Source organism: Sinohyriopsis cumingii, unplaced genomic scaffold (genome assembly GCF_028554795.1).
Source record: "Sinohyriopsis cumingii isolate HCF-2022 unplaced genomic scaffold, ASM2855479v2 utg000441l, whole genome shotgun sequence".
NCBI lineage: Eukaryota > Metazoa > Mollusca > Bivalvia > Unionida > Unionidae > Sinohyriopsis > Sinohyriopsis cumingii.
The window spans coordinates 549,864-694,042 of record NW_028315899.1 but is presented as its reverse complement, the minus strand read 5'-3'; the positions used below and the strand labels follow the sequence as shown (position 1 = coordinate 694,042).

The window sequence follows — 144,179 nt, the reverse complement described above, 5'->3', positions numbered from 1 at the left end:
TTCAGAAAGAAGAATGCTAGTTATGCATTGTAAGTTCAAAACAATAGTCCAGCAAGTAAACTTTTCCTTTTCATTTGCATTTAACGAAGGAAGAGAAGTTTTGTTTAATTTGGGATTATTGCATATGGGTCTGATATTGAACGAGGTTGTTGTTGTTGTTGTGGGGCTTAACGCCATTTTCAGCACACGATAGGCTATACATGGCGGCCAGTATTAATGGTGGAGGAAGAACCCGGGAAAACCCCGGAAAGAACCACCGACCCACGAGAAGCTAATGGCAAGCTTTCTCACATACCCACATTGTCTAAATCCGAGACTCGAACCGACGCAGACAGAGGTGAGATGACAGTGATCCGTAACGGAGAGCGCTTTAGACCACTCGGCCACTCGGGCCCCCCCCCCCCCCTTGAACGAGGTAGATGATGCATTATGAAAATACTGTTGCATAGGTGAGGCAAGATATAAAATGCATTTTTGATTAACAAGCACGAAATATTATTCCGACTGTGTATTTGGTGAAATAGGCAAGACGATGTTCATACCAAATGTCTATAATCAATCTGATCGGACTGATTAGCAGTGAAGATAAAATTGCATATAAAGACATATCTACCCATTAAGGCAATATCATTGCAATCAGAAATATATCGGCAGTGTTTACTGAATGTAAATTTACATGGTAAATACAACTTTTCAAATAAGTATAATTAAAATATATAAAATAAATATCTACACATTTTTATTTTTATATCTTATTTTTGTTTATGCAGAGAGCAAGAAATTAGTCAATGCTTAGAGCAATTAGAATTGCGACTTTTTCTATAACATCCGAGAAGAGAGCACGTGATGACTATGATGTATTGTTGTTTCTTGATAACGTGTAACGTTTCATGCGATAAAATATACCTACATTATGGAAGCTTAACCTTATCAAGTAAAAGGAAATACACGAAGCTATGCTTTATTTATCGTCCTTTTTCTTTTTTTTATGTTTGCATACCATGCAATATTAAACTGCAAATTTTGCGTTTTTTACCTCTGTGTTTCGACTTGTTGCAAAAATTGCGTTTGGAGTTCATGCTAATGAGTTATTCAGAGGTATTAGGAAGAGGAATCTGTGCTTGATAAATTCCTTAATTATAAACCTCTCATGTATTGGCTACAAGTAATGAAGTGTGATGCCCTGAGATGCGGAAGCGAAGAACTGTTGTACTGCTTTATAGATATACATGTCATTTCGTTTTGATATTGGTGTCAGTTTTATTATCAAATTTGCAGCAATATTTTCAATATTTACGTAATTTGTATATAAGGGTTACATATTCCTTAATGAAATATCCTTTTGACGCTTGGACCACAGAAAGAAATTAATATAAATCATGCTTTCATGGTGCAAATTTAAGGAAATTTGATTTAACACACTTGCCATTAATAATGTTGTACCTGTCCACTAAACTTTTAATTGATGCTCAAATTAAACGTTCTTATAAGTCAATGAACTCGCTGTTCTTTGCAGTTTTACTTTATAATAGACAGGAAACTGCCTCTTTTGTCTATAAATAAACCGGATATACAACAATTTATGCGCAACACACAAATATTTTTGCTTTAACATTTTCAACACATGGATTATAAATGGAATGCTGTTTATATAATGGTAACCAAAATAATTTTGCAGGTGTTTTACCGCAAAGCAAATTGGAACAAGTCGAGTTTTACTAGGGCACACGGGAATACGAACAAACTTTGCAACAGAACCTTTAAAGAAAACGTATTCCAAAATATTTCGGCAATTTGTTCATAGTATCATAACTTACAATAAAGTAACTGTAATAACAAGCAATCGTTGATGATTTGTACTACAATAATTGTGCAGTAACCTATAAATATTTATCTGTGTACTCATATCTTATGGAGTCAGTAACAGTACAACATCTTACGAGCATCCCCTTAACAGGACATAAAAAATTGGTCTACGAAATGGTTTGAGTACAGAACCACGTGAGCAGTCTGTTTCAAAGATATGGCATAACATGCCATTTAACGTATACAGCCAAACAACAAAGGCCAAACAAAGGCTCGCTCTGAAATTGTGCTACGGGTGGCCTAGTAGTTTAAAACACTCGCCTTTACTGATTACTACCTATATTCATGTTGGTTCGAGTCTCAGGTTCAGCCAGTGTGGGTATGCGAGAAATCTTGCCAGTAGCTTAGCATTGGTATGTGAATATCGTGTTCTCCCTCCAGCAGTTATACTGGCCACAATCACAAGGCATAGCCTATCATGCGCTGAGAAATGGCATTAAACTGAAAACAACAGCAGCAAAACAACAACAAAGGCTCTGACACGTGTATGTACTGCAAACAACATCCGACTGAAAGGTTATTCTCAATCATGCATACAGAGCAAGTATCTCCTCTATGAGATAAAGATGGAATATCTTCCCTATGAGATAAAGATGGAACAATGCATACACAGTTTATATCACCTTTCCTGAATACAACGCATTTACACAGAAAAGTATGTGTAAACCGTAAATATTAATATCCCCTCCAAGAACCCACGCGCCCACCCTTCCATCAATCCATCCACCCATCCATTCATCAATCCATCCCATGCATACATACATACATACATACATACATACATACATACACAGAAATGCGTAGAAAACCAATAATAAATGAAACTATGATGGTAATTAACTGAATTTCAGTAATTAAAACTTAAAATAATTATTGTGTAATATACATAATATTGCATGCTGTTTATTTCAAACCCATTTTTAACTTAAAGTGGTAGGAGTGATGTATATGTGTAAACGAATTCTCCCAAGCAGAAGTATATGCAGAGAGGAAATTGCAAAATTGTACATTTGTCCTCAGGGATAACAGTCATGAATAAAAGAAATATATCATCTACGAACAGCTCATTCAAGCAGTAAATAATAAACTTTGCTTTAAGTATGTTTTAGACTTAAATTTATCATTGCAAGCCAGGTTAATGTGATATCTGTGGGATTCACACATTATATTGTATACTGAATGAAAACGTCAATGCTGACAAAGAAAAGAATAATGAAAACAAAAAAAAATTAAAATCTTCCTCATTTAAATAATCTTTTATTCATTAAGAATATGCTGCTAACCAGTTTGTGTCGTCATTGCTTTAGGAAATGGACGTTAGCCGGATCAGAACATACTGGATTAACTGAAGAATGGCTATTTACATTCACACACGGTCTGTATCTTTTTTTGAAAATAATTGTAAAGATTTGTCTTGTACCTAGAGAATTTAAATTATTTAAATATTTTAAGTTAAATATTTTATACAGCTAACCTACCTAAGTCAAGTACACTAAAATCACTAATATATCTTGAAGCTAACACGATGTAAAGTTCCATCCATCCAAATATAAATATCATCATTCATCTCTCTCTCTCTCTCTCTCTCTCTCTCTCTCTCTCTCTCTCTCCTATATATTTTCCTCTACTTTATGTATTTCTACTCAGGCCCGAAGCAATAAATAACCATATGTATTTATGGATTGAATATATATGTATTTGTATGTATGTTTCCTCCTGGAAGCGTACTTTTAACAGCAAGCTGTTAACAGGAGCACTGCTCCAATTGGTCAATTTGTTTCATTTATCACCTATAACCATAAGAGCAGGATTTTATATCCTGTGGCAGGGTGTGTAACTGTAAATTACTCAAATATTGATAATGATACTTCCTTCTGTAAATGGAAACTGATGTCCTCTTGATTTAGGAATAATTAAGCCATTGACAAAGACGACTACAAACGGGACACAGAGAAACTAATCCGAACAGGTTCATTTACTATACTTTTAAAAGATATTATTCTGAATCTCGTAAGGAATACTGTTATAAAAACGCTAAAGATAGTTAGCGCGTGATTTGTGTTCTGGATTAGGAAAATGGTTTACAACGCATTGCACCGGAAACATATTTCTTTCTAAGCAGTGATTTCGTCGAAACACTTTTCCACCATTTAAATGGATAAATCTTTTCCGAATATGATATCTTTTATGAGAGGCATCGGGGCAAAAATTGGTCTTATCTCATAAAGAAATAATGTTTGAATTCACCTTCCGCTAGTTCTGTCGGATCTGATGACGTGACTGTTTCTGGTAAGTTTTACATACTCCGAGGTTTTAAACCCCTGACAAGACCAGATTGCAGAATTTTAATCACAATATTTCATCATGTATTTATAACTGTTAGAAACTTAATCATCTTGCCAGTTATCTTATCTTCATTTCAGAATGAGGAAGCTAGTATGGGCTGTTATTGTCATTGGCGTGCCGTGCCTTTTGGCCCAGCTTTCGTCAATACCGATTTCTCCACGGTTCGGATACACAGGAGGATCTGTGTACAACCCCTATCTAGGAGGTGCTCTCCTAACCCCGCCAGTCCAACCTCAGATTATCGTCGTTCAACAAGGTGGAAACAATTGTAAGTTAAACTCCATTTGCAGGATCATAACATTAAGGTCTAATTATATGAAAACATCATACATGCATTTGTTCATATAGAATTACTAAATATAAACTTAGTGACTATTAAAAACCTTGAAATCAGTTGAACTTCATAATAATCCAAATTATAATTATATTCCAATTCAGATTTGTAAGACTACTTAATGAAGTTAAATTTCCATAGATAATTGATTAGCGAAGAATCGTATTTCAGATCTGTCATGTCTAGTGAACGTTCGAGTTTCAGCTTATTGGTTGTTGTTGTTGTTCTTGGGTTTAACGCCATTTTTCAGCACAAGATAGGCTATACATGGCGGCTCAGCTTATTGGTATTGCAGTAAACTATATTATGGTAGCAGTCACATCATTAGGCTGATGTTGGCTTCCCCAAGGTGAACATTGACTACCATATATAGTTTTAGCCAATGTGCGCTTTAGGAAATAATTATAAATCTACATCCAGGTAACTCTCCAGGTTTACTTTGGGTTTCCCATAAGTCCTATAGTGAACCAAAATTACCTATAGGTTCCAATTAACAAAAACATTGAACGAAGATTTGAAAGCAACGTATTGTTTTAAATTGATCTGAGAAGCTGATGATCTCTTGAAGTAACCACATTCTTAACTGCATCACTACACTAATTCAGAAGCTTATAGATTTACTTATTTTTCTTACATTTTGTGAAAATATCTAGTCCATTAATATTTACCAACACAATCTAACGTAAGTTAGGCACTAGCATGGAAACATCATGTTGAACATCATCATTTTCTTGTATTGTCTGGAATTACTTACATTTGGATGAAATGTCTGAATTCTTAGTTCAAGTGACTATTCCAGTACCATTCAAATCACACATACATACCTGTCATTCTACGCAAAAGCCAAAAGGCTAAAATTAATGAACATTTTATTTTCTGCTAGTGTTGTGATGCTGTTTTCTATTAAATGCAAATGACATTCTTCACTGGTTAGCACTTCGCCAGGAAAGAATAAAACTGTATTAATGAATATCTTAACGACACATTAGGATTCAATTACACGTAATTAATTCAATCAGAGTAATGATACCTTGAAAGGTGATTAAATGTTGCACCTGTTATATGTATCCATCTTAAGCGTATCATTTCATAACAATTGTTTTCTTAAGGGTCATTTAGTTAATGACATTTTAATACTAACATCCAATGATTGTAGTTTGCACTTAAAAGACGAGTTATGTATCAAGTGCGTTGATTCATTCATAAATTTTCAAAGTTGAGTCGTATTACAAGCACAAGTAAACATCAGGTAATTCGACAAGTATATAGGTTTTAGTGATAGGCAATGCTGACCTAATTCTAGTCTACTTTATTTTGAACGTCATACGGTGTTAGGTCGGCCATTGTTTAATGCCATCTATAATGATGTTCTGAATGAATTCAGGTATTACCTTTGCGGAAGACGTTTCAAGGTATTTTCTTTGCTGAGGCTGTTTTGCACATTTTCCGACACGCACCTTCTGCAACTAGTCTCTACGTGGACAATGTTATCAAGATATTTCCTTGACATATGACTATCACATGTACAAAACAAATATAATATTCTCTCATGATAACTTCCTGTACATGCTTAAGAGCCGCGTGAGCTCATCTGATAGAGCGTCAGACTCGTAATCCGGAGTTTGCTGGTTCAATACCCTCTCAGGCCAGCACTAGTCGGCTAACTCAGTGTGTTCCTGGGATCGGCACGTAATACACTTCTTTGGCTTCATATAGCCTCTAATTTGCTGAAAGTGTCGTTAGAAATCAGCCACTCGTCCAACCAACCAAGCAACACACACTCTTTGCAAGGACTTTTCTTGCTTATCTTCTGTATTTTATTTGTGATAATATTTGTGATATTATGATTTAATGCCTCCTTTTGACAAGAAATACTTCAAGTTTTCTACTGGCTGATTTCCTTTCTTCGAAATAATCGACCACTTCTTCTTACTAATATGACAATAACTAAGGATAACTAACCAATAATTTCGTACGTTTGGAACCGCTTTAATTTACTAGTATTCAGAATTTAACACAGTTTCTAGGCAATTGCTGAACTTAAGCTCACTTTGTACACTTATGAGGAAACAAAACGTAATTTTGGTATACTTTGCAGTTACAGTTATTGCTTATATCATATTATCTACTTTCCATTGAATTATTTACAAAATAGATGTGTATACATAATGAGTCCAATTACCTTTCCTTAATCAAACAAACGTCCATATCTTTCAGTCCTAAGCAACCTGGTTCTGCTTGCTGCAATCCTTGTCGATTCATTCCGAAAACAGCCGGATATCACCATCACCGTCAGCAATAATGCTACAGCTGTAAACACAGCCATTGCCAATAGCACGAGCATCAGTAACTCAAATGCAAACGCTACTTCTGATTCTGGTTGACAGGTAATTCACATAACTAATATGGCGTCTTTATCAAAATATGTGATATTCCTACCTATCTAAGACCGAAAGTTTTCTTTCTCTCGAATTAGAAGTATCTCAACAAATAAAAGGAATGTTTGTTTCATTTCTCGCCTTGCAATAGGAATTAAAACAAGAAGCAATTTTATCAAGTAGGTTGTCATCTAATCTTAATATCCGATTGGCCCTCAAAAGTATATGTCGTTCTTGGGGATTATTGCTAGTGATTTACAAAACGGTATTATATGCCTAACTAAATATGCATATCTACTTAACTTCCAGAGTTTCTAACTAAGATATATATATATATATATATATATATATAGAGAGAGAGAGAGAGAGAGAGAGAGAGAGAGAGACATACATATCCGCATGTAACTGGCTAAACGTTTACGTCATATTAATATAATTAACTGAGCTAAAGTGACAGTAACTGTATATCTTTGTTACTCTGTTAAACTGACCCTTAATCGTTTAGCAGCAAACAAAGATCTATAATATTTCCTTGAAGGAAAAACTGTACGGTAAAGCTTATCCATGTTCATGGGCTGTAGCAGCCCCTAAGTATCATACTTTCCTTGGCAAGAAGGAAAGAACGAACGATTGTGACAATTATATCTTTGGTCCGCGAGAGCATGCCAGTGACAGTTTGCTCTATAACCAATCGATTTCAATCTCGAGAAAAACTTTCTGAGAATTTGTATCTGAAACAAAGGATTAATTTGAATACTTCTCATGAAGAATTAAACTGACGAATCGGAAAGTTCCGCTTATATTCTGCATGATGTCAGCAAATTGTTTGCTTCAAATACTACGAGGTCTCTAACCAATCCTAAAACTGAGATACGTGTGACTGAGTACGTAATTATAGTCGGTCCCACTTCGTAAATAAAATCTTAACTTGAATAAATATTTAGCAAAACAATTTTGAACCTGCATTATATTTGTATCAGGTCAAATTTACAGATAAATTCTTAGCGCTTCAATTTGCTGTAACTAGCCGTAAGTAAAATGCATTTTTATACATTTCAAATATTGAGATTATATACATTTTAAAACAATTAATTGAAGTAATATATAAATGATGATGTTTGAAGATTTTCAACTCATGATGTTTTTAACTTAAGTACATATTTTCTAATTTTATCTTTGTATCCTATAAAATTGTAATGATTTTAACATGAAATCTGTATAATAATAAGTAAGCATTATTGAAATTAGTGAATTGTTCAACGATACAATACTAAGAGACAAATGCCAGCAGAAGTCAGAACCAATGATCGAACCAATGATCGAACCAATGATCGAGTGCATTACTACTGCTCTGTCCAGACACATGTCCATCCTGAGTTGCTGGAAATACATGTAAATAGTAAGCAACTATTAAATAAATTATCAATGAATCTTACTTCATTTTAAACTTTCACATTTTGAATAAACAAGAAAAAGCTCTGGTAAAGAATAAGCTGTATGTTGCTAGCTGAAGAATAAATGTATATAATTTTAATTCAATATCTATTTCGTATTCTCTTATAACTAAACAATGCAATTTTCAGCAATACTCAGTAGTAATGTCAATGTGTTATTTTATTTTACAGATTTTCCTCAAATTCAAAGTTCTGAGACAGTACAAAAATAGTTTTGGACAACATCGTAAAATAAAAGGTTATTTTACAAAATATTTCTTGATATTCTTATTTATATCTTTCTTCTTCTTAATATATATATATATATATATATATATATATATATATATATATATATATATATATATATATATATATATATATATATATATATATATTCAGTAACTGACTCATTCAAATTCTAACTCTATACCTATCTGGTGCCATGACTGTAATGAATGTTGCTTATGCTGGTACAAGTGCTTGATTACGTCATTCCAAATTTGTTAGACTACTGAAGCGATAATAGTGAAAAGAACGAAACAATATAATTACTCCTCCTCAGTTATTTTTCTTTCCTCCTTTCGTCCATAGTGTAAGGTTGGTTACCAACCAACCCCAACCCCCCATATCCATACACAGCACACATTATCCACACCTGTGATTAACTCCTTACCCTCCTCTACGTCAGGATCCATATCCTCAAGACCACATGATAGATATTGCATTTAAATGACACACTAAATCAGCAACGGTTTGCTTTCGACAGGCACGTCGTCAAACCTGTCACTTTGAGTCAGATGATTGCTTAACATAGGTTCATTTTGACAATAAATTTGTTTACTCGACCTAAACATACCAGCTGTGAGACAGTTGCTTGCAATGTAGGTTGGAATAATTACTTACTTGGCAATTTTCTCAAGATTGCATTTAGGAATCAAACTGCCAAATAAGGTGTGGACAATACCAAATTTTCAGAGCGACCTAGCTACGATGTCGTAGCCTCAACTTGATTTTATTGTGGTTGAGGCTCCGAACTTATCCCATATCACGTAATGGAGCAAACAAATCATCACTAAAGTCAGATAAACAAACAGTGCAGAAATCTACTACATAAGTATAATCATGTTGTGAAAGAAGTTTAGCTTAATTTGAATTTATTAAGCCCTTGCACGATAAAATAAATTGGCATGGTTACACTAACCTCATCGTGTCCGCCATGACAGACTCTCGCCGTGACCCATTTTCTCCTTAAGGCTTGCCAGACCGTTTTTGGATATTCTACGCAAAGTTAGTATCAATCATATGGCGAATAATGGCTTGTTGGTGGAATTTCAAAGTTGTCGACAAACTGTATTTACTTTTAATGCGCAGAATTTCTGACTCAAACGGCGCCAAATTTTTACTACGATTTGTTTACGTTTCCAAATAAGGCCTCAATGTCCTTATATGGCACGCAAACAAACGAGGCTGAGAACGGAAGTAATCATTATTTGAACTAATATGGCGGACAATCTAAGCGAAAATATCGGATAAAAAAGGTAAACAAGATTTTACAACTATTTCTACAATGATTTTCGATACTTCCGGTACTAAATAAGAGGACTACTCAATTTATTGGATTATATGCAAGGAATATGTTCAAATTGTTGATATGAGGCTAAAAGAGCGCTGGGTGTGATTCACACCCGGCTTGCTCCATTGACATGTATATGCTCATGTTAGTACCCTGTCCACGAGGTAGGAGTAGGGTACTAATATTAGTACTAAGAGCGGCCATATTAGAGGTGAATACGATATAAATACATACTGTGACCATACAGACGACAACGTTTCAGTACCTTACATAAACATTCTCTCACGAGAATACAGTGTGACTCTTTTTGCATACATCCTTTGATGCATATCGAATCAGAGTTGAAACAAACTCCCCTTTTGGAAATCATTGCCACATTTCAGAACGTGGTTGATATTATTGGTTCTTTCTAGTCTTATCGAGGTAATGTATGACTGCACAAACCGCAAACTTTTTATTTCCTATTATCCGATTGGCTACATCACAATATGGGTTGAAGAGGTACAAATTACCGATCTTTGGGAATCTGTATCACTGTAGCTTTAACCTGAATTCCTCTTCGTCTTCCAGTATGAATTATTGTTGTTTTAGATTTTCGCGGGTGGGGTGCTGACAATTCAACTAATTTCCTTTTCTTGTTCAGAAAGGGCAATGTGATATTTGGTAACATAAAACATGCAAATGTTAAGTTATCATCCGTTTTGTGTCTTAGAAGATTGTCCATGCATCAGAATCAGGATTGCTTAAGTTATGATTGGTGTGGGAGGGATAAGTGTATCATCAAGTTGACAGCTTGTCTGCTTCAAATATAAGTTTAACAAATCAAATTTATGAATAAACAATTGCCAGATACTCAGTATAGCTGAGCATTAAAGACATCGAAGGCAAGACAAAATCCAAGGACGACGAGGTTATGATGAACGGAAATAAACAAGACAGCGCAAAATCAAAGACAGAATTATGGAATGATATATTACGAAAGAGGCTGAAACAACACAAATAACAAATATCACAAAGGATCAAAACCGATCTTTATAGATCGTCATGGGAAAGGAAAACAGTTCGAATTAGAGCCTTGCAACAAAAGACATCATAAAAAAAAGAAAAATCACTTAAGAAAGAACAGAACACTTCATGTAAACGTCGTAAGCGACGTCGTAAACAACAACAATTAGGACAATATTATATAATTATTATAGAAAAAGTGTCATTTGGTAACATAATCATCTAATGTATACCTTCTGGTGGCAATGGTTAAGAACTCTACATGTTGTTGAGCTGGATTGAACTACAAGCGAAATAATACTGTGAATTAATGTATATTTTAAGTTATAAATTTTCTTGATTTTCAAACTGTACAATTCCGTTATTAACGGTTTGTAGTGGCAAACGAAATCCATCCAAATTGGTAACTCTTGAAAAATAGGAGTACTCATGGTAATATCAGCAAGCTCATAAAATTGAATCGGTACAATCTCAACTTGTATTCGCTGTTGGGTAGAAATTATTTCTTTCACTACTAGGGCATGCAATAAAAAGAAATAAAAAATATTTCTATTTTAGCCATCATCTTTGACACTATATTGAATCAGAATCATGCCAATTGTTCGACCGAATGTAACGGAAAGACAAATTTTATATTTTACTGGATCGAATACTTAATTATGAACAACGGTAAACATGGGAAGCTCATACATAGCCCAGTTAGGTTACAAGGGAAGCTCATACATAGCCCATTTAGGTTACAAGGGAAGCTCATACATAGCCCAGTTAGGTTACAAGGGAAGCTCATACATAGCCCAGTTAGGTTACAAGGGAAGCTCATACATAGCCCAATTCGGTTACAAGGGAAGCTCATACATAGCCCAATTCGGTTACAAGGGAAGCTCATACATAGCCCAATTAGGTTACAAGGGAAGTTCATACATAGCCCAGTTAGGTTACAAGGGAAGCTCATACATAGCCCAATTCGGTTACAAGGGAAGCTCATACATAGCCCAATTCGGTTACAAGGGAAGCTCATACATAGCCCAGTTTGGTTAAAAATAAGAAGGTAAGCAATAGCGTAAAAAAGCATGCGATTCTTTGATGCTACTGAATCGGGTTTAAATTTTTCTAAAAGCAAGTCATCGAAATGCAAAATAATCAGATACTGTTATTGGCCTAACAGATTACCGTACAATCTGAGAGCATATAAATGTTAAAGCTGATCTGATATAGCTGTGAATGTGTATAAGACGAGAAATGATAGGCACATTCTGCTGGTGGGATAAGTAGTAAGCTTTTAACAATATAATCTGAGTAAACAGACGATCATCTCTTTCTCTAACTGATGATGGGACAGCGATCAGCTCATATAATAGGAAACGAATAGTGTCTGAAAAAAGTGTTAACGAGACAAATTTAGTGAAGTATAAGGAAAAACACATGAGGTGAGCCCAGTACTTTCCATGTACTATAGTACTTATTAGAGTTATTCAAATTCTGAACCTGTCATCGGAAATTATACTGATATTACTACAGGCAAAAACATTATCGGCAACGGTATCTCCTTAGACATATCGACGGCTTTAGAGACAGTCCAGACGGCTACATAGTAGACGGCATACTTTGCGCTTCTAAATTTCAATTGTACCTGTGGAAGAAACTTCGGCAAGCTGTCTGATTATTTTTTGCAGCAACTATTATCCGGCTTAGAAGTTTCAGTTATAACATAATAAGGTCTGCTTGCAGGCACGATTTTTCACAGATGATCGTTGAATCAATTTGGATTTTATCCAGAGTATGAGAAAAACATTCAAAACAGACATTTCGTCGGATTTGAGAAGGATCAGATCGTGATAGGTAACACAGGCTTCATTTTTGGTGATTATGATGATTTTGTTTACTTAAACGATTTTGATTTTTTTTTATGTTGAATTATCATTTCTTTTCGAAGAAAGCTTTGCGTCAAAGACAAGCAATATTGTATTGCAACTGCGATAGATGATATCTTAAAAAGATATCCTGACGGAAAGCTAGTACCTGTAATGCCTTGGAAAATTGTAATATTAAGTACAATTGCATTACTCGTGTGCCAGGCTATGACAACTAAATCAAAATTTCAGCCGATTGTATTTGAAGCTTAGACAAGAAAACCAAAGTAATATAAAGTAAGACTTTGACTCAAAACAAATTGGCCGACTACGAGCACGCATTTTAAGTCAAAATGTCCAATAGGCTCGAATATAGAAGACATCGGAGAGATCAGATCGCTAACGAGCGCATAAAAGTTTGTCAATGACGCCCTCAAAATAATATATCAGAGGTCAAAATAAAATCTGGACCACTTTAGTGTTTAAGCAGAAATTGCTGATCTGAAACGATCCAGACGCCTACTAGAAAGTTACAGTAGCACTGATGGCAAAAGGTATATGCATTTGCTCAAGATCAGCATAGATAAAATAAATTTTTTACAATATAATGGCCGCTTGGAGAAAACATACCTAATACAATAATAAAGATCTCTTTGAATTTTCTGTTTTTTGTGTTGTTGCTGGCAATATAGTATTTACTGCGTGGGCAATCAGCATCTCAAGGACAACCTAATAATTGTAATATGTATCGTATCGCAAGCATATCGAACATTTATCATGTTGTCATAAGGTACATCCGAACTATTGTGCATTCCTAACCAGGTTTAAACTGTAGTGCTCTTGAACTGCAAGTTGTTTACGAAACCCAGCATGATAAATATATTTCTACGATATTTGGTATGAGTGCTGTTTTCTTATGAGATGTGAGTCGAAATAGCTGAGATTATAACATAAAAGAGAAATATATCCAGACTGCCTCTATCGCATATTGAATTTACATGTTAGAGAATAATATATGTTATTGACTTTGTCTATTTCCATTTTAAAGCTCCACTTCTAATTTACAAATTTGCAAAATGATATTGAGGGCTTCTGAATCTGAAAGTAGTTGTTGAGTGGCGTCGTTAAAAATTGTACGAACTGCGATAAGCATTGTTTCTGTCGATAGTGGTGTAATTGGTTTTGGTTCAAACTGCTTTTGATGGTTGTCGAGTCAGTAATAGTTGTAGGCGATCTCGAAATATCGAAATATTGAACCTGTTGCAATCCGAAATTCTTTAATCGACCAGCCCCAACATTTGGTATGCTATTAACAACTCGCATTCCATCTTATGTATGGATTGTTGCAGATCATGACGATAATGCCTTGAGACCTTTAGAGCTAATGCAAATAGTCCTACTAACATCGCCAAAACTGTTTCCGTAATATTTCACATAAAAAGGTTTGCTCTCTATAATAACATCCACTGGTATTATATGTCCACGTACGAAAGTCATTATGTTTACATGTCAGGTCGGTCTATAATCGCATTGTCGGTATTGCACTGCGAAGATCTACCAATATACTCGTCTTGATCCATAAAGATAAAACAAATATATGTCAACCCATTATTCTGGCAAGAAAGACACACAATCTTCGCCGAAGAATCGATATCAAATCACCTGATTCTACAGTTAGTGAAACCACAAACATTATATATCCCTGAAAAGTTCCGCATGTTGTTTCAGATCCGTTTTAATAACTGTCACTGATGGCATTAAATGTTAAATTCAATTAAATCTTGGAGGCAATTTTTACAATGTCAGGCACGATATGATATCACAAGCGCAAAAATCTATTGAAATCTGAAATATCGTTGGGCCAACCTAAAACTGATCTAATTGATGACCATTTAATGTCAACCGCGTATGGTGAAAATTCGATTGAAATGACAAAAGTGGGCATGGGCTCTGGCCCACGTGTACAAAATTTAGAGTTTTGGTTGTCAACAATGTGATCCTTTGTCAAATTTCTTACATTGAACGATTCTATCTCATACGTGCCTGAAGGAAGTTCAATAGTATTCCATATGGGACCAATGTCTGCTGAAAATACAAATAAGTTATTTGCACCAAGACCACCAAACAGTTGTGGTTTAATATCAAATTCTAGTTTCGTTGATGATATTGTGATCATCGCAGTAATGCTCCACGTTGTATTCACAACAACGTGTTGTATCGGTGCATTGATTTTATACAAAACAAGAAATGTTTCAACACCAAGTGTCTCATCAGAAGTCATCATTTGTGTCGTAATATACGTCAATCGCGTCTTCAACAAGTGCATGCATTAATGAGGGAAATATGTTTCGTCATTGATGCCATTGGAGAGCAATTGCAGTAAATCGATGAGGCCTTGTTAATGACTTATTGGGCTTTATTACTAGCACAAACGACCGCTCCGGTGGCCTAGTGGTTAGAGCGTCCGCCTCGGATGCTGGAGGTTGTGGGTTCGATCCCCGGCCGAATCATACCAAAGACTTACAAAAATGATACTAACAGCTGCCTCGCTTGACGCTCAGCATTAAGAGGCTAGTGTTAGGACTGGTCGGCCTGGTGTCATGATAATGTGACTTGGTGGGACATCATGCTACATGATGCCCCAGTGCTAGACATCACTACAAACTATCACACTGCAGACATCTTAGCGATATGACTGGAAAATTGTTAAAGCTACGTTACAAATCCAAAGAGCACGCACACACATACACACACACACACTGACATTTGCACGAACAGACTCAATAAGTATTTCAAATCAATCCACAAACTCATTTACAAATACTCATTTAAATGTTTTGGTTTATATGACATCCTTGGTTCTTGTCGATTTTGTATGTTGCTGATATGACCTTGTTTATAAAGCAAGCAAATATCTCCATGTATCATTCATGACTTAAAAATGATTAATCGGACACTTGGAGAGTGAATCGCAAGAGGATCATTATTGCCGGCATGAAAGCCAAAATTGTTTAAGTTGGCGGACAAAATTATAATCTTTGGAGCAAAATATACTGACATAATAAACAAAAAAAATCAAACGAGCACGGTTTCTGAACGGATTGTATACAAAATATACCACAGCTCTGAGGGTTATTGGAGAGTTGAATCCGCTGCTTTAGATTTAGCAACCAGGGCAAAGGTCTCTCATGGAGATACTTGAGCATGATTGGCCAAACAAGCATTGTGGCAAATTTACCTACCTGTGCAAAGGAAACGTTGATGTTCAGAAACCTAATTGGTTCATCAAGTCAATCGTTTATTTCTTCCATGTTCGTGTGCGTGGAAGACTTTACAAATACACGTTAACTATTGTCAATGTTGCACGCAGATATAGAGAAGATGAACCAGTAACGTCAAAAGGTTCTGTGTCGCTGACGCGTTTAAAAGTATTTATGCACATGGACCAATAACATGATCAGGATTATTACAAGTAAATAATTTCTCGGATCTCTTGTTACATTTTTAACAAAACATTAAGTGCGAGTTCGTGTTTTACATGCCAATATACATCGTGACAAAGATTTTGTGGAACGATTTCATCGCACACTGGCAGTTATTCGGATATCAATACGCACAAAAATTATTAAAGCGGCGTGGTATTGATGCCACTCTGATTGCATGAAAGCACATATGGGTAACAAGAATTCCATCAGATTTACATGTAATTAAAATTGAAATCGTACATGTAATTGGATTAAACCACAAAGATCTATTTTATTATGTTAACGTATCAATCATAAGGTGATTCACAAGCGCATAATGACTAACTCGTAAGTGGTGATACGATAGGAAAATATCCATCGCTTGGTGTCAAGCGGTGTAAAACTCCTTTGGTGCATCGGTTAATGCCTATACTATGTTTCTTAAACCTACTAATTTTTTATGTAAGTGTGAATTCACATCGCTCTCGAAGACATTCCATACACTTCATTCCTACGACCTTTGTACTCAGCAATCTGTGAACTAATTTCGCCTTTTTAATGTGTTTTGCTCTAATTACGATCGAGTATATGTTGGGTAGAGATCACACATATTCCTCTTTTTTTTACCCATTCGTCTTTGAATTTGCCAACACAATCTTTTTATTGATGTTACTAAAGAAAGAATATTAGTTCGGATTATCACTGTTGTCAACTTCGTTCAGGTGCACATTATGCGATGTCTGAATAAGCATCATCGGTTGTTATATGCATCAGTGGCAACTTGGTGTCAGTATAAAGCATCTTGACACGATCATGGTGTCAGTATACAGCATCTTGACACGATCTTGGTAAAACGGTTTAATTTTATCATAATAAAATTCATACATGATCAGCTTTGTCAAGTATTGACGAGCCAACACAGTTAGGTTTTGTCAACTTCAGTTTTGCTCGGTAACTATGAACAGCAATAAAGCCACCTTAAATATCGTTGGGAAATCTAATGCCTGATCATGCATAAACTTTCGAAGATTATCTTGTTCAATATCATAAACATAGTCGACTCGAAATCGGTTTCCCAAATTTTCCATTGATTTTCAAAATACGAAATTGTTCATGAGTTTCAAGAAATCTTTTCCAAATCATTTGTGGTGCTTGTGCGCAAATCCGTATTGATTTTAATATATGGGGCCATTCAATGTTGTTGGCAAAATCCAAGGACGCACTGGATTCTAATTATTCGCATTCCTAAACGCAAATTCAACTGCAAATTTCGTGTGTGTACCACATAGTTGTTGTTAGTCATGAGATTTGGAACAAGTTTGGTACATTCTGTAAATTTACGTTCTGATTCATTCTCGAGTCCACACTGATATGGTGACAACCATTCACCAGGCACTAACAAAGCTTCTGGTGCTAATGTATAATCATTAATATTGTTGGCGAATTTCTTCACGGTATTCTAAATCGACTTGAAAGAAGCATTCCATGGCCTCTATTGCTGGCCAAGATGCATGAGGTAAGTATTTGAAGCAGAGGGTTATAACCGTTTATGTATAGGTTGTTTGCATATCAACGACTTGCCATTGAAATTCCACCACGAAGCGAGAACCCGATAAAAACCAAATGCATATGGATATCTGTCAACAATTCTAGTTCGATTTTGGTCTAAATTATACACGTACATAGCCTTGTCACAAAGACATCAGCGAATAATAACACATCGGTATGCACTTTTTTACAATGAAAGTCAGACCAAACCTTGTTTGCATGTTCATAATCTTTTCGTGACAAGAACGAATATAATGTTTCAGCTGAAACGTTAAATCAATGTTTGCGTATATGATATAGGGTACTTTCAATTTTCTTTTCATGCTTTCAATTTCGAACTGTCTTTGCCAGGTTATGCATAACCATACGTTTTGGTATTTTACTAATTCTACTGCAGTAACAGTCATGCTCGTCTAGTAGTTGTTAGGTGTTAAATACTTGCAAACAACATTGGCACTGAAATTGTTTTTGCATTGCGCTTACTGTGGTGTAATATCTCCACACATAATGGCACATCAACTCTGAATCCTGTAATAAGAATAAATCAAAATTAGACCGCATACCTGAAGGTGGTGGCAATCAAATCGGTTGAAGACCTGCATTCCAAACAAATACATTGGCAGCAATATTAGGACTGAGTTGTTAAAACTTGTCAATATCAGTAACATGCACAGGAAATTTAGTATTATTTAAATTTTGTTTACTCAAGTACTTCTAGTATTTTCTATGCTGATCTCTATTATCACTAGTTGGATTTTACGTCGACAAAATCGACGATTCAGATCATATGTTATCAACATTTCGTACATTTATCACTGGCCGTGATGGAATACACTTTGGCGTTTTAATATAGGATTTTTTCTTTTTCTAATTCAGTACCTGTTATGGACTGGTGTGTGCAGGCAAGGCGATGGGTGACCTGCCTTCTAATCTTCGTAGAGTACGAATTAAAAATTCTCTAACCTGTATGATAGTACTATTTGTATTAAAATATTAATTCTGCCTGCTAGTATCATGAATTCTCATATAGGATTCTAGGTATAGCACTTTCCGTTCTGTTTGATGTATATTTTATATTTATAATTCTCTCTCTCTCTCTCTCTCTCTCTCTCTCTATATATATATATATATATATATATATATATATATATATATATATATATATATATATATATAAGAACTATATAAATAGAGATAAACATTGTCATATATATTTGTAATATGGATAATGTATTATTTTTAATATAGTGTACCTTGATATATAAGACTGAATATTGTTTAATATTCCATCAGTACTCAAACAATTTAATAAAAGTCATGATATGCATAATACTTACAATAATATAAATAAATATTCTGCAATTAATTAATTATAATGTATCGAAAGTTTACCTCATAATGCCTCTTCATTCAAATTAACTAGTAAACTTATGTTTATGATATTAGTTTTTAACTTTCACTATTTATCAAATAAATTAGAATAGACAGACAGAGATACAGACAGACAGACAAACAAAGACAGATAGACACGTAGACGTATAGAGATAGATATATGTGTGTGTGTATTTCCTCGTGGAAATAGCAATATATATATATATATATATATATATATATATATATATATATATATATATATATATATATCCTAAAAACCGATCTAAATACTGTTATTGCTTCAGGCCTGAGGAAACAGTTAAAGTACAGGAAATAAATTTATATTGAGGATAGAGAGAAGAACGGAGACCGATGAATGGTGAGATACGTAAATGCATCCAGTATCTTTTGTTTCGATGCGATTAGTTGTATCAAATATTTACCTTCAATTTCGTTAGGTACGAGACATATTACTGTACACATCATTACTTTGATTTTCAAAACAATTACAGACCATTCTTGAATGAAAATAATCATAGTTTAGTTAATTCCCTATCTTCTGTCCTTGCTAATGTCCCTTTGCTAAGAAATTAAGACAAAAATTGTTTAGCAAAATACTTTTACTGCAAAAAAGATAATTCAAGCCGATAATTTTTGTATTTTAATTTTGTTTGTCATCATGGAAGTTTCATTCAGTATACGATATACTGTGTGAATCACACAAACGTCACATTAAGCTGGCTTGCTATGATAAATTTAAGTTTAAAAATATACTTAAAGCAAAGTTTATTACTTACTTCCTGAAGGAGCTGTTTCTAGATGACATAGATGGAGATTTGTATTTATTCATGACTGTTTTCCCTGAGGACAAAAGTACAATTTTTGCAATTTCCTCTCTACGTATACTTCTGCTTGAAGAATTCGTTTACACGTGTATATCACTCCTACCACTTTAAGTTAAGAAAGGTTTCGAAATAAAGAGCATGCATTATTTGATAAAGAGTCATATTGCAAAATAGTTATTTATAATTTGTATTGCTGAAATTCTGCTTGATATCGAATGCTTTTGTTTTATGTTGATTTTCTATAGATGGATGGATGGATGGATGTATTCATCTATATATTAAAAATAAATGAAATTAATTATAAATTTATATAAACGCCAATCACCCATTTACATTCACTGGAAATTTAGAAATATTTGTTACAACAAAAAATATATACTTGTTTATCTTCGTCTGTGTACCATCTTTCCACTTGAACTTATTGCATTTAGCACGCTTGCACATTCCATCTTAAAACACCGTTTTGTCAACTAGCATACACTATCTGTCAATACTTTCAAAGGATGTCCTCATCTACTTCGTCACGTACTAGTCAGCCTCATGTATCAAGTCATATCTCAGCTGTATTAGAGTGAATTATATTTGAAAGCAGGGAAACAGTTTCCACTTATCGGTAACACTCACAATCAACATGAACGTTTGGGCACTGTCCATTCATTTATTAAAAATTTACTCAACATTCCATGGTGTCATTAATTTATTAAAATGTTACTCAACGCTCCATGGTGCCAACACCAAAAATTCTCCACCCTAAAATCTAGTATGTTCTGTTAAAAGTTTCCACTGTTTTAACTAAAGATATAATGAACTTCACAACTTTTTGACATCTTAAACTGTGTCTTGTATTTCATATTTCAGAGGTGTGGCGGTTTAACATTCTTTCAAAGTTTTTTCCGGCCTTTTAACTTTGTATAGGGCATGTATGCCTCTTGGCAGACGTTGTCTTCCTTACCCTCCAGTATTCAGATATACCTATTTAGTCTTGAGACCATCCTTCAGCTGCATGGCACAGTTTAATTAGTGAGCTTTTTACTGTTTTTCTCAACGCTTATGCAGATACGCACATATCAGAATAAAAATCCCCCAAAACAAGCTTCCTAACAAGGAGGCTTATGTTCTTAACATTCAGAACTTTCCTAACGTTATTTTTAATAGATCTTCGGTCTGCAGCACACAGTGCAGACGAGATGGTCAACGGGACATCGGGCTGCCACACGGGTTACATTTGTACACAAAGAAGATAGTATGCGCTGCGTATAAACGGAAGACCATCTTGAAGCTATCCGAGACTCTGTACTCATTACGTTTTGTAGACCAAATTAGTGTGTCCTTTTAAGGGGATACTCATAACGCAGATGTTGGACTGTTACTTACTCCATATAATATTGGTATGAAGATAGATATACCTGGATATTGCACAATTATTGCAGTAAAATTCTTCAATGTTTGCGTTTTAGAACAGTTATATACTTTTAAGTTCCGATACTATGAAAAAACTTGCTGAAATGTTTTGTACTAAATTTTACACATCGGTTAAACGCCATTATTCCGCTCGTAAGTTCATTTGCATTACCGTATTCCCTTGTAAAACGCAGCGTGTTCTGACTGACTTCTCACTGAAGAATCATTTTGTGCACCATTATGTCAGCTGTAGACAGTAGTCTGTTTAAAATCCCTGTGTTGAAAATATTTGAAGCTAATTTAATTGTGTCTGGGCCATAAATTGCGATATACCCGCTTCTACTGCCTATCACAAAGTTAAATTGCAAAGAATACCGAGTTTCCTGACTTATACGAACCCTTATGTCGAACATAAATCTAACTCCGAGTGTACAAGCAAATATAATTAATATCACGTTCGTTTAACCAATTTTCAAAAAATATGCAACATAAAGGCATGATTTATATAAATTCATTTCTGTAGTCGAAATGTCAAAGAGATGTTTCAAAAACGAGACATTTAACTGTCATGTACAAATTACTTAAATATTGAAAATAGTACTGAAACTGTGTTAATAAAACTGAGATCATTAGTAAAATGAAAGGCCGTGTATATCTGTAAAGCAGTATTCCAGTCTTTGGCTTCCATATATCTGGCCATGACGTCATTACTTCACGTATCCAATTATTGCGGAGGTTACAGCTAGGGCTTTTCTGTAAGCAGGCTTCCTCTTCCTGATACAAGTTGCAACACAGAGGTACAAAATGCAAAATTTCGTTTAATATTGCAGCAAATACCAACCAAAAGAAAAGAAAAACTACTTTATAGAAAGCTTAAGTTTATGTTTTCTTTACTTGATAATCTTAAGCTACCATAACGTATATGCATTTTGTCCAAGTTTTCTATTATTTTGTGTATCAAGTTGATATCCTTTATTATCTAACAAACCTTAAGAAAAATAGGTGGTCCTGAACTGCTCAACTGTTTAAAAGCGGTTTAGTTCGAAATTCAGTTTTGCAGTTTAAATCATGTGCGGGAATATTTCTTGATCACTAGTTTCAAAACGAAAAATACTCCAAAGTCAATGAATCAAAGGTATATTTTGTCTGGTTGTTTTAATCATTTGCGCAATTATAAACTACGTAACCTCTATATGAGTAAATTTCTGAACCACTCAAACCTTTAAAAATAAAGAATTTCGCGAGTATTTTTTTTTTAATGCTTGTATGTTCTGATTGCTGCTCTCCATACGCGACGAAGAATTTCGTCACTGATTGATGCATTCACTCCTTATGTAAATAATACCAAATACAATTACCTACAGTACGTGTCAATATTACTTTGGCAAAATATAATTTTAATTTACTCCTGCAACACCACAATACACCACCCCAAAAGAACCTCTGTAAGAAAGAACGTTGAATCCTGCCTTGTGGCCGATCAGGTACACCGAAATTTCCCAATGACTACCCTAAGGGATTAACGGACTAGTGAATACAGGTTAGCTTTCTCTAACATGTGTGATACATATCAGAGGTTAAATACATTAATACACGTGGAAATTAGTCAAACATGTATAGAAAGTAAATGATGCTACGATGTCTACAGAGTGACAGTTTATGGTGATATCTAGCTCTTGGGCATCACCCCGCAGACCCTGTCACAATATCCTGACACAAGGTCGACCAGTCCAAAATTAACCTCTTAATGCTGAGCGCCTAGCGAGGCAAATATAAGTATCATTTTATAAGTCTTTAGTATAAATCGGCCGGGGTTCGAACCCGCGACTTTCCGTACCAGAGGCGGATGCTGTAACTAGTAGGTTAGAGCGGTCAAATCAAAATAGTGGAAATGTTATTCAAGATGTTAAAAGTTGTTTTAGGTAATTAATAGATTGGAGACATGTATTGCATTGTTTGTTCCTTAACTTAAAGAAACTGAAGACGGTTATATTCGATGAATTGATTCCAAAAATACAATTACAGCCACCTTTAATTGACCTTAAAACAGAAAAGAATCAAAAAGTGTCAACAGGAAAATTTAATTAAAATTATAACGAAAATACTTATATATTGATGTAACATAACCTTTTTATCAGTGTAGACTTTTTAGTTGCAATAATCAAGAGTAATGTGAATTTTTTAATTTATTTAAAGAAAGCTTTTATAATTATAAAACGTAGGTCACTGAAGCCACATTTAGACTAAACTATTGATATGTTACTGAATGCGTTAAAATGAGAGGCAAAATCATGTTGACATATTAATTATATTTCGATGTTGCAACTTTCACTTATATCATCATGGTATCTTGAAATGATATTTACGTTCGTGTCCTCCAGAAAAGGCAATATGTATATATATATATATATATATATATATATATATATATATATATATATATATATATATATATATATATATAGTAATTGTCACTATGTACATCGTAGTCCTATACAGATCATAACAACTAAATGCATTACATCATGTCTGTGTTTGTGCTCAAATCAGTCCTCAACAGGTATAAATTGAAAGTCCATATGTTGTCATGTATTATCTTGTACACTTACAAACAAAAAGTAGAATGAATAGCTTTACAACTTCTTAATTTTTTAAAATTCTATTAAAACTTGATATGATATATGCATGAACCATCTAAAACTTACAGCAATTAATCAATGAATCAAATTTAAATTAAAGACGTTTTTCGCCCGTCAGGGCATGCCCATCTGGTTTATATCCGAAACGGACTATTTAATTAATTGTGAGGGACAGAATTGTGCCACATCCCCAGGCATTACTGTGCTCAAAGAGAACTATTTAATTTAGCCCGTCAGATCGTGAAACTATAAAGTCCCTAACGAACTGAATGTAAGGCCACCATGAGTGGGAATAGTCCCAGCTCGCACTCATGTAAAGTCTGTATCTAACGTCCAGAGTCTGATTAATTCCCACCGAGTGGGTTATTTAATTGGTCATGAGGAGAGGAAAAATTGCTTCTCCTCTAACGCCTTTATGTGCGCTATGCACATTTGTTAATTTAATGTCCGGAGGCTGCAAGGCAGATAGTTCGGTCGGGAGGAGCCTGTGCACTCAGAATGTACACTTGATTTCCAGGATATAATTTTGACCCCCTTTGCCGAAAGTAAAACAAAAATATTGTCGTCTTGAAACAATTTTGAAGACATAGTCTATGCTGTTTTTATAGGAGTTAGTACCATGCTAGTGACCGCTTAGTGATTATCTGGTAGGGTTGTTTTATTATATTTGCTACTTTGTGTGCTAAGTCTGATGAGATATCCAGGGTGAAGTATCCCCATGTATGTCTTATTTCCGAGGTTTTTATACAGGGTTTGTCTACAATTCCTGGGCTGTTTATTGCGCCCTTTTGTGCAGCCGAGCCATGTTCTTTCATGTGGTTTCACTTTGAATGTGTTGACTTAAAAAGAGTACCAAACGGAAAATAATATTTCTCCACGTGTCGTTCTCAGCCAGAATTTAAAAAGACTGTAAAATCCAAAACGTGCAGAAACAGTAGTTGAGATTTTAGTGTCTGGTTACAGGATTTATTGTGTTCATGTATAGACGTTTCCACAGTCGCAAATTTGTAAGAATATTTATGTTTATAAAATAAGATGATAGTACGGTCAATTTATCAATCTGAAGAGTATATTAATGAAGGGGAAATAACTCTTTTTCTCTCTTTAATGCAGAGTAACTCAATAGTTACCTCGCTTGTTACTGTGACTGACCTCAACAAAGGATATAACTCTGTAGCGTTTTACTCCGTTGAGCTTGCTATTTTTGTCAACGTAATTAATTAATTAACCATCCATCATATTGTAACAAGATAACCAGGTGGGATTTCCTGATTCACAACAAAACACTTCTGACGATGATATAAATACAATGTTTAATTATGAATGATTTGAATGAGCAATTAATCATGAATATGTGCGTGTATATATAATCCAAATATTGGATTTAATTAACATAAGAATGCACAGGCTTAATGAAAAATACAAAGAAATTACTTTACAAATACAAAAATAAGGGGTGAATGGTTCACAACGAGTTCACAATGAAATGATGAATATAGTTAACTCAGCTAGTTAACAATGTCGAATTTTACTCATGTAGTAAAATTAATTCACTCAGGTAGTGAAATTATGGTGACAAAAAGGGACAGGTATACAACTTATCTTTACAGTCCCGAAAGATACAATGGGTTGTACGAACCCCAAAATTAGCCAGCGTCTAATTGGTCATATATAAGGAGATACACTCCGTCATTAGCACACTTTATTTCAGCTCCACGGCTACTATAGTCCAGCTTTACAGCTGCTACAGTTAATTCCTGTGGTTGGCGTTACAGCTTGCACCACGTCGACCCCGATCACTCTGTTAACTTTAGCGCTCTGGTCACTCTGCTCAATCTAGAAACCCTAGATATTCTGGACACTCCAGACAACTCTACACAGTTCTACACACTCCGGACATTCCGGACACTCCAAACACTTTGAACACTCCGAACACTCGGAACACTCCGAACAAATGAAAATATATCCAATACCGTGTACTATAGATGATACGGGCATAAAAACGTAATGACGTTATACACGGTAAGTTATACCGATTACATTATCGGCACGATAATTACAAAATAAAATGTTTCAGAAATAAACCTAACCCTGCTTGATAAGAATCCTACTGTAACAAACACTTCTTTCGTGAACTCAAAACTGATATGTTTCCATCACTAAGGCTTGTTGATAATAACGAGGATAATTTGTAGTACGCTAAAGTCGCTGTGTGTAATTTTATTATATAATCATGCAATTTTGCATTAGTGCACTTACATATTGTTTTTGCAATGATATTAAGAATACCGGCAATCGTTGTCGCAGCTGAAACACAAATTCTTCAAATTGTACAGCTGCTGGTGATGCCATTGTTATTACTGAGCAGCAATAACAGCAGACGCTGAAAAAACAATTATGTCAACGATAACTAGATGTCTTGGATATTTCTTTTACTTTTACTATATACTCGTCAACGATATTTTTTAATTTTGTTTGCCATTCACGTGCTTTATTATATATATATATATAATGTTGTACTGCAACATCACGTTGAACGTTGATCGGAAGGCTCATAATATTTTATTTAGTAATCAATTGAGGTGTTTGAGCTACATATTCCAGACACCACCAGTAAGACGCTGCGGTTGATATTTTTTTCAAATGATTCCAGCATACACGTTTCTTCGTCTCCTTTATTTACCACAATAGACACGGTTCCAATAAATATTATCGGTTGAACGATGCCAGGGATATGTGATAAATATACTAAATTTTGCACCGCTGAACACAGACAGCCTATACACTCCGTGACCTCTGCGGTATGTTTAATGGTGTTATTTTGCTGTGACCATGCTGATAATCCTGATGACACTGTGTATAATATGTTGGTAATCTGTTTGTGGAGGATTTTAATCAGATTAAATTTTTAACGATATCAAGAATTCCAATTAAAACATTTAGTGTTTTTTAATCTTTTCAATATCTGACATTGCTGTTTTAGTATCGACGAGTTTTGTGTTAATGTCAGATAGTTTTACGTCAGCAAGTGACGGATTTCCAAAGAATTCCTCTGAGATTTCATTAATTTTTCTAAACTTTCTACGAAGATTTAAAAACATACGTGAGCGTCATACTCAACTCTCAGGGTGGTTAGTTTAGTATCTACTGTATTATAGCTATTGTCTACATATCTGTTTGTTGCAGCATCTTCATTGGATGTTGGATCTCTTAAAACACCTTTATTATTTCCATTCATGCTGAGTTCACCTGTCGTTGTATCACCGGTAGATCGCAGTCAATTTGCAACACTTCTTGCAATTTCATTTCTAATAGTTGCGATTGATATATTTGAGTCTATGAGTCTACCGCCGTCGGTAAATACTGGAATGTTTATCGTGGTAGAGCCGAGAACTCTAAGAACCATTTAATATTACTCGTCTTTTAATAAAATCTTATTTATCCTGGAAAATAACAACTTCATCTCGGTCAGCTCCAGAGAGGTTGATAATATCGGAAAGTTCATCTTTAGTCGCGTAATTTGACAAATCAATATCTTCTTTTTCTCCCTTGTCTTTGATAGAAGAAGATCTTCCGTAAATATCAATCATTATACTTTAAGATCTGTTTAAAATTATTAATGGCTACTTATATAATCGAGAACGACTATATGGGTTGGAAATGTTGATGCAGATATAGCACTGAGTATATTAATTACTTCACGACCACATACTGGCGGATCAGTTGGTGTTTGTGTTGGTGATGATGAATACCAAAATTGAATATTCTTGGCGTCTTTTAAAAATTCTATTGTTAAAGGAAGAAAGCATGAATCAAAATAAATAGAACCGCGTCGATCAAATGCGTATGCAACCCAATCAGTACCAGGCCCTGAATTATTATCAAGATTTATAATTATTGTTTCAATATTGTTTGGTTGCTTTGGCGATTTATCCTACAAAAATAACTCGTCTAAAAAATTGAATTTAATTTTTTAGCAGCATCAAGTGAATCAAAATTTGACATTGGAAGAATTAACGAAGTATTCCTGGGAGTCTCAGACTTTTCCCGTACCGATATAGGGTTACTGGTAATCTTAGGCCTTTCCCTCTTTTTTTAAATCCCTGTCATGTTGCTTTCTTTAATGCCATTTCGGCGACGTTTCCAACAAGGCAGCTGCTTTTGCTACAGATGGAGTTGCATCGGCTATTGACGCTGGTCTAGCCGCAAGAAGTGGATAGATTCCAGCTGATTTAATTGAGTCTTTAATGGAACTCGGAGAGAAAAATGAAGTTTAACTCCAGTTTTTGATTCTAAAGACTTATTTAAATGTTTGAGTTGAGTCTTGGTTAATGATAATTTGTTTGGACCACCCCCCCCCCAAAAAAAAAAAAATTGATCTTTTCTTAGTGTTATTTTTGTTCCGCATTTACTTGCATGTTTTGTTTGTAATTTTTACACCTGACCGAGAGTCAGAGTGACATCAACGTGACTATATAACATTCTTATAATACGATGAGTGATTTAATTAGATATTTAGAAAATGCTACATATTTTCCACTAGAGCGTCAACAACTCTCATTCGTCCACCAACACCTTCAAGCAACATTGCTTTATCCGAAAGAATGACTGCAAATGCTCTGTAATTAAGACCACCAGCTGGGTTTATACGAGTTCGAAAGTGAATATCAACTACAGATCGTCCGGATAAATCAAGATGTTCCAGAGAAAAGAAATTAATTGGATACACATTTGTAAAATCTAGTTGTGATATTTTAAAACCAGTAACTCTATTTTCATCACCTCCCATAAATGTCATTAACAGATGATATGCACACGCGCTACATGATTTCGATCAAAATTTAATAATATATCGTCAGCTGGCTCTTGATAACCGTTTATTCTTAATGAAACTTCATTAACTACAAGTTTCTCAAATATTATATGACTGCGTGATTGTGAATTTACTCGAGTAAAATCTTGAAAAACAATTAAAATATGCCTTGGTGCAGCAACTCCTTTGTATGATGCTATATGCCACGTAAATAGCCCAGCAACATTACTTTGAACAATATCTGTGGTTACTGTCAACCATGATAACAATGATTTTCCACCTGAATTCATACATGCAAGTAGATTTTCTTCTTCAGCAAGCGATGGAGACATTACTGAAATCCGTAGTGAAAGTTTTGTCAGTATTACTTTATCTGCATCACCGACAGGACGCTATATTGCCACATCATCGGAAGCTTTTCTCACAAACACAACTGTATGTTTCACTCCTAAAATAACTTTTCTAACATTTCTGCAGAATCCAAAAATATGTGATAACGGAATTGCACATGAAAATCTTCTACGATTTTCTTTTAACATTGATCGTCGTGTTGTAAATCCTAAATTGAAATCTGGATTAGCACCATGAACCACCGGCCCCACAGGAGCGTCAGTAGTGTCGGTTTGGTTTCTTGGTCGTCTTATATGATACCGTCTACTGTCAGGGTGATTAGAATTGTCTTTGGTGAACATCATTGACGGAACGGCTGATTTTTGTATAATCATCTGAATATCTTGCTAGACCTATTATCGTGGTGGCAATGTCAACGTTCTTCCGTCGATAATGTACGTAGCACTGTCAAAAACAACGCCATGATGCCATTATTACCAAAACCAACTATAACATCAGCTGCTTACTCAGTATAATCTGCATTTATCATTTTCCCTTCTATTGCAATAAGTGCTTCAGCAGCAGCAGGTAAGAAATATCTGCTTGTATCTTGAACTTGTAATTCGATTCGGCTACGCTGATCAGGTGCGTCGTAAGAATAATAGTGATAATCGAGTATTCATCTTTAAGAATTGGTGCATCCATGTCGAAGGATGGATCGGATATACGATTAAAGCAGCTTATTATAGCTATCTTCGTCCAACACGAAGACCACTTCCTGCTATTAAACTTGCCGTTATATTCTTTCTTTTTCTGACTGGGGTATATCAGCCAATTTCGCTAGTTTTTCATTTGCAGCTTGGTTTATTATTCTACTAATTTTTGCAGGCAAAACTTCAGTACTGGGTAAGTTTACTGGTTGTAGTTTTCTTCGTACTAATCGAGGTAATCTTTGTTTGATCGATGAAAATGCTTTACCAGCGACATTACCAATAGCACTAATTCCTTTATCACGAACAGCTTCAACAGCCTTCATCCCTAATTGTTTTGCAATCGGAGTTATTCTCTTAAATAAACCTTGAACAACGTCACCGAGTCCATCTCCATAAATCGCTTTGTAAATTGGTAATCATGAGTTTATTACTCTGACAATTACAGGCCCACGTTGAGCAGTGTGTATAATCTTTTTTTTAATTTTATACTCATTAATTAGTTATGTAGTCGCTGTAATAATCATCAGCAATTTCATTAATAAGAGAATGATAAATGTTGTGATCCATAATACCGCCTGTAAATAATCTTCGACAAATATCAGATATTTCCTTGATGATTTCTGGATAAGTATTTCCTGTGCGTTTTCCTCCAGTCAGAGTTTCTAGTTGGTCAACGTCGAAAATGATGTTGTTGGGACGAGCAATAAGACCACTTCCTTGAGTAGAAAGACCACTTCCAGTTGCTCCTTCTTGCTCACTTATTTTTATATCTGCGTCCTTCTCACATTTTCCTGAGACTGATTTCCATTTTGCTTCTTTCTTGCCTGGTGAAGAATGTAATTATTTTCTTCGTCTAGTTCATGAAATTCTAAAATCTTCTTATTCACATTGTTTCCTTTCTCGTTCAACATCCTTTAATGTCGACCTTATTTCCCTCTCTCTTTGTTTCCTTTCTGTGTTTATTGTTTCAAGTTGCAACTTCATTTCTTCTTCGTTTTGTCTTCTTTCAAGCATTGATCGTCTAATAAGCTCATCTACTGCCTGATTAAAAATGTCAACACTATTAATATCTTCCTCAGATCTGATTAGCTGAATATTAGCAGCGACGCGATATAAATTTCTCCAATCAGCATTTTTTAAAGTTTTAACATATTTGGGTTTTGCATACTGATCTCTATCACGATATCCAAACGCGGCAATATCAATTATTTGGTTTATGTCTTTGATAGTGGCAATACCCCTTCGGTCGTGAATCTATCTGTAATATTAGTTCTACCTCTTGGTAGAGGTTGTGGTTCTTCGTGTTGTGGTTGAGGAGGTTGCTGGGGTGGTGGTTGAGCTGCTTGAAGACGACCAACAATATCAACAGGTAATGTTTCAAGAGCTGTTTGAGTCGCTTCAATTGCTGTATCAATTTTCTTTGTTGGTTCGACAATTTGTTTAAATAATTGTTCTGTACCTTCTGTAAATTCAACTTGAGATTCTTGACAGAATCACGGACGGGAAGAAATTTCTTAATTGCTTCTAATCTTTCTCTAGCTAACCTAGCAGTATAAGACTAAATAGTTGGTGCCATTATTGATACGATAATAATCTAAATATAGCAGCAGAGATGGTGCGGCCTCAATGAAACGTCCGGTGGGTAAACTAAAACACACATACAACTTTAGAAAAACACGAACGAAAAAAAAATAAAGTAATAAAAAAAACAATGAGAGAAAACTCTCGGGAAAGTTAGAGGCTTTGGTTTGACGTAGAGTGACCTCACTTGTTTTATTATTTTTTTTCGTATGAGATCTTAGTTTTCAAAATGATGTTTCAGCAAAAGGTCTGTTTACCGTCACTGCTGCTAGTTCCCATCCCAAAATATTTCGTCAGAAACCTTTCAAGACTTGGACGGTAATTACATAATTACATATGTTGCATTCAAACTAAATTATTGACATTTGGCATTGGCGTTCCTCATGCCACTGTTAGATATGAGCAAGCGTTATATATATATATATATATATATATATATATATATATATATATATATATATATATATATATATATATATATACATTATGGAAAAGATTTTACACAACAGAAAGATTTTATTCTCGATTTATGTTGCTATTTGCACAAATACGATATTTATGGATTTATTAATCTTTTGTTAGAGACAAAATATTTCCGGGACATATACAATGAAAACAACTTATAAAACATGTTGCTAATAAGCATGAAAATTATTTTTATCCATATTGACATATCCTTCGATTGATTAAAAAGATGTTCATACATTTTAAAAACCGTTATTTTGATTGCAAATTCAAAAGACAAGAGAGGTATAGTTAACTACACCCCGTGCAACCGTTCTGATAACAGTTCCAAATAATACCTTGCTAATTTGCAAGCATTTTCTTTCCTCATGCACAAATGTAATAATCCTTGCAATTACTTCCACTGTGGGACAAATAGCAATAGCTTTAATACACGTTATAAATTTTTTAAAAATTAGCATTCGTCTTGGTGTGTACATTCACAATATATCAGATGAGGAACGTGTTCGACATCTTCTGGGTTCGGACTTTACCAAAGGTGTTGGTTTAGACGGACGGAAAGAAAGAAATAATATGTCTGCTTCAGTGATATTCCTGTAATGTATGGATTCTTTTCTTAGCAATAAGATTTGATATTATTATTTCTGTTATGATGACTACTGATGGAGCAGCAGAGAGGGTGAACAGACCATAGAATTCCGACAAAACAAATAAAACAAACAAATAAATCATCTCGTAGAAAGGTCAAGATTTTACAAATGAACTTTTCCTTGAGATGTTTTATTTTTGCAATGACCGATTGTACTAATAAAACCTCAGTTCGAAATAGTAGCTGAAAAAATAAAGTACTCTACGTGTTTATTTATTTTTTGTTTATTTGTTTGACGACCAACGTTGGTAGGTACCCTCTCTGCTGCTCCCCCTGTTACCCAAATATTTTATCAATACCCACACGATATCTTGTTCTTGGATCATGTAAATTTATTGTTATAAATCCATGCGGGGTAGCTTGCGCTCGTGAGAAGAAATTTTTGAATTTAATTATATCCATGTCACCACCACACCAAGTTTGATGAATATTTCGCAACGTGTGTGTGTCTACGCCATTAAACACAACTAAAATGTTGCAGTTGTCTCTGATCACCTTCGGAATTTGTGTATATCGTTGAGTAACATAGATCACGTCTGTATTTTTGTGTCTCCCTCGGGAAAATATTCTGGCTGGATTTGACTGTTTATCTAGCATCACATCGTCGTATACAACTAAATTATTAATAAATCCGTCTATGGAATCTACGGATGGTGCTTCATCAATATCGGTTATAAACTCTATAACATCATTATCCTCATCCAGTAATCGCGCGTTTTCATTGAAATCTTTAAGTACATCATAACATCGCTGATCATCAACGGATGGTGCTACTAAATACAACTTATCCCATTTCAACCATCTCATTATCAGATTAAGTAATAATTGCGTCTTACCCGATCCAGATGGTCCTATGATAATCATTCTGATGGAGTTCGGTAACGCAGGATGATGCTTAACTGGCTCTCGCTGCCGAGTTGCTGAGAAATCAATTATATCCATATATGTTATAACATGAATTTATATTGTTTACGCTGTAGAGTTAAAACTCCAACTATTGATTTAGCTACAGTTACAACAAAAAATAAAAAAATAGCGTACGGTGGAAAATGTTCTATGTGCTGTAGAAAGAAATTTTCATTTTTACCTAATAAGCGCGGTGGTGATATTGCTAATTTGATGTCAAAGTTTCCAGGTGCTCCATGGGCTAAATACAGCGGAGAAAAACATCTACCAGGATATAATTATTGCGGTCCTGGTACTCGACTCGATATCAGGCTCGATAATCAAGATCAACCAAAACCAGGCGAGGAACCAATAAATGCTATTGATCGAGCTTGTCATGCTCATGATGTAGCTTATGAAAGTCAAAATCTACAAGATAGGCATATTGCAGATGTAAAATTAATTCATTCATTAAATTCTATAAAAAATAAAAATATTAGAGAATCATTAGCTAATTGGTTAGTAAGATCCTCGATGAAAGGTAAATTAGCGATTGGGGCTGGTAATTAATAATGGAATCAATTTATTATTCACCGAGAGGATACTGGAGAGGCAAAGCAGCAATTGGTAAACTCGCTAATGCAGCATCGGTTAAACATTCTACTGCTAAAACGTGGTTATCTAAACAAGCAATATGGCAAATTTATCTACCACGTCCTAAACAAATTCAGTACTCGTATTTCGATGTCAGTGTTCCTAATGAAGTTCATCAAGCTGATATTCTGTTTTTACCGCATGATACTGTGCGTGGAAAAACGTACAAGTACGCGCTAACCGTAGTTGATGTTGCAAGTAGATATAAAGAAGCAGAGCCGCTATCGGCGAAAACATCATCTGAAGTAGCCGATGCGTTTGAACGAATTTATCAACGAGGACTCGGACCACGAGGTGGTCTGCGATGGCCACAGCTACTACAGGTTGATCCTGGTAAGGAATTTCTTGGTCCAGTATCATCGCTGATGAAACAACATAATACCAAAATACGACGAGGTCATACTGCAATTCACCGTGATCAAGCAATTGTTGAGCGATTTAATCGAACACTTGCTGAACGGTTATTTGGATATCAATACGCGAGGGAATTTATTCAGGATAAAAGATCTCGCGAATGGGTTGCAAGATTACCAATCGTGATAGCTGCATTAAATAATGAGATTACACGAACAACCAACATGAAACCCATTAGCGCGGTCACAAAAATAAATATACCAACACAACGAAAAGATGCTGGAAAACAAAAAATATTAGGTGATGTCACAGTCAGATATTTATATGAGCCTGGTGAACTTGAAGGTGGTAAAGCGAGAGCAACTGATCCTATTTGGAGTGTTACCACACACAAAATATCTACCGTGACAAGATCCACTGGAAGAAATGTAGGCGTTTCCAGACCTGCAATCTACAGATTAGATTCGGCCGCTCCTCAACGTGGATTTACACGTGAACAACTACAAATAATTCCCGCGGATACACAACTACCACCGCGATCACTTCGGTGATTTCGATCACTTAACTAGCACTAGTGCCAGCACCCAAGGCGCTGGCGCCTCTACGTCGATTACACTCAAGACAAGTTAACATGGTATTTTCTCGTGTATGACCGCGACTATTATCTTTTCTATCTACGGTAAATTGTCTTGAATCATTACTCGAATACCGCCATAACATTATACAATTACAACATGCGCAATGATTATTCTGCTGCTGTTTTAACTTAATAATAAATTCAACATCAAGATCAAAGTCACGTTTATTTTTTTTATCAGATTGTTTGTATCCGATTAATTTTTTTCTTATTATATCATCATCGATGATGTTAAATTTATCACCGATTTCAGGAATTATGATTCTACGTAATTGAGATATATTTCTGACCCTCGATACCGCTAAATAAACTAAATTTGACCACTCGATGCGATCGTCTACAATCCAGACTCGTGTATCAGAAATAGTTAATCCCTGAGACGAGTGGATTGTCATAGCGTATCCCAACACCCATGGAGATTTGTCAGCGCGTAATGCATCTTCGACCACACTGATATCAACGGCGACAATATCATTTAATACGAGATTCTGTTTCCTTGACTCTGTCAAGGGTCCTGGAATATCAACATTAATATTCTGTTTTCGTGTATCTGATGGTCTATAACATAACGGAACGGGTAGTTCTGAATATTTTTCTGTATGTAGTTGAAATAACTGCTGTTGTAAAGCGTCTCTGATTATTTTTCTACTTGCTACGATCAAATCGGTGGGTCTCCATGAGTTCAAAAAATCGTTCATTAATGTCTCTGAGATCACTCCACGTATTATTTCACACTGAATTTTGTTTGATTGTAATCTGATTAATTTTTTAAACTCCCTCAAATTTGCATCAAGAGCTCTATGATCATCATCTATTTCTTCGTAATAATCAACGAAATTTTTTAACCAATCATGTGGAGATGGTCCAACAAAAGGCGGCGGTTGACCATGATCGCCACACATTATTATGGCGGTATTTTTGGTCAACAACCAATCAAGAAACGTTTTTAATGTATCCAATGAGACCGTACATATCTCATCCCAAATAATTATTTTAGGTATATATTTTTCTCCCATCCGTTCAGGAGTCCATGTATCCCCGCGCCACCGAAAGAAACTATGATACGTGCACGATTGTACTTGCCGCTGTTTCATCTCACGTGCAAGTCTATGTGTGGGTGTCAGCACGATTATATCTGAATTTCTAAAAACATTAATCGTTCGAGTTGTTTTGCCGCATCCACCAGGTCCATTGAGATATACTGTCTTATATCTGGTTATTGGATCACTCAACGATGGTGCCTTCGACATTTCTGATATTTTATTACCCTCACGATAAAAATCTCTCATTGGAACATCTGCTGATTCTGTGTAATTGTGTAATAGTTCCTTTTTTATTCTCCACGAACCCCATCGTTCATCATTACTTGTAAATTTCTTAACAGGTTCTAAATATTTACTTGAAATATAAAACGAGTCCGTTGCGACTCTGACTGCGGTCTCAGGAAATCTATTAATCATCGATAATAAATTTATAGAAACATAAGCCAACATGGAAGATCTTAGATGAGTATATTGCGGGGATACGTCATTTATGTAACTAACGATCGTACCTAATTTTGTTCCGTCGGATAAATAAACACTCTCTCGATTTACAAATGTATTTTTCGCCGTTGTATCAGCGATTATAAAATCGTACTCGGCATCATCTAGAATTAATCGTGCGTGATGTCTTTTATAATCATATGCACCACCTTGAGTAAATTTTCCTATAATTTTTCTACCGAGATCTTTTGCGGTTTTGAGTTTATTAGGAATATCATCTTCGGAAACATCCTTAAACTCGCTGATAACTTCAGAATCTGACATGGGCAACCAAACTTTGGTCTGTGCATGATATGATATAATTGCCTCACTGACAACCAACGATGTCAGTATCGCACAATCTAGCATATATCGCAACAAAACTATAGGTGCCCAACGTTTTTCACAAAAATGTCTGCCAAACCAAACATAACAAATCTTGTGAAGATTTTCGTTAAACTCGAACGACTCAATACAGGCGAATCCAGTCAGATCAAAATCAGGTAATGGTCCATTAATTGCCACTCGCGTCATCTCGTTTGTAGGGTGACCAAATCTTTCAAAGTATACAGAACAATCTCCGTATCCCAGAAAACTTCCTGGATAACATGCAACCATATCAACCGAAATAACATCATTGTAATTGTATTTGGTATTCCATAATCCGCCATGTCCATATTCGACGCAACTTGCGCGTACGTCCTCGAGTAAATCAAATCGTGTTGGTTTCCATGAATTTCGTTCTCTGGCGAAATGAGCCGCAACAGATGGAACGGTAAAACAATTAGTTAGTAATTTGTCAGTATTTTCCGCGTGCTTGCACTGTAAAAACGTCGCAAGATTTTTCATCTCGTCATGGAGGGATTCTGTGCGATATATTTCACCGTTCGGTTTGACAAACTGATCAAATTCACCCTCCTCATTACTTTTAAATAACCATACCGATACAGGATCGGTTTTACTTATTTCGTTGATAAAATCAAACATACTATCTGCCCCAGAATTATCTGCCCCCATATCTGGGGAGTAAAATCTAACAGTTCGATCACGTGGAAATATTGTTACTGCGTTAGTCCATGCGTGCGCGTTATGATCGATAATATTTATTGGAGCTCCCTTCGATTTATATTTCGACTGGTACAGTACTTCTCCCGTTATTGTCGCCACAGTTATTGGAAATTTTAATATTTTTCCTAACTCAGCAACATCTTTTATTGTAGCACCGGTATCCTTAACTGAATCAGCCCACGAGTTTATTTTTTCACGCCTTAAATCAGTTAATCCATTTCCACGCATCGCGTTTGTAAAGTGTTCTATTACTCGTTCGGCCACACAATTTAACCTTGAAAATTTCATCGGCGCTAGTTTATCAACGTTAGGTTTTTTATTTATCTCATAGATTCCATAAATAACTGCTGTTACAGGATATGCTCGCTCATAATACGGTTTGTCAATACCTGTCAATAGACCCGGTCTGGAATTTTTACTTAATATGATAGTTTTATTATTACCAAGGACAGGATCATATTTGTCACGGATAATCCAACTACCTGTTTCTGTTAATACAATAAATTTTACTCTGAAGAAATATTTTTGATTGCCCTCGTATTCAGCGATGTAGTTAATGATAGTTGCCGCTCGCTTGTCGTTCATTGTAGCGTCCGTGACAAAGTCAGTGTTGCGTATAATCTTGAACGTTGACCATGTATGAGATGCACCATCCGTGTAAAATTCTTTCTTGGCGTCGTGAATTTTCGAGATCAAACTTTTATCATACTGGCAAGTCAGAAGATAATCTGTCAAGGTTGAATTTATATTTAACAGGCCTAGTTTGGGATAATCTCTCAAACTCGTTCATATAATTAAAACAAATATTTAAATAAAGAAAATTATATATATATATATACAATGTCTCAATGTAGATGGTTGATGATCGGCTCAGTAAATCGATGCAACAAATCCTGTAGAAAGGAATTTTGTTGGATGCACTCACAAAACATACGACGAGGAAGTCTAGGACCAATACCATGTCTACGGTGTGGTATTGGAGTGCGAGGAAAGACAGAATTATGTGGAAAGTGTGGCGGGAAACGGTTCAGAGAGCTTAAAAGATATTATGACAAAAAAAATAATAGCGGTGAAAACGCTATAAAATCCGTGAGGGATTATATATCAAGATTTCAGACAAACAATGATTTAAACATATAATATTATTATAATGGAGCAAAATATATTTGTCCCACATCCTGTCATAACAAACTATGAATCAAATATTAATGGTATCATCAGACACTGCAAGTTGAAGAAACAAGTTGGTTATATTACTAATGTTGGTTATCTAATGTTCACATGCGGGGGGAAAAAAAACATTATCTGTGTCATAGATTTACGTATGAATGTTTCTTCGGAGTGATCAATGATGGTCTTGTTATTGATCATATTGACGGGGACACTCAAAACAATAATTTATCCAATTTACAAGCTATCTCTCACAGCGAGAATAATACACGCGGTAATACAGGAAGATGTAAGACAATCGGAAAGAGGGCGGTAATTTCCACAAGCATAGAAACTGGCAAAGTAATTATGTTTCAGTCTATGAACGCGGCTGCGAAATATTTTGATATTCACTCGCAATCAGTACAAAAAGTAGCAGAAAATATATATAAAACCACCTTCTCGAAAAAATATAAGCAGAAAATTATCTTTAAGTATCAATAACTATCATCACCACATTATTAACTATCATCACCACATTATTAACTATCATCACCACATTGAATTAATTTTTTTAATTTATGTCACAGTAGGTCCTCCATACACTACTGAATTTTTGATTATATAAGGGGAGATTACTTTGTAATATATAGTTTTCTTCGTAGATGGTTGGTTTTTTATGATCGTAATTAGTTACGATGTAACTAATTACATCGTAACTAATTACATCGTAACTAATTACTCGTAGAAGTATTATTTATGTTTTTTAAATATTTTCCCATCATACAACACATGATAATGTTATTGATCCGTAGGAAGCTGTGTGTGAAACAGAAACCGTTGCTCATTGTAATCGACCTGCAGTTGTGTGTTCACTGAACTTACATTCTGGAAAGTTCTTTGACTGGTGCATTAATGCCACTGTTATTATTGATTTTCAGTCTGCTTAGGAAACCCGCTACAAATACAGAAACTATTATTCAGAAACCGCTACAAATACAGAAACTGTTATTATTCAGAAACTGTTATAAATACAGAAACTGTTACTATTCAGAAACCGCTACAAATACAGAAACTGTTAAATACAGAAACTGTTATTATTCAGAAACTGTTAAATACAGAAACTGTTATTATTCAGAAACCGCTGTTTAGTGTAAATATTGGTTCCTTAGCTATATATTAACTTCCGAAACATATGTTCGTAACAATGTTTGATAGCTCGATCAGTATGGTATTGGACTGTGACGCTCGCGGTCCAGGATCGAATCCCCATGGCTGACAATTTGTCGGTGGTGCGCATAATTGCGATTTTTATAATAGTGGGGGGAACCGCAAGAACCCACCCGCTCAGCAAATTCCCAACCACAATATTGACTTGTGGTTGATACCTATTTTTCGTATCACCCACTGGATTAATTATTATGGGTGGGTTTTTGCTGAGCGTACCTTAATTAAGTTATATGTTTGTGCTGTCCCTGAACATCCCGACGAACTCGAAGGGGTTCTGGGATATTTTTTTTATTTTAAAGTTTATATATTATATAATGAACCATGAAAATATCAATGATGTAATTGTCGCTATTAAAAAATTAAAAAAAGATGGAATTAATATATCTGATGAACTTAATCCTGAAAAAATAGTTTCTGACTTTGAGATTTTACAAGAACGTAAAACCATGGGGACACACACACTATCATCTGAATACAGGCTCATGAAACGGATTCAATCGGCAATGTTTCAGTCGCTAGCTACCGTAGAAGATGATCATGTGAAGGAGTTCGTTCCTCTTTCTACCGCCGTAGAAAGAATTAAGTCGTTATTATCCCACGAGTATGAGGCAAAGAAAACGATTAGTACCCGTATAAGACTATTAAGAAAAATTATGTTAGATCGTGAAACGATCCAAGGTAACTTCGTTACTGGTGAAACGATCCAAGGTAACTTCGTTACTGGTGAAACGATCCAAGGTAACTTCGTTACTGGTGAAACGATCCAAAGTAGTAATTTTGAAGATGACTGAGATCTTTGATCAGAAATAATATTTCTGAATTTGATGGGTTAGTAATTTGTTTTTTTAACTGAAATTTAACAAATTTGTACAAATTTCTTAATTTTGACTACCATTTACCCCATCAAAAGCATAAAATTGTACAAATTTCTTAATTTGACTACCATTTACCCCATCAAAAACATAAAATTGTACAAATTTCTTAATTTTGACTACCATTTACCCCATCAAAAGCATAAAATTGTACAAATTTCTTAATTTTACAAATTATTTATTTCTGAATTAATTTATTTATTTACTGAATTAATTTATTTTTTTTTACTAAAATCAAGAAAAATGCACAAATTACTTGATTCTGCCGGGTAGTTGGTAGTCAAAATCAAAGAAAAATGCACGAATTACTTGATTTCTGACGGGGTAGTTGGTAGTCAAAATCAGGAAAATTGAGCAATTTCGTTGTATTTTAGTAAAAAAAAAATCAAAATCTCAGTAAAAATAATATTATTAATAAATAAAATTAATTTATAATAAATAAAATTTGTTAGGAACAATTTGACAAGGTTAGAATTTCTTATTTCTGACGGGGTAGTTGGTAGTCAAAATCAAGTAGTTCGTGCATTTTTATGTTTCTGAGGGGGTAGTTGGTAGTCAAAATCAAGTAATTTGTACAATTTCAGTAAAAATCAGGAAAATTAATAAATATTATTTTTTTTGTGATAGAAATTTTAATTTTACTTTCATCGACTAGCTTTTTTAGTTGCCTGGGCCGATTAATTTGTACCAAACACAAATTTGTGCTAGTAATAATAAAATATTTTTTTAAGTTGATCGAATTTGAGTCTGATATCTGTTACAAATGTTCTTCTAACTGTTAAGAAATCCTCGCGTGTAAAAACCCTCCATTACATGAAGATCTACGACAAAAGTCCTTAGACAGAAATCCTTAAGACGGAAGTCTTTACGACGGAAGTCTTTACGACTTTACATACAGATTTATTACAAGCTCTTCTTCACGTATGTCAATCAAGCGATTAAGGTGGTCTGTGAGTTTAAAATTGATTCGCGTTAACATATTATTGTGACACCGCAAATACACGGGATTAGTTGGTTCTTGCACGATTAAACTTCCAGGGGGAACTTGTGGTGTGAACGTGTACAGGATGTATCCTTGTTGAGCCTGATTTGATCTTCCGAGATCTATTTGATAGCTGCCATCGATTACGTCACAAACCAGATTGACCGCGACCGTCGGTGTTATATTAACGATTCCCGGAGATACGTGTCTTCCGCCGCCATGTGGATCATTATCATATCTAAGAACAACTGCTAATGGTGCTAGTTTTTTCCACGCATCGAGTATTTTAGGAAAAAACTCATCAATGACATCATTGACAGATTTTCTTAATTTATCCGGATTATAATCAGGAAACTTAAACGTTACAATGTCAGCTTCGGGTATTTTGTACTTGGCTGCGAAGGATTTTTTATAATCGCTTGATGACTTAAGAACCATATCTCTAATTCTGTTATAGATAACTTCAGAAGAATTAACTATATAATTTAAAACTTCTATGTACCTAATAATATTATCGCGCGCAGATGTTGAATCAAATAAATACTCTTGAAAACTATCACGTAAATTATTTACCTGTATTTCATGGTCTAAGTTTATTGAAGCAAATATAGAATCAATATTCAAAGCAATAACACGTTCATTAAGATTATACAAAAGAGCTCTAGGATCATATACAGGTGTTCCCCCCCCCCCTCCATCCTGGTTTTACTTCTATGTAATCTAGCCATTCTGAATTCATTTTAATATCATGACGAAGACTGGTCTTTGACGTAAAATCACCCCTCGTTGGTTCTGGTGGTCCTTCATGCACCGGGGGAACATCCGGCCATCCTAGCACGGATCTGATTGAAGATTGATAAATATCAACGGCATAATCAGGCGAGTTTATTTCAATCGTCGAGGACAACGTCGGCTCATGAACATTAATTGATATTTTTGATTCTTTTCCCGTTATTGATTTTATTCTACGCGCAAATTCCTCACTGATCTCTTCAATCTCATAACTGCCAGTTGGTATTCCAACAACAACCCAGTCAGGTGTTCCATCGGGTTTGTTCTTGTTAGTAAATACAAGCGAATTATTTGCTGGTGTACCATTAAATGATTTTGATCTGATATTTGGCCAGCTGTAATATACTCGTAATTGTGCTAGTGCTATTTCTTTTACTGGAATTGCAGTAGGAAAATTAATACTAAATTCAGGATTAGTTGAACTTACCGAGATCATCGTTATCTTTGGCGGAGTTGTGTTGGTCACGATCTGCTGGAGTAATTCTGTCATTATTGATACTTGTATCTTTAATACCTTCGTCGTATATTTTGGTCATCATTGAAAATTCGAAATCAGATATAATTCCATCACTGAGACTCGCTGATAACAACGAGGATAATTTCGAGTATGCTACCGTCGCTGTATGTAATTTTATTTTGTAATCGGATAATTTTTCGTTCGTACAAGTACATATTTTTTTTGTGATGATACCAAGCACACCTGCAATAGTTGTTGCTGCTGAAATACAGATAGTTACAGCTACTGGTGCCATCGTTGTCAACGCTGATAATATTACACCGGTTCCAGCAACAACAGCGGATACTGAATAAACAATCACATCAACGATAACCAATCGTCGTCGATATTTTTTTACTTTTACTGTATATTGATCGACTTGATCTTTTAGCGCCGCCTGCCATTCACGCGCTTGATTGTATCTGTATTGTGCACCGTCCATATATATTTTTATGCAGTAACCAATTGAGGTGTTTCAGCTACAAATTCCAAACACCACCAGAAGGATGTTGCGGTTAATGTCTTATCATCTGCTTCCAGGATAAATATTTCTTTGAATCCGATATTTAATATAACAGATACAACCCCGGAAAACCTGTCGGTGGAATGACGCCATGGAAACGTTGTAAATATTTCAAATTTTGCAGCACTAAACACAGACAGCCTGTACACGCCAGTGGTTGTTGCGATATATTCGATAGTATTATTTTGTTTTGACCATGTTGCGAATCCCGATGATACCGTGTATACGATGTTTGTGATATGCCCGGGAGATATTTCAGCTGGAATTTTAATCAGATTGGTTTTATTGATAATCTCAGGAATTCCCGCTACGATGTCTAGCTGTGTTCGTTTGATCGTGTCTAGGTTACTTTTGATATCAGAAAGTTTTATATCGATGACGGAAGGAGTTCCAAAGAACTTATTTATGGCATCATCGGTTTTCTGAAAATTTCTTCGAAGCCTTGTAAAACCGGTTACGTGAACATCATATTCGGCCCGTAGCGTGGATAGTTTTCCATCCACGTCGTCGACGTATAGTTTGTTTGCGACGTCGTTGTCAGATTTTGGAGCTGTTACAGCTACTATTTTGTTCCCGTTCATGCTAAGTTCACCTGTCATTGTGTCACCGGTGTTTCTCACGCGATTAGCAACACTTTTTGCAATTTCATCTCTGATGGTTTTAAGTGACATACTTGAATCTCTGATTCTACCACCGTCAGTAAACACGGGAATATTATCCGTAACTGCACCGAGTACTCGCCGGACTATATCATTCCATTTGATATTGCTGGTTTTTAGTTTACCATATCGATCTTGAAAAATAACAACTTCATCTGGGTCAACTCCAGCAAGGTTCATAATATCAGCAAGGTCATCTTTAGTCGCATACTTTGACAGATCAACGTCGGATTTTATTTTCTTACTAGTAGAAGATCTTCCGTAAATGTCAACCATTATAATAAGATCCGTTGTTTAAAATGCTTTACGCGCAACAAATCGGTTGCTTGTATAATCGTGCACGACTTTATGTGGCGGCCTGGATGATTTTGATATAGCGTCGAGTACATTAATTACTTCACGGCCGCATATTGGCGGATCTGTCATTGTTTGTGTGGGTAGCGTTGAATACCAAACTTTATAACCTCTGGTTGTTGCGTGGAGTGGTGCGACATACTTGATAAATTCAACAGGTGGAGCTAACCCGTACGAATCAAAATAAACAATTCCACGCGGATCAACCGCGTATGATACCCAATGAGTACCAGGTCCGGAACGTTTGTCAAGATTAATAATACCTGTTTCTAGTTTGTTTGGTTGTTTCGGTAATTGATCTCGCATAAAAACACCTCTAAAGGCAGATATTTTTAATTTTTTAGCGGCATTAAGTAAATCAAAATTTGATGCTGGAACGTCTAACGAAATGACCCTGGAAGCCTTAGGCCTCTTCCCCAACGAGATCCCGGCAATCTTAGACCGCGTCCCTTTTTTTGTATCCCCGCCCTGTTGCTTTCTTTAGTGCCATTCCAGCGGCTGTTCCAACAGCACCTAACGCGGCTGCTTTTGCTACGGCTGGAGCAGCCGCAGCTATTAATGCCGGAATGGCCGCAAGAAGTGGAAATATACCACCCGTTTTAACCATGTCTTTGATGGCGCTCGGGGAGAGATGGAATTGAACTCCAGTTTTTGATTCTAGGGCTTTATTGAAATGTTTAATCTGATTATTTGTCAACGATAATTTGTTTGGACCACCACTAATATGATCTCGTTTTAGTGATATTTTAGTTCCGCATTTGTTGGCGGTTTTTGATTGAAGCTTTTTTACCTGACCCGGGGTCAGAGTAACATTAACATGACTATACGACATTTTTATATAAAATATATTTTTCTAAATAACACGATTAAAGATTTTCCACCGGTGCATCAACGACCCTCATTCGACCACTGCCACCTTCAAGTAACATGGCCTTGTCGCTAAGTATGACCGCGATCGCTCTGTAGAAGCCGGGAACAATTGGTGGACCGGGTATATCAGGAGGAGGGTTAGTAACATGAGCTCGAAAGTGTATATCAACAACAGATTGTTTGGATAAATCAAGATGTTCTAGTGAAAAATAATAAATCGGATATAGACCTGTAAAATCTAGTTGTGATATTTGCAACCCGGTATCTATATTTTGATCACGTCCCATGAATGACATTAAACGATGATATGCGCGCGCTACATGATTTTGAACAAAATTTAGTTGTATATCCTCGGCTGGTTCTTGATGTCCATTTATCCGTAAGGAAACTTCATTAACTCCAAGGTTATCAAATATCATATGTGAACGTTGTTGATTATTCGTCCGAGCATTATCTTGTAGTGCAATAAAAATATGTCGTGGTGCAGAAACACCCTGTTGTGATGCTATATGCCATGTAAATAAACCATTAATATTGCTTTGAACAGCATCTGTGGTTACTGTTAACCATGATAGCAATGATTTACCGCCTTGATCCATAAAAGATAGTAATTTTTGTTCCTCAGTAATAGATGGAGTCATTACTGGCATCCATAGTGAAAGTTTTGATATATTTACTTTACCCTCGGCAACACCAGCACCTCGCCAGATTGCATCATTATCATCACCTTTTCTTACGAGCACAATTGTGTGTTTAGCTCCAAAGATGACTTTTCTAACATTTCTGCAAAATCCAAAGATGTGAGATAATGGAATTGCACACGAAAAATTTCTATCATCTCCCGACAGCGCCGCCCGGCGTGTTGCAAATCCTAGGTTGTAAGTCGCATTAACGGTTCCTATAATATCAAAAGCAGCAGCTGGTCTGGCTGCGTGTTCAAAGTCATCTGGCTGTGGATCAGATGCAGTACCTACTGGTGTCCGTATTTTGGTATACTGAACATGATCAGCGTTGTCAGTAATATCCTTAGCAAACATCATTGTTGGACCAGCTGATCTTGTAAAGTCGTCAGAATATCTCGCCAGACCAATTATTGTTGTAGCAACGTCGACATCATTCTGAACTGATTCAATATTTTTTCCATCAATCATATATGTGGCGCCACTAAATAATGCCATGATCCCGTTGTTGACAAAACCAACACGCAAATTAGCAGCATATGGCGTATTAGCTACAACATTCGTTACAAGTCTACCTTCTACTTCAATAAACGCCTCGGCGGGCAAGAAATATCTACTTGTATCATGAACCTGTAATTCGATTCTCCCCCGCTGATTTGGTAGTCTTGCGTCATAAGAATAAAATTGATAATCACGTACCGACTCGTACTTAAGGACAGGTGCCTCCATATCAAATGCTGGGTCTGATTCGCGCCTGAACATTTTTATTATAATTATCATTTTTCCAAATGATGATCATCGTCGACGAAGACCGCTTCCTGCTATTAAATTTGCTGTTATATTTTTTTCTGCTTCTTCAGATATCGCCGCTAGTTTTTGATTTGCAGCCTGATTTATTATTTTACTTACGTCTGCGGGCATCACCTCAGTACTTGCCAGTTTCACCGGTGATTGTTGTTTTCGTCGCAATAATCGTGCTAGTCTTTCCTTGATCGCCGAGAACGCCTTACCAGCAACATTGACAATTGCACCAGGAGCTTTATCACGAACAATATCAATAGCCTTCATCGATAATTGTTTTGCGACGGGTGCTACTTTTGGAGCTATCCTCGTGAATAATCCCCGAATGACATCACCAAGTCCATTTCCGTAAATAACACTATAGATTGGTAATCGTGAGTTTACCGCTCTAACCTGTGTGGGTTTACGATGATTATCATGCACAATCATCTTATTTTATTTACCATTTATCTAACAACTAGTCATCAACGAGCTCATCAATAAGTTCTCGGTAAACGCCAATATCCATGATGCCACCTTGAAATAGTCGCCGACAAATATCAGCTGCTTCATTGGTTATTTCTGGTGAATTATTTCCAGCTCGTTTTCCTCCTATGAGAACTTCTAACCGTGATACGTCATTGATGATATTATCAGGACATAAACCAGATCCTGTTTTAGGTTCATCTTGAGGTGGTGGTTGCATTACCGGAGTAGGTACTTCAGTGGTGTCCGGGGGTGAACCTTCTCGAAATCCATGTGGTGAACCTGTCGGTGTAAATGTCATTTTCGGTGCAGGAATTTTCTTCGAGGAGGGCGATTTAAGTGACTCTTTAGCCTTTTTAATTTCCGACATCAACCTTTGCTGTGGCGAAGAAGATTGTTGTTGTTCTATTTGTTGCAGAGGTGGAGGAAGCTGATACTGGGAGGACTCTCCTTGTTCTAGTTGTTCCCGTCTCTCTCTATAAAGTCTTTTTACTTCTTCTTTAAGTCTTTCGTATTCTAGACCTCTAGCTTGTTTTTTGTTGTAATATACGCGATATATCCATTTAATGAAATTATCATCATTTGTTTTTTCATAACGGGGTTTTAAAATACTAGATTTATTAGATATATTATCTAATATCATCTCAGGTAATCTCTCTCTTTCAATTTTTCTAATTTCCTCAACAACTCCTTCGCTAAATTTTGCAATTAATTCTACGTTTTCTCCTGCTGGTTTGGATTTAGATGCAAGTTTTTTTCTCACATCGGCGACTTCAGTACGAAGTTCTTCAATGCCTTCAAGTATTTCCTCATCAACAGGTGGAGGTTGAGCTGCAGCTATGTCAGTTGGAAGGTCTCGTAAAATCTTCTTTGTTTGTTTGGTTCTTCTTGCTATTTTTTCAGCCTGTACCACAGTTTGTTTTGATACCGGAAGAAGATCTTCTTTGATGACAGTTGTAACTTGTTCAGTAGCTGCAGTGACGGGTTTAAATAGTTTTTTAGTGTCTTCTTCAAACTCAACTTTTGATTCTTGCTGCGCTTGCAGATTTTTTCTAAATGAGTCTCTGACAGGAAGAAATTTTTTAATTGTTTCTAATCGTTCTCGTGCTGTTCTTGCAGTATGAGATTCTGGATGTACCATTTTATTATAACATAATAATTTAATTAATATCAGCAGAAGAGGAGCAGCAGAGAGGGTACCTACCAACGTTGGTCGTCAAACAAATAAACAAAAAATAAATAAACACGTAGAGTACTTTATTTTTTCAGCTACTATTTCGAACTGAGGTTTTATTAGTACAATCGGTCATTGCAAAAATAAAACATCTCAAGGAAAAGTTCATTTGTAAAATCTTGACCTTTCTACGAGATGATTTATTTGTTTGTTTTATTTGTTTTGTCGGAATTCTATGGTCTGTTCACCCTCTCTGCTGCTGATGGTAGAAAGCGTGATTTGGTTGTGTGATCTTATTTGCTCTTTTCGACATTACATATAAAATATTATCTACTGTGGAAAAAAGGGCATAATAATTTTATGTAAAATGATAAAGTAACGGTGAGCGCTTTAGACCACTCGGCCACTCGAGACCCCTGAGCATAAATTGACACATTGTGATTTTGTAGGGTCCAAAATATACATTTCATCTCTCTCTCTCTCTCTCTCTCTCTCTCTCTCTCTCTCTCTCTCTCTCATAAAATTTCTTATCTCCGATCATTTAATCTCGTAAATGGACATAGGACACAATTAATTTTACTATATGTTCTCTACATTTGTTTCTCAGTACTGACCTTTCCACTGTGTGACAATTAATACAAATCATATGTTAATCTAAATTACCTTCACAGATGACTTCACGGTGAAGTTATCCTCAAAGATTGACCTGTTCTTTTTTTAGATGCTGAACTGTCAACATAACAGCATGTAAACAGAACACAGATTTCACTTCCGGATCATCACCAAGGCCTTATTACTCACTGTGCACCGTCGCCGAAATACACACATACAACAACACCCTGAGCTCATAGTATCAAGAATAAACAAATACCTTTAAATCCCTACCAAAATTGCATAAATAAAACTCTTCTATCGCCACCAAAATTAGAGAGGGAAAAATGTTCTAAAAATAGACTAGAACTACATTTGTGGGTACTGAACTGGAAGTTTTAATTGTGAACCGATTCCTGACAGGGTTAGACAATTTCACCTCCATGGACAAAACTTCCTTCGTGATCAAATCAATGTCTCTTAAATACTGCTGCAAAGTTTTAAGGACTTTCATCCATGAATAGGACAGATACAGGCTTTTAGCTGACACCACTGTAACACAAGCACAACTCAATTTCAAATGGCCGAATTTCAAAAATGCACAAAACTTAAAGTTTAATTGTGATTTTTCTAATAAAGATAAACACTTCAAATAAACTGTAATTAGTTTTTAGTTCTAACGCCAATTTGGAAATTACTAGAAATTAAACTTGACTGTTTAACTTTCTTAGAAAATTCAATTTTAAAAAATGATACATATTTTGATGTGAAAATTTCAATTTAACTTAAATTTTATTGAAAATTTAAAATCAGAAGTTGACAAATTTTGTTATATGGCAAAGCCTCTCCATTCCTTTGTCATAAACATCAATGGTTTTCCTTATCAGGTGTGAAGCAATTAAACAGGAACTTGTCAATGAAAGGTAACACCTGAAATCTGGTAGCATCTAAATACGCAGACTAGGTCTAACCAAGTACATGACATCATTTCCACACATGAAAGGGAGGAGTCTTCAGATGTCAGGCTTCCAGTAGTATTGAAGAGTTGGTGAAGTTCTCTGAAACCAAGCTAGCATGCCTTCTGCTAGCTATATAAGTGAGAGAGAGAGAGAGGATAATTCTGTATTTTATATCCAGTTATTGTAACTGAAACCATGAAAGGATAAAAGAAGAGGAAGACAACTTTTTTTAAACCTGGATATATTCCACATAACAAAGGAGTCACATATCTGACTGATTATACTCTACAAATTTCCAGTGCTGCATCTGTTCCAGTGACCAGAAGAATTGATGCAGAAGTTCTCTCTCGTAGCAGTGACAAAGCCGACAAATGGGGGTCTCAAGTAAGTTCAGGCACCAGACTGTAATGGCACACGTGGGTCTGCAAAAATTCTACGACTTTCATCCAATGCAACACTGGACCTGAAAGAGACAAATTTGAATGAGCACGATGTGACACGTATGATCTGTATGATAAAAAAATGTTGAAATGTGGAATGATATCATTCATCGCCATGGCAATCAAGGCAACATATGTGGTAGACCAGAGTTCCAAATTGCTAATGAAATAAAACGGGGACTTGCTTGGAAGCATACTATGATGTGTAAAAACTGCAGCTTTAAGTCACCAGAGTATAAGTTGTATGATGAGATAAAAACAAATAAACCTGGGCCAAATCCTGCTGCTGTAAATATGTTTCAAGCTGGACTACAACATACACCAATGGGCAACACCAGGTCTAGATACTTGCTTGCAGCCACTGACATTCCGCCACCTAGCAGAACATCTATGCAAAGGGCCTCCAACCTTGTAGGCAAAGCAGCTGTGAAGCTCAATGAAATGGACATGACAGAAAAGCTGAAACTAGTCAGACAAGTTAATGTTATGCGTGGTGTTCAGCCTCCTGAGGAAATAAATGTTGCTTTTGATGCAAGATGCAATTCCATTAGCTTTGGACATGAAAAGAAACCTGGTCAAAGTTCATCACAAGCTGTTGAAATTGCCTGCGAAACTGTTTCAGAGAAGCAATACATTGAGGGAACTACAATAGAAAACAAGCTGTGTTGGACTGGAACATGGCTGAAGGGGAAAGGTTTTGATGTGAAATGTCCTGGAGGCAATGTTGACTGCACATCAAATCTGTCACCAGTTGCACCACATTCAGAGTATGAAATGGCAAGAGAAATGGGAAACAAGTTTGTTCTGCAAGAGATTCTCATTAGACATGCAACAACAGATGGAGATGCACAGGCTGCTGCTGGCTTCCAAAATGCTTACACCATTCTGCATCCAATGTGGAAAGTAGAAAGACTGTCGGATCCCATCCATTTGGGTCGTTTACAGTTCAAACAGTGTAATTCTGCAATATTTAGTGAAAACATGTTTCCAGGAATAAGAACAAGAGAAGGAAAAAGGCTTAAACAGAAAATTGTCAGCCAAGACATTAAAGCACGTTGCGGTTTAATCTTCAAGCAAATGATGGAGGATAATAGTGGTGATGTTACAAAAATTAAATGTCAACTTCCCCAAGTACTGGATACCACTCTGCGCTGTTATTCAGGGGACTGCTCCAAATGCCGGCATTATTCAAACGTCTGTGGGGGAGGAAGTACTAACAGCTGGTGGATGCGATCAGCATACCTGGCCCTCATCAAATGACTCATCTCAACATGACAGAAAATGATAAAAGCATCCTGCTAGAAGTTCTGAAAATGAAACTCTCCTGTGATGTTGTAGAAAGATTGCGACTGAACACAAACACACAGAAATATGAGGCAGTGAACAGATCAATCAGTGTTTCATTACCTAAAAATGTGAACTATTCCAGAAACTTTGAGTCAAGAGTGCATTCAACAATACACAGACTCAATAACAGCCTGGGATCATCACTGAAAATAAAAGTGACACACATGGGAGGTAAACTTTCAACAAGGACTCTGAGATCACTGGAGACAATGGATAAAGACTGTACTTACCATCAGTTGTATCAAAAGCATCCCCAAACCAGAAACGTATTCTAGCAAGACGAGGAAATATGATACAGGCCCATCTGAGGCACAGGACACAGCAAGGCAATAGGAAGTCTGATTACTGCAAAGGACTGCTAGATACCAAGAGCGATCACTCGTATGCAAAGGTTTAGCAGGAGCCAATGGACACTGCAGACAGAAAAAGTTATCTTAATTCCATGTGCAAAATGAAAGTGCTCAAATACACCATGAAGAACACGTTGTACAGAAGGGAAAACTGCAGTGGGGAAATCCGTAGGTAACAACGCATGTTATGTGCAGTTGTGTTACTTACTACCACCTAATGAGAACTATGGAGAGGTCGAAACAGTTTTCTCTGAATATGACGACACAAATAAAGAAATTAAAAAGCAAAATAAATAAAGATTTAAAAAATCAAAATTAAAATAACATGACATGATAAGACATGACTTACTAGACTAGCTGAATGAATGAATGAATGAATGAATGAATGAATGAATGAACGAAATGAAGGAAGGATGGAAGGAAGGAAGGAAGGAAGGAAGGAAGGAAAGGAAGGAAGGAAGGAATGTATTTAAGAGAGCACTGTCATACCAGCATGGTCTACTAAAATAAAGACCACACTCTTTCCTTTCTCCTTGTTACTCAACACATCCATCCATCCTTCTTTCCATGCCAGGCATAAATTGATATGGATGTGGGTGGGTGTAAAGGATACATCATGATACCTGAATGTATTCCATATTATAATTTCAACTTTATCATGCAGTCTGGATAGTCACCATGGCCAATGCAATGACCATAACCTTGCAATACGGTCTATTATTGTTAATGCAATGACGCTCTAGAACCAGATGATCCACATTCACACACAAACTATTATGGCATAAATGGGATGCATCTAGCTCCTTTGGTATAGTCAGACTTCTAAACTTCACCATCAGTGCCAGTCTGTGAACATGTTTTTTCTTCCATGTGTTTGTCAAAGGATCCTTATATGACAATAAGCCATATAATCTATTGGCTGTTACATTTCCTGTCCATACTTTACAAACACTATTATGTGCTATTACAGAATTCAATGAACTTTTTGCTGACAGGCTTTGAAAAAATCCTCCATTGCAGCTTCTATATGGTGTAGGAATACATTGCTGCTAATAATAATGAGTGTCATCTCCAACAGATACCATTCTGTGAATTTAAAGGGAAAATAAAAAAAAAATTAAATTTTAGTAGACCATGCTGATATGACAGTTGTCTCTTTTTTTAAAATTAATTTTTTAAAATTTGAATTATATTTTCTGATTGCTACAGTCAATATACACATGGTGTGAAAATCTCATGTGTCTATCATAAATAATAAAAATTGTATAGCAATTTAAAGTTGAATCAATGCTTCCCTGATAGGACATAGGACACAGTTAATTTTACTATATGTTCTCTACATTTGATTCTCAGTACTGACTTTTCCACTGTGTGACAATCAATACAAATGATATGTTAATGTAAATTACCTTCAAAGATGACTTCACGGTGAAGTTATGCTCAAAGGTTGACCTGCTCTTTTCTTAGATCCTGAACTGTCAACATAGCAGCATGTAAACAGAACACATATTTCACTTCCGGATCATCACCAAGGCCTTATTGCTCACTGTGCACTGTCGCCGAAATACACACATACAACAACACCCTGAGCTCATAGTATCAAGAATAAACAAATACCTTTAAATCCCTACCAAAATTGCATAAATAAAACTCTTCTATCGCCACCAAAATTAGAGAGGAAAAAATGTTCTAAAAATAGACTAGAACTACATTCGTAGGTACTGGACTGGAACTATTAATTGTGAACCGATTCCTGACACGGTTAGACAATTTCACCTCCATGGACAAAACTTCCATCCGTGATCAAATCAATGTCTCTTAAATACTGCTGCAAAGTTTTAAGGACTTTCATCCATGAATAGGACAGATACAGGCTTTTAGCTGACACCACTGTAACACAAGCTCAACTCAATTTCAAATAGCCGAATTTCAAAAATGCACAAAACTTAAAGTTTAAGTACTGAACTGGAAGTATTAATTGTGAACCGATTCCAAATCACGTTTTCGGTAGTGATCACCTGCGCCAAGGAGGTAACTCGTACAAGAGTTCAATCATTTGCCCGTAAGCGTGTGTGTTTGACTTAGATTTTTAACGTAACTTTAACGATTTTCCAGCCATATCGCAACAACGTCTGCAGTGTAGCAGTTTAGAGTGGTGTCTAGCACTGAGGCATCATGCCGCAGACTTGTAGAATGATGTCTTACCCAATCAACATTATCCTGACACCAGACCGATTAGTCCTAACACTAACCTCTTAATGCTGTGAGCCTGCTGAAGCAGCTGTTAGCACAATTCGTAGAAGTCTTTGGTATGACTCGGCCGGGTTCGAACTCACGACCTCCCGCATCCGGGGCGGGCGCTCTAACCACTAGGCAACCGGAGCGGTCGCCCGTAAGCGAAGGTGGTCGCAAAATTAACCATATCGCCAGAGCAAACACAACATACAATCAGATTTGTTTTATTTCATATTAACACAATTATGAATAGTATGAAAGCTAATTACACACTGAAAAAAGTCATGAAAATTTGTAGAAAAGTGATGAAGTAATAAATATTGGAATTTGCATATGCTACGCAGGGCCTATGAGCAATATGGCAGACATTATTGTGTCCGTGAATACGCAATGCCTAATACCTTTTCTATCTGTAGTACTGGTCAGCGGCTACTATATTATAGACACATGTTTGACTTACACATGAGATTGGTTAATTCATATGGTAACTGTCTAAATTCTTATCGTAATTGGATCTGCGAATTATTGTTCAGTCTGGTAAAGAATAACCGATGCCAGTATTTCAGCGAACACCGGATTTGAACCTTTAAGGAATGTTAGAACATATTTCTGCTGCGTTTCCGAAATACTTCTTAAGAAAGTCTCTCATGTTTATGCTGGCTATGGGCCTGGTACGATTAATCCGATTCGTGGTAAAATTTAACCCGGATCTTGATTCGGATATAAAAGATTTCTTGGAAAGAGAGGCAGACAGAGAGAGAGAAAGAGAGACAGAAAGACATTTTTGAAAATCCAATCGTTGTCATAATCGATTGGCTTATCGAGAAACAGGTAAGCTTAACTAAAACAAATTATATATGGTTACCACCCGCCTAGTGGTTAGAGCGTCCGCCTCGGATGCAGGTGTTCGCGGGTTCGATCATCGCCCGAGTCATACCAAAGATAAAATGGTACAACAACTGCCTCGCCCGGCGCTCAGCATTAAGAGCTTAGTGTTAGGACTGGTTGACCTGTTGTCAGGATAATGTGACTGGGTGGGACAACATACTATATGTCTGCGGCATGATGCCCCAGTGCTAGACATCACTATAAACTGCCACACTGCAGACATTCTTGTGATATGACTGGAACATTGTTAAAGCTACATCCAAAATCTAAATCACACACACACACACACATCTGGTTACATGAGCCTCAGAAAACGGATTATATTCGTCTAACTCACAATCTTGAAAGATTGTTGAGAATACCGGACATTTGGGCATGCATGTTGATTTTGTCTAATAGTCTTCAAATCCTGCATAATTTAATTAAACTAGAGATGCACAGTATTCTTTTCTGGTGGTACTTTCGGCTGTACTTTTTCACTACACCGGTACTTCGTAATTTCCGTTAGTAGAGAACGTACAGAAATTCCCGAGTGAGATTGTTACGAATTTAATATTTTGAGTACTATTTAATTTTACATGAAATTTTTTCAAAAGTTATAAGGGTTTTACAAAATAGTTGTATTTCTCACAAATTAATTTCGATTATAACAAATACAGTTTTATTTATAAACCTTGAATCACCAAACTCGTATACAATAAAGTAATGACCATTTAATTTTTGGGATGGGGCACTGTTGTTTTTATTCGAGCTGATGTATCTTCTTCTCTATTCTTTCAAGATCAGTATATTTTGTTGAAATAATGTAACTGATATAAGATGGTGTTAGTTTGCTATAAATCAGAGTAAGATATTTTCTTTCAACTGCAGGAGAGCTGTACTAACTCTCTTTTAAGTCGAATCAAACTACAAACAGCAGAGAACCTGATATGCCGTAACATAATGCGCCTGCATATCAGTGGCTGTGTTATTTTTGTTTAAATTATTACTCATAACAAACTGCACAGATCCAGATTTGCCGGCGCAGTTTGCAGTTGGAATTGTCTTGTATGAGAGTATATACAGTAATTAAAATAAAATCTGAGGCCGCTGTTCCTGAAAAATAGAATTGTTGGTCCCTACCATAATTGCGGTATACCGTGGTACGTATCGCGGTATGTTCAGGAATACCGCGGCATACAGCGGCACAAAATTTTTCGTGGTATCCAGCTCTAATTTAAGCATCACTGAAGCTGCTGTCTGAGTCTGTAAGCTTGACAGCTTCAGCCCAGCCCTGGCTTCTCTCTAACCTACCACGTGTAACTAAATGGTTTGCATATTTGCATCTCTTTCTTGTGTTTGCTTTTTTATTCAAAATTTGAGTTCGTTCATTGATGGTCGCAATGATGTTGAAGTGACCGAGTACCTTCTATCTGTTGGATGTATTAGTATCATTGTTACCCTGATGACGAAGGTATTCAGAGCTGTTCCAGTTTGGAATGTCACTTTGAGAACCATGGTACAGGAGTTATGTATCAAATAAAATCAAGCATACGAAATCATTCAAGTAGGGCTTATGAGAGACAAGTGCACTTATCTAAAAGAAATTGTTGTTGTTGTTGCTGTAGGGTTTAACGACATTTTTCAGCACACGATAGGCTATACATGGCTGTCATTACTAATGGTGCAGGAAAAACCCGAGAATACCCCAGAAAGAACCAACGACCCACGATAAGCTACTGGCAAGCTTTCTCGCATAATCACATTGGCCGAACCCGAGACCAGAACCCATGCAGACAGAGGCGAGATGACAGTGATTTGTAACACTGAGCGCTTTAGATCACTCGGCCACTCGGGGCCCCTTAAAAAAATTACCATAGTCATTCATATGTAGATCCTGGTCGTGTGTAACATACATATTTTGTATTTATGATTGCCTCTTGCTTAACTACCTTTTTATCACACAACCTGCCATGTGTCATTAATTGCAAATCTTTTAAATTCACATCATTTATTCCAATTTTTCCGGTCATTCTGCTCAAACGAGGGAGGGACGAGTTAATATAAGAGCAGTAATGTTTTCAAATTAACAACTAAACTTTGCTGCAAGTCATGAAACTACCCTCTCATTTAAACCAGAGCTACATACCTATTTACGATGGAATCATTCAGCACTAAAGGGGTGATAGTATTCTCAGTATAAGAACTAGGACATTTGATTGAGTAGTATGATCTCCCTGTACCTAGTACGCACATTTAGTCGAGAATATGGCAAGCAACAGGTAGGTGGCTTCGACTGTAAAACTAGTCATGTTTTGATCTTTGTAAGCCAGTGAGCATTGTAAACGCATCTACTTACTTTTGTATATAAAAGATATCCTCTATCTTCTTCACTGTGCACGTGCTGTCCGTTCGTAATTCTGTTGTAGCAGTAACATTTCATCAAGGTATGTCATATATCGCGGGATAGAAATAAAATGATAGATTACTAAAAACAAACGTGTGATTTGTGTGATTTTGATTTTTAACGTAGCTTTAACAATTTTTCAGTCATATCGCTACGATGTCTGCAATGTGGCAGTTTATAGTGATGTCTAGCACTGGGGCATCATGCCGCAGACATGTAGCACGATGTCCCACCCAGTCACATTATCCTGACACCAGGCCGACCAGTCCTAACACTAACCTCTTAATGCTGAACGCCAAGCGAGGCAGCTGTTAGTACCATTTTTAAAGTCTCTGGTATGACTCGGCCGGGGATCGAACCCACGACCTCCCGCATCCGAGGCGGACGCTCTAACCACTAGGCCACCGGAGCGGTTAAAAACAAACGTAAATGCATAAAACGCCGTAACAGTAGCTGTATAACCAACGAAACAATGAATAAGGAAACTTGATGATTTTATTTTAAGTAGAAATATTTACACTGCATTTAAAGTATTATTCGTAGCTATAAAATGTTAGAACAAAATCTCTGTGAGATATTTTACTTTGGATATATAGGAATGTGCGGACGAAATAAGCAACTTGCGAATGTGTGAAAAACGAGACTCATTGATATTCAAAAAGAGCTTACTCTTGCCGTATACTCGTTAATAAGTTGTCAAATTGCAAACAAGATAGGTGCTTATCCGCCGTAGCATAATGCGCCTGCACATCAGAGTCTGTCTTCTTTATTCTACTGATTAGTCCTAGCAAACTTCACAAACCCAGATCTGCAGGCTTATCATGCGACGGCAGATCTGGGTCTGTGCAGTTTGCAATTGGACTCATCTTGCAAGCGGATGTATGCGGTAACAATAAATAGTAGCATGCATCATTTTCAATAATGTGCACGTATTTAAATAACTGTTCAAATAGACAGATGGAAATAATGACGAGGAATAGCGTGCACTCCCGACGCTATTATGTTTCTGGCATGACGTAATAATTAAAAGCAACCCCATGGAAAATCAGAACAAATGTAACAACTAAATAAATGCTGTAATCTAAATCTTACATCAATGTACATATTTTGACATGTGAAGTTTAACATTTTGAATTTTTTTTAGTTTGCTCGTATTTTAGCTTAATATTGCCAAGTTGAATTAGTATTGCTTATTTTAAATGAGGTGACTCGTTAACAGACTATGGGCAACGTTAATATTGATATTAGTGATGGGTAAATAGTATAATAAATTTAGACTATGTGTAATTTGTATTTACGTCTCCATTTTATCAATATATTAGATTTTAGTTATTAGTGATTATGGGAAGTCGGTGTTGAGGAAATATTCTTCAGTCCAGTAAGTGACCAATATCTAGGAGCAAACGTGACAGAGCGCAGTGTTGATGAGATTTCATGATGACTTGGTTTAGCTTCGTAGTGAGTTTAGGTCAGAGCCTCATAATTGTGTTGATTGATATATCTATATATCTGTCTATCGGTCTGTCTGTCTATTTGTCTATCTGTTTGGCTGTCTTTCTTTCTTTCTTTCTTTCTTAGAGATTTGTGGTTCTATAATGTCCGTTGTAGATATGTTTCCGTGTCATTAAATATAATGTTATTTAAAGAACATTTCCCCAGGTCTGAATTTTGTCGGCCATTACACATTCTCAGTAAGGTTACACGATAACTGTTATATAGTTAGTAATTGATTTAGGTGTAATTCACGAAATGTTGACACAAGTAACAGTAAATGAATTCAAATATTAAATATTCTCGCTAGCTTCAAACAGAAATAATGTGCACTATGCACGCATTCGTCTTTCTGTCATTGTTGTATTTGTCGATACTGATAGGAACATTAAAATCAAAAGAGTTAAAAATTGTTAGATGATTAATGTTTAGTAAGAGAATTGCCGAGAATGGAAATAATGGTAACCTTAGATTCTGTTAAGTCTTATTAGTAGCACCTATGTGACTATTGCTTCAAAATTGATTGTATGTCTGGGAAATTACGAAGTATAGGTGAAAACTTTAAACAGCACCGTAATATTTTCTGAAACAATAATACCATACAATGAGTAGCATAAGTGGTCAGTATGGTGAATATGGGAATTATAATATTAACGATTGGATAGGTATGGAAATTTAACATTGCATTCAGGACCGTGTGGAGTCTATCTACAGGGCCGAGAACAGGGTAAGACAACTTGGACTAACTTCCGTTGGCCCAAAACGGTTAGGGAGCCCACCGTCGAAGAGAAGATTTTTTTTTTAATTCATAGGGGCCTGCTAGAGAATTGTTCCTAAGGCCCACGAATCCATTCCTCGGCCTTGTCTATTAAAATGTACCATCATGTATGGGCCCGTATCATGGGAGTTTAACCATGGGACGTATATCAGATTGGAACATTATACGGCATTATAGTCCTTTATGTAAATGGAGCATGATGAAGACACAGACCAAAAATCTGACGACAGACAAACACATACCTGGAGAACTGGTAAAAACAATTGAAGTTATGTGGTATGCTTGTATACTTTGGGTGTATAAAGAGACTTTTCAAAGATCGATAGAAAGGTTAAAATTTATTCCATGAATGTAATTGCAACACTGTTAATTTGGTTATTCATATTGCTAGCGTGTGTGTGTGTGTGTGTGAGAGGGAGAGAGAGAGAGAGAGAGAGAGAGAGAAGAAGAAGAAGAAGAATTTTAGAAATAAATATAATCACACTAGGTGGCTGGTTTTGTTTTTAAACGAACGGTTAAATAAACACCGCTCTATCAATACAGTACCAAAAATCTAAAGAATAGACTTTTAGAAGAAATATTGTTCTCCTTTTTCAAGCTTTGTCCTAGTTTACATAAAATTAGTTTGCGGTTTATTCCTGTTTTTTTAAATAAAAATTATAATAATTATTCGAACATTTTCGTCTGCATTATTCCAAACGTTAGAAAAAGTATTTTATAGTACCATCATGTTCAGATCTGCATTGAGTCCAATGGTGGCCCAAATGTAATGCAAATTTGCATCGATCCTCTACCAATCCAGATGTAATGCAAATTCGCATCGATCCTCCACCGATCCAAATGTACTGTTAAATTCGTATCGATCCTCTACCGATCCAAATGTAATGTTAAATTCGCATCGATCTTCTACCTATCCAAATGTAATGTTAAATTCGCATCGATCCTCTACCGATCCAAATGTAATGTTAAATTTGCATCGATCTTCTACCTATCCAAATGTAATGTTAAATTCGCATCGATCCTCTGCCTATCCAAATGTAATGTTAAATTCGCATCAATCCTCTACCGATCCAAATGTAATGATAAATTCGCATCGATCCTCTATCGATCCAAATGTAATGTTAAATTCGCATTGCCCCGATACACGCCTAAACTATTTATTACATGTATTACAATCCCATTGACACGATACAGAACCAAACATTAACATAAACTTTGGAGAGCCTGCATGGATCCATTATACTACTTGTACGTCCACCAATAAATAAAACGACAAGCAGTTTTATGTTAGTGTTCTCTAACAGGAATGATATATGACTGACCATGAGTCAAAGTTCATGTTGAGAGTAATATTCATACTCACTAGAAAATGACTGAAGTACTGTCAGTAGTTTTCCTGATAAGTAGGTCAGAGTCGAGTGGGTTGATACATGTGATGGTAAGTTAAAGTCATATAACGCAGCAGTCGACAATCGCACAGACATGTTATATTTGCTCTTATTTGTCACGCTGTTGCTATTGCAAACAACTAAATCAAAGTAATGAATTCCCATGTAAGTAGTATTTGCGCCATGTTAATGTCGTTGATGTCAAAATTGCATAGTGGTCAGCATTACGAATTGCTAAGTCACATGTTTTAGGTTTGCATTCCTGTAATTGACTTACAGCAGTGTCTCCTATTTCTGGCCTTTCTCTCTGGCGTGGGAAAAGGTAGGGGTGGGGGTGGGGATGCACATATTTATTTCTTGATCTATTCCACTGCGCTGTTGTCTTTTCAAAGTGCTTTCAATAATATTTTTAAAAGAGTAGTGTTTATGTTGGGATAATTTTTAATTCATCATATGGGAATAATTATGGTCGTGATGTTGGCTGTTTTATTTCCTTGCAGAAAAGAAATGGTATTGAGATGTACGTAATTTGGCTTACGCTAATTATTTAATGATAATCGATCCATAAATGCTTTCTGTGGTAACAATAGTTTTACAGTATTTTATTCCATCAGTTTATTTCAATTCATTTTTTATCATGGGCATGTAATCACTGTAGTGTTTAAGAATCGCTCTCTCTCTGTGAAACGCGTTACAATGAACACGCACACGTGAGAGTAATCAATAATATTAATGTATGTCTGTCTGTCTGTGTGTGTATTTATGTGTATGTGCATGTGTGTGTATGTGTGTGTATTTATGTGTATGTGTATGTATGTATGTATGTATGTATGTATTGTCATACTTACGATATGCATCCCCTAACCCTCAATGCGCGGGGTGGGTACTGTTAGTCTAGGTAGAGTTTTGTACTGATGTCAATTTTAAGATTTTCATTCTATATATTTTCTTAGATACCATGTCTATTGTCCTTCTAATTTTTAAGAAAATTACAGCTCTTTACAAATTGTACGCTATGCAAAAGTGTCTTTATCCTTGAGGAGAATCCTGATCGAGACAGAGAAAGAGCTAAGTATTCTATTCCGCTTCCTGCGTCTTGCTCACATGCGGTGTGGGTTTTTTTCCGAATTGTTGTGCCATTACATAATCGTGATTGAATAACTCTTTTGAGGCGTGTACCTGCCAAGGCAAATTTATGACGTTAATATTTATTATAACGCTGAAAAATAAAAATCCAATTCGTTCTATTCAATATTAATTTTAATGCAGACATTCAAACTCTTCTTTGAACATAATTTTTAATTGATTTGAAGGCAATTTATTTTTTAAAAATTGTTTATTACATTACAAAACAAGGTTTCAATTTCTTTAGTCCCATAACGCTTCATTATGCTAGGACAAGCCGTCTCATTTGCATTCAATACTTTAATTCGAAATTCGACATTTCCGATTAATATGTAAGCTTGCATTTTCCTTTCTTAGATGTTTACCTGCAACAGAAGGGAATTCACAAGAGTAAAATTTTAAAAACGCTTTTCCCAGACATTTTGTTTCTCTTCTAGTTGATTCCTTCTGATTCACACGGGATAATTCAATCTGAAATACGGGTTTTAATTCTGATCACAAACAACCCATGCAATCCTTTTTAAAACATATACATACTATAAATACCGTAAGTACAGCGCTTGTAGTGGGTGACAGCTGTGTATGGGTTAGAACATGTATTTTTATGTGTTTTTGATGTTAAACTAGGTTAGTTACAAGTGTGTAAACGTGCTTAGTAATGTTGATCACCTTTCTAGCGTAGGATATGCTTTGCATCTTGGTCAGTATAATTGGTGGATGTCTTCACTTATTTACATATGTACGTGCAAATATACCAAATGCAGCTGGAATACAAGTACCATACAAAAATGGTATTATGGATTTGTGTACACAAGAGCAACATAGTATATATTCAGCGCACAGCCTTGTGTACACAAGGATACCCGATTGAAAACGTTTTCGTTCACACACACACACACACACACACCCATTTATTGTTAACCGCTCTTAACGGGAAACGGGGACAATACTTCTATCATCGAAATTCCGATATTTTTATGTGAACTCCTTCTGGAGAAAAAAATCGGTTATTTTCATGCCTTTTACTATCTTTCTAAATTTGTTTTCCAATCATTAATGTATTGGACCTTGCCATCAGTTACAGTACACATAAATACACATGAATGGAATCATTCAATCCAATCGGTGACATTCATACATATACACTTTACATTTCAATAACTGCGAAATTAATTAATAAAATGCACAAATAACAACTCATATACATAGTTACTTTCCGAATTAATAAACTAAATGAAAATTTATGTTAATGTTTTGTATCATGTTTAATTTGTGCATTGATAAAATTGAATTAACCCGATTTTAAATAAGCACGCTCTTCAGAAGTGTGCAAAAATACAGAAAACATGATTCTGTTAAAAGAAAATTACCACAGATCTTCATGATATGTGTTATGTAAAAATTATTGTAGTGACATGTATACATTTTTGAAGTTAAAATGTCAACAACAAAAACAAAAAGTATTTTTAGTTGTATGTGTTAAAATTTATCTTTTTAATGGAATACACTTCAATAATACACAAAATATTATAATTGTTTCTTCAAGATGAAACATATCAAGAATATGTCGTTAAAGTGTCTCATTTTAACAGGAAACCAGCATTTTTATATTCATACCAAAATGTCCCTGTTTGTAAATACCATATCATAGTTGTGTATAATAAAATGTCCCACATTTTGTAAGCACTGTATCTTTGTTGTGTGAATGAAAATGAACACGTTTTGAACGTACCATTTAATAATGGTTGCGTGTATGAAAATGTCCCAGTTCCATATGTGTAACAAGATAACTGGGTGGGATTTCGGATTTGAAACAGAACACTTTTGATGGTGATACAAATACAATGTTTAATAACGAACGATTTGAATGAGCAATTAATTATGATTAATATGTGCGTGTATCTGATCCAAATATTGGATCAATTAACATTAAAGGCACAGACTTAATAATGAAAATACGAATACATGGCTTTACACAGTACAAGTATAAGGGGTGAATAGTTCACAATGATTTCACAACGAAGGAATGATGTGTTTTACTCAAATAGTAAAGTATAGTATTTTACTCATATAGTAAAATGTATTCACTCAAATAGTACAATTGTGTAAACAAAAAGGGACATGTATACATTATCTTTACAGTCCCAAAAAACATACTGGGTTTTACAAACCTCAAATATTAGCCCACGGCTAAATGATTACAGCTATGGAGTTACACTCTGCCACCAGCACACTCGGCTACCAGTTACAGTATTCCAGCTTGGTCAACGCCCTCCAATCTTGGTCAGCGACCCCGATCACCTGCTACTCGACCAGCAACACTGTTTACTCAGCTCTACGGCTGCTATGGTTCAACTTCACAGCTGCTATTGTCAACTTCTAAGGTCGACTCCGATCACTCCCATAACTGATCGCTCTGGTCAGCTCTACAGCTGACCACTCTGGTCACTCGGATCAACTGAAAATACATCTAACACGGGGTACTATTCATGACACGGGCATATACGATAAAATGTAATGACGTTACATACGGTAAGTTATACAGTTTACATTATCGGCACAAATTTACAAACCAACAAACACGTTCAGAAGTAAACCTAACAGTGACCGAGAAGAATCCTACGGTACTAATATAAACGTGGTAGTACAATAGTTATAACTTATACACAAGAAATTAATAATTCACATACCTCTATATCTGTAGATGTGCAAGTCCTTAAACTTATTTATGTGGTCACTCTCAGACTCCATAATAGAGAGGACCCTCTAGTGCTGAAACTTGAATGATTTTGTGTGTTTTGTTGCCCCAGAGTATATGTAGATCATGTGTATTCAAATATAATTTTGACAGATTTAGTAATTTGGATTAGGGTTTTGTACACCGTCCATCACTAGTGTTTATATAGCTCTTCAACCATGGTTGGTTTCGGAGCTCTAATTACCTTAGTGATCCTTGCCAAGGATCTGTGTTGTCCAGTGGATGCTATATGCGTATGCTATATGAACTGTACGCTATCCTTTTTTCCTTTTCTTTAAATATTTTTTTTTTCATTTTTATTTTTTATGTTTTTATTTTTATGTTACGAACTGGCTCTATAATCACATTTAGGGTTGTCTTTAGTTATGATAATTCCTATGTAAGAAAATAAATTCCAGCTAGGGAGGCCCGGTATTAGCATGTGGCGGTGGCATGTGACTCAATTCTTTTGTTCACACGCTTTCTTGACAGAGACCAATACCTTCATTCCCATGCTTGGAGTCCTTATCTAATTTAAAAGTGATGTGTGTAGAATAGAAGAGGAAAGTACAAGTTTGAGAATTAAATAATCAAGAGAAGAAAGAAAAAAGAAAATATTTGTATTGCTGAGTGCGTGTATGTTGTGCATTTTATACCTCGTAGTTTTAGTAGATTGTATATGTGCCCCCGTTTTTATGTTTTCGTAATTTGACCTTGGGGAGATCCGATACGATCCGTGCTACCTCGCGTGAAGAACGTAGCTTATGCATCGTTCCGTCATATGCTCAGTAAGGCCAATCCCTGTTGTTGTTCTTTTTGTACCTATCGAAGTTATTGCTTGTATTAGTTTCTACGAGATATTCAGTGTTTGTGTTAGTATGTTATTTTTTAGTATTAAATTCAGTATTTACGTTGACAGAGAATATCAAAATTACAGTTGCATAAGCGATGCAAAGAAGCTTGTTTAGGATAAACCTCTCGCATCGTATATGTTTCTGTTTGTATATCATATAAAATGAATTTATTGTTTTCTTGTATTTTGAATATGTTTTAAAAGTATATGTAAAAGTATATAATAGTTATAGTTGTGTATATAATCTGGATGAAAGAATATAGTTCCAAAATTATAGTTACAAAAACTATGTTGAGAAGCTCCTTTAGGATAAATTCTATAGGAGAGTTCATAACTATCGCGTTTTGTTTGTTTCTGTTTATATATCTTTTTTTACTAAAAGAAATGAAATTAATTTTAAGGTCTACGTTTCATTTCTAAAGGTTTTTCATAATTTCAATAATAAAGTGAGTTAGTTCAGAGTATATGTTCTGATCTATGATGTCATTTGTATATAGTAATTGTTTAGATTCCACTCCCCCGTATTTATCTCTAATCTTATTCGTGATTCTATACATGTCTGTATAAGTTTGGATACATCTTAAAATAATATGATTTTGAGAAAATCTGTATGGTTGTTACACAGTCTGCAGGGTGGTATAGTTCTTATTAGGTGCGTCTTAAAGGCCACCTCTCCAGTCACCCAATTGGCATGCAGATACAGGAACATCCTACTTTGTATGGAGGTCGATCATATACCTGCTCATTTATTCCATAAACTAAACGTTTAAATTTGGTTGCCGTAGCGCTCTCTCTCTCTCTCTCTCTCTCTCTCTCTCGTGTTTCTCTTTGAATATTTTATCGTTTAGTATTTTATATATATTTTTAATCTCCAATCAAAATTTCACTATTGTCTCTGTACGTATATATTAAATCTCATTCTTTTACCACATCTCGGTGGTTCCAATAACTTTGTAAGTATAATATTGTTAAAAATAGAATCGTTAAATCGGCACACATAGCCATAAAAATAGATATTTATAACTTCACAGAGGACAGAGGAATATATGTGAGCTATTTATGTGTTTTATTTTATTTAAAATATTTCGTTTGTTTAATACTTATGACTGGTACGTTTAATCATGTTTCGTACGTTTAATCACCCCGTCTCTTTTGGTATATATATATATATATATATATATATATATATATATATATATATATATATATATATATATATATATATATATTCATTTAAATAATGCATTTTATTTTTCCAGATAAAGTCTATCTTCCCCTCTACGACCTTTAGCATTGCTTTAGTTAGGTTCACTGTTTTCATAATATGGTTGAGTTGACTATACATGTAGGTTTTAGCAACCTGAATACGCTCCATAATATTGAGTGTTGTGTGTGATCAAATTTCAACCTGCTCTTCTATCTTGGTTAATATTTCACGGTAGTTGAGATGAGTTGAGTTTCTCCCATCTAATATTCCTGATGCTCTTACGTGCTTTTTAATTATTAGGAGGGGAACCAGGTTGATTACCTCTCCAGTTGCCTATCAGTAATATTTCTGTCTTATGATTAATTGCTGACCCAGATGGTTTTCCAAATTGTGTGAATTCATATTGTAAATGCTTAAAAGAAAAAAGAATTCTCTCTGAAGTTTGTGCAGTCGTCTGCATGTAGCATAGTTTTTAATTCCCCTTTCAAATTAGGTATTTTAATTCCAAGAATATTAATGTTTTTATTAATGTTAATATTTAAAGATTCTATTGCCATAATATATTGTATCGTTGACAGGGGCAACACTGTCTTCCTGATCTCTGTATCATAAATCCCTCTGTTACAGCACCATTTATTGCTATTTTAGATGATATGTTTTTGTACATGCTTTAAAGACGAAGTCATGCTCTGTTCGATCAAAAGCTTTCTCTTGATCCAATAGAAACGTGACTCCTTTCTCCCCCTACTAGTCAAAAAGTCAATTATTGATCCAATCTATAGTGGGTTATTTAAAATAGTTCTATCCATCCCTCCCCCTCCCCCGAGCTTTGGTTTACATTAATCATATTGTATCTAGGCAGGATTTTATTCTGTTGGTGATAATTATGCTTTGTATTTTGTTGTCAGTATTTAGTAGTGTAATAAGTCTCCAGTTTTAAACTCATATATATATATATATATATATATATATATATATATATATATATATATATATATATATATATATATATATATATATATATATTAATGCAATTATCACTTCCCTCCAAGTTTTTTGGCATGTTCCCCCTTAGAAAGTATATTATTATATAGCAAATCTAGTACGTCAGTTATTTTGTTTTGAAATTTAATATAAACGTCAGATGTAATCTCATCTGACCCTGGCGATTTCACTTTATCCAGTATGTTAATTGCTTTACGAATTTCATTTTCAGTAATAAACTTGTCACAGTGTTCTTTATCTTGTTCTGGTATTTTTCGGTAATTAGTTTTCCCTATATAGTTGTTTATAATGTCTATATCTATAGTTTGGGTCTTATTAATTTCTGCATAATACTCTTTAATGCCTTTTAAAATAAATATTTTAGCTATGTATGTTGCATTTTTTATTTATACGCTTTATTTGCTTTTCCCTACCTTTTATTAATTCTATCCTTTTGGAAGGTCCTTTACCTTTATTTGTACACTTCCCCAAATTTTCCCGCCCTTATTTGGATACCGTGAGTGGTATTTTGTTCTAATTTGTTTCCTTGTTTGAGAAGTTTTTCCTCTTGTTCTGTTTTAGGACCATGTTTCCGCTTTATTTCACAATATTTCTCATTTTCCCATTGTTTCTGTATTTTTTTAGTTTTACTGTAATATTTTTAAATTTATTTTATTCCAGTTTTATAATTTTCCAATTATCCATTATATCCCCATGACATTTTGAAGTGGGTTCTTTCAAGGGTAGATGAACAATGCCCACATACACGTCGTCGAGCATGTGAGCCTTATACATCTTCCACAGTCCTTGTTCCCTTTTGACTGAATTAATGATCATTAATTCTAGTATCACTAGTTTATGGTATGATATTTTTTCTCTGTTAAAATCAAGCATTTTGTTGCTACATCAACATACGCTTCTGATATAAAAAAGTGTCTGAACGGCTCCCCTTGTTGTGAGCATAATCGTATGTATATTCCCGTTTATTTCCAGTGTAATATCTAAAACTATATATTAAATTATTTGTTTGTAAAAGAGTATTTATTAATTTATGTAAAATGTTTTTATCAGAATCCAATAGTCCCTCACTTTTATCCATTTCGGACAATACCCAATTAAAATCCCCTCATATGATGCTAAGTTTTAATTTTTTATAATAAAAGAGAACTTGTGTGTGCACATTTACGTGCCTGTTCAGGATAGGAAACACCAAATATATTGGTAGTAAAAGATTCCCATTTAGTTTGACCTGTCAAAAATTATATGTAAGAAATGTCCCCATCCAACCATACACATTAGTATGAACCAATTTTATAAAACAATGTCTGAATAAATGGTCATAGAGTGTATGTATAAATGAAATCCGTATTAGGAACCTCTTATGTTACGTGTTTAGGCTCGAATAAACAGTAACACAATAAGGAGTGAAAACAACAAGCTTTGAAAAATATAATACATAATTTATTTCCCTGGAAAAATGCTGTAAAAATATATGAAATTACGGTTTCCAGAATCAAATCCAAAAATAATCCAAGAATAATCCACGAAGAAAATACTTGAAGTCTTAATATTGAAATGTTCTAATGATTTAAGTTTGAGTCCCGACGAAGAATCCAAGATGGAAGGCGATGACGTATGCCTTAACCTGTACAGTGCTGAAGTATTCAGTTCCTTGTAGAAGCACAGTAATTAATCCTCTGGTTTCGGAAATCCAAATAATTTTTTAAGAAAAGTCTTTGTTCCAGAATTTTGTATGAGCACAAAATATTTCCAGAGAAACGAACTAATCTTTTAGAATTCGAAAAATTAAAATAAAACTCAAAAATTCGAAATCTCAATACTAGTCACAACAGAAGAAAACAACTTGACATCAAGTATTTTTTTTAAATCTGATATCTCTCTCTCTCTCTCTCTCTCTCTCTCTAAACATCACCAGTAACACTAAGTATTTCGCAATTTTGGAAATGCCTACTTGCGAAATAGAGGATCACGTGATAATGTTTATATATAAAATTCACGTAGCCCTTGTACGTCCTTGACAAAAACCTATAATTTTACTCCAAGAAAAAGTTGTTTACTTGACCCTCAATCAAGGTTAGGAACTAATTCAAAAATAGAATGATTTTTTCTATTATTAGGTATCTAAGGAAAAATTCCGGTCAAAATGAATTTTCTGGAAAATATCAAACTTCTAGTAAACAAAATTACATTACGTTGAAAATTAAAAAAAATAAAAAAGATTCCGAAACACACAAACAATGAAATCAAATCAAACACAAATTAAATCAAATATAAATTAAATCAAATATACGTAACAAACCATATTAAAGTTGTGTTATAAGAGACTTCAGATAAGCTTGATAAAAGTAATACATATTCGTCAAATCTTTCTAATGAGTTTAAAGTCCTTCAATTATAGTTTAACTCATAAAGCTAACACATAATTCATGGGGAGAAAAAAAGCATGTGTTTTTTTTAAAAAATATTTGGTACCATTCGAAAAATAATTGTGTATTTCCTTCCAAAATTATTTTCATTTAACTTGATCATAACCATAGAGAGAATGAATAATGATGCTTAGCTTCTAAATTCGTATTTAGTATATACATACTGTAGATAAATATTCTCTATTTCATAAACGTGTAATTTTAAATCTTAACTATCCTAGGAAGAACAAAAGGATACAAAGGACAAAACAATGCTAGTATCAGGAAAACAAGAATATAACAGAATAGAACAGAGCTAAAGGCTTCTGTATCAGTATTCCGTGTGTTGGTCGCTCATGATCTTTACCTTCCGAGTGTTTCATTTTTTTTTTCTTTCTTTCGGTGTACAATTTTCACATCAAATAATTTAAAATGACAATGACGGAGGAATATATTGATACTGTAGGCTCCATACATCGATGGTTTACCCTCTGTTAAGATATATGCATTGTTTAAATAGGTTCTCCTCTAGTACAAAGTCTAAGTTTTAAAAATTAACTGACCAAAGCATATATCTAAAGTTAGAAAATAATCACTTTATCTTGAGTACTATAAACCTCAAAAGTAAAACAAAACCGATGGTAACAACATTTACCTTCCAAAAGATATCCGTGAATACATTTTTTCTTTCCAATTTGTCTTTAGAAAAGAAGGAATTGCATGTGATGTAAATTTATATTATCATTACTCATACACGTCATATAAAATTCAGACTTTTGCATGTAAAAATAAAGTTCTATTCAATTTTGTGTAACAGTTTTGTTATGTATATTTGATTTAATTATATCTCATTTAATATATATTTATTTATAATTAACTGTTTGTCGGTTTTAATTATTTTAAATATTTTTCATTACACGATATTGTAATGTAAATTTATTCACTAGAGATGATACTTTTTTCAGAAAATAGTTTGACCGTGTCTCTTTGTTTTATAAACACCAGGTGTTGATGTAAATCCTGACCTTGTTTCAAAATTTTGTAGCAACCATCATAACAAGTTCTATCTTTATTTTAATATGATTGGTTGTTGTCGAGGTCATGATGGGACTTCGTCTTTAAGATGTAAACAATTTTTTTAATTTTTTTATTTCTTAGAATGAAATAGTTTTCGTCAGGGCACACTGGGTAGACGTGACCTTTAAACGAGTAAACTACTTATTTTCTATAACATTCGAGAAGGTGATCACGTGACCCCTTGTTTTCGTTTTACAAAACCATATAACCTCTGTTTTGGAGAATTATTCTCAATAAAAGCTGGGCCGTTAAACTGTTAGTTACTTGGTTTGGAGTTATTTCAAATTACTTGGATTCAAAAGGATTAAATTTTGTTATTTTCTGGAAAATACATGAGCTAATGTGAGATTATTAATCAAAGACAGTTCTTATATAAAATTTATTTAAAATTTACAAAACCGGAGTGATAATTCTTGTTTCTACAAGAAACTGTAGACTTCAACACCACAGATTGTAGCCTACGGCATCGTCTTCCATTTTTGAGTCTTCGACCGGATTCGAACTTGAAATCAGTAGAAAATTTTGTTATTAGAAATACTAAAATTTTATTCTTGAATTATTCTTGGATTATGTTTTGAATTTGATTCTTAAAACCGTAAGTTCATATATTTTCATTATTACAGAATCTTTCCAGAGAAATAAAAAAAATCTTCAAAGCTTGTTGTTTTTATTTTTTCTTGTGTTACTGTTTTTGCGAGCCTAAACACGTGCCATAAGGGTTGAAATTCAAGTTTCCTAATGGGAAATCTTACCTAATCAATATAACTAAATCGTTTTTTTCTATCATAAAATTATGTCACGCGTATATAATGAATAATATTTGCATGATCATTGAATACTTATTGCGGGTATATCAAAATTTAACATTGAAGCACTTCATGTGTATTTGAATCTAAAGCTGATTGGAAACATTCCACCAAGATTCAACAAGAAAATCGTATTCTGACATTTGTTTTGTAACCGTTTTCAGTAGATTATATATGGTGTCCATCAAAATGAATGCACATACCACCCACCTGGTAATGCATGGTATCAAATGGTGTCCATCAAAATGAATTCACATACCACCTACCTGGAAACGAATGGTATCAAATGGTGTCCATCAAAATGAATGTACAGACCACCCACCTGGCAACGTATGGTATCAAATGGTGTCCATCAAAATGAAAGCGCTTTACCATCGTGATTTTCTCAACTTTCTTATGCCCCATTGTGAGGGGGCCGCAGTAGCCAAGTAGATAATCGATTCGTAACTCAAGAGTCGCGGGTTTAATATCCCTCCCAGGCCAGTCTGGGTTGGTTGCCTCCTTGTGATCTGGGAAAGGCACTTAGCCTGGGATTCCTCTGTATGACAAAACCAGTACTGAGTTAAAATTATGGTGTCATTCCATATGTTATTTTTGATTCAATGCGAATTAAAAGCAACAACAAAACAAAACGGAAAAGAAAACGAAAAATCAACATATTATAAAGATAGATCCGTTCCACCTATGCATCTTTAGAAAGTGAGGCTGTAATGGTAACTTTGAGGCAAGCAGCCACTTTAATATGCAATCGATCTAGTACGAAGAAAGAAAAAATGAGTCTCTTTATTAACGAACCTCAATGTAGTCACTCCTAATTTAGAAGAGTTCTTTATTACCGAAAAAAACTAAAATGTTCCATTTGAAAAGCATTGTCTGGCTCATCAGTCCCAAGTTTGCTTTCACTCTGACCAAGCAATGAGTTATTTTCTTTAGATAGTAACATAATTTTAATTGTATCAAGTTTGTCTGCTAATATTTATTCTCTAAAGTTAAGGTGGCCAATACGCATTCCTTTACCTCTTAATCCTAAGAGCGACACATTACAAGTATTTGGCTCAATAACTGAGCTAAATACAAATCGAATCAAAACGAGTCAAGTGGCAGTAATTGAGCTACATATAAATATGATCAATACGAGTCAAGTTGTTCATCTGAGTAGAGTACTGTTGTTATCTACGTTTTTAGCAGTTTTACATTGACTATTGTAAAATCGTCATATACACACTTTTTGCAATGAGAATCTAACAGTAACGCATTCTTTCGTCATGAAATTTCAATTTTCATCTATATTAGGCTGAACTGACATCTTTTTGAATGTAATAACGGCTGTGGCCAATTAACCAACAGATAAACATTCGAGGTTCAACTTGAAGACCTGTGACCTGCTAATGAAGAAAATCGCATTCCTTGATAAAGTAATTAAGCAATTTTGGATAGCATCTTTTTGAATGTAATAACGGCTGTGGCCAATTAACCAACAGATAAACAAGCGAGGTTCACCTTGAAGACCTCTGACCCGCTAATGAAGCAAATCGCGTTCCTTGATAAAGTAATTAAGCAATTTTGGATGACTTTTGGATGATATATGTAAATAATTTTTTCTACAATGTAGTAAATAATTTAACTTTATTGTGCTGCATAATTTCTGTATTTTTCATCTTGGATGTATACTCAATAATGAATCTACATGTCTTGTACACTTGCTGGCCGGTAGAGGAATGATTGCTATTGTTGTCTGCATGTTAATGCTTCATATATTTCGTATGTGATTACTCAGAAACATTTATCACATGCTAATGTTCCAGTTCTATCAGTGAGTTCTGTAAAACATGGTCTATTCAAGATTAATTATGGCCTTATCAAATTCTGCGAGAAATAAAGCTCGGATACCATTCCTGGAATAGCTCTGATTGGTGATACTTACAATGGTATGTAACGGAAGAAATAGTGACAATCATAGTCCCGATTCTGTCCTGAAAATGTAAGTACTGGGGAGAAGAAAGAAGAAAAACGGTTTTCTTTGTTCTCGTTTCCTTTATCAATTTGTACAAGGAGAAAGATATTTAATTACGTGGTCGCGATGGCTACTTGAATATAATAATGTTGGAAACGGTACCGTTCTGTTTAATTTTTGATCGCATTTGCCTCCCAAAATCTTCACAGAAATCCTGAATGTAAAGACTGTAAAATGGCCGTTTTGTTTTATGTATGCTTGTTTATTTTGTCAACCAATACCGATCCATTTCAGGAGCATCTCGAAGAACCGCTTGCTGGTTGCGGCTGCCATCGTCATCGTTGTGGCAATAATAGCACTAGGTCTCGGGCTGGGTTTAACCCTCAAAAGAGGTGACTCGAACGGAGGGCCGGGTTCCTCGTGTAACATTAATCAAGATGGCGTCCAAACAACGACCCACAATCCTAACACAGGCACGGGATCACCGTCCATAGAGGGACATTACCGGTTTGCCACTGTTGCTGCCGATGCTGCAGAGTGCTCGACTATTGGAACGTGAGTTTGTCTTATGTTCTCTCACACTGCAGCATATAATCTGAGGAAATTTATTGGTCTTTGGTAAGTTAATAAGAGAAGAAAGTCGATAGCGCGCCCTCGTAAAATACTGTCTTTTCAAACTGTAATCAGTTTCAGGTTTGAATTTGTGCAACTTCAAATGACTTGTCATTGTTTTTACATCTATTCCCCCAACCCACTCCCCCACCCCACCCCGGACAGTTAAACAAAGGCAAATGCAGATTATGAGCTCTGATCTTGAGTTTCGAAATTGAATTTTGACTCTCATACAGTCTACTGTGTCTTTACAAAGGTAATGCCACGAATGACTGGCTGACACAAATCTGAACCAGTCTACTGCGTATTCGCAAAGGTAATGCCATGAATGATTGGTTGACAGAAATGTCAACCTCAGACCCAAGCTTAAGAGTCATATAATCTCCAGACCTGAACCGTAAATGATAAAATATAATAGATTATATACCGTACTGTTATGAATCCAAGTACAACAATTTGCTAAAACAAAATAATGAATGAGTTATTATTTCCGTCTTCTAAATATTAGCATTGTAACAAATACCATTTCTGTTCCGAGTTTGTTTTGAGATTGTTCGAGGAATTAATATAAAAGACTGAAATATCATAGATTAATAGAATATTAGTAATTTGTAAAGACTGAAGGCAACATGTGCGTCCTATTGGATGAAAAAGATGTTACCTTATTTGAATATCTTGGATATGTATTTCACAAATAGTAACTGTAAATATGTTCTTGGAGAATTTAATGCTTAATAACATTTCTTCGCTTTCCGTAAAATGCGGTATGGTATAAATGATATGAAATTCGTATGTAAAGAACATTTGTTTCCCAACAATTTAAAGAACCTTTATTGTGAACAAAAAAGCACCGACAGTTAAATGATGTAAATTTCTACATCTTTATAAACCCTTTATAAATCTAAGTTACGTAAGCTTTCATAATACATGTATAAAGTAAATATATATACAAAGTGCGGAATGTAATGAGCTACTTTAGCGTGGTTCTACCAGTTTTCGCAAGAATTGTGGATCCAAATTCCATACAGAGCGATGCACGGTAATTCCTATCGCTATGAAATTTGAGCACAGTTGAAGAATGGACCTTGTAATTATTGAAAACAACTATATAAAACGTTTTATAAATATTTTTCTAGAAAGCAGCTATCACAGTACAGTTTTTGATCATTCAAAGAACGTGATCACAAATGATAAATGTTTACCGTTTGAAACGTGTAAATCTTGGTATTAAATGTTATTCGTGCTCAATTTTCCGTTGTATTGTTAACAAAAAATATCATAATATTATGGTTTCATTCAACCATACGATCTTCTTGCACAGACGACATAGAAAAGGAAACGATATAGTTGCATTTTTTTGAATTTTTTTAAGACTGAATGCAATGTACATAGACAGAACGCTTTATGAGATTGAATTTAATTTTTTATGTACTAGTCTGTCTGAAGTAAAATATACATTTAGAGGTAGCTATTGCTGGAACTATCTGACAAAATATTTTTTTCTATAAAAAAATCTCATTTTAAGTGAAATAATGGCCCGAGACGGAGGTTCAGCAATAGACGCCGCAATTGCTGCAATCTTATGTGCTGGAATACACAACGCTATGAGCTGTGGCATTGGTGGCGGCCATTTCTTGACATACTACCAAAGGTAATACCTTTCTTGTCAATTGCATGACAGTCATGTACCGTATTTATTCGCTTATAAGTCCGGTTAAGCTACAAAAAACAAAGATCCAAATCTACGGTAGTATAGTGCGCCTGCAGATCCAGGGTCTATGTCTCTATGATGTTTGTTCTTCTGATTATTCCGAACAATCTGCCGACCGATATGGGTCCTTGTTTGCAGTTGGATTTGCGTTGTAAACGAGTATATACGGTAGTTTGAAAATACAAATTGCAAATGCTATTTATAATTTTGCTATTTAAAAATATGATACTATGTCTACTACTTGTTCTTATTAATAAAATGAGCATCATCATCATCATCATGACGAACCAAATTATTCTGGTACGCTTGATTGTATAATACTTTGTACAAAATGGGACACAATTGCGACACGTACATGTCTAAACTTTCGATTTCTGTTATTATGTCTTTGTTTAGAATATTGACTCGGTCAAAGAAGAATAATACAGATAGTTGGAATGAATATTATCGCAGAATCTGTCATGACATATGCATATAATTATATTTAATGTTTTGAAAAAAATTGCCATATATCTTTGCTGAATCTTTGGTGGAAAGGGTACTTACATGTTTGATTATTAAGCGACGTTTTGTTTCGTTACATGTATCACTGTATCACATATATCACGGATAAATAAGGTGTTTGTGAGTGTATCTAAAGGTGTGGGTGTGTGGGTTTGACAGTTTATCTCCATAATGTGTGAGAGTGTATTCCAAGGTGTTCGTAAGGGTATCTCTAGGGCGTGTGAGAGTTTATTGCAAATTGTTTGTAAGGGTATCTCTAGGGCGTGTGAGAGTGTATTTCAAGGTGTTTGTAAGGGTATCTAAAGGGTGCGTGAGAGTGTATTGCAAGGTGTTTGTAAGGGTATCTCAAGGGTGTGTGAGAGTGTATTTCAAGGTGTTTGTAAGGGTATATCTATGGTGTGTGAGAGTGTATTGCAAGGTGTTTGTAAGGGTATCTCAAGGGTGTGTGAGAGTGTATTTCAAGGTGTTTGTAAGGGTATATCAACGGTGTGTGAGAGTGCATTACAAGGTGTTTGTAAGGGTATCTCAAGGGTGTGTAAGAGTGTATTTCAAGGTTTTTGTAATGGTATCTCAAAGTATGTGTGAGTGCATTCATAATATCGATTTTATATCGTACAACTATGTAAGTTTTGTGACAGTTTTAGTAAAATTATAATTTATTAATTAATACACGTATTAAAATTTTGTCAATGAATGTGATAAGATTTACATATTTCCAATTTTAAAAGAAGATATATTTACATTTCTTCACACAAAGGAATGCATGCAATATTATTTTTAAAAAGCATTATGTACTGCTGAAGTTAATGACACATAATTACGCTAGTGTATTTATAATGTTATATCGGATGATAGTGCTAACTGTTGTGTAGAAATTCGAAGAGGATATTATGAATTTTTGGAATTCTGTTGTGTCTATGTTTGCAGTGAGTGGAATGTTGTTCAGGACATGTGGCTTTACTTTTATAATACTTTTTACATGATATACACTCAGTGACCCGAATAGGAATCGAAGACATCAAGGATCGATTGTAACTTTCCCACTTTGCTTCTTTTATAACGTTTTGAAACCTAGTATTGCATTTGTATGGTAGATAAATAGTGCGTCTCAAATGCTAAGCACTGTATCTGATACTTTGTTCTTAAAACCGAGTGCCACTCCTCTTTGGCGCACTCCTTTCCATGCGACAAAGCCTGTTTGCCTAAGGATGGCTTCAGAAAGCTAGCTATACTCTCCTCAGTGAAAGTTTGCGTCTTAGAAAGCATTCTCTAACATTTTTACTCGGTACATGTGGAGGGTAGAGCAAATGATATGCTTATTCTTCAGATAACGCTCTTGAGTGTATGATAATTTCCACATCGTCTTTTCTCCGTCGAAATTAAACCTTAAACCAGGAAGGTATTTTACGTCATAGATCTGACCCATTTACAGGAGCATGTATTTATATGTGCAGCGTGGCTGTGGGAAAAGACCTACACATACGGTATCAAGGTACCAATTGTTTTTCCATATACCTCAATGCTAATGTTTTGTGAAATAAATATACTTTCTGTCCTACTTGGGCATGCATGTCACACACTGTCATATAGAACAATGCTAGATTGTCAATTTGACAATGACATAACCAGGTACTCCATTGCATTTAAGAGAGATAACTCTACTGGAACTAAACAGGGGTAAGAGTTATCTAGTCACAACAAGCACATTTTCAGCCATGTGTACCATATTTTAAAAAAAATCATAAAAAATACAAAATATGATCTAGATAGAAATTAACACAAACTTACATGTTGCCAAGAGGCTCAACATTTTTTTAAGCCAAACAGAAAGTACAACTCTTACATAATGCACCAATCACAGCTAGTGTTGTTCTTTAATTCTGAATACAATGTTCCATACACCTTAAGCTCCGCCCACCTGGACTTGCGCAATTGGTACCGTTATACCATATATTACCTTTCTCTGTCGATAGATAGGAAGTAGAAAACAAATTTGTCTCTGGATTAACGGCACCTAGCACTCTCATGCGCCAACGATCTAAACTATTAAACCAAACGCTAGTCCACAAAATAGGATGGAATAATATGAATGAAAGGGCTATACTGTCATAAATCGAAGGAATTCACATACAAACAGTATGCTTAAAAACAAAATTAAAATGCATATTTTTCTTGCAGAAATACAAGAAACGTGTACACTATAATGGCGAGGGAAATGGCTCCCCAGAATGCATCTGAAAACATGTTCGTCCCCGCGAATGTATCGTCACAGCATGGTATGTGAAACTTATCTGAATCAATCACTCATTCCAAACATCAATAATAAACCTGCAATATTTAAAACTATGGCATGATAAACAAGGAAAGCATCACAAAACATAAACGAATAGGTAGAATGATTTTGTGGCAGTGAGCACGCGAACTGAAATTTAATGTTGATATAATCCTACTAAAAAATTAATAGTTTTGGTCATCATATATATATATATATATATATATATATATATATATATATATATATATATATATATATATATATATATATATATATATATATTGTTGAAAACACAAATGTCTTAGACGAATTGAAAAGTTTATAAATACATGTACTAACATTCGTGTTCATGTACTCGTTTCTTTTTTTCTAGAAAGGGTGGGATTCGTTTTACTGAAATTTTATTCAGTTAACAAAGGTTATGACCTATACTTCCATAGGAGGCCTGTCTATAGGTGTTCCTGGAGAAATCAAGGGTCTGCATGAAGCATGGAAACTTGGAGGAAAACTTCCATGGAAACATTTGTTTCAGCCCGCAATAAAATTGTGCAAGGAAGGTTTTAAAGTCGGCCGTAGTCTGGCTTCAGCTATCAATGCCAGTGTTAGGTTTTACAGCAACTATACTAATCTGAGGTACTCTCTCTCTCTCTCTCTCTCACACACACACACACACACACACACACACACACACACACATATATATATATATATATATATATATATATATATATATATATATATATATAAACCTACGTTTACTGTTAGTTCCACTTATGCTTAATTTCTCTTTTTCCTTCTTTCCTTCTCCGACTAAAGGTTAAAGTTTATACTTTTGATGGCATAAAATGATAGGTCAGTACATCAATCCTACTCAATGCTTTGTTTCGTCCGAGTCGGTTTAAAGAGCAAATTAGATGTGGTTAAAAGGATACCTGGAGATCGTCAGGGCAAGAGGTTAAAAGGATACCTGGAGATCGTCAGGTCAAGAATGTACGTACGCTACCATTCATCTTCTTGTTCTGTGGAAATGCTTTGCCAGTGGTGGGATAAATATTAATTCAGCAGACAGAATGATTATTTTTAAAACCGGTTTTGTTCACTCATCTGTTACAAGCATTATGTAACGAATCCCGATTAAATGGTCACTACCTTCTTAAGTAGCTTCATGTATTTCTAACTGTACGTATTTCTGTTTAAAACTTCAGAGAATTGGTAACAAATCCAGTCACAAAGACATACTACAAAGAAGGGGACATAATGACGAGACCCAAACTGGCAACGATTCTAGAAATCATTGCAAATGAAGGTCCGGATGCATTCTACAACGGTAGTCTTAGTGAAAACATAACACGGGATATACAAGATGCTGGTAAGTTGAACTCGACCTCTCAGTTATCCGCCCACATATCAAACACATATATGGAAAGATACAGTCAAAATAAGGGATCATTCATTAACAAAGCTGTGTCTAGGAAGGGCGGTTGTACATGTTGGTGGTTTTTAGATGAAATATGCAGTACCTTAATATTCAAATGTGTTGTATGTTATTGATCCAGGTTTTTATCGAGGTTTAAGATTTCACTGAAACTAATGCATTAAAAGTGCTGTAAAATTTCATTTTTAAAAACCTGAAAAATGTAAACCTGAAGATGACAATGCCACGTGCTGAGCGATGCGCATTGATCCGATATGTCCCTTTATTGTCCGTCGGTTGCACAATAGATCTTCAAGTCCTAACACGTGCTCTCCGTAGACCAGATGTTAGAGTATGGTGGTTTTGAACGTTAGATGAAACGAGAAAACTAGGGGAAACTTATCAATAAAAGCCAAAAATTAATAACCGTAAATGTAATTCAGTTTTCAAACATAAATATAAATAAGATCCCGTAAATGAGATAACATTGATAACCTTAAAGAATAAAAAAAATATTATCAGTGTGCACTTTAGTTCATATCTGAATGTTTTGTATGTGGTATGTTTTATATTAACACTTAATCCATCGCTTAGACGTCGTAACTATCCATGTTATTCTCCATATCATATCATGAGTTTCAACATCTGTAGTTATCAATCATTAAATTTCAAGACTTACAAAAATGGTATTAACAGCTGCCTCGCTTGGCGCTCAGCATTAAGGGGTTAGTGTTAGGACTGGTCGGCCTGGTGTCAGGATAATGTGACTGGGTGGGACATCGTGATACCTGTCTGCGGCATGATGCCCCAGTGCTAGACATTACTATAAACTATCACATTACAGACATCATAGAAATATGACTGAAAAATTGTGAAAGCTACTTTAAAAATCCAAATCACACACACACACACACACACACTAAATTTCATTTTTACGTGGTACTAGTCTTTCAAGCTATTGTGGTAGAATTTGTATATCAACCAATGCCATATCCCTAATATTTTACATCTGCTCTAAATTGATTTATCTAATTTTACTTTCTTGATTTTCATCAATTGTTGCCTTCCTGGAAAATGATGGATATTTAAAGATTTTTGAACAGTTCTTTGCATTCGAAGACATGGTTACAGTTTCATTTTCCTAAGATTTTCCATTGGTTTAGCAAGTGGAGAGTTTTTCATTAATTTCAGTAAGTCCTTCTCAAAATCAATATTGTTTTCATTTTTAAATATTGTGCTTGCTTTTTATTAAGCTCTATATATGGTTTTAGCCACAGTTTGTATTCAGTAAGGAAATTGCTACATATAGTTTACAGTTTTAGTCGTAATTGCAGTATTGAATGAGGTATTGTTTTTTAGTTTACAAACTAACTTTGGTACCTTCGACTCGGTTCATTTTTTTCTTTTCAAAGAAATGTTTTTCTAGATCTAATATTTTTCTCGAAAGGTATTTCATCTTATTATATGCAAAAGGACCGTACATGAAATCCTAATACAACCGAGGTGTCACTTCTAGGTCTGCCTCTAAAATTTGCCAAGTTGCAGTGACTTCCATTAGTCTAATTAGTAAAGTAGTTACCCATCTAGATTCTGCACACATGATGAAGAATTTTAATTTAGACTTTTCAAATTCACCACAATTATTATCTTTTCCATTATCATCCACGTCATATACTTGATGATATTCGGCATATATGTCTGGTGTAGTGCTAATTGCTCGTCTTAGTCCACTCTCAGCAAGCTTTTGGCCTTCTTAATCACAGCCTGATTTATAAATTTAAAATTGTTTCCGTTTTCTGGCATTTGAATTCAAAAAGATTTTCAACTTATTGCTCTCTTTAATCCTCAGATTAATACAATCCGAACTACTTCAAAGTTCTTGACTTTGAAGACAATAGGCATTTAATTGTTTTTACTGGTGTGAACGGTCTTTTTTATATGATGGAAATTAGTTATGTTTAGATACTTTGAAGACATTAAACTTTGTAAAACATCGTTGACTGTCTCGGATATTAGTATATAATATTTAAATTGATTTTTTTCCACATTTGCATTTACCATATTTTCTGTTTCGTAAACACTTCTTCTTCCTCGTTCAACATTTTGTTTATTTACACAGTTTGTACATTCATTTGTGCGTATTGGCTTTTATCAAATTCAATATCAACTTTTATTTTCAATTTTTGGGGGTCTCCTGGTTTGATACTTCGATTTATCTAGTTGAAATTGTTTCATTGCGTAACAATCTAGAGTTGGGCTCTATATGTTTAAACTATGTAACAATCAAAGGGTTAAACCAAACAAGCATTCAGTTTTCCAAATCATAAATTATCTCCCTAAAATACAAACTCGAAAAAAAGTGAAAAGAATTAAAAATAACTTACAGTATGGAACGAATTCCTTAAATATTTCCTATATTTACTATCCATTTCTCAGTGATCCGGAAACTATCAGAAAGTATTCCAAATGAAGGTTTTAATGTGTTTATGTGCTAGCACCACAGCTAATAAATGTTGCCATATCCTAAAAAATTGAATTGAATGCAAATTCGAAGAAATCTGAATGTCACAAATATCCTTGAATGTTTCACAATACTCCAGCAAGGTATTATCTGTTTAAAATAAATGGTTTTCATTTTCATCAATAAATATATAAATCTGAATTATCTCATGACTATATACAACTGAACTATAACAGAACAATGAAACGCTACATATAGTATTCCTTTATATAACCACTGTATATGCAGGAAATAAAATAGTCTGAATCACTAAAAGAGATTCTGGGTATTTCAATTGTTCTGTATTGTGATATAACTTTAACAGTCAGCATTTGACCTTTTAATGAACTGGCCCAAACAGCAACTAGGCAACTAGGGCGGTTATCATAACATTAGACTACAGATGTTATCCTAGGATCACGTGATGTCGACAGGATCTCCATTCAACTATTTCGTGGCATTCTTTGACCGAATTAGTTGTTGACGTGAACTTGGCAATCACCTTGATTTAGGAATGAAGAACATAATACATGTACTCTTCTTATAGTACAAGCCAGCTACTGACTTAAAGAATAAAAGTTGTAATTAACCAAATGACTCAAATAAAACTATAATATTAAAATAGTATATGTATAATATGTATATCGCTAGCCCTAGCATGAGAATTAGTGCCAAATTTATTGAAAGTGACTGCCTAAAAGATTGAAAGGTACTATGTAATATTTTGCACTTTTAGTGATCGTTAAGTATTAGTTCTCGCCTCTTGTAGACTTCAAGTGACAAAATCACGGACCAAACTTGCAGGTCGCTGTTAAATAGATGAAAATGATAGTTTCTTATAAGCTTGTTCTTCTTTTATTTTGACTACAGATTTGCATGAAGTAAATAAATTCATGATCGTTTGGTCCAGGGCTGCCTGCTATGTTTTCTTAGCTATAAAGATTGAAGATTATGGCACATTGGAGTTTATGTTTTACGGATATTCGTTGATGTTTGAAAAATGTCGAAAATGTCCCATATGTTACAGAACATCCACATTTATTACTGCCTCTAAATGCTCTCAAGTGTCTTTTGGAGGAAACACATACAAATACGATCGAAAATAATAGTGCATGTAAACTAAGTAACAGTAATTAACCACTATTCATATTATTACATCTGTGGGCAATGCATATTATATTTAAGCTTATTGTAATTATTACATATTTATTACATCTCTTGTTAGCGTGGCTTACGTGTGATGTCTACAAGGGAGTTTGTTACATTTACGTTTGAAAATCATTATATATTTACGAATATTACTACCTCAAGATATGAATGTTGTAGACCATGTAAACTTCTGAATGGAACGGAGGAAATTTAAGACCCATTTTATTCGTTTCACTAGAAAGCTTTTTTTTCATATTTAATAAGTACAAATAGAATGAGTAAATGCAGCAGAGTAGGGTGGAATCTAAAATATATTGAATTGGCCTTAGATGAATGTTATTGTTCGATTTCATAATAACTTTGAGAACTGTATTAACAGATACATCCGTATAGATCACACAAAGCCACGAAGATACAAAAACCTTATTTCTTAATATCATTTACACATTTAATTTGGACATTAGCGAGACAACTTCGCAAAGGACAATTGTATTGTTCATTGAATAACTTAATAATGCAAGAATATTTTAAACAAAAAGAAATAGAAAATGAAGCAAATGTCCCAATCAGCACATATTAAATAAAGTTAATATGCTTGACCAGCCCGCCCTCTAGATAAATGTGTTAACGAACAGAGTGTACATACTTAACCAAACAATGTATCTCTGCTTAACTTATTCCCCCAGCCCCATGTTGAAAGATATAACACTTTAAATTGTAATATCTCTTGTTTTGTCTCTTACATACACAAAAGGAACCTTTAAAGGAAAGAGGGGTAGTTCGTGGTTTCTTTTCTAGATTTGTTTTGTTCGTTTCGTTTTGTTGTTGCTGTTGTTCTTGCAAAGAATATGTTAAGTAAGATATGGTCAACCACTAGGAGTATAAGTAAAACGTACGTTCTGATATTTAAGTATGAAAATGTTTTCTACACAGAAGTTTGAAAATATCACGATTCGATAAAATGGACCAAAGCTATAAGAACAGATGTTCAGATAGAAAAGCGCATAAGAAAACGATATATATATATATATATATATATAGAGAGAGAGAGAGAGAGAGAGAGAGAGAGAGAGAGAGAGAGAGAGAACCAAAATAAAATTTGCAAAGTGTTTTCTTAATTTATGCTTGCAGGTGGTATTATCACAAAGGAAGATCTGATGAAATACTCTGCTATCCGAAAGGAACCACTTAATATCACCTTGTACGACCGATCCGTAGTGTTCTCACCTCCCCCGCCGTCGAGTGGCGCTGTGTATCTCTTCATTCTCAATATACTCAATGGTATACATGTATTTCAAGCAATAATTACACAAATTGCTTTATACGCCAGCCTCTCTAATTTACAGATCTATCCATTTTGTACCAAATTTATGCATTTTGAGATAGAATAAAAGTGTTTATTTTGGGCTAACAAAGTTTGTGTCCGATATATTTTTATTCAACTTTACGCACTTGGTTAGTTTGTGGCATCATAATGTAACCGGTCAGGATTACACCAAAGTTGTATACCTGTTAAGTTAATAAGACAAGGATGATTTGTGAAACATTTCATTGCACACCTTCCTCTCCAACACGCCACCTTTCCATTCCGCATCTCCATTTCACCCGAATAGATTAACAGGTTGTTCTGCTTTAAAATTAGGCTGAAAATTAGGACGTTTTATGCTTCACCTCTGTCAATATTTTACAGAATAAACCCACGTTTTTTAAATGTATTATAATTGTAAACTGTGACAATTCTGTGTAATGGCATTAATATGTTTCACGACTCTCCAGACCACATGTACAAGCTGCTGCTCTCATGGAGCATACAACAATAAGCACGAAGAAAAATCCCGAAATAATCATGAATCCGTTTATTACACACCTTATTTGTTTCCATTTCATATTCTTGCGTCAGTTAAGAACGAAAATCTCGAAAAGTTGTTTGCGTGTCTTGATTACTCATTTAAAATCTATTTGTTTGTATTCTCGCATGTATTGTGTGCCTACGTGCGTTTCTGCATGAAGATGCGTAGGTGGGTAGGAAAATAATTTTACATCGTATATTTATTTACTCTTCATAATTTGAATCTCTTACAGGCTACAATTTCACAGAAAGAAGTACTACAACTAATGAGGATAAAATTTTGTTCTGGCACAGAGTTGTTGAGGGATTTAAGCATGCGTATTCACTGCGAACACAGTTAGGAGACGATGCAGTTGAAAGTGAAAGTTTTAAACACTATATCAAAGAAGTAAGAGCAATTTATACCCCTTTGTAAAAGAAAAAGTATAATATATTGTTAGAATGATCCCAAGTGACCGGTCAGATTTTCTGGACATAAATCTCTCTCTCTCTCTCTCTCTCTCTCTCTGAGTACTCCGTTGGCCTAGTGGTTAGACCGTCTGCCTCGGATGCGGGAGGTCAAGGGTTCGATCCCCTGCCGATTCATACCAAAGACCAACAAAAATGGTATTAACAGCTGCCTCGCTTAGCACTCAGCATTAAGAAGTTAGTGTTAGGACTGGTGGACCTGGTATCAGGATAATGTGACTGGGTGGGACATCATGCTACATGTCTGCGGCATGATGCCCCAGTGCTAGACATCACTATAAACTGCCACACTGCAGACATCGTAGCGATATGACTGAAAAAATTGATAAAGCTACGTTAAAAATCCAAATCACACACACACACACACACACACACACACACTCTCTCTCTCTCTCTCTCTCTCTCTCTCTCTCTCTTAAATTATTTGCAGTACGCCTAAAGAGTATTTAATAATAAAACCGGAAATAATACTATTATATTTTTTATCAGAACTGCTGAGCTGTCGCTCAGCATATATAATCGATTACTTATAATCACTTGTATTTTTCCATACTGTTGCACCCTACCCTGTATTGACATATCTGCGATGAACACGACAAAATAGAAGACGGAGTTTATAACGTAACAGACATGCAAAATTAGGAAACATTCCTGAATGTACAGTTTCGTTTTTTCCTTAAATGTAAAAGGTGTATAAATTAACTTAGACATTATATAACCCGACAATTGCAAATCTCGCATACAGAAAAAAGACAACATCCTTGGACCGCTCATTTTTTTCTTTTAAGTCACACTTTCAAGTACATAGAATGCAATCGTATTTGCCTAATTCTTTGCACAAATTTCAATGCGAAAACAAGTTCATGCAAAATATGATAAATTAAAAGAATGTTACGATTTAAACGACAAAAATTATTGCCGTTACAATTATTATATAGTTGTCCATTGAAGTATTACTTTAAAAAAAAATTACTGTATCGTCTAAGAATCATATGCATTAGAACAAGATGTGGGACTGTTTCTTTCCATCCACGTGTTCATATATATTGCTATAGATGTCCATGAATACACACAATATTTCATGTAGATGAAATGTTCTTGTTCATGATTTATCATTCATTATTTTCCGATTCTGAAATACGTTTTCAATGCAATCTTGCAGTTAATTCAGAATATGACAAGTTTAGAGTATGGGCAATTAAAGAGATCGAAGATCGATGACAACATTACATTCGGAACAGATTATTATGAACCCAAATTTGGCTCCAGAGATGATCATGGTACGTCTCATCTGTCTGTACTAGGACCAAATGGAGATGCCGTAGCAGTAACAAGTACCGTTAACCTCTTGTAGGTATTTCCTATGTCTTTCTTCTGTCATTCAAGGTTCACATAAGTGCATAACATATTGCACGTGTCGCCGCATCCAGAATCTTGCCAGAAGAGTCCAAGCCTGCAAATAAATAGGCTTGATCAATTGTTTCCAATTATCTTCACAAGTATTTCATTCTTCTATGTACACGTTTATATTGCACATGCGTGTGTGTGTGATTGTACGTGTGTGTGAGTGATTTGAATTTTTGTCGTAGCTTTAACAATTTCGCTACGATGTCTGAGGTGTGGCAATTGATATTGATGTCCGTGGGTGTGGGTGCCGTTTCGTCCAGCGCAAACTTGATACGGCCTTTATAAGGTAAAGATGAAATACAATCTGCAAATAAATGCACGACTGCCGTGTTTTTTTATGTCTTCTAGAATAAAGTGGAATCATTCATATTTATGTAGATAAATAAAATCATGTAAAATATAGAACTCATTACACTAAAAGTTTTAATTTTAGCCATTTGCGTAAGGTCATGGGCTACGCTTAAAATGTTGATTTACAATTTTCAGAAAGAATGCATGAAATATGCATGAATATGTTTTCTTACTTTTACAGTAAACGACAACTAGTACACAACATGTTTCAACGTGTAATGGCCAAAGACCCTGTAAATGGATAGTGTCACACCTAGAACAAGTACTAATGTTCAAACCTCTTTTTGAAAACAATCATCTTTATTGCACATGTTGGCGATCAAATCTCCTGTCCTGTATTGAAAGAAAGTTGTATTAGGAAACCAATGCCGTGAAAAAAGGCATCTTCAGTTGAGATTAACAACACAAAACTGAAAACAATCTGATCTTTTTTCCAGTTTTGGATCGAAAGTTGTTGGCTCCAGAACTGGTATTATATTCAACGATGAGATGGACGACTTTTCAACACCAAATACAACCAATGCCTTTGGGGTACCCGCCTCACCCGCCAACTTTATCAAACCCGGGAAAAGACCTTTTTCATCAATGAGTCCAAGTATTATAATTGATTCGGAGGGTGAAGTCAGACTTGTTGTTGGTGCTTCAGGAGGTACATTAATAACGACAGCCACTGCCTTGGTAAGATTTAAACTTTAACATCTCGCTTTATTGTAACTGCTAGTACCTGAATACAACATACTTTTGTAATTGTACTTGCTGCATTTTCATTATAATCATAGTACTGTTACGAATTTGTCATTCCAGTGAATAATTTATATAACTCTTCTCAGATTATACCTGAACACAATTATAAGTGATTCCACAAAGATTTATTCTAAAATAGGAATTAATAATTTTGTTCATCACAACCATCTATAAAAACTTAAGACACAATAATATGACTAAGGACGTGGTTCAAATACGTATAGCACACTATACATTTTTTAATCAAGGCTAGGCCTTTAACGCAAATATCAGTAAACAACTTCTATTCAAAGTTACAAATGCGATAACATTCAGTCAGACAATATAATTTTCGAAGGACAAACCAACGTACTGAACTCAGATCCAACAAATCTTGTTGTTTACAAACGATCATTATTTTCAAGCTTAATCTACATCTTGGGGATTAGTTAGCTATGTAATATGTTGCTTAGAAATGACTCGTATAACCTACAATTATGGACAAAAATTCAACACGTAATATAGATATACATTAAAGTACAAACAATCAGATTCTTTGGAGGATATTATTTTCTCACCTTCCTAGTAGTTATGTATGATCATGTTTTCCAGTGTAGAACAACGAACGGGTATGATTCTTTCATCACATAACTGCTCGGCAGTGCTGTATTTCAGCACGATTTCTAATGTGATCATAATGCATACAACTGGTCCAACTCCTTTACTTTCATCACCGCCTTAGTATTATTTTCAACGATGAAAGAAAAAATAATTACTGCAACGCATGTACATCCCGTAAAGTTTTACTGACTCGCAAACAAGGACGTTTCACACAAATCGACCTAGCTATAGGTACGTCTACAGAGTATGCTGGCCGGTTTCGAATCGAAAAGGCTTTCTTGTAAGTGTTCCTTTAATAAAAATCGTATTATTATTTATGAAGTTAATAATCTAGATCAATGCTTACATGAGGACTCTATCATTATTTTCGTCCGTCTCGTTTAGTCTTAAGGATGAGCGTGGACTTAATGTTTCACCTCTTCACATCTCTATAGTTAACGCAAGCTATTTTTAGTATACAATTCAACTTTATTTTTGATTTGTACCTCGCCGATCTTGATCACTGTTCTTTAACCGCTGATATGCGTTTAAACGGCATTTAAGCTTTACCCTGAACTTTCTAGTTTAACCCTGAACTGTTCCCTCTATTGTTGTTTTTTAGTTGCCTCAGCATTCACAACAGAATAAAATATATATTGGCCGGACGTAGCTTACATTGAGTATTCGCTTGTGCGGACTACTATAATGTGCTACCCCCCCCCCCCCACGGACAATTGTTTTACAAATCTCAACGTAATATTTATCGATGATTATATCAATATATCACGAAGCCAATTTACCAATGACGCCAACACAGAGCAGCACGAATAAAAACCAGTGTAATCAATACGGTTATTATGATGTCCACGCCAGCGTAATTAACTATCGAACAACGATCAGTGGTGGCTTAGTCAATAAAGGTCAATCAGCTATCATTGTAGGTAGGAGTAGAGTCCATAGCAGCTAAGTTTATTTTGGTCAAAGCGCTTGACATCTGTGTTCGCGAGACCACGCGTAAAATGACTATGTCAGACATATGTTATCCCAACAATTTCATTGTTTCTTTACGGCTCTTAATGTTAACATATAAAGTATCTACAAAACGCCAATGCGTACTTACTGATACATATACAGTAAAACGCATGATTATCGGATCCAGTTAATCTGGATACGTACTTTCACAGTTCTACTTTTTGCCCAAAATTTAATCGAAGTTCTTCTCCAGAAAGATGTTCGACAGAAAAAACAGCATGATCATGTGACCAAAACGTTTATTCTTGTCCTCAGTTATTGTATATTGACATCCGTAAATAAAAAAGTACCTTCATGATATCCTGCATTAACATATTTGATCCTCGATAAATATATTCTTAGGTTAAAGGAACACTACTGCATAAATTTTCAAACTTTTTATTTTTGCTTTCTTTTGGGTTTTATTTATTTTATAGATTATATATGTCTTGAAATTAAACTTGTGTTTATTTTTAAAAGACAATCAAACTTAGACGTACGTAGGGTTTTTCTCGTCTGAAAATAGAACTTGACGCGTAATATGGTCCGGTGACATATAACAAAAACTGGCATCATCCGCAAACGGCGTGAGTGGTTGTTTATAATTTCACATTAATTTATGTGATGATAAAAACATATGTACTGTTGTCGCCCATGGGATGAAAGAGGTTTAATTCATAGTATTGTATCCTCCTTAAAGTAAAGAGTTTTACACAGTTTTAGAGCATTCGATAAGTGAAGTAATTTCTTGTGTAATGGAATCGTGGTGGTCGTCACAAAGGGTTACCGCTTTAACGTTTACGCTATTACATATCTCTTTCCTTCTCTCTTTCTTGTAAAATAAAATAATTTACGTTACGATAAAATAATTTTAAAGTTGACGATCTCTCACACTCTCTCTCTCTCTCTCTCTCTCTCTCTCTCTCTGGCGAAGTTAAACACTAAAATAACGAGTCTCTCAATCTGTTATATATATATATATATATATATATATATATATATATGTGTGTGTGTGTGTGTGTGTGTGTGTGTGTGTGTGTGTGTGCACATTACCCACATTAGAAAGAAAAACCCATGTTTACACACTAACATTAGGAGGATATCCTCCTTTTACTTCCTCCTAATGTATGTAGAGTAACATGTGACAATATTTAAATATTGGAATTTGTGTGATTTTTGAAGCTAGATCGTAATACAATTTGGTCATATTGGTAGGGCAAAAATATGAGAAGGATATGATAACAGGTAACGAAAGTGTGTAAAACAATATTTCCCTTTGTTATAAGACATACCTTCACCTTGGGAGGACTTGATTCAAATGTGTACCAATTGTCACTGGAAAGACTTGTTAAATATATCCCTAGTAGCAAAAAGTATGTAATTATTAATTTTCTCAGATCAATGCTAATTGCTTTATAAATGAGAGAATGCACACTTGATTTGTGCAGTCCTCACAATGTTGGCGTGTAAACAAGTTAACTATTGAAATAAAACATCTCGTGTTGATGTTTATAGCAATGATACGATCTCTCAACGCTGATGGTTAGTCAGTTCAGCACGTTATATTAACACATAAAACCAGTAGTGTGTTGACCTGCCGTTAAACCCTGCATACATACATACATACATACATACATACCACCCTGCAGGTATGTAATATTTATGGGTGTCATCTACCTTTAATAAAGTGTGAACTTACAAGTTTGAGTTCGCAGGCTCGTATTGTTGATTATATAAATGGTTTTTAAAATGCTTCGCAAGTCTTTATAAATGTTTCTGAAGCTTATGGACCTGCGCAAGATGGACTGGAGTAATCTAAATATAATTAGACTTTGTGGTAATACGCCTAGCAGCCTGCTAATATCAGCGTTTTGCTGAAGGATAAAATTTGCTGACCAAGTGCAAAATAACCATTGTAAGTGTCTGTTATTTTTAACAGACAGCATGGATACTTTTTCGACGTCGGTCGAGAGTGGCGGTACAATTAGTGACAAAATACCATACTTTCAATACCCTCTTAGGAAAGACCGTTCTGCAAAACGCTGACCAAACAGCTACACAAGCCGATAGAATCTGACAGACATTTCAAGGTCAGTTAAATGCACCATAACTGCCTTGTTACACGTTTTTATTGCAATTACATTACGTTGTAGAATAATACTCAGGCATATCTTCGCAGATATCCAGAGTAAACCTGATTAAGTAGAATAATGTATTTAATTGCAAAATTCCAATCTAATTTGTATTAGAACCATAGATAAAATGTATTTTTTCATGCCAGTAATAATGATATTGTAGGTCTTCCTTCCGTATATATGTTTATATATTGAGCCATTGCTTGACAAAACAGCATCTAATCTTGCCATGAATTTGGTTTATAAATGTAAGCAACAAAACACATTACTTATGTACTTAGGCTTTAAGATAGTTCTGATTACAGTAATATTAGAACAATCCAGTACGTGTGATTGTGATAATAGTGGCACGAGCACACAATTCATTTAAATTTTAACGTAGCACCAGTCCGCATTGGCCTATACGTCACTTTAAGTAGATGTGAAAATAAACACTTCAAGGCTAGTGCTGAAATATTGTCTTTACAAAAACATTTTCATTTCTTTGGCAAGGTTATGTGCATTTATTTTTAATCAAAAATGATAACTAAACGAGTTACATTAAGGTACACTGAGTTCATTCAATGATATTCAACTACATTCGTGAGAAAAATTGTACACATGCTGTAAATGAGCCCTAACATTAGTCGAATCTACTTTAAAGGACATCACCATTATGATAGTACCTTTCTTCAACAATTAATGTTTAGGAGTTTTGCATCAAACGTGTACAAGAAATCATTCTTTTTAAGGCGAACAATTGTTTCCAGAGGCTACTTGTTTCATTTGCTAGAGCTGGCTGTTTAAGAGGGGTTCTCTTGCCAAAGGTGACTGCTTAAGAGGGGTTCTACTGTATTAATCTATTTCGACGTAATACACAATCAAAACCAGTATGGCAACAAACATTTTTATTTTATGCAGTAGAAAAAAGTTTAGACTACATGTAAAAGCATATTAACATTTTCAGTGCAGCCAATGAAGGCCAAGCAAACATTTTCCAGGCATATGTCGGTTTATTAAGTAAACATAACCTAAATCATATCGTGGAAATATCCCATGTATTAACTGACAACTCTATTTTGCACTGCAATGTATCACTACAGGTAAGGTTTACAAATAGAACTTGTGCAGATCATTTTTACCCAATTTTAGTACTGAATGTATTTTGTTAAAAGATTGAATTCGGAAGTCTCAAAATATATTAGGTCATTCTTCATCAATCAGAAACGACCTCAATATTACATAAAATATTGTGTAAAACTTACTGTGTTTTGTATTTACCCGCATTTCTTGAATAAATAACATTATCACCACATCAAGGAAACAAATATTATTGAGTTCCTTGATATAAACTGTAATATCTCGGGTTAGTATGGCCCTTCTATAATAGTATTAAGAGGGTCTATTGTTTTGCTGCGAACCATGACAAAATATAACTTTATTACCTGTAAGTCATAAATAGATGGTATTTTCTTTTTAGGCAATTACAGTAATGTTTGATTACATATTGTTTCAAATATCTGTTTTACACTTTTTGACCAAAACGCTCTCAAGGAAGATACGAAATTTTGTAGGCATAAAGGTATGTAAATCTCCATGACCTGCTTAGAGTTTCAGCTCTATGCAGCATTGTCTTTTCAAATGTTTATTATTTGAGGAGTGGAATGGGAAACGTTTATACATTTATTTGGTAGAAATGTTTAGTACAGTTGAAAAAGACAAGTTAGATATAAAATTGTTCAGGTGTATTGGTATGGAGATGTAGACGCTTTTATTATATGTTCAGGCTGATACAGCATTTTAACCGTTTGTTTTACACATTCTTGAATGGTTTGGACTTAGACCTTTCTCACATAAACAATTTTTGCAATAGTTACTGAAGGTAGTGAAATTTTGAGTTTAGGTATTAATATGTTGTTGTTGTTGTTGTTGTGGGGTTTAACGCCATTTTTCAGCACACGATAGGCTATACATGGCGGCCAGTATTAATGGTGGAGGAAGAACCTGGGAAAACCCCGGAAAGAACCACCGACCCACGAGAAGCTACTGGCAAGCTTTCTAACATACCCACATTGGCTGAATCTTAGACTCGAACCGCCGCAGACAGAGGTTATTAATATGTGTGGTCATATGTATGGCTTGATTAGATTGTGATGTAAGTATATGAATTTTGTGTCAATTATGGACACATTTGAATGGATTGGAGATACATTCATTTGGTCTGCAGTGGGTTCATGCTTGTTTTATAAGCTCAGATCTATAGGATTAGATATAGTGCTAAAAAGATATAATCCATAAACCATATGACATACTGGATTCATTGTTGTGACAAACGTTGATTTTGTAGCTTCCTTGCTGCAAGAACGTTCTCCACTTAAACAAACATAACAAGACATTGCCAGCTTCTGCCTGCTAATATATGATTTTAAGTCATAGCATCCTGGCACTCTTTCTTTCTAGGCACTCTCTCTGCCAGGAAACATATTTCAAATGCTGTCAAGAGTGTATTATTTTCTTCTTTTGTCCTTTCTCTTGTTTCTTTTCCTCTGGAGAGAAAGCAAATAGAGATAAAAAGATATATGACAATAACTAAATTATATTTTAATAAGAATAACAAAGACTCCATTATAAGAGTTCACCCCATTATTAAATAAAGGGCTTCTCTATAGTACAGGTGCCATATTCCCCATAACTGTGAATCAGAAGTTTTAGTCTTAACGTGATAGCGTATGCTGGCCTCAGTATTGTTTTCTTCCCTTTAGCAGATTCCTTCTCCACGATATTAATTCCTTTCAGAACGTTATACCTGGCATTTTATTTTTTTTATATAGTTTACAGATGTTATCTGTGGCAAGTTAGTTCAATAATGAAGATGTGAAATACACTTTCGGATTAACTTGACTGACTGATATTCACAACCTAACTACTTTATTATTATTATTATTATTATTATTGTAAGAATCGTGATGCTTCTAGTTTATTGCATTTGGTTTGGATCCCTTAATAAACTCCTCCTTGATAGACTTTCTCCAAACATGCATGGTTTGGTTTGGTTTGATGGTTTACATCACAGCAACACAAATATATTATTGTGTGCTGAGGCAAATGGAGTTACCCGAGGACACATCACAGCAGCCATCCCGTGCTCATATGATGGCAGGATTCTAACCTCCACAGTTATATTTATAAATGCACGTATATTAACATATGTTACGGTTGTATAACTGATTTTAGAAATAAAATGAATATTAGCTTCAAAATCTGCGAGGTACAGTGAAATATCTCGGTCTAGACATTCATCTCAGACAGCTTATGTTGAGTTCGTAAAAACCCATTGGACTCTATTGTTAAAACTAAATTAAAATTTCGATTCTCTGATTATAGTAGTTATATTTTTTCCACTTTTAATTACAGATTTGGTTCCAGAATATCAGATGCTGTTATTTATTGATTGTACTCAAAGTAAATGAAAATAAATTTGTCACATGCATTTTTTTAAAATTTCCTCTTACAATTGAAATTTAACATATGCGGCATCTGCAAATCAGTAAAACGCATTGCGTATGCGTTAGTTCCACTCCCTTACAAGCAGGATCACGTCAGTTATTTAACAAGAATCCCAGGTGGGCCTGAGTGGTCTTGCCTGACAGAAAAATCACATCGAAAAGCCAGTTTTTCCTTATTTGCATCTCCAACAGTTTATTACAACTATATTTTGCAATATGCCCTACTTGACAGAACTTACTATTCCATCTAATATTTCACAATGCTTACTCGTGTACACGTCTATTTGACTTTAACTAGCCAAGCACAAATAGCTCCAAACTTGTAAATATGTTGATTAATAGAACTTGACAACACCTATTTACAGATCCTATGCAATCTACGTGACAGAATTTCATTAAACGCTCGAATGTTGAGAGAGAATTTTCCTAACCGAAAGGATTCACTTTATATTGGTAAAGTCCACGCGGGAGATGCAAATACCGACATTTCGTTTGCTCTTCCGTACGTTGAATTTGCAAAAATTCTCACTACACATCGAAATTGGTGACATATTTTTCATTTCCAATTTTCTCAATGCGGTCATCGTTTGTTGGCACTGCAAATGAATCTGTTTTGGTGACACTGTTCAATGTTCTGTAGTCAGTGCACATAGGTAGAGTATTATCTGGATTTGGCACTAGTATACATGGCAAACTCCAATTACTTTGTTTGGTTCAATAAAGTTATTCTGAAACAAATATTCAATTTCCTTTATCAAACATTTCTGCTTAAGAGGATTCATCCTGTGAAGATGCTGTTTCACATGCGTAGAATCTACAATTTCAACATTATGGTAGATAGTATAAGTTCGTGTTGGAACATCTGTAAATAAGCGCACCTATTCACATACCTGTTGTTTTAACCCATTCCTTTCTTGTGTATGTAGATGCGAAAGTTTTTTAAATATCGGAATTCCGAAGACTAGTTAGACCAAAGTCACTACAGTCTTATTGCGATACATCGTTTAAAACCACACTGTGTGGGTTGTTGTTGTTGTTGTTCTAGGGTTTAACGCCATTTTTCAGCACAAGATAGGCTATACATGGCGGCCAGTATAACTGGTGGAGGAAGAACCCTGGAAAACCCAGGGAAGAACCACCGACCCACGAGAAGCTACTGGCAGGCTTTCCCACGTATCCACGCTAGCCGAGCCTTGGACTCGAACTCACGCAGACAGAGGTGAGATGGCAGTGATCCGGAACGGTGAGCGCTTTAGACCACTCGGCCACTCGGGGCCCCCACTGTGTGGGAAAGATACAGCTAAATTGATAGACTGATTAACAGGACTATCTCTATCTAATACCCCTTTAACATATGTATATGGCAGATGCGTATATTTTCCCGCCTCCCAGGAGCGTTGATAATATAATTTGAGTAACTTTCTTTTTAACTGTATAAAGAACATAATACATAATCAAAAGAGGATTTTGAGATATGGGCAAGAGCACTTATTGTCAAACGCAGATACATACTAAAGTAGTTTAAGCCTGAATCATCAGTAGAAAGAGGTTTCTCCTTAAAAAAAATCAATGATCTTCCAACAGTATGGCCAAAGACAAGTTCAAAGGGACTTGAACCTAATGAGTCTTGTCCTGATCCTCAGTGCGAAGTCTTATTGACTCTTAAATGATTGATTGGAATTTCATTGGCTAGCTTAAGAATTTTCTGTCTATACAACTTTTAAAGCTAATACGACTCTATGGTCTTACACAAAGTAACTGAAAAGAGCAGGAACCAAGTTTTGCAAAATTTAACAAATAATTTATATCCTTAGAATACAAAGTGTTTATTTAAAAGAACTTACGGTAATGCGAATTAAATCCCGAATAGTCCTAATAGTGTTATCACAAGTACAAATGTATGATGTTCCAACTGAATTTCAGTGGTGTTATAAAATAATTTCCAATATTGAATGTTTTGATGTGCGTGCAGTCTCAAATTTGCTATTGAGCCAGTTGTCTTTAGTGTGACGATGTGCTAACAGTCTTTTGATCTATCACAATAATATAATCCAAAAATGTTCTGAATTCACCCAAAATTCTAAATTAATGTTCCTGTCCAAGAATATCATTGATGAGCACTTGTAATTCTGGTGAATAACAATTTGAAAGAACTATTCCACCCAAATGAAATAACGAACATAACAATAATACATATTCCGCATCAGATGTTAAATGCAAGAATTTGTAATTTCTCAAGTAAACAAAATTATTTTAAAAAAAGACAATGTTTTTATTGTGGAATTCCAGTGTCATAGACACAGAGAAAAAATAAACATATTTACTTAATAATTATCCGAATAATTTAATCCTAAGTCATAGGAAAATATTAGCTATGTAGTATGTTGTTTACAAAATAAATGTTGCTGGGCAGGTACAACATGGACATGATTTTCGACAAGGTCAGTTATCTAATACAAATGTACATAACATAACATATAATCATTAGGAAACCAACAAATAATAAAAATTAAATATACGGAGCTTTGTTCACTGACCACACGTAATCGCCACCAGCAGTTACCTCAGGTGGTCGCCATTTTCTTATAAGGACCCCACCTTTAACAAAATAACACTTATACATGTATGTTTAAGTTTTGCTAATGGTCTTCTGAAATAAATGGGAGATAGCATGATCGTGTTCCTGTTAGGCAACTAACGATTTTCCTTTGTCACCCTGATTAGAATCAAGGGAATGAGTAGTAAAAAAAGGATTGCTATGATTGATACATTTTTAATGATTAATGCCTGGAGCAAAGGTGACCTTATCATTATCACCACCACCTTTCGTTTTCTTTTTCAATTATTTCTTTCCTTCTTTTCCTATTTGTTCATTTTTTCGCAGGAAATCTAGGGTATGATGATTTTGAATAGAAGTTAATATTTTTTCTTCAACTTTTTGTTTTCTATATTAAAATACAATCAGAATACATCAAAGTTAACTTTCGCAACGCTGTAACAGCCAGTCTTACATTTATTTAGGTGTATTTACTTGTATGAAAATATAACTTTCCTTGTAATAAGTTAATCGACGAAGTCTTTTTGTTTTGACAAATGCCGTATAAGATTGATCTGTTATGCTCCTATTCGTGGGGTAAAATAACACCAACCTGAACCACAGTTGTTTAAATAAGTAATCAATAATTTGTTTATATAACTGTATTGCATAAATAAATGCAAAAACTAAGATAACGTAGATCAGCATCTGTAATGGCTAATTACAGAAATGAATATGATATCTGTCTGCCATCCACACGGTATATATTGATTGTACGATTGCCTGTTAGGAGTTGAGAAACCATATGTGACATTTACCTTTCAGAACGTTTACGTAAGACATGAGTTCACGGAGAACATTTTCCAACACAGGTAGTAATAAATATGTTGTGCTTACTTCCAAAGAGGTCGTGGTTTATTCAGAAAACTGTTTGCATTTTTGCATTCGGTTCGCACTGACCCCAAAGGTCACCAAATATTGAATTACTTTAAAGCCTATTTATAAAACGGAACAGTAGAGATACATTGACAATATGAAGACGTACTATTGGTAGCCATAATAGGAAATAGTATAGAGAAGAAGTGTCGATTGTGCAACTCAATTTATCTATTCACATTTTTACTTTCATAATCTATGATTAAAGGTACACCCTTCTTCCAGGGTTCCATTCATATAAGTAATTGAGAATTTATACAGGTCTAAGGCCTGGAAACGAGTGTATTCATTTGTCATTGCTAGAATATTAACATGCAAAAAGATCACTTGTTAAATACAATTGCCGTCTTGGATACCAACCAAGGCTGCCAGACTATATCTTGTGAAACGTACTAAATCGAATATCTGATACATCATATAGCTAGAAAAGACAGTGTTAAAGTACCGTTAAAACTAGCTACAGGAAAACGAGATAATATATTTTAATAATATAACATGTTTAATTTGATAAGTATTTTCGAAAATGAATATATCTGCTGATTTATGTTAAACATCTTGAAGATCGTTTTGATCTCGCTTCGTACTGTTAGATGTAGCTGTATCATTACCACGTTAATAATGCAATCTTATAATTGCCTGGACATGCGCATTAACTAACAACTGCATGTACCACACTCAAGATCATTTACACAGTTCCTGATTATGTAAAATAAAACTACATGCTGTAAATTTAACGTAGCCCTTTGCACAAATAGATGCCCCTGCCTTAGAAAATAGAACTGTTTAATCAGCAAAGATTCCTATACAGTCTTTTAATTTTAATCCATATAACGTTTTGGACTTTCAGATAATAAACTATTGTGATAATTTTCTAATTCGTTTCTTGGATATATATATATATATATATATATATATATATATATATATATATATATATATATATATATATATATATATATATAGAAATAAAACAAGTACCTTACTATTTATTCAAAATAATCCTATTACCAAAATATTGATGAAATTGTTGGCATATATACACACAGAAGATTGAAAACGTAAATAACTTTTGTGTGTTCGGCATTCTCTATTTCTCTCTCTCTCTCCCTCTCTCTCTCTCTCTCATTCGCTCTACCTTTCTGACTGAAACATATTAAGCAATAACTTACTTATATAGTATCCGTTACAAAATCTAATATCAGTGTTATGATAAGGGTTTTGTATCATAACCTTTTTCTAATTTCTTGCTATGAGAGGGATTACTCATAACTTAAGATATGTCTTTGCCCATTGTTAGAGAGAGAGAGAGAGAGAGAGAGAGAGAGAGAGAGAGAAGGAGTTCAGGCTCTCTTAACAAGGGTATCACCCATAACGGCGTAGATACGGCTGCATCTTTGAGAATGAGGCATGGTATCGCTGTAAGGAAAACACAGCGCTGTTCTGACTCGAGGAACGAACTTTTTATTTAAATGATCGATCTATATAATACTACATTCTTGAGATACAGCAATTAAGCCTTTATATTTAAAATATACCAAATACATATAAGATTACACTTTTCCTCCGAGCTTACCAACTTGATACATTTGTATAATTTCTGCCTTTTAGGATGTAATACAGATAGTTAAATCTCGATTAACTTCATGATAGCCAATGAGTATAAAATTCAATGGTTGCGATTAATGCAACAATCATTTTGGAATAGGTTACTAAACATTACTCATTATTACTTAAAGAATCATTTATTTCCAAATTAAATCTAAACATGAAGTTGGTAGTGAATTCATCTTTTCTAATAATACATACCACAAATACAATTAAGCATTCCATTATATTATAATATAAAATATAAGGAACTCACAAAAATGTTGGGAAAATATGAACTTTACCGTTAAAATCTCAAATATTAAAAAGTGCCCATTCTTTAAAGAAGTTTGCGAACACAGACGATTCTTGCCTGTAAGGAAAAGAAATAACTATTCTGACTCGAGGAACAAACTATTTCGGCGTAAGTCTGCTTCTCTATTTATAAGCAGTTTTTGTTTTCGGTCAGTCCAGTCAGAATAAAGCTCTCGACCTTTCCCAGGGAAACCCTGTGAATCATCGGCGTAACGCATCCATTATCGATTTAATAATTTGCCTGTTCAGTGGCATTCCACCAAATCTAAATTGCTGACCTTAAGATACAAGCGAAATGTATTTCATGGATTTCTGCACCTGCTCGTAAAGTGCGATCATTATAAAATAGCATACAGTTGTATTACACAAATAGATAAAATTATCCTCAATATATTTTAGTGGAAAATTACTTTCAATATAATTTAATGAAAACTTACTTTTAATACAATTTATAGAAAATTTCAATCTTAATACTTTTACTCAAAAATTCTGTCCTAATAATACCCTCCGGGTCATTTGAACCGAATCCTTGAGGCCCCGAATGGCCGAGTAGTCTAATACGCTCACCGTTCCGGATCACTACCGTCTCACCTCTGTCGGCTCGGTTAACGTGGGTATGTGAGAAAGCTTGCGAGTAGCTTCTCGTGGGTCGGTGGTTCTCCCGGGGGTTTTCCAGGGTTCATCCTCCACCAGTTATACTGTATAGCCTATCGTTTGCTGAAAAATGGCAGTAAACCCTACAACAACAACAACAACAACAACAATTACAGTCTCATTAAAATGATCTTTGTGAAGTATAAAAAGTGCCATCATCAGACCCTTAAGTAGGTACTAGTATGTTGGTCAAAATGACAGATCACAATATCGTGATAGTGTATATTCTGATACTAGAGCGAAGAAAAAGCCGTCATTCCGTGGAAAACGTATATATTTTAAACTTGAGGAAAGAATCGAAAACACAATACGCTTTATTTTTCTTGCACAAATTTAGTTTATGTGGTCAAAGATGCATGGTGCAGCCTCCCTAAATAATCAATGGCAGTTTTTATGACTGTAATAACCAGATATTAAAATATTTATTGTTGAAACATCTTACTTAGCACATAGCTTGTCAACGTTTTTTATTTTAACAGCATATGTAATAAAGTAGACTAAAACTTTTACGATATTCATCTCGTCAGATACGGATTTTCGTGTTATACTAATTAGTTTTTCAATGCACTCAAGGGGTTCAATCGGTTACATTTCAAATTAATAATTGCCTGCTTTCGTCTATCACAGGCAAGAAACAGCTGGAGTTGGAACTTTTGTATGTCAGAAGTCATGTATTCACGGTTCTAGTGTATATTGTACCTTTTGATCATATATGTTAGTAGTAAATGGGGATACCCTAGCCTCAATGGGAATTATCATTACAGGACCCCTTGGGACAATCTAGCCTCAATGGAAATTTAACATGGAGAAAAATCGTGGGACAATCTAGCCTCAAGGGGAATTTAACATGGGAAAAAGTCTTGGGACACTCTAGCCTCAAGGGGAATTGAACATGGGAAAAAGTCTTGGGTCACTCTAGCCTCAAGGGGAATTGAACATGGGAATAGATAGTGGGACTGTATAGCCTCAAGGGGAAATTAACATGGGAAATGGAATAGGGTTGGGACCCTATTTTAATACGGTCCCGACCTGATGGGTCTATGGAAATGGAACAGGGGAGAGGGATATAAAACACACACACACACACACACACACACGAATTTAACATGGTGGGCCTGTCTAGGGACAATGATGGTAGAGGGCCAAACACAACGGAGACAGAGACATACATACAGTAGTACAAGCGTGAGATTTATATATAAAGCATTACCAAGACCTGAAATCTTGATGGGGTGCTCAAAAATTTGCATAATTGTAATGATGCTATAAATAGCTATAATCAAGGAAATGCTCAACGACAAAATGGATGTGACTAAAAGTAACGTTAAAATGACGAAATTGTCCCAGAATTTAAAGGAAAATAAACATATCCCCGAAAATTAAGTTACAATGGTTTAGACTAAAATGGATAAAATTAGTAACTACTTACAATATCAACTTCTGTGACGATCGTGGATAAATACGTATGTATCTATAATCAGCTGAAATTCCTATGAAATCCCACTATCTATTTATAGCTCCAACTTGTGGGTTTTTCCTTTGGAAAATCCCACTATCTTTTTATAGCCTCAGCTTGAGTGACGTTCCTGTTTATGAATTCTAGTATATATGTATAGCTACAAAATGTGGAAATCCCCAAGTCGATATTTATAGTCTCAAAATTTTCAGCGTCAGTGACGTCACTGTAGTGAACACTAGGGGATAAACGGCAACAGTGTTGCAAGTGGCTGACCTGAATACGCGCTACTGTAGGTAGGTAGGTAGAGTGTATCTGATAGGGATAAAGTGAGTTTTATAGGGACAAACAGAGACCAATACACACACACACACACACACACAACATACGCGCGCAGACACACTCACACACACACACACATACACACACTATAAAATGGATAAAATTAGTAACTACTTACAATATCAACTTCTGTGACGATCGTGGATAAATACCTATGTATCTATAATCAGCTGAAATTCCTATGAAATCCCACTATCTATTTATAGCTCCAACTTGTGGGTTTTTCCTTTGGAAAATCCCACTATCTTTTTATAGCCTCAGCTTGAGTGACGTTCCTGTTTATGAATTCTAGTATATATGTATGGCTACAAAATGTGGAAATCCCCAAGTCGATATTTATAGTCTCAAAATTTCCAGCGTCAGTGACGTCACTGTAGTGAACACTAGGGGATAAACGGCAACAGTGTTGCAAGTGGCTGACCTGAATATGCGCTACTGTAGGTAGGTAGGTAGAGTGTATCTGATAGGGATAAAGTGAGTTTTATAGGGACAAACAGAGACCAATACACACACACACACACACACACAACATACGCGCGCAGACACACTCACACACACACACACACACACACACACACTATAAAATGGATAAAATTAGTAACTACTTACAATATCAACTTCTGTGACGATCGTGGATAAATACCTATGTATCTATAATCAGCTGAAATTCCTATGAAATCCCACTATCTATTTATAGCTCCAACTTGTGGGTTTTTCCTTTGGAAAATCCCATTATCTTTCTATAGCCTCAGCTTGAGTGACGTTCCTGTTTATGAATTCTAGTATATATGTATAGCTACAAAATGTGGAAATCCCCAAGTCGATATTTATAGTCTCAAAATTTCCAGCGTCAGTGACGTCACTGTAGTGAACACTAGGGGATAAACGGCAACAGTGTTGCAAGTGGCTGACCTGAATACGCGCTACTGTAGGTAGGTAGGTAGAGTGTATCTGATAGAGATAAAGTGAGTTTTATAGGGACAAACAGAGACCAATACACACACACACACAACATACGCGCGCAGACACACTCACTCACACACACACACACACACACACACACACTATAAAATGGATAAAATTAGTAACTACTTACAATATCAACTTCTGTGACGATCGTGGATAAATACCTATTATCTATAATCAGCTGAAATTCCTATGAAATCCCACTATCTATTTATAGCTCCAACTTATGGGTTTTTCCTTTGGAAAATCCCACTATCTTTTTATAGCCTCAGCTTGAGTGACGTTCCTGTTTATGAATTCTAGTATATATGTATAGCTACAAAATGTGGAAATCCCCAAGTCGATATTTATAGTCTCAAAATTTCCAGCGTCAATGACGTCACTGTACTGAACACTAGGGGATAAACGGCAACAGTGTTGCAAGTGGCTGACCTGAATACGCGCTACTGTAGGTAGGTAGGTAGAGTGTATCTGATAGGGATAAAGTGAGTTTTATAGGGACAAAGAGAGACCAATACACACACACAAACACACACACACACAACATACGCGCGCAGACATACGCACACACACACACACATACACACATACACACACACAGAGGGAAGAGGAAAAAAGCAAACCCCAAATATACTATCAACACAGAAGGGAGATGATACAAACCCCAAATAAACTATCCACACAAACGTACGCGAACTGATACAAACCCCAAATATACTATCAACACAGAGTGAAGAAGAAAAAGTTTTTTGAAAGCACCTAAGCCCTCACCTGCAATGACCAACTCTGCCAAACACCTACACCCCCCACTCCCAACACTACAAAACCCATTTAACCCGTTATTTTATGGCATCAGTGTGTGATTTAGGAAACATCAAGACACAAAATGATGGATGAATAGACTGACTATTGTTTACGGACTTGCATGCCTAAAGAGCGTGCGTGAAGGAAAACATCCTTCCATTTCAATTCTAACTAAAACGTGATCCAGAGGGATAGAGAGAGGTGAAAGAGCACAATTTCATAAAGTGTGAGTAAAAACAAAACACGCCATCCTTATTATACAATGTCAAGACCAAGAGACACTTACGTTTTCTTTCTGGTCTATTCTCTTTTAGAAGGTAGTATGAAATTTCACATCAGGGCCAACGCATCGACTCACATTGTCAATTTTTCCATTTCCATGTCTTTACTGGTACAGGTTCTTCATCATCTTCAATTTCTTCTTCTTCTGAATCCCTTTTCTCTGTTTCGTCTTGTTTCTGTTTCTTCTCTTTTCTCGTAGGGCACTCTGAATTCCAGTGTCCTTTCTCCTGACAACGATATATGGTATCTTGACTTTTGTCTCTCTTTCTTAGACGAAGCAGGTATTCTGGAGACAAATACCCATTTACCTTTGCAGATATAGCAAACTTCATTAGCACACACTTTCGTATGACTCTCATCAAATCAACGACCAAAAGAGTAAGTTTTGTTGCTACTTTCGCATGTGAATTATGCTTTCGTATGACTTTTAGCAAATATTTGACCAGCAGGTCGATCTGTGCTGACTCTTCCATCTTCTTGATCGTTTGAGAGTGGAATGAATACTCTGACGCTAAGACACTCTCCTTATATACAGGGACCTGCTGCGTATGAAACCTAGTCAAATGTAATTTTGCAACAAGATGAAACGATTTCATTGAGGAAGTAAAAGGCAATGATGTACCGTATCGCCTCACACAAAACCTGAAGTGTTAGCTCAGATCCGTGTCAGCGATTTCGAAGACGACATAACTGAGCTTTCATCAATGCTCTCCATTTATACCACAAAACCACGAGTCCTGATTCACGCCAAAAGAAATTTCGTTCGGTCCATAAAAAGTAGTATCACATCTGAGAAACGCAAAAACGAACTTCCAGAAAACTGAGAACGACGGCTTACACCTACAACATGAAATGTATGAGTTCAAGTAGTGCGTAAAACTTAGTCAAATTAAATTTGTATAGTCAAGACGAAACGATCTCTTTTCAAAATGTATATGATCAGAGGTTTGTTCTAGCGATCTGCACGGTTAAATTAAATGTTGATGTATTTTGCAATAAGACGGACACAATTTCCATGGGATCGCCCATGGAACCATTGTTCGTGCATTAGTTTAATTTTTTAAAATATTTTTTTTATATAAATCGCCTATAGGATAGACCCAGTAAAGCATGGCCATTCTCGTCACTGTGTGAATAGCTACTCAAGTCAATTCGAAGTGAACGCGGTAAGAAAATAAGTATAGCCAATGAAATGGCTTACAACGGGTGATGCATTGTTTTGTTTTAGGACTGTGTGGCATAATAATCCCTATGTTCTTGCGTTGTTACCATTACAGTGCAGACAGACTGAAATGTGAACTTACAAGCCCTCTTTGTGTGTGTTGTACCATTTCTTCTTACCACATCAAAATACTGAGCGTCACAGTATTGGTTCGCGTTTTCAAGCTGACCATTTTATTCATATCTCACTTAAACATTTTAACATAAACACTCACACTCACATCGGTAGAGTCAGAAGACCTGACTTTTAGCATTCTCACATTTTCTATCTCTTCTGGCTTCGGTATCAGCCCTGAAAGAAGAGCTCTTCAAGGAGGAATTCAAGAAGGAGAAAGAAGAATGGATGGAGAAGTACAGACTTCATAAACAGCAGAGAGAGCAGCAACAGCAGCTGTATGAACCTGACAGAGGCTTTGTCAACAGTTGTATCGACACCAAAGAGTTCTTCTTCTCTTTTCCGAAGAAGTAGACCTTATCCTGTGAGAAAGCCTGTCGTCAGAGGAGGTCGCCATCTTATAACCTAAGCGACCGCCATTGCTTCAAGTTCCAAAAAAAAATATTCAGGGCTACCCCATACTCTCGAAAAGAAATAACATTCCATTGCCTATGATATGTTAGTCAGTTAGAAGAAAAAATACAGAAGTGAGTCTATCAGCACATGATTTCTTTATCTTGGTTAGAAAGCGCGACTCTAAGTCCTTAGTTTCCGTCGCTTATCAAAATTTTAAAAATAGTAATGTTCTGTAAAAAAAAAGTGAGTGAGTGTTTCTTTTAGGTTTGTGCGTTTTTGTTTTTTTTTGTTAGTGATAATATGGATAATGTAAGTTCGGGTACAACGAAATTAAAAGAATTAGGCCCAGAACTCGGTGTGGAGGGAAGAAATATACGCAACAGTAGCGGGAGCAAGAAATGCAGACCTAGCCAGTTAGCACTCCACCCACCTCGAGAACACAAATAACATCTAGTCAACATCCGACTATACCTAACAAACAACCTGCCCCGGAAAAAGTGGTGGCAAAACAAAGGGCCAATTATGTTAGACAAACGGTATGGCAAACTCAAATGTAATTATCGGAGGCACTACGTTCTTTTCTGGGGCCCCGAGTGGCCGAGTGGTCCAAAGCGCTCTCCGTTACGGATCACTGTCATCTCACCTTTGTCTGCGTGGGTTCGAGTCTCGGATTCGGCTAATGTGGGTATGTGAGAAAGCTTGCCAGTAGCTTCTCGTGGGTCGGTGGTTCTTTCCGGGTTTTTTCCCGGGTTCTTCCTCCACCATTAATACTGGCCTCCATGTATAGCCTATCGCGTGCTGAAAAATGGCGTTAAACCCTACAACAACAACAACGTTCTTTTCTCACTCCGATACTACAGGCAATCTCAGCTGAAAGAACAACCACAGCAACAATAACAGCGACAGACACCATAACAGCGGATTTGAAACTATCTACCTCAACTAAAGAATTAGTATCAGAACCAGAAGAGGAAATTGAGGCGATTGAGGAGGAGGAGGAGGGGGGACGCTGACACTCGTTGAGAAGTACACCGAAATGGGACTAGATCAAGCATTGTATGACGTCAACAAAGCAGGGTAGTTTATTAGAGCCATACAATACGTTGCCTACAAATCTCTAGACACCTTTAAATCAAGACCTTCTCAATGGGGATTAGGGTCAGAGTTCTTCCCCAATTCTACAGACAAACCTACACTGGATACCCCCTCAGTCAACTGGTAGAAGCCGCTGCTTACATTGCCGCCCATCATGGCTACGCATTTCCTGATATCAAGAATCATGAGACTAGGAGTGCGGGAAAGAACGTGAAAGCAAAAGAGAGACGTGTTACCTTCTAACAGAAAAAACAGCCTTTTTTAGGGCTCCAAAAGATTGTTTTTTATTAACTAGGGAACCATATTTGGCTTGGTATCCCTCCTTGACTAAACTATTCTCGAAACAAACTTGACCCATTGGAACACCGCAACAAACTTAACTTTTTAAACCTAACAGTGACCAAACTGGTTTATGTCGCTTAGACATAATAATTTAAATAAGATCAGTATGGCTATTTTTATGTACACTAAGTACTAATATTAGATAGATATGTTAGGAAGTAGGAAATTTAACAGAATCGTTAGATTTGAACTAATTGCACAAGTGGTTAACACATTATTGGTACTTTTTACTGTCCATTAGCAAAAACGGGACTTGATTTGAAATAAGTACGGGCTAGCGTTTTGTTGAGTACTTAACACCCATGGCTGTCTTGCTGAGCACCTTTTCTCTCCTTTACCACGCTCGGACAGAAAAATGAGTGTGTGGTGAGACTATTCCCACTCATGTTTAAAGCCTTTCAGTCAGGTTGTTAAGGACTAGTTAGTCCTACACCTGAGTGGCTAAATTTAAAAGTAGTCTGTGAGTACATAAAAGCCTGGGGGATGAGGCTCTCTTTCCTTCCCCAGGAGTAATTAAAAATCACGCGGTGCGTTATTAAACCAGTGATATATGCTCCATTAGAGCGAAAATCACTTTAATTCAAGTAAGCAAGCAAGCAAGTTCGGGTACCGTCTCTAGCACTCTTGATGACACCAGCTGTCTGGGTTATTTTCTTTCTTGCAAGCCCCTATGTTTCACTTTTGTTTGTGATAATAACTTGTGATACTTCACATTTTCTAAAGTGGAAATCTTTACAAGCCGTACAAAATACAAAACTTATATGACTTTGACTTTTGACACTTGCACAGACTCTTCACTTTATAAGTGTCACGAGAAAATTGTATATCCAATTTTTACCATTTTCAAAAACACGCACACACTTGCAGCTTGACCAGAAATATGTACATCTTGTTTTGTGGATAAGTCACAGACAAGTCCAAACATATATAGGTGGTTATGAACGTTAGGAATATCCCCTCATTTTTTCAGAAATATCAAAGCTTGTATGTGCATTTTCCCTTTTCCACTCTATATTAGTGCTTAGATTTGTTCCAAAAAAAGAAAAAAGAAACGAAACAATTTTGAAGAAAAAAACAACTGAATTTTGAATTCAGGTTTCTCTCTGTTTATAATTTTTTTTCAAGTTGATGGTTCATGACAGAGTACATTCGCCTACCTTTCCAAAGTGAGAGACATTTCTTCACATGTCACTGCCTTTGTTAAATTCGGTTTCATTGGTTAGTTATCGTTAATCTTTAATTTTTTGATGCATTTCTTTTTGATAGAAGATTTAAGGCTTTCTAGTGTTGTAACGGCATTTATGTTGTTTAGTCTGTTGATGAAATTATCTATAGCAAAGTGCTTAAGATTTTTTCAGGTTTTTTATTATTTCAAGCCCAACAAAAGGAGACCAAGTTTGTTTTCAAAGAGGATTGAAACTCCACACAGTCCTAGAACAAAACAATGCATCACCCGTTGTAAGCCATTTCATTGGCTATACTTATTTTCTTACCGCGTTCACTTCGAATTGACTTGAGTAGCTATTCACACAGTGACGAGAATGGCCATGCTTTACTGGGTCTATCCTATAGGCGATTTATATAAAAAAATATTTTAAAAAATTAAACTAATGCACGAACAATGGTTCCATGGGCGATCCCATGGAAATTGTGTCCGTCTTATTGCAAAATACATCAACATTTAATTTAACCGTGCAGATCGCTAGAACAAACCTCTGATCATATACATTTTGAAAAGTGTTGTGTGACACGGATCGCCATTGTCGCTTGGTGTCTGCTTTCTTCTTCGAAAAGAGATCGTTTCGTCTTAACTATAAAAATTTAATTTGACTAAGTTTTACGCACTACTTGAACTGATACATTTCAGGTTGTAGGTGTAAGCCGTCGTTCTCAGTTTTCTGGAAGTTCGTTTTTGCGTTTCTCAGATGTGATACTACTTTTTATGGACCGAACGAAATTTCTTTTGGCGTGAATCAGGACTCGTGGTTTTGTGGTATAAATGGAGAGCATTGATGAAAGCTCAGTTATGTCGTCTTCGAAATCGCTGACACGGATCTGAGCTAACACTTCAGGTTTTGTGTGAGGCGATACGGTACATCATTGCCTTTTACTTCCTCAATGAAATCGTTTCATCTTGTTGCAAAATTACATTTGACTAGGTTTCATACGCAGCAGGTCCCTGTATACAAGGAGAGTGTCTTAGCGTCAGAGTATTCATTCCACTCTCAAACGATCAAGAAGATGGAAGAGTCAGCACAGATCGACCTGCTGGTCAAATATTTGCTAAAAGTCATACGAAAGCATAATTCACATGCGAAAGTAGCAACAAAACTTACTCTTTTGGTCGTTGATTTGATGAGAGTCATACGAAAGTGTGTGCTAATGAAGTTTGCTATATCTGCAAAGGTAAATGGGTATTTGTCTCCAGAATACCTGCTTCGTCTAAGAAAGAGAGACAAAAGTCAAGATACCATATATCGTTGTCAGGAGAAAGGACACTGGAATTCAGATTGCCCTACGAGAAAAGAGAAGAAACAGAAACAAGACGAAACAGAGAAAAGGGATTCAGAAGAAGAAGAAATTGAAGATGATGAAGAACTTGTGCCAGTAAAGACATGGAAATGGAAAAATTGACAATGTGAGCCGATGCGTTGGCCCTGATGTGAAATTTCATACTACCTTCTAAAAGAGAATAGACCAGAAAGAAAACGTAAGTGTCTCTTGGTCTTGACATTGTATAATAAGGATGGCGTGTTTTGTTTTTACTCACACTTTATGAAATTGTGCTCTTTCACCTCTCTCTATCCCTCTGGATCATGTTTTAGTTAGAATTGAAATGGAAGGATGTTTTCCTTCACGCACGCTCTTTAGGCATGCAAGTCGGTAAACAATAGTCAGTCTATTCATCCATCATTTTGTGTCTTGATGTTTCCTAAATCACACACTGATGCCATAAAATAACGGGTTAAATGGGTTTTGTAGTGTTGGGAGTGGGGGGTGTAGGTGTTTCGCAGAGTTGGTCATTGCAGGTAAGGGCTTAGGTGCTTTCAAAAAACTTTTTCTTCTTCACTCTGTGTTGATAGTATATTTGGGGTTTGTATCAGTTCGCGTACGTTTGTGTGGATAGTTTATTTGGGGTTTGTATCATCTCCCTTCTGTGTTGATAGTATATTTGGGGTTTGTTTATTTCCTCTTCCCTCTGTGTGTGTGTATGTGTGTATGTGTGTGTGTGTGCGTATGTCTGCGCGCGTATGTTGTGTGTGTGTGTGTTTGTGTGTGTGTATTGGTCTCTCTTTGTCCCTATAAAACTCACTTTATCCCTATCAGATACACTCTACCTACCTACCTACAGTAGCGCGTATTCAGGTCAGCCACTTGCAACACTGTTGCCGTTTATCCCCTAGTGTTCAGTACAGTGACGTCATTGACGCTGGAAATTTTGAGACTATAAATATCGACTTGGGGATTTCCACATTTTGTAGCTATACATATATACTAGAATTCATAAACAGGAACGTCACTCAAGCTGAGGCTATAAAAAGATAGTGGGATTTTCCAAAGGAAAAACCCACAAGTTGGAGCTATAAATAGATTGTGGGATTTCATAGGAATTTCAGCTGATTATAGATAATAGGTATTTATCCACGATCGTCACAGAAGTTGATATTGTAAGTAGTTACTAATTTTATCCATTTTATAGTGTGTGTGTGTGTGTGTGTGTATGTGTGTGTGTGTGTGTGTGAGTGTGTCTGCGCGCGTATGTTGTGTGTGTGTGTGTGTGTGTATTGGTCTCTGTTTGTCCCTATAAAACTCACTTTATCCCTATCAGATACACTCTACCTACCTACCTACAGTAGCGCGTATTCAGGTCAGCCACTTGCAACACTGTTGCCGTTTATCCCCTAGTGTTCAGTACAGTGACGTCATTGACGCTGGAAATTTTGAGACTATAAATATCGACTTGGGGATTTCCACATTTTGTAGCTATACATATATACTAGAATTCATAAACAGGAACGTCACTCAAGCTGAGGCTATAAAAAGATAGTGGGATTTTCCAAAGGAAAAACCCACAAGTTGGAGCTATAAATAGATAGTGGGATTTCATAGGAATTTCAGCTGATTATAGATACATACGTATTTATCCACGATCGTCACAGAAGTTGATATTGTAAGTAGTTACTAATTTTATCCATTTTAGTCTAAACCATTGTAACTTAATTTTCGGGGATATGTTTATTTTCCTTTAAATTCTGGGACAATTTCGTCATTTTAACGTTACTTTTAGTCACATCCATTTTGTCGTTGAGCATTTCCTTGATTATAGCTATTTATAGCATCATTACAATTATGCAAAGTTTTGAACACCCCATCAAGATTTCAGGTCTTGGTAATGCTTTATATATAAATCTCACGCTTGTACTACTGTATGTATGTCTCTGTCTCCGTTGTGTTTGGCCCTCTAACATCATTGTCCCTAGACAGGCCCACCATGTTAAATTCGTGTGTGTGTGTGTGTGTGTGTGTGTGTTTTATATCCCTCTCCCCTGTTCCATTTCCATAGACCCATCAGGTCGGGACCGTATTAAAATAGGGTCCCAACCCTATTCCATTTCCCATGTTAATTTCCCCTTGAGGCTATACAGTCCCACTATCTATTCCCATGTTCAATTCCCCTTGAGGCTAGAGTGACCCAAGACTTTTTCCCATGTTCAATTCCCCTTGAGGCTAGAGTGTCCCAAGACTTTTTCCCATGTTAAATTCCCCTTGAGGCTAGATTGTCCCACGATTTTTCTCCATGTTAAATTTCCATTGAGGCTAGATTGTCCCAAGGGGTCCTGTAATGATAATTCCCATTGAGGCTAGTGTATCCCCATTTACTACTTATGTTTTATGCAATAACCTGTTTTTCGTCATTAACCTGCATCGCAAGGAGCTTAGTTGTCTCTTTCGTAACCCTTTTTCTGTTTCGTCTTTCGTCCTTTTCAAAGTTTTCCTTGTACAATAATGCATATACTTTTCCCTTTCATAATGTTCGCGTTACGTGTGCATATTCTCATGTAGCCATCATACAATCTTCCATAACATTAAACCATGTCTACATTTTGTAACTATTGTACAAATGAAGACTTCATTCATGGTCAGCACTCTCATGAAATGAGGACTTTGACTGAACGGAACTCCATAGGTGAACTAGATGATTTTCAGACTCAGAACGGACTGACTAAATGAATCTTTCTGACTTTATTTACAACTTTATATTCCAAAACTCGTGTTTCGTATAGGCATTCAATCATTGACAGACTGATACTTCATAATAATATTATTAATAGTTTTGGTTTGGTTTTGGTGTTTTACGGCAAATTAACACAAATGGGTTATTTATTGACGAGTCAATTGAATTGCTCAAAGACACACATCGGTAGGTGACACAAGCTAGTCCAACGGTAAGTTTCGGTAGGATTCGAACCTGCACCCTTTCGTTAGTCTGTCGGGCACATTTACCTCTGAACCACAGAGGTTCACTAAAATAACAACACAATAATAATAATAATAATAGTAATAAAGATGAGAAGAAGAAGAACTATTATTATTATTGAAGATTATTATTATTATTACTGAAGATTATTATTATTATTATTATTATTATTATTATTTGTTGTTGTTGTATTATGAAAAGACAGCCTTGATAACAACTACTAATTTTACTACTGCCACTATCATTTGTACTGCTACTAATACTCTTACAACAACTATTACTACTTTTCAGCACGATACCCAACTCATTGTTCTGGAAGCTAAACAATTAGTTATCAGTGAAGTAAGGACACTCTAAAAAAAGGTCCTAGCCACAGAATTTATGAGCATTAAATATATTTTTAAGCAAACGATATAGGCAGAAAACCTAAAGAGTTCGCGTACATTATATTCTAAATTTGATACTTATCACCTTAATCCATTTCATGCAGACATTTCAGTGAAAATCTACAGAATTATTATCTACATCGTTAGGAGATTACAATTATTAAATAGTATATGTTGTAAGGAATGGTATAATTGAAGTGAATTTTTCTTGAACTGGGGGAAAACGAAGAAACTTCTAAAATCAGATTGCAAGCCTCCAATCAAAGTATTCTAGTACAGACTTTCAACTCACATCACCATAGCAACACAGCCATCTGATGTAGCTGTGGCAGTGGTGTTATGCAAAACTAACGGTCAAGTACAGGTCAAGTCGGCACTGAAGATACATTTTCCTTGCCTAATGTTTTAAGCTTATTTAGTAATGTTATGTATTCGCCGCTTACGCGACTTCAAATGAGGATATTTTAACTTTCAAAATTTTATACACATTTTTAATGGAGTTGGATTAAATTAGTTAAAGTTCGTGGCAAATGAAAAACTATATGAAAGTAATCTGACCAAATCCAGCTAATGTTTATGATGCCGTGGTGGAAAACTTACATATTCTCCAAGTGAAAGCAGTATATAATAAATTGCTTTAATCCCAAAAGGAATACTCTTTCCTTGCAAGGGGGAGAACATAAATAAAACTTTACAAGTTCAAAAGAATGCAAAATTACTATTCTTCTCGTCTGAACGATTTTATCACAGCGCATAAGCAATAAATATTTACATAGGCACATTTTTGTGCTATGAAGAGGGAAACTATATGCATTAACAAGGGTTTTCATATATTACGCCAAAAAATAAGAATTGTTTAAAACTCACTGCTTAAGATTTCATTGAATATAAAGTTCAATATTCGCCAAACCCTTATTAAATCTTTAACGCAAAAATACAAAAGTTTACCAGACATATATAATTGACGCTCACGGCAAGTAATACACAGTTTTAAATGCTAATTATTAAGTCATAAATGTCAAATTTACAAACACTTACAAATAATTCCTATTATTTAAACTTAATTTTTCATGCAGTTACAAAATCATTGACATGTCCTTAATATATATATATATATATATATATATATATATATATATATATATATATATATATATATATATATATATATATATATGTGTGTGTGTGTGTGTGTGTGTGTGTGTGTGTGTGGAAAAACTCTTATAAATGTTTGAAACTATAGGCAACTATGTACGTATAATTAATATTAAATCTATACAAGTTACTGACACATGTTTGACCTTATCACCCGAGAAATGTTACACATACAGGATAAATATGAACGTATATAAATCCAGAGAGAAGTCTATTTTAGATCTTTAAAATTATTTAATTGATATAAGTTCTACAGCTCCTTATGCTATTGTGCTTCAAGAGAATATTGATCAATTCACTCACCTTTAACATCCTGGCAACGGAAATGAAATTCTGCGCGTGCGCATTTTGTGTGGAGCAGAAAGAAAAAAAACAAGCAAGTGAATTCAAATGTCGACTAAAATGAGCCATTACGTGAAAACTTTGCCTGAAAAGAGCAAATATAGGTACTATAAAATGTTATCTAGCCTTGGATTCGATAAACCTGAGTTCTTTAACCTGATGAAACATTTTTCAGGAGAATTTGTTTTTCTACAGTTAAAATGCCTACTTTTAACGTTTACAAACATACCTGTTGAAATGTACTGGACACATGTAACAATATCTCGAAATATTAACTAATACCACGCTGGATTGATATCAACAGTTTGAATTATCATAAAACTAAAGGTGTCATTGATTATAAACCGATATATGTTTTTTACAATAACCAGATAATGAGATCAAAAGATTGACCGAACAAGTACTTAGAGCCAATGAATATTGATTATTTTATCCTCAAAACCCGACAGATATAATTTATTGCAAGTGTAAATGGTACCGTATTGAAATGGGACTATAGTTGCCGAAGTGTTAGGATAAATGATATCGTAGTTAAAGAATATCCTGACCGACTGAGATCTCAACATTCTACATTATAGCTGAAAACAGTGCAAGTCAGTATACATATTTGCAGTATGCTCACACAAGAAAGATTGTAACAACCAAAGGGGTTTCTTGACCGAGCGATGTCAAAAGATGTCAAACCCTGGCGCGAATCCCGCTAGGAGTCATAAGTTTCGCCAGATTCCAAAGACTCCTATACAGCTACTTTTGTAAACTGGAAAGTCCAAAGTGTTCATTCTATAAATAATATTTATCTATTTCATACATGACCACAAATCTGACAATTTCCCAATTGTCTGTCAACCGCACAACGGCATGGTTTCTCCTCATTAACTTTCCGTAACGTACCGCCAGTATTTCACGCCGTGAAACTATACAACTCAACAACCTAACACATGGAACTACTTTTCCTACGCAACCTTCGGCCAGTCAAATCGTGATTTTAAGCCGCATTTCTTCTGTACCTTTGCATGATATTTACCATCATAGCAACAATAAACGGCGCCTGCCGACGGACGAACAGTCCCTTCTCGTTTATTCCATTGTATAATGTACCAGTCTCTAATCATAAATACTGCACCTGGAGTCATACGATCAATTCACGCAATTAGATTTTAGTAAGGACTTCTGAGCGACAGGGACACTCCTGCGGTTCTGACCTGAATTCACTTAAATTAAGCCGTGGCATTATGGAAAGTCACCCACACTTCACACCGTGACGTTTGCCCTTAGTAATTGGCTAATTATTTATGTCTGAGGACTATATTTTCAGTACCGGCTTCCCATAATCAAACACGTAATCAAAAAAAATCATAAAACCTTACAATGGAGAGCTATTAACAAATGCGCAATCTATAAATTTGTTTCAATATTATCCTGACCTGGGAATTGTATGAACTATTTTAAATATTTGTAATGTACTCATAGATGGGCAATGTAGTTTTGCTTTCTGCCTTGCTTATAAAATGTATTATGTTTGGTCGACAAAAGATACTTAAGAGAGGATAAAAAGAAGTTTAGTTAAACGATCGTGAAATGAAATAAATACTGGGGACAATAGCGTACGTTATATCAAACCTATACATGAATCACAGAGATTAATTTTGATTTTGCCTAACAGTCAGTCTGTCCACACTCGAAATAGGGAAAGGGGTCAATAATGCAAAAGTCGACCACTGTCTGATAACCGACGCCCATCTGGCACTGCCATATACTGCAAGATTTTCCGTAACAAAGAGCATTACGGCCTGTAGATTTAATGGCATATACATCGTTCAATTATTGTTGGAAGCTTATTCCATTTGGTCTGTATCTAGCTAAAAACAAAAAGTGAATCCAAGAGACGATTTGTTTGCAGTTAGTATCACTGCACATGGATGATCTCAGAGGAAAAGCAGATCTCACAGAATATTTTGTTAGAGCTCGCGCAAAGAAACTCTGAAAATATAAGAAGAAAGCTAACACCACCTACTTAAACTAGTCGCTAACAGTCAGGTGGCTTTGTGAAATAACACTTACGCGCCTGTCTAAAGCATCATTTTTTCACACAAGTATATTCAGAAACTTATAAGCTCCAAGCAATCAGATGAACAAGGAGATATTGTGGTGCCATTTTCGTGTCAATGCTATCAAAATGTCTCAAAACAGATAAATGTTATATAAAATACCATACAAGTCTCTTTTAAGGGTTAGAATTGAGTGTTTAACTTTTGTCTTATTTAGTCTGTGAATAAGGTGTAGAAAAAATAAAAGACGGTGTCATAATCATGTCAAAACATCATTTTAATGACGGAAGTACCTCCAATTGATCTGAGTGATAAAACGAGAAACGTTCTTCAGCAAGATTTATAGTAACACAATTATTTCTACCAAGATAACCTAAAGATAACAATGTGGTCATGGTATTTGCTTGAGTCAAACCATGACAACCGAACATTTCTGACAGTTGAAACTTCAAAGTTCAGTACACGTCAGTCTGGCTTTGGGGCACTTTCACCTTCGACAACCTTCAGACTTGCAACCGCATTCTATTAGCTCTCTACAACCTTCAGACGATTCAGTAAGAGTCCTTAAGATCGGCTGTCAATGGTCATCTTCTATTGACCACCCCCATCATTTTGTTGTGTCCGGTGCGTGTCGCATTATTGCCTCTGTTCTTCTTTAAGTCACCTGACTACCTGACTGCAGAAATGTACTACTCTCGCTACCGGTAAATTTGACTATACTCATGTTCGAGTCAATGTACCCAGTCACAAATAGTAACTACAACTGGCTGTTGTCACGGTAGCAAATAATTGTATGATAATGAGAAAGATCTATTTAGAAACTACAAGTGGCTGTTGTCACGGTAGCAAATAATTGCATGATAATGAGAAAGATTTATTTCTTCATTTGTATTATCTAGCATGTTTGGCTGGTGGAGTGTTGTAGTGCTTTATCATTTTAAGCCAACAACACAGACCTGAATACCTGAGTAGGTATGGCTAAAGCAGTAGAATCAGTGGCTAAACGAAATTTTGTGTATCTATTTGATTGTACCGTATTATGTCGTGCTGGTAGTCTAATAAATCCCCATGTTACATATGTAGACACAGTTGTGTACTTAGCCCTTTCAGCACAGCTTATAATGTTTGATTTCGTTGTACTATTATTTATTTAGTTGCTTTGGGGGTCTGTACAAATGAGTTAAAGGCATTTTATTAGACATACCAAGTTCATACATTAGTGGGAATAAATTAATTTTACTATAAATCCTTGAATAAAAGTCTATCATCCAGTGAAAATTAGGAAGCAAATGATAGCCACATTTTGCACCCGTTAAGTTTAACTGTGCTGCTAAGCTACACCGCCGCCATGAAAAAGATACAAACACACCACATTGAGAAAACTGTTTAAGCAGGCGAAAATCCAATGAGTTGGTCTAAATACGCACGTACATTAGCACGTACAATTTCATCTATACTTTTTCGACCAGTTTTTGACCCAAAATGTACGTCTAGACAAAGAAAAGTTGAACAGATGCAGTATTCATTTAGAATTTTTAAAGATCAGACTGGTCAACTATTGGTCCTTACAATATTTAGCCTATTGTATTTGTTTCCTTAGGTGGAAGGGTTATTGCAAAATCGTGTTAACAAGCTTAGGAAAGAAGGAAGGCGGACCAAAGAAAATAAATATTACTCATCAGCGTAACAAACAGATGGGAGGGTATTTCTTTGTGTCATCATTCAAAACGAAACAACGTTTTTTATAGACATATTCCTTCCAAGCTAAATATTTTTCTTGAATGACCTCAACATGAAAATCTGATTGTTCTGTCAAGATACCTGGCTGAACTGATGAACCCTATACTATACTAGGGTTTGTTTCAAAGGTACAATGCAAACTGAGATATAGGAAAATACCTTGAATTAGGTAAATGAAATGGCATAGCATAACACTGTATTTCCAGTCTATTTGGCTAGGGGTATGGCTTGATCCAGGTGAACAAATTTAAATACTGTATGTTGTGTATTTCTTGTTTTATATCCAGCTAGTGTATGCACGGTATTATGGTAGGACTCTTGACAGTTTCCAGGTTATGAGCCAAGAGCATGTCCCTAATGTAGTGCCATGATCAGAGATATGTGTTAGATATCAAAATGCATACATTCCCTTGCGTCCATTAAGTGTATATGTAGTTCTAGGTTGAGGGTCTTAATAGTTTCCAAGTTATGAGCCATGGTCAATTTCCCATTCACACACACACACACACACACACACACACACACACACATATATATGTGTATATAGGGCTCCTGTTGTACATTAAGAGATTACGTCTGTGTTATAAATCAGATAATATTTGCTATATACAGCGCAAATATACGTGTAACAAAAAATGAAATTTGTGAGTGTTTTCAAAACACTTATTGAAGTATGGTGTTCTTTTCATTCTCTTCCAGATAACCATGGAGACGTTGTGGTTGAAATGGGGAATCAAACAGGCGATAGATTACCCACGCATCCACCACCAACTGGTACCACAAAGAGTTGACATAGATGAAGGCTTCCCACAGGTATTAACACAAAAACAGTAACATTTTTATTATATCAGATGTCAGTGTTTAATCTACATTTTTGGCTTTCTATATTTGGCTATACGTCAAAATAGACATCCCACGTGTTCTCAACGTGTCTTCCTTCTCTCTGATCCTCGGGTGTCGCCTCTCACTTCCACCCGGAAAGCTTCCTGTGGAATAAGAAGGGTCATATAAATACGGTCTCCTGGTTCTACTCTCAGGATAATTAACCAAACTCTCACAGACCTTCCATCAGAAAAAAAAAGAGAATAAATTATCAGGTCGACTCACGCGCTCACATCTAAATATTCCATACACACTTGGTTCTACAATATTCCATACACACTTGGCTCTACAATATTCCATACACACTTGGCTCTACAATATTCCATACACACTTGGCTCTACAATATTCCATACACACTTGGCTCTACAATATTCCATACACACTTGGTTCTACAATATTCCATACACACTTGGCTCTACAATGTTCCATACACACTTGGCTCTACAATATTCCTTACACACTTGGCTCTACAATATTCCATACACACTTGGCTCTACAATATTCCATACACACTTGGCTCTACAATATTCCATACACACTTGGTTCTACAATATTCCATACACACTTGGCTCTACAATATTCCATACACACTTGGCTCTACAATATTCCATACACACTTGGTTCTACAATATTCCATACACACTTGGTTCTACAATATTCCATACACACTTGGTTCTACAATATTCCATACACACTTGGTTCTACAATATTCCATACACACTTGGTTCTACAATGATTGTACTATCACAATAACAGTATTATCAACGACTTATGATACATGCATACACATCCCTAATTGTTAACTTATCGATATAGTAAACTCATCCAGATCAACAATCATACGCATTTCCTACCTTACGAATTATAAACGACACATAAAATATACAAATACCTAATAATATGTGCACAAGTCAAACAATGACTAACTCTGCATATTTCACAATATATATATATATATATATATATATATATATATATATATATATATATATATATATATATATATATATATATATATATATATATATACACGAATAAGGCAAATTCACGTTCTAACATAATTCACTGATAAATTCATTTATGCATTACGATGGAACATAGCAAATTCCACGATCCAACAATCTAATACGTTAATGTTGCAGGCTAGTAATTCGCCACACCCTACGTTACGACATATACATAATTCAGTTGTATATTGAAGATTCCATTTCTAATAAAGTAAATGTACATAATAACGTATCAATCTTACAACACCTAGCTAGGAAAGTGAGACACTTTCTGGCGAGATAATTTACCTCAAGAAGCCTTCGTTCACAATCCAACTAAGAATTTCCCTGAAAGTCCTTTTCCGATTTTAACGGCACTCGCAGAGCAGTCTGGTGTATTCCAACTTCTCTATGATGTACTCTTGCCAAAGTCCAAACATGCACTAATCGGAAAAATGGACTTAGTCCTAACACATTCCTTATTGAGACTCCGCCCTAGATTTGAATCTCTCGATTCCGATTGGATACGGCCCGGTCTCTTTGAAAACTGCCCCGAGTAATTTCTCATTTACCAGTCTATCTCGAATTCCCGGTCATGACGCCACTGACTGAGTAAAATATAACCCAAAACGTCTCTACTCACACGTAAAATTCCCTTATAATGTAACCGTGAACGGGTCGTTGCGTAACGGTTACACAGCATACGCAGTTTCTTTGTCCAGAGTTGGGTCTAAAGTCAAAATCTGGATAATACTTATTGACATTATCCATATGTTTTAGCTACGAATTAACTATAGGAAAATATGTGTTTACATGAACCATGAACATCAGCAAAATTTCCCCAATTGGGGGGACGGTGCATTGTATGGGGCAGGATTTAATTTTCAGGAGATATTAATTTAAAGGATCCATCAATATTTCTTTTACCGTATTTACTTATTCCACAATTTTTACTTTAGGTCATAATTGATGGACTGAGAGCAAAGGGCCACAACATAACGATGAAGCCTTCAGCCGATTCTAGGGTACAGGGGATTCTCCAGAGGGGCAAAGGCAACATCTACGCCAATAGTGATTACAGAAAGTTCGGTGTCCCAGATGGTTACTAACACATTTATTTTCACAGCTTATTCCTTTTCACTCAAGAAATAATATCTTAGAATTTCGATCTATAACCAAACAAGATCTTGGCTTCATTGTTGCAGCTATATATTCAGTGATACATGTAGTTCCCTATTAAACCGGTACTTTAACAAAATATTTATCTTTTCTTTGATAAAGAGCGCTTTCAAAAGGAATTCTTTAATATAGGTCCAGCTGGAAGGATGAATTGATGAGACTGTTATAAAAGCATGTTAAGCAACCTATGTTTGACTCATTTTCCACTTATTTGTTTCTAACGGGTTCAGTTTCGTATACGTGATAATTGGATGGTGTAATCGCTATGTTTTATTTCCAATCATTAAAATATATCACATTAAAATGGTGATTTTCCTCCAAAGAGAATAACAGAGCCCTATCTAATACAATTTTTGTTACAACATGTTTTCATAACTGTTCCACTTAATATATGAAAATATTGGCGCATAAAAGGTGTTCTTTTGAGCACAAAACATTGCAACAAATACCAATCTTGACGAATAAATAATAATACTGTATTTCCCTAACAATTGTAAATCTGTGCGATTCTGTAAACTGTGCAGTAAATTAACATTTCAAGATTGTTGGCATACAAAAAATAAACATAACAATTTTTAACATTATCTGTATATGTTTGTGTGTTGTTTTGCGATATTTGAACAAAAAGAAGTTTGACATTCGTATACAGGCTTCCGTTAAGCAGAGAAACAGACACTGACAGGTTTGTGCCTGTCAGCTTGACAAACTTATGTTTCAGAAAGTGAAAAGAATATTAGTTTAATTAGTTTAATTTGCTTCAGACCAGGACTAAGATAAGGTGGGCAAAATTATTTGTTCGCTGTTTAAAAATGAAATAATAAATGAAATTATCACTTTTGAGCAGAACTCTACGTGGACCTAAATGACATTGACAATCAGAAATGCTGCTTATCAGACAGCTATTTCTATAACAGACATTTTATATCACTTTGATTCAACTGTCAGCGGGATGAACTGGATTTATTCATAGGCCAACCAGGCTGGATTCATCCATTTAGCACTTCTATAGTTCGACAATGGCTGTTGATGTTAGCAATTCAACCAAAATATTCATGTCTTCAAACATAAAAAATAATTGTGTTGACGCTATTACCTTATTTCGATTAAATACATCAGTTTGTTTGTTTGTCTTTTAGTAGGGATTGGTTGGAGGGGGGTCCTTTAAAACAAATGCAATCGAACTCTTTCGTTTCGGACAGGGATGTAGACAGTGACATCAAACGGTTGTCACAAAAATATGCCTGACAGAGATATCAGCGGTTCTCACTAAAATACGGTTAACTTTTCAGTAGGACAGCAGTGACCGTTGATGTAACATCAACGGCTGTCACTTAAATATGCTTGACTTTGAATAGTGACATTAATGGCTGTAAGCGAGAAAGGTCTAATTTGCAATAAAAATACGTATTGAGTTCATGATACAATGTTAAAATTATTGGTAGGCAGTACAAGTACCAAGGGTGGATACGTACCTTCATGAGTACATTTAAATACTGCCTGGAGAAATAAACGATCTGCCTACAAACAGTTAATTTTAGGTCAGTCAATGATTGCCTTAAGATATTTACTTAAACATGAAATGGCGAATCATGATTTCTTTCTTATGAATATGTATGTTAAAAATCAGAAATAACAGTACCTGATTCGTTCTTTGATATTTTATTGGTATGATGGTGCTTTAATTTTTCTAAATTTATTTTTTATTCTGCTTGTTTTTATTTTGCTATTGTTGCTGTTAAGCTGTTTTCCTTTTATTGCTGTTGTAGACGATGATTTGCAAATTCTTTCCTCAAGGCAACTTAGTGCTGCGACATAGGTGAGGCAGCACCATGGATAGAACATTGATAACTTTACATCGTATGGATTATCTCCCTTTACAAGCTAAACCACTCTGAATTCGTCAACCTGGTTGTAAGCACAGCGGCTCATATTGTTGCTTACAACTGACCTGTCATACATGTACTATGTAATAATTACAAGGGAGGACACTTGTTTTCTCGTTCGCACGACCTATTTAAGAATAAATGCTGATATTTCAAGCTACGCTTTGCGTAGCTTAATACATTTAATGCCGATATTTAGCTCAGACATTCGACTGTGTATCCCTTATTAAACAGTGTGACTTAATATCAAGGTATGCATTTCATTTTCCCACGCTACCGCTCGACATGACCCTGATCGCGCCCGCTTAATATACAAGTGAGATCCCGCTGAATGGAATACTGTCCTCTCATTTGTTAAAAGAAAATGACGTCCTGTATTTATTTATAACTTATTTTCAGCTGGCAAATGAGAAGATAGTATTCCATTCAGTGCGTTGTTCTTGCGCATTAAACGGGCGCGTTCAGGGCCATTTTGAGCGGTAGTGTGGGAAAATAATTTGGCATTCCTTAAAGTATGATATTAAGTTAAACATTTTTTTTTAAATAGATCTCTAATACAAGTAAAACCATGGATATTATTTTAAACTTCTTAGCTGATATGTATTACCATGTTAGAAACATTTATTAGATTTTGAATTCAGCTGATATTATTAATAATAATAATAATAGCACAAAGAACAACAACGACCATAATAACAATAATAATAATGTCTACATTAAGATTTCCATTTCAATGTTAGTGAAACTTATGACATGTTAAATATCATCCAAATAAAAATAAAACATTATTAGTTAAAAATACTTATATTCATTATTGTGGAAATGTTTGGCACATATAGAACGGGGGGAGATCTATACTCTACTTAAATGACACTTGTATCATTCAGAAAACTCTATCTCTGTGGCTTCTTGCATGTGTACACTGTATATATATATACTATTTATTGACCTTCACCGATGGTGTGCGTCACACGCCTGCAAAGTTTCGTGGAAATTGGGAAATAGCGAAGAAGTAACACTGTACTCACCGTTGACGACTACATTTGTCGAAATTGCAGAAGTCTGCGTGGAGGGAACGATGTATGGTTTGAAATTTGCTAGTTATGAAACGATTGAAAAAAAATCAGGGGCAGATTATCCCAGGTAAGTCTTTTCTGAGACTGAATATTTGTAGGATTCATAATGGATCGAAAGCTGGCTCTAAGATAAACTACAAAAATTATACGAATAAGACTGATGCTTTTACAAAACGTACCAAGTGAGGACGCAAGCGTTATTGCATGCAGTAAAGTTGTAGCTGAGGTTATGATGCATGAAATGGGTGAATAGGAAGGAGTTTAGCTTGTTGCATAGAATTACTTGTTGCATGGGTTACTTTGAATGGAATTTTTTAACAGATCGTTTTGCATATTAAGTATTTGCACTGTTTAATATAGGACAGAAAACTCGTACAGTTGGTACCACATGCAAGAAAGTTTTATAACCGCATCAACATGATTATGACGGAAGCAGAAATACAATGTGATATCGTTATAGACTTTATGGGTAACTGTTACCTACGTTAACTTGTAAGTGTATAAATATTCCAGTAGGAATACAGTGATGAAATAATGATGAATAGAAGAACTTAGCATATGTACAAAATCATAAATCGTAATGGGAGACGGAGACAAAATATAAGTATGTCTATATTAAATATAAAATTATAACTGGAAAATAGGGCCTGTTGGTTCTGACATCAGATTTACAATTTTAGCGTACTTCGATACCAAATGGATTAAGGTTGTTAAATATATAAAAGTTATCGTTCATCAACTAAGTATAATAGACCCTAAGGTTTGAACTGTTCTTTCATTTATCAAAATACTTATTTCGGTAGTAGTAATACATGATACAAACATTTTGGATGCGTTATTGTACTAACTGTAAAACATAATATGTTATTTATTTGATTACTTGTAAAAACTAATATGTTGGGCAAACCCGACATCAAGTAAAGCATGAGAAAATAGATCTGACATAAATAACTTTATCGATGCAACTTTTTAATCCCAAGTCTTCACACGAACTTTAATCACGATTTTTATCATATTATAATATATTTATTATTTAAGGCAATTGATATTGTCAGAACGGAAAAAAAAAACTCTGGTGAAAAAGATTAAATGTCGGATTCAATATATATCAGCGAAGAAGGCGCAGTAAAGACTGGCAGATTTGGGTCTACTCAGCTCGTTCGAAATCACTCGAAGGATTAAGTTAATTTAAAACCATGTACTCTTCAAAGCTAGGAAACAATGATCCTTTTATGACTTTATTGAGGTAACGTGGAGCACTGGCACAAATATATAATACATGTAACATATACAAATAATAAACGAGTGATATGTAAAAACTGTATACGTAAACAAATAATGAGGCATATTATTCATCAGAATGTATATTACAATACTTCGAGCTACTGTATATGTTTAAATGCGTATAATCAAGACAAGAAAAAGTAGTTACTTCTACACTGCAGTGTATATATAAAAAATATCCTCTCTACTCTGTACAAGCGACGTTCTGAAAAGAAAGTATATGATGCCATTCAAAAAGTCAACATTCACATAGAAAATGGATTCATTTTCAATAGCGGGTTCACAAAAAAGACCTATTCTTTCACGGTGTAGAAAAAGTTCTATCTTCCCACACTAAAGCAAATATTCAGATAACTACCTCGAACTTTAGGTACATAAACTTTGCATCACAAATTTTAGAAAGTGCCTTTTGCTGTTTTAGTTTCCTAATCTAAGCGAATTAGCATTTATTGAAAATAATACGTTACACACTCTTATTCAGATATGACTGTCAGTTATACCAAACACCACGTGACGAGAATACCAGCCCAACTTATTTATAACCGGAAGCCATCTCTAATTTGTGAACCCCATTTAGATTTTATGTCGACTACTACGCAAGCACCGCATCTCAATTGGTATTAGTTCACATGTAACTGAATTAAATCACGGTTTGATACGCATAGTATATTTATTCAGGTGACACAGAACTCCCCACAAAGAGAGCTACATGTACTTCAAAGCATCTGCGTGTTATACCTTTGTTGACTCAACATGTTTTATGCAATGTTTAAAGCCTCTTGCTTCTCTAAGGACCTGAGTACAATAGTAAATACACCTTTACATTAAACAAGGTGAGAAAATTTCCCAAATAATGTTGGGCTAGGGTGGAATAGCTTGCCCCGCACTAACTTTGGTCAGGATACATCGGATGGAATTTAAATTACTCAAAGAAACAGTTTTCTTGTTTAAGTCACATTGAGTCTTGACCTCTCAATACCAAAACAAGCAGGTTTCATTTCTATCCAAACAGTTGGTCACCCACAAATGTAAGTAACTGTATATGGGCGGGAACTTTTTGTGCAGAATCCACATATCAGTTTTAACCCATGTTTACCGTCTGACCCCTAAACTAGAAGGTGTATACATTGCCCCTATTGAAAGCCATCCACAAAGTTTGGATCACGTCTGTGATGTAGAACTAAAGTTGATTTATGCAAACTATTTTTATTCTTTTAGTCATAGTGACTTTGGCGTATGACCGTTTGACCACACAGTCGGTACGGTTCTTATTTATCCCGATGGCAATCTATGCACAGAGTTTGATAAAGGTCTGTATGTAGAAGTAAGGATATTGGAAGGACACCATTGCTCTTTTAGTCGCGGGCATTTTCCCCTTTTGACCTCCAAATCAATATAATATTGTCTTACCCCCAAATGCATGCTATTTGGAATGTTTGGTAGCAGTAGATTGTGGACAACTCAAGTAATTGTGCGCAAACGAAATAGGTGGAAGGACGTAAATTCAACGCTATGGCATGATACCCTCCGCCTTCTGGCAAGCGTATCAAAAGTTATATAACATGTGATTATAATTCCAGTTATTATGAATCGACCGAATTTTATACAATCTGATCATATATAAACGGTCACGTGATACATATCAAGAATTTTTTTATACATCGGTAAATTCTACGAACTACTTTTGGTTCCAAGATTCCAGGTAATTTTCTGTGAAACTTTACCTATAGCAACGTTTTACACCATAATAATTACAACAAACCAACCCACACACCTTTGTGATTTCCGACCAGAATGTACAACCCCTAATTAAAATCGTATAATTGTAGTCATTCCTGCATTTCAACACTCACCCCTTTTGCCAAAGAAAGCATATGACAAGCTTTGCAAGCCAATATTGAGAAATTATTGCATTTTGCTTCGATACAGGTTTGTATTAAAGGTCAGGGTCATATGTCGAGCAGGAGATCTCACTGAAAATGGACACGATTTTCCTTCTGAAGGATTGCAGTGCGTGGAAAGTAACAAGGAATGCTATAACAAAACATGCCATATGCAAGCATAATGTTAGAAAAATAAGGAATAGCCTGGTTTAAAGAGCATCAACCAGTTTTGTATATGAAAATAATGATCATAACAAAATATACTGGTTTGATCCGCTATGACATTCTACCCTATATTACTGTATAAAGAATCAACAATTCTTCGCTAGCGAAGGTCGGGCTATGTACTCTGTCACAGTTAAGAAGTTAATGAAAGGAAACTTCGATCTACCTAAAAGTGAAGGTTTTGTTGATGAAATTTGCTGATCTGTTGACAAAAAGGACGTAAATTGGAATTATACGGATTAAATATGACCATGGTTGGGTATTTATCGATGTGTAAATTTTTACATAATCACTTACAGAGTTAGCACTTTGTGAGTGATTAGGTGAAATCTACACATCAATAAATACCTAACCATGAGCATTTAATATTATAATGTATAAAAGTATACCTGAGAAAAACACTTGACGTTACATTTAACAAGTTTCAGTAAAAGAGCAAATACCACTCGAAGTAACATATGTGAAGCCTGATTAAACAAAACATAACGTTCCGTTTCCCGTACAAACTAGAATGTTCGGTTAAAAATATATTTGTCTTGAAAAATATCAGCATGATCTATAAACACTGATGACATAATCTGCCAAAGAATATGAGGTAATTTTGCAACTGAAAAAGGAAAACTCAGATGTATACATTACTCAACATAAATTAAACTCATTATTTACAACTTTACAACATTGGTGTCGATTATATAGTTAGCAAAAAAACAATTGTACCCACAAACAGTGGCGTAACTACCGTGGTAGCAAGTACACCCGTTACGTAAGGGGGGGGGGGGCGATACAAAAAGTTTGATGTGGAGCTCATGGTGGGATAGTTACGCCACTGCCCACGAGTGTACATAAACAAATATGTTATGATTAGCACTCAGTCATAAGGCACATAAACGAAGGAGAATATCTAAAGTTATGCGCTCTCTCTCTCTCTCTCTCTCTCTCTCTCTCTGCGTATTAATTGTTGACAAACGCTTATGATCTGAATACTCCCGCCATATTTTGTGGAAGACACGTATGTCACATCCGTAGCTAAATTAGCTTTCATCCAATAACTTCTGAAGGCATTAGTTTATTCGAATCACACTGGATGAGGCTTTTTGAGTAAAGAGATAAGTTGTATTTTATTTTCAAATATTTTGACAAATGTTACAGAGTTATGACCCTTGTTTGACCACAGACTTCGCATACTGAACCAAGCTTTCTTGAATTATACCATAGTTGTGCGGGCATCCGTATCATATGGATATATGTATATGTCATATTTATTTACACAAGTTTTAAAATGTCAGTATCTATCATCAGTATTTTCCCCGTTTTCAAAGAGCAGGAGGTAGATGTAGGATAAATGTCCTAAATAGTTAGGAATTGTCAACGATTTAGTCTTCTGTTACAAACCAACCACGTTACATGACTGAATCGCTTACCCAAGTGTACAAACTAACCACGTTAAAATGACCGTATCATCCACTCGATTGTACAAGCGTACCAAGTTACATGACTACATCGTTCACTCAACAGTAGGCTACAGGTCAACCACGTTTCATGAGTGTATCATATACTAAACTGTGCATCAGTAGATTCAAATATACCCTTAAGCAGTTTGCAGAAAACGTTTTCCTTGTTTAATACACAAAATTGAATATGATTATGGTCTGAAAAAATATGAATGAATAATACGTCGCTTAAAGCTCTCCGATTTTGAGATTAATAATGCTTGTGCACGTTGTCCCTCTTTTTCTCCTGACCTTATTTCGTATGGGCATTTCAAATGAAGGTCCCTGCTGTTGGGCAGAAAGTGGAAAATGTATCTCTTTTTGGGTACATCAGCCGGGCGACAAATGCTACCTTGCAATTTTACCCGTATAATTTGGTTTGCTCTTAAGTCAACATCGCCGGAATTGCTTCCAATTATCTCTTTGTATCCCGCTGCTGTAAGTTTAGTGATCGTCTCCTCTAGGTTTTCCTTGAGAATCACTTCCATCCATATGCTACTAGGGTCCATGGGATCCTTGAAAGACATAATCCGGCAACGTTTCATTTCTCCCTGGAGAAGAGCTATCTCACGCACAACTCGTTGATCATTTGGTTGGAAGCACACACTGCAGTTCTTTTTAATGCAGGCCAGAATTTTACTGTGGAAAGATCAGAAACAAATTAAACTTAATTTTGGTGTGTGGATAGATAGACAGATAATTTTTATATAAACCTATATACATATACAACGAGCTCTATCGAGGGTTAAGTGTGTATATCTCAAAAGACTTTATTTGTCTGAAAGAATATCTTCAACAGAGCACATAATTGTTTTTAATATCTTTATATTTGGAACACGAGTAACTCTTTTGGTAGAGCGTTGGACTAGTAATTCAAGATTCGTGGATTCAATTCCCATCCAAACAAGCCGGAGTTGGCTGCCTTGGTGTGTCCAGGGGAAAGGCATGTAGCTCCAATATCTTCCAGATGATATAGACATTAATGTGCTTGAAGTGCCTCAGCATCCCCGCCTCCACCCCACCATACCCTACCCCATATATATATATATATATATATATATATATATATATATATATATATATATATATATATATATATATATATATGCATGCATGCATACATGTATGTATGTATGCCACTATTTCTTTCAGAATCCTTTAAAGAAGAAGCGTATTGATCACTGTATCATTAACACACTAGAGTTAAAATGCACGAGTCAGTCCTTCAGTTGCAAGAACTCAGCAATGTTCTCGCTTACTTCTAATAATTTGCCAAGAGATACAATCTTTTGATGACAAATTATCATGGCATTTGCATCATGCAGTTTCAGAAAGTTACCAACATGATCGGTGTTTTAAATACTTTGATTTATTAGTTGCTTCTTTTCAAGTTTAAAAATGTATGGACGTTGAAAATTGTACTACTTTTAAAATATGTTAGACATCATTATCATTATCCAATGGATCCAGAATGAAACACAAAATTTGCTCTCTGTGCTACGTTTCACTGTCGGACACCAGTCCAACATACCAATCCGACGTCACCCATGTGTATACACCAGCAAGATACTTACGCTCCTCTTCTAACAATCGTATACTCATTATTCCCACTATGAAAACAAAGTCATATGGACAGCGTTCTTTTGCATACCAGGGCCCAGCAACGTGGAATGAATTGCCCACTGAACTTAGACACAAAGACACAGTGATCCAATTCAAGAGTGCTCTCAAAACTCACTTATTTCGACTGCAAGAACAAACGTAAAGACCTAATAATGTTTCCTACCTTAATTATTCTCAGCGTGTTTTTTATGTTTACTGATTTCATGGTGTTTGTTTTTGTAATCATATCATTATATATGTTTTTTATCTTACAGGTGTTGTCTAATGTTGTAAAGCGCTTAGAGCTTCTAAAGATTAGGCGCTATACAAAGTCCTCATTATTATTATTATTATTATTATTATTATAGCTGAAAACACTTAGTTAAATCAGTCCTGACGACAGTACGTGATGAAAATAGTGGCTATTAGTTCTATGCACGTGATCTCAGTTTTCATTACTTGTATTAAAATATATTTACTTTGTTCCCTCACGAATTTCACATATGGCTGCAACCTCGACCTTTATTGTGGAACCCGAACGAAGACAGGATCCAGTCAGTGTTATTAAACGCTTATTGTGAATTAGGTGGCCAAAAATACGGCAGGAATATAATCTGAAGGAGTAGTGAGAACATGCCTCGATATAACCTTTCCTCAGCAGGAACTGTATATGACCAACCAGATACATAGGTCTCATGACGTTAACCTTTAACATAGGGTTTGTATCAGGTCAGTGACGGTCCTTGAGGCAAGAATTGTCCGGAGTAAATGTCGCGAAGCCACTGAGTGCTGATAGCCTCATTTACTGACTGACACGCCACTTCAATGCAGGTTTTTTCTCTCCCCACCCATATTTCCAAAACGTTGCTGGTACCCATTTTCAGCGAGTTTGACTTCAGCAAGCGACTTTAGGTGCCTTAATAACTACAACATAGTCATATCTACTTTGTGATCTGAACCCATGATCTGCCAACTATCAGGTCAGGTATGAAATTAAACCTACCATTCAGGACACCGCATATAAAGGACACATGAACACTGTTCATAAGCCCATTGTCCTGTTATCACTGACGTGTCCCGAATGACCGAGTGGTCTAAAGCGCTCAATGTTCTGGATCACTGCCATCTCACCTCTGTCTGCGTGGGTTCGAATCTCGGTCTCGGTTAACGTAGGTACGTGAGAAAGCTTGCCGGTAGCTTCTCGTGAGTCGATGGCTCTTCCCGGAGTTTTCCAGGATTCTTCCTCCACCAGCTGTACTAGCCACTAGCCTATCTTGTGCTAAAAAATTGCGTTAAATCCTACAACAACAACAACAACAACAACAACAACTATCATCACTGACGATGTTTAACATTTATTTCAATGACATAAGTCTACAAAAGACATGCATGTATAGTTACTTAATTGTCCATTATACATCAGTTTCTCTGTGCTTACTTGCTAAATCCCCGGACATGGCAGGTGAAGGTGCCATCTTCATTTCTTACGAGTTCCTGTTTGTCTACCTCAAATTTGTCTCCTAGCACGGTTAGGAGCATGACCTTGAAGTCGGAGGTTTTAGGCATGTAGTCAATAGGCAGACGAAGGGTGGCTGGCTTCTGCAGCATCAAGTTGGGTTGGTGCTCCACCACTACGCATGGAGAAATAGCGAGAATCATAAATTCCCCTGGCCGTGTTTGAACGATGTTGGCCATCTCGTCATCAACAGGTATGATCTGCAAGAAAAGAATATTTAGAAACAGAACGAGACGAAGACTAATTGTTTGCTCAAAACCTAAGATCACATCCGTATGGACCTGATTAACTTTTGAAAAAAGTTAATTATAATTGGCAAGGAGAGGAAATATCATTATCATCATCATCACCACCACCTCTAACATCAGCATTAACAAAAACACAATAATACCAACAATATTACACCACGGATCCATAATTGCATATTATTTCATCAGTTTTTATTGTTATCACTTTTTCTTCAGTAATGGTCCCTCGTATGTTAATTTTCCTTTATCTTCAATTCGGTATCTACTTTCTCCTCCAGAGCCACGCTAACTCGGTAGAGTGTCAGACTCGTGACACAATGGTTTTTGTACGATACCTGATCAGCCTACCTGCGTGTTCTTGGGTAATACACTTAGCTCCCCTTTCCTTTGCGTGATATAGCCAATAATGTGTTCAATGCACCGTTAAAAACGAACGAAGAACCAACAGCAACAAGACTATTCGCTGATTTCTTTTCTATGTTGTTCTTCGCCGAAAACCGTAACACACAGTACAAAGGGACGTAACTTGTAAAAATTGACTCACAGAATTATCAATTGTGTCCCTTGCTATTTATATATTCTTACACGTTTCGTTTGTTGAACCATTGTACATGTCTGTATGATTTTTAAAATTCACTTTGTTGTGGTTTGCGCTAAAATTAATTTACGTTGTGAGCTAGAACTAAGTTAGCAGATTCAGCGCAAGACAGCCTCAGCGACCACGATGACAATACAGGTATATTGTTGTTGTTTGTTTTTGGTGGAGGGAGGTTTTTTTGGTTGGCTCCATAGATTAGTAAAACCTTCAAATGCACCAGTGCAGGACAGGAAAATTACACCAGTGGGTTTTGTCAGTTTGTGTTTACTATGATCACAGATCATGAGATGAAGGACATCAATGACGTGATGAAATATTTATAGAATTCTTCATATGCATTAGTGGGTTTTCCACCTGACGGTTAAAAAAAATTTCCGCGTGTAGAATCTCCCTAGCCAACACTAATGCATACTGGTGGATTCTATTTCTCACATTCCTGAACAAAATATGAAGGTCAAAGTCAAAATGGCTTATTCTGAATACTGATGCAGCTTCAAAACAGAAACTCAACTATTAAAAGCATCTTCACCCTTAATATAGAGTTTAAATTGTTAGGTTAAATTTAAAAGTTCATTTTAAGCTTTAAATCACATTTAAAGACTTGTCGTCATTTACAGACCAGCGGCCGAGGTAATGGCTATACTCAGAGTCCGAAGTGTATATTAAAGACAGCTCGCGCAATAATACGAATGTGAACAAATCAGAAAACATAGTTCATTCTTATGTCTAAGATTACACGAGATAGACAAAATAATGTATATATATTCCTCGATTTAACTTTGATCTAGAATTGAATGTTCTTTCATAAATAAGAATGAAAAGATGAAATTTTTAAAACTAACAAATACAAAAAAACAGACTACAAAGTCTGTATAAAAGGACAGGTCGATAAACGCAAAACGTCCAGCTTGCGGGGACCTTAACATCAAGTGCTGCACGTATTAGGGTGTAAATGTGTTGCGGTTGATGTTTATCTTCGTCACTGTGCAGCTCAAGTGATGATGAAAATAAGAGAGTTTTGTTGGTTTTCGAACACTATGATCGTAGCACATAAGGTCGTGTTTTTACAGACAGCAGTCGCCTTAGGATAGACAAAGATTCATTGGAAATCACATATATACACATGTAGGAATATGTGATAGAGTTTCTTTCCGTCGTCTTTAAACACTCAAAAACACGATCACACACACGGGAATAGAAAGAAAAAATGTTTGTCCGATTTCGCTTCATTTTTTATTTCTTTCTATCCAAATATGCGCCCCAAAAATATGTAATTATTCCCTGAGCCTTTGAGAGAGAGAGAGAGAGAGAGAGAGAGAGAGAGAGAGAATGTAATAATCACTGCATGTATGAGGATGTACGCATGCTTGTCTATGTGAATAACATAGTTCATGCAATGAAGAATACCGATACGAAATGTGAAATGCTGTATTACCTTCTCTACCAGGTAATTGTTCTAATGCATGACTCTTTGGGGAATTCGTCTGAATAACTAAAAAAAGCAGTAATGCTAGGAGGGACAACAGTAGCAGTAGAATCATCAGCAACTGTAGAAATAGTTGTATCAGCAGAAACATCTGTTGTAACAATACTAGTAGTAGATGTAGTAGTAATAATAGTAGTAGTAGTAGTAGTATTACCTTGAGAGACAGTTGAGTTGTTCTGCTCACTGCCTGTTTTGGAAAGCGGACACCAATCCGTTCATCAACGTCAGAAAGGAATTCACACTGCATTTCAGGTTCTAGTTCGATTTTTGTCGGTTTCAGACGGGAGATAATGTAAAAGCATTCCATCGACCTGATACGAAATTCTACGTAGCCAGCCTAAAAACGAGCGATTAAGAAATAAATGCAACGTCTTACATAAATATCTTGATAAGATATACACATGCAATTCAATCAATCCGCCACGAAACAGTGCTGAATCAGAAAATGCAGCATAAAACAAATTTACACGAATATAATCATCATCATCATCTCTTTATTTGGATTATGGCAAGTAAGCAGATAGGATGACAATAGAATTAACAGATAGGAAATAAATCATGTTCGCCCTACAACAAAGGGACATTGCAATGGTGCCAATAGTGATCATTTAAGAGAGGTAGATAGCATAGTCTCCTTAGTCCTACGTTTGCATTTTCGATTAAAATATCAACATCATCATCATCATCATCATCATCATCATCATCATCTGCGGTAAAAGTTGGGATGGTGATAATGTAGAAACAACATTAGTGCTGGCTGTAGTAAAAAATATTATGGTTATGTATTTATAGTAATTGTAGTTAGAATGCGATGGAAGTACCTAAGTTCAGTTGCAACAGTAATAAAATGAGGTGTACTGAAAGTAAAGATGCAATATAAAAGAAGATAAAATCGAGGTAGAAAGAGGAGGTATATGTGACTCAAAAAAGAGGACAGTTGCAGCAGTAATAGTAGTAGTAGTAGTACTTGTTGTTTTTGTTGTTGTTGAGTAGTAGCAGAAGAAAAAAAGAAAAAATAAGTAAAAGAACGAGGCAAAAAAGAGATTAAAGATCATTTGCATAATAGCAGAAGTAGCAGTAGTTGTAGAAGAAAAAGATGGAGAAGGAGAAGGTCTAGCAATATTCTTAAAATTAGAATCTTCAGAATTATAAATAAGTGTATTACATCGTATTTTCCTTGATATTCCTTCCATCTCTGGTTATGGTCTCTCACTGCCGCGAAGAAATCCAAAAACTTAGCTTGCGCGTGCATTTCTCTCGTCAGTTGAACTCTAACAACCACGTGTTTACTAAAATGAAAACTCCCCTGAATTACATATATATCTGACTGATATTCCAGCCGAGACAGACCTTCATCTGCAGCTCTCACTGTAGGCAATATATCGTTTCTTTCAGTTGCTGACATCGGTAAGGCTCGCAAGGCTGATGTGTTTGGGGGTAGAACTGCCAGAATATGTGGGTTGTCATGTAAATTGTAATCTACCAATGCTCCCTGAACTTTCTGTACTTTGCTGAAATATATTATGCAAACAAACATGAATGAGCACGCTCTTCTAATTGTGTAAAACATAAGAAGATGAGAAAATAATTTAAGTCACAAGTCACACAAATGCTTAACACAACTATATAAATGTAAAGATTGCTTTTATTTGAAGTTTTTAAAATCACTAATCAAATCTTTAATTAAAAATTAGGCTTGGTATTCCTTTTGGTTTAGCTTTACCCACCTTCTCAACTCCTTCCTGTTCAGAATACATCTGGTTATTTTGCATTACTCAAACCCCACTCCACCCTCTATTTCTTTATTTTGAAAATAATAATAATTTGTTCTGTTCTTTAATAATAATAATAATAATAATAATAATAATAATGATAATAATAATGATAATACTTTTGTTGTAATTGTCTTAATAATGTCAAATCTTAGTGGGTATTACTAGCTAGACGAAACGCAACAGCCGTTGAGTTTTATTCAACCAGCTTTGTCAAAAGAAAGGATCGATTTGCTTATAGATTAGGAGTAGTCTTCCAGAGCGTATATGAATGACTTTACCTAGCAGTATTCTTCCATGGTACACCTGTCATAGAATGTACACGTTGTTCGTTGAGTTTTCCGAATTGCTACTGTTTTATGCATTTTATGCCGAAAATCCAGCAAACTAGGATGTAGCGCCGAATCTAATTTTCATTAATATTCATGAAAATTTAATGCTGCTACGTTAGTGTGAATACGTTGTCTTTAAAAAAAAAAACAGAAAAATTAACAAAATATAAAGTATAAATAATTACTCTAATGCGGGAGGGGTCTCAGCTACTTCCTGCTTTTTCTGTTCATTTTTCTTTGCTGATTCTTGCTTGGATTCGGGGATAGTGTCCTTTTTCTTTTCTATTTCATTGTTTTCAAGCTCCATTTCCTCCTCGTGTGAGGTGTCTGTTTCCTCGTCAGAGGAGTTTGTGTCAGACTCTTCCTCAGAGTCAGAAGTCGTTTCAGGTTCCGACTTCCTTTCTTGAGGTAGTTTCGCCCCTCGAGTCGTGATAGTCCGAGGCGAATTTCGAACAGCTGGTCGCACTAGCTTAGCCTTCGACATTTTTATACCATAATCTTCTCTCCTGCAATGTCAAATTAAATGTGATTATACATACATACACACATACATACATACATACATACATACATACATACATACATACATACATACATACATACATAGAGGGACAGACAGAGAGAGAGAGAAAGATTTGAAACCATCCCTCTTAATCTCTGTTCATGGGGTCATGTGCATCTGTTTATTTGTAGCATTATCGATGAAGATGATGACATTCCAAAGTATATATCTTTCTTTAATAAATACATGTAATTGTACAATTGCACGCACATATTACTATAAATGAGCGTACATTTTAAATCTGCTTACAGCAGTGAGCAGCTTACAAAAGAAAGCCACCCATAAATGAAGTCAACTTTCTACAAAGTTTCTAGCTGGCATTTTGTTATCCTCGTGTAAACAATACATACATACATACATACATACCGTCCGAGTCATAGTTGCAAAAATTGTACTAGCAGCTGCCTCGCTTGGCGCTCAGCATTAAGAGGCTAGTGTTAGGACCGGTCGGCATGGTGTCAGGATAATGTGACTGGGTGGGACATAATGTTACATGTCTTCGGCATGATGCCCCAGTGCCAGACATCACTATAAACTGCCACACTGCAGACGTCGTAGCGATGTGACTGAATTTTTTTTAAACCTACGTTAAAAATCCAAATCTCTCTCACACACACACACACACACACACACACACACACACACATACTGTTAGTGTATAAGATTATATCGCTCGTGGAGAAAGTACATCTCTTAATAAGATGATAACTGTGTACCCTAGTATTAGCTATATAATATAAAGCATTTACATAATTAAACATTTTTGTGAAAAACGAACTAAGTGTAAATTCATTGTGCCATTAACATCGATAATACTCGAATCTTTAGGTGCTGTATATAATGGCGTGAAGTTCTAATTAAACTGCAAACAACACAACCCTGTGTTGTCGCCTGATGATTAGTGCTGACAAAGGACATATACGTACTGTATGCAACGGCAACAAAAGGGCTTATGTTTCTTGCACTGGGATTCGATCAATGTGCTAGTATATACGGTATTTTGGTATGCAATTATTTTCAGTGCAGATATGTAACTTATAATATTTACAATTTTTTCATGCAAATGTTGCGTTCACTATATCATACTTTGCATTTTTACGCGCTGTACTACATCCATAATGTATTATCACAATTAGTGTACACTTTAGAAAGCGATGCAGATTTAATTTTCGTTTTTTTCTTCTTCTTCTTCTTAATCAAAAATAAAATAAAATTAATGTATTTTTCTGATTTTTTTATTATTTTCTCGTCATATTCATTCCCAAAGACTCTGGAAGGATTCACTCGTGCACATTATACATTTTACTATCAACGTATTATATATATATATATATATATATATATATATATATATATATATATATATATATATATATATATATATATATGTGTGTGTGTGTGTGTGTGTGTGTGTGTGTGTGTGTATTGTGCTCTATTAAGTATGCATATCAAACGCATTCCTTATACTTATATATGAATAGGACAGGGTAATTACATCTTGCATCTTATGTCTTACCTGTTTGTGAATCCCGTTAACCATGCGTCATTTTAATCCAAGAGTACTTCTACATCTTTACTAGCTTCCATATTAACGAACTTTTCTGAACAACAGTGGCCGATATTTGCCTATTGATATTACTGAACGAGAATTATTGGCAACTAGTATTCCTTTTTCCGAATCGGTAACTCTTTTGTGTATGAATTCAATTTTGTCGTTCAGAATCACCGACTTCTTATTGAAGACTACTACTCCTTTCATTGTGCAGTAAACCGTTCTCACCCAATGGTCACAACAAGTATCAAATGGTGATTTTGTATTGTTTTAATAGCGCACTGAAGGCGAACATTTTTAAAAAAAAAAATGATTAAATACCCACACTTGGATCTGTTTTATTGTCTCTCTTTAACACAACATTGTATATGCTAGTTTCAGGTTTCGATCAAAACCTGAAGTAAGTGTCAACAACATTGTTTTAACTTGAATCTCACCGATAATTGTGAAAAGAAATACGAAAATGACATTCACTTGCCTCTGGAATATTTCTTTTCGAAAAGACAATGGCAGTTTCATTAATTACCATTCACTTTCGTCATGAATGTAAGATTTTATACTATTAGAAAATAATACGAATTTGAAAAGCACTATATTTGTACCAGTGGAACATAAATAAAAGAGATTTGACATTATTTTCAGCCAATTGTGTGAGAAAATATAACGCCTTTCAAACATGATTTAGACGTGCCCAGTATAATTCCCGCCAAATGTACATTTTTCTTTTTATTTTTAGTTCTTGCTTTCTCTATTTTTTTTAGATATAAATGATATGGGCTTGCCATTAATAATCCACTATCGCCAGTACTTGAAACATTTGAATAATGTGTAACAGTTTTGCTAATTTTGCTCTCAGAATATGAACTTCTGATATAAAATACAGTCTTCTATGCTGGAATATGTATTACATGAGATGGTTTAATATATTACCAAAAAATGCAAATCTCGAGCACAGTACATACCTTGTCTGTATTTATTGTAAGCTTAAGCTATTACTTTAACGCCAATTCTATCAACTTCCTAACTGCGAGACAGAAATATGTTTCTGGGTGATCTTAATTACGAAGCATTATAGCTATGGACTTTCTGAACAATACGATTTATATACAACATTTTTGTTCCATTACTTTACGGATTTTTTTTTTTTTTTCTTCTTTTATTTAAATTTTATATACCATACGTAGACTTCTACATATATTTGTTTCATATTTTATCTTGTTGGACTACATGATTACCTTTTATTTGCAAGGATACGTCTTCTTAATTTGTATCTTTCTTTTTTGGGTGGTGAGGGGAGAATTATATATGATTATAATTTTAGAAGTTTTAATCGGTGTCATATAAGCGGTAATATGCTGACTTATGGTTAAACTGTCTAGATGCATGCATATATATATATATATATATATATATATATATATATATATATATATATATATATATATATATATATATATATATATATATATATATATATATAGTGGGTGGGTGGGTGCAGAAACATATATACATATATACTTGATGCATTTGTATTTTTGCTGAATGAAAGATAATATACTTATATCTTTTAGTATTTCTTATTTAGTTTTTGTTGTATGTATTTTTGTTTGTACGTATTTATGTATGTATGGATGGATGGATGGGTCAACATCTCCGCCATCATTGTTGTGGTCGTCATCATTGCACTTAAGTTTTTGTTTCACCAAGATTAGAACGTACCGAATGAAACCATTTAGGTGATTGTTAATAAGGACTACGAAATTTTCAAATCCTATTATAAAACCAGTTACGTCCAACACGAAAATGTATACGACAAAAAAAATGTATTGTCAAAAGTCGGTCAGAAAGGAAGGTAATATGCAATTTATTTGGGCTGGGAGGCTCACAAGGGATTTAGAAGTTTCTTTTCTGTACGCGCTTTGCTTACTGTAATTTGTGTATATTATATTTCTTTCAGCCATACAATATACCTCAGTTTTGTTAACCTTAAATTTCAAAATGCAGGTATAAACAAACAAAACTGAATTGTTTTCTGCTGAAATAATCCCGTTTCTCACTCTTTCACTGCTATCCCAGGTCAGCGATCATATATTTTAGCGTATTGCTCACCTGAAAGTTCAATAGGAAACGATAATATCAAATTTCTCCCGCTACATCAAAAGTAGGCATTTAAAGTGGCCCTTAAAAGTATTTATACACAAAGTGTGTAATCCTATACACTTGTTTACGCATTTAGCGAGCACTAGCTATGAGTCAGTCTCAGACTAAATGGAGGTCGGTAAACAACAGAAAAATGAGACGTAACGGAGCCAACCAAACATGTCATCTAACATGATATGGAAGTGTAGAAACTAACGAATATCATTCCAGCAGGTGGGAAAATGCTTTATGCTGATCAATAGCTTACGAAGGGTGGCGTGGGGTGGAGAACGAA

At 35.3% G+C, this 144,179-nt stretch overlaps 3 protein-coding genes across 3 annotated transcripts in view; 2 read left to right on the top strand and 1 right to left on the bottom strand.

Moving 5' to 3' along the window:
• The window catches only part of LOC149774042 (uncharacterized), an 8,786-nt gene extending 1,856 nt beyond the window's left edge, over nucleotides 1-6,930 (top strand). Inside the window, exons 2-4 of the mRNA XM_089945856.1 lie at nucleotides 3,174-3,241; nucleotides 4,290-4,480; nucleotides 6,764-6,930. Coding sequence (XP_089801982.1) covers nucleotides 3,219-3,241; nucleotides 4,290-4,480; nucleotides 6,764-6,930 — 381 coding nt within the window. The 5' untranslated portion in view covers nucleotides 3,174-3,218. The remainder of the gene's footprint in view (nucleotides 1-3,173; nucleotides 3,242-4,289; nucleotides 4,481-6,763) is intronic.
• Nucleotides 6,931-57,797: 50,867 nt separating this feature from the next.
• LOC149774041 (glutathione hydrolase 1 proenzyme-like) lies at nucleotides 57,798-125,363 on the top strand. Its single transcript, XM_089945859.1, has 12 exons — nucleotides 57,798-57,849; nucleotides 75,095-75,355; nucleotides 76,938-77,063; nucleotides 79,806-79,903; nucleotides 80,343-80,535; nucleotides 81,108-81,271; nucleotides 86,097-86,246; nucleotides 87,048-87,202; nucleotides 88,445-88,632; nucleotides 89,478-89,718; nucleotides 121,888-122,001; nucleotides 124,017-125,363. The coding sequence occupies exons 1-12, from the start codon at nucleotides 57,836-57,838 to the stop codon at nucleotides 124,164-124,166; spliced, it is 1,854 nt and encodes a 617-aa protein (XP_089801985.1). The 5' UTR covers nucleotides 57,798-57,835; the 3' UTR covers nucleotides 124,167-125,363.
• Nucleotides 125,364-128,417: 3,054 nt separating this feature from the next.
• LOC149774040 (uncharacterized) lies at nucleotides 128,418-141,796 on the bottom strand. The gene is made up of 6 exons (XM_089945875.1): nucleotides 141,710-141,796; nucleotides 139,817-140,137; nucleotides 138,693-139,038; nucleotides 137,682-137,864; nucleotides 135,118-135,395; nucleotides 128,418-132,716 (listed from the first exon to the last, which is right to left on the bottom strand). Exons 2-6 carry the CDS (start codon nucleotides 140,113-140,115, stop codon nucleotides 132,230-132,232), a joined length of 1,593 nt encoding a protein of 530 aa, XP_089802001.1. The 5' UTR covers nucleotides 140,116-140,137; nucleotides 141,710-141,796; the 3' UTR covers nucleotides 128,418-132,229.
• Nucleotides 141,797-144,179: the final 2,383 nt, after the last annotated feature.

What these genes read in the sequence shown, in the direction of transcription:
- LOC149774041 (XM_089945859.1), top strand. An exon ending in TTCTTGACATACTACCAAAG is followed by an intron (nt 77,064 to 79,805) that starts GTAATACCTTTC and finishes TTTTTCTTGCAG; the next exon opens with AAATACAAGAAACGTGTACA. An exon ending in ACGGGATATACAAGATGCTG is followed by an intron (nt 81,272 to 86,096) that starts GTAAGTTGAACT and finishes TTATGCTTGCAG; the next exon opens with GTGGTATTATCACAAAGGAA.
- LOC149774040 (XM_089945875.1), bottom strand. Translation starts at nt 140,115, where the DNA reads ATGTCGAAGGCTAAGCTAGTGCGACCAGCTGTTCGAAATTCGCCTCGG. An exon ending in GAGACCCCTCCCGCATTAGA is followed by an intron (nt 139,039 to 139,816) that starts GTAATTATTTAT and finishes AATATATTTCAG; the next exon opens with CAAAGTACAGAAAGTTCAGG. An exon ending in CATGTCCGGGGATTTAGCAA is followed by an intron (nt 132,717 to 135,117) that starts GTAAGCACAGAG and finishes ATCTTTCCACAG; the next exon opens with TAAAATTCTGGCCTGCATTA.